The sequence below is a fragment of the Mixophyes fleayi genome, chromosome 4 (assembly GCF_038048845.1).
Source record: "Mixophyes fleayi isolate aMixFle1 chromosome 4, aMixFle1.hap1, whole genome shotgun sequence".
NCBI classification, from domain to species: Eukaryota; Metazoa; Chordata; class Amphibia; order Anura; family Limnodynastidae; genus Mixophyes; species Mixophyes fleayi.
In genome coordinates, this window is record NC_134405.1 from 59637964 (window position 1) to 59782142 (window position 144179).

Sequence of the window (144179 nt, forward strand, 5' to 3'; positions counted from 1 at the left end):
TCTCTCTTCATTATAACTCATCTCCCCTTATACTCTCTCTTCCATATAATCTTTTTCTTAGTCTTGTGTTTCTTTATGATCCATTTCCTCTTATTCTCGCTCTTCATTATAAACCTTTTCCATTCCTTCTCTCCATTCCTTATAAACTTATAATGTATCTCCTTCCTTATAAACTATTTCCTTATTCTCTCCATTTTTGTTGCCCATTCCTTGTAATCAATTTCCATGCATTAACCTTTATTTATTATTAACCTTTATACAGCACTTACATATTACACAGTGCTTTACAGTGAATATTTAGTCATTCACATCGGTCCCTGCTTAGGGGAACTTGCAATCTATATTCTGTTGACATCTTGGTCAAGACCTTCTCTGCGCCATGAATGCTCTGGGCTTCACACCAGTTATTCCCCCTGCTATGCAGAAAAGTGTTCACACACTTGATCTTGTTTTCCCGATTCAGTTAGAAGTCGCTGGACTAACAATAAACCTAGTTACTTGACCAGACCATTACTCCATTTAGATCTTGGTCCTAACCCCTCAAAATAGAACTTTGCCCATGAAGATAACCAAGTATTGTCCAATGAGTGGCATTAATTTCATCTCTCTGATAGCAAATCTGAATCTCTCTGATGTAATTGGTGCTGGTGAGGATCTTCCTGTATGTTACTATAATAGGGATGTGACTGCTGAAATGGATACTATCTCTCCTGTTTGTATATGACTGTATGTTCCACACCACCATGCAGAAGAGAGGTTGAAGGCTTGAAAAGCATTGGCAAAAAACGTGCATGGTAGAGGATAAGCTAAAACTAATCAATCACACCGAAGTATACCAGACCACAATCACCCATAAGAAGTCAGGTTTCTTGTCAAGTGAGATTATGACAGCAATCAACAGGCCAACTCAGCTTCTCCGTAGAGTGGAGAGGCTTTGCAGACCAGCATGTCTGTAGCCTGATGCAACGTATCTAAGTTATGATGCAATAAGTTTGCTGGAATCCCAACAGTGCCTTCAAACGACTGCTAAGGTTCCAGGTTTATAAATGTGGATTATCTGGCCTCTTGGACTAGTCTAACCCCCCTTCTTTGAAGTAGAAGACATTCTTTAAAATTACCCTAATGTTATGTCTCACTACATGTAATCTGTGCCCACCCCCAACAAACGTTCTAATAGGTGTAGTCTAATGTAGTCTTTATAAAGTGCTTCACTTCTACCAAACCTTTGCAGGAGCAGAGTTTTGTTTTGGATTTCTCCACTTGTGCTTTGAAGAAGATTTGTATTGCTTGATTGCACATCACGATTCTACTTTCTCCAATTCTTCATCCTCGACTTCGTCTCCCACTATTTTACCTTCTCCAATCCCTTGGCTTTGGCCTTATCCATATGTTTTTGGAGGAAACCGGAGCACCATGAAGAAAGCCACACAAATACATGGAAGACCGACAAACTCCACAAAAATAGGGCCCTGGATTAAATTCATTTGATGAACCCAGCACTGTGAGGATGCAATGTTCAATCCTCCTCCTTATAATCCATTCTCTTTTAAACTCCCCTCCTTATAATCCATTCTCTCTTAATCTCCCCCTCTTTATAATCCATTCTTTCTTAATCTCCCCCTCTTTATAATCTATTCTCTCTTAATCTTCCCCTGTTTATAATCCATTTTCTCTTGAACTCCCCGTCCTTATAACCCATTTCCTCTAAATCTCCCCCTCCTTATAACCCATTCTCTCTTATTCTCCCCATTTTAATAGTCCATACTCTTTTAATCTCCCCCTCTTTATAATCCATTTCCTCCTAATCCACCCTCTTTATAATCCATTCTCTCTTAATCTCCCCCTCTTTATAATCAATTTATTCTTAATTCCCCCCCCCCTTATTATCCATTTCCTCTTAATCCCCCCGCTTTATAATCCATTTCCTCTTAATCTCCCTCCTGGTTATTATCAGTTTTCTTTTACTCTCCCCCTCTTTATAATCAATGTCCTCTTTGTCTCTTTCTTCTTTTAGCCCAATGTTCTCTCATCCTTATCAATTCCCCCTCATTACCCTTTACCTTGCTCCCTACTTTTCACCTATGCTTTCCTCATTCTGCAGTCATCACCCCGACCGCCTTTTTCTCTTACCCCATTTGAAAGCCCAATCTTCAACACTGTTTTTGTCCCAAAGTGTATGTGAAATACACAATCATAAGGGAAAGCTGCTTCTTTCATGCTGAATTGTATGTTTCTATAGCAGAAGTCACACTAACCCTATTTTGTATTAGGAGACTAATATATAATAATATACCCTTTGCATGGCTTTACCTAGCTTCTATAAATGCATTAATGATTACACCTTGCAAAGATTATTACGCCTTGGAGTGTCATTGGTTTAGTCTCTGTCCTTGTGGCACCTTCCAAAGCCATTTAGCATTACACGTCTCCCAGTAAAACAGCATGGGGGGCATAGCACCTGATAACACTGGGATCTCATGTCATAAGCAAAGCCAATGTTTATTATTGTGGTTCCAAAAATGTAATAATCTTATTTTTGAAGGCACTTTCTATTTAAAACCATAACAATACTCTTCACGATGGATCCTCTTAATAAAACGGGTGTTTATTTTCCACATTCCTAATCACGTAGTTATAACTAATTATCACCAATTTAGATTTGTTTCTACTTATTTACTTCTCAAGCTTTGTTAGCACATCTTGCATGTGCCAATTAACTGGAGTATAAAATCTGGGTATGAATAAAGCAATTTGTAGAGAACACACGGATCATTCAGCGAATTATTCCTGTGATTCTGGCCCTTTAACTACTGGCTTTAGTACTGGAAAATGCTTTCACTTTGGGAATACTACTCCAGGAGTATCAGACGTGCAAGGATTACAAACCTGGTATGTTAGAAATAATTTTACACAAAGGAGATGGCTACATAACACATCGCACAACAAAATGCATCGGTCGTGCTGGATTATTAACTAGTCAAGTATTTCTTAGCTGCTTTCATTTTTGTTTAAATAGATTATTAAATAGGAAAACATATTCTATCAATCAGCCAAGTTAACATAGACTGTATATTAAGAGCTAGATCACACAGGCAATTTCCCTGCACCCGGGGTAAGTTAGGTATTTTTGGACCATTTGGTGAAGGTAGTTTATATGGGCGTTCTTTGACCACTATAAAAACACAAGTGTTTAGAGTTTATGCTGGGTAGAACATGGTTGCAAGATAACAGAATATGCTACATCCATGTTCACTCTCAACTCCTGCGTGTTCTTTCCTCATATGGTTAAACAAACCCTATCTGCAGTGCCATTTACACTGCATTCACCAAGGCACATGGCAAACTTCATGTGTGTGAGACTTTATAGAGGTAACTTATATTAATAATAATGCCATATTGATATACTTTATACAATAGACAATAGAACGATGTCACCCAGTGACCAAAATTAGGAAAAATGTAATAACATTTGAAAAAGATCATCTCGCTGTAATGGGAGAGTCTAGGATTTGTCATAGAATGCTCTACCGCAGGGCAATGTTTTGAGAATTTCCTTAATTATGCACATGTGAATTTAATCTAATTGGCTGGACCAGTAAATATGTCACATGGGTCAGTTATTATCCTGCCTGTCTCATTATACCAGCAATCTTCTCCCACAGGGAAATCCTCCAGTAATGACATGTTTGGGGCATTTAAGGTAAGGGCTGCGAAGACGTGCCCTACAAAATACATATATAAAGGGGGTCATTTACAAACCAGAATTACAATGCAGTGGGTCTACATGTGGCATTGTGATGTCACAAAACCGTATTTGCAGACCGCGTGCCTATTTTTTGTAACAGTACATAGAGTTCCGTGTCAAAATGGATTGCAGCAAATCTTAAGAAGGATGACAGGTGGGCAGGGGCAGGCTGGGCAGGGGGGCAGCGCTCCCTCCCCGGGCCACTCAGTCTTACCGCTATTAGGGCTGGGGGGTAGGCCGGCCGGCCGCCCCCCCGGATGCAATATAGACTCTTTTCACCGGCGGCCGCATCTCATGACACAGGATGCGGCCGTGTCAGCGATCAGGCGGCCCCATCACATGACACGCGAAGCAGCCGCCTGTGCGCCCCACGGGCTGACATCTCCCAGCCTGCGCCTGCAGGTGGGCCAGGATAGCTGGGGGTATTTGTGACGGCTACGTTGGTGTGCTCAACTTTCCATTGTTCTGGGACTTCAAAAAGCGGCAGTTCACAATAAGATATTGTAATTCGGACAATCAAGGGAACCTCACTCAGTGTCCAGATCCACACAGACATTGCACACCTCTGAGCTAAGGAATAAGCGCAATGCTGCGCCAGAACATGGACCAAAGTACGAGTGTAAATGAGCTCCAATTCTAAAATGTATGTTCATTAATATACAAGATCTCCTTACATTCCCAGATACTGTGTAGTGGTATTAGTTTCAGTGGCCTGTCAGGGGGTTAGAACATTGTTTATGCAATGTATATCACACTCATATCTGCAATCATATTATCATTCAGATCCAAAGTGGTTGATAACAGATACAATAGCTTGCAATGACATACATAAAAATGTTACCCCAATCCCCCTATACACATATATACAGTATATAAATGTATCCACTGAATCATAAAATTTAGAAATGCTCGGCTTGGTTTTCTGAAAACCAAGCCCACCCGAACTTAGGAGATCCAAGTAGGCTCGCGAGCCGGCTCGGTACTTTCGAATGTCCTCAAATCTGAACCGAGGCAAAACTACATTGTTGCGTTGTCGAATCTCGCGGGTTTTGAATTCCATAAATACCTCCCTCCCCAGGAACAGGGGTAGCAGTGTTTTTGTCACTCTATATTCTCCAGTGACATTGCTCAGTGCCATTGCGCACACAGAAACAGAGGTAGTAGTGTTCTTGTCACTCTCCATTTTCCAGTGACATTGCTCAGTGCCATTGCTCACACAGAAACAGAGGTAGTAGTGTTCTTGTCACTCTCCATTTTCCAGTGACATTGCTCAGTGCCATTGCTCACACAGAAACAGAGGTAGTAGTGTTCTTGTCACTCTCCAGTCTCCAGTGACATTGCTCAGTGCCATTGCTCATACAGAAACAGGAGGGGGTAGCAGTGTTCTTGTCACTTGGCAAAAATTGACTGGAAATGACTGGAAATTAATGTTATTGAGGTTAATAATAATGTAGGAACAGAAAAGGCCATATTATGTGATTTTAGCAAAGGAAATTTAGGGATTTAAGAAAAAAAATAGGGATCCAAAACAAAACCAAAACAAGCGAGAGCATTTTTGCCAAAACCAAAACACGAAGTTAATAAGGATCTAAAACCAAAACCAAAACAGAGTGAACGTCTCTAATAAAATTAGGCATAATTGTGCATACATACAGTGTGGTACCCAATGCCAAACATCTTAACTCTGCCTTGGAGAGTGTCTTTTACACGTATATCTGTGAACGTGTCCTATATAAAATTGAATCCAGTTATTTTAGGTGTGGGGATCTCTGTAAAATAAGGAGGTTTGTTGTGTAAGTGCCTGTGTTTCAACAGGAACCACATATCCAGCTGGTTATGACATCTGATCTGTGATTGCTAGTAACTTAATCCTAATTCCCATTACAGGTCTGAGATTCAGTTTCTCAGATAAAACAGTGTGGAGGGGGTAATTTCCTTCCACTTCTCCAGAACTGATAGGGACCCATTACATTACAGTTATGATATATAATAAAGACTCTCTTGTGCAAGTCTGGTGCAAAGTAGAACATCACAAGGTTTTCCTTGGTAAAGAGTGCAACATGCTAACAAAATAAATATACACATTATTTGGTTACTGTGCCAAATACAAATCGGGATTCTTTACCCTTTTCATTAATTAGGTTGTTGTATAGTGCTGCAACCATCAGACATGCCTATGTGCACAATTCCATTCGGTTTCTCAGGGAAGTGTGTGGATTTGTGAACCAAGATGGCGGTGGTGGTGGGGATTTGCCCATTTTTTCACTGAAATGGGAAACAAGATCCAAGATGGGTTTATTTAAATGAGATAAAGGGTTGGTGAGGATGGCACACAACCATTCTTTCCCAAAATGTACTCAATTCTCCAGCACCTCAAAGGTCCTGAAGATCTGGCCCTGTCAGTACACCCTTAACGGGATCCATTCTGCCACCCCCAGTTGCACTTCTGAGGGAAAGTGCATTTCCAGGAGTACTTCAACCAATGAAATAATAAGCAATAAAGACACTTCCAATGTCCCTCAATCTCATGATTAAGATTTACAAAAAGCTAACCCAAGCAGTATTTTAGCACAAAAACTGAGATGTTTATGTTTATGTTTATGTCTTAGGTGTGACATTTTTACTGTTTCCTACATGTACATTTTGCAGTGCATCCTCCAAGCTGCAAAACCAAAAGCAGATTTATCTAACAAGCATGATTCCAATGACCATAAAGTGGGGGACACCTTGAAAGCGGTTGTCGGGCCAGTAACGAGTAAAGAACATTGCAGGTCCACAGATTACCCTTAATGTCTCATCATTTTCCCAAATACTATTTTCTTTTTTCCTCCTAAGATAGAGGTAGGTTACCTTCATTTATGCCTTAAATTAATCTTGAGAATTAGGGGTCATTGGAATTGTGTTCATTACACTTTGTGTGTTTGACGTTTTTTATTACGTTGGCCGAAGTGCGCACAGAGATGTGATTTCCCACAGATGTGCAACTGGAAAGTACTAAATTGACCCATTATAAGAATGAGGACAATACGCTAGTTGGAGGTAAGATCAAGTTCTTTCGCTACTGTGTCCTACTACAATGACGGAGAAGGCCACCTAAATGTGCTCTCTCCAGCCCATTATTCAAATAATCTTGTCCCACAAACTGAAGACATATTTTTATAAGTGAATGAAAAAATAGGTGCCAAATCTGTACCAAGTAAATAATAGCACCGATCCACCCAACTCCTACCATTAGATGGTGCACACTCTGCCTCTCCGCAGATGTGGCTATCTTGACCCGTAATCCATGTATTTATTTGAACAAATGGGTGCAGATGCCCAAAAATTAGGCAATAAACATCACAAAACAGCATTTGCTTTGTGTTTTTATAGTTTCATAAATTAGCCTTTTAGATATTTTAAGGATTTATAGTTCCCGGGCAAAGCTCACACACATTACTGATTCTCCCAATCCATTACATAACACAAAGGATCACTTACAATTGTATTCAAGTACTAAGAAGAGATTTCTATGATTTCATACATTACTACAATACAAACCCGAACATTTTTAAATGTCTAACATTATAAATTATGCTAAAAGAAGTTTATAGCATTTTTCTAATACAGGGATGGGGAATAACTCAGAGACCCTCTCATATCTCTTTGGTGTTTCGGCGTGGTATTCCCGAATCGCGGCCCTCGAAAGGGGTGGAGCTTACACCACATTGGTGGAGGCTCCAATATTTATGAGCATATAGCCCATTAATTCACCAAGAACCAGCCTCATGAATATTATTAATAAAGAGCCATTGTGATGTCACTGGTTACTACTGTGCTGTGTTCTCTGCAATATTATTGTACCTGTTATCGTCTCTCTCCACTGTGTGTAGATGACAGATGTTCTTTGATAAGGGTATATATCGTTTATGGGCTGCACCTAAGGTTAATGTTGGGATTAAAGTACTGACTAAGGGATAGGATTAAAACTGAATTAAGTTAGTATAGTTTTTTTTGTAACAGAAATAAATATACTTTGGCATTTTGCATTGATAGAACATATTCTATCAACACAATTGACCAATAAAAGTTTGCCTGGGCAACTGGGTGATACTCAGCTTCCCGGCAGTAGTTGCTGGCAGCGGAGTCTTGCCGCCTCACCAGTTAGTCTGGTTCCTTCTACACATGCGTGGCCTGACTTCAGGCCCGGCGCTCCCATTAGGCAAGGTTAGGCACTTGCCTAGGGCGCCAGGCTCTGGAGGGCGCCTTAGAAATAAAATTACTTTAAAACTGTGCGGCGACCGCTGACCATACCTTCCACGGCCGCCGCACAGCGTTCAGATAAATCCACGGGTAGGGAGGAAGGGGCTATTGATCAACACTGCCGCCTCTCTGCTCCATCTCCCCCCCACCACTCACTGACTGTTGGGCGTGACATCATCACGGCCCGACAGTGTCAGCGAGTGGAGGGGAGGAGACGGAGCAGAGAGGCGGTGGTGTTGAGGCAAGGTAAGGAAAGACAAGGGGAGGAGGGAGGAGGGCGCTGATTTTTAAAGTGTGCCCGTGGGGGGGAGGGGCCGATTTTGACAGTGCGCCTAGGGCACCAAGGACCCTAGCACCGGCCCTGCCTGGCTTGGCCGGATAACATGTGCATGGTGGAACTGGAAGCCCTGACTTCAATTTTAAAAAACAAGGTAAACAATAGACTTAAAAATGAAAAAAAAAGAATTTTAAAATAACAATTGAATTAAAATGTTTTCAAATAATAAAGCATTTTTTTCGGTCTCGCAAAGGCTGCAGATGTCCGTCTTAAAGTCTTAAATAGGCTTCAAGCGTTAGCTGGGAGAAATCCGCCAGTCTCTCAGTGATTAATAGACCCCATTGTTTGAGATAGAGTGAAGGGTATGTGTTTTGATAATAGGCCTTGGGCAAATGCCCCTTCTGCCCAATTACATCTTATGACCAGGTACCAAACTGTTGCAAGTACATCCTTACACCACTAAGGACGGCTGAGTCAGCTCTGGCCCCCAGCCTGAATTTACAACTATGCCTGTTATAGCCCAACACTGAGAGTCAGATGTTTTTACTGTGCTTCTGTTTGTCCTTCATACCTGAGAACCCCCCTCCTGTGTGCGCTGCTGATAGGAGATCCCTGTTATCTCTGGAGCTTCATGTTATCCCAGGATATCTGTCTAGTGTAAGGATGCCAAGGTCCTGAGAATTCATGTCATCACCAATTCTCTTCTGTTTTTCTGAGCTCCTCCAGATAAACAGTAGACCCTTTCTGTGCCGGATACAGAGCAGTACCCCCAACCCTGGTGATGTGTGTCTGTGTGTGTCCAGCGCAGCAGGGGTTAAGATATATGAACAGATTAAGCCAGCCTCCCCATGGGGCTCCTGTAGATGCTTCTAGTGTCTTTCAATTCAACACATCCTGCTTGCTCTCCATGTCATGATAAGATCTCATTTCCCTCAAGTAGCGCTGAGATTTCAAAGTAGAGCGATCACCAGGGCCCGGTCTATAACTCAGACAGAACGCTCAGCGGTGGAAGGTCTGGAGAAAACTTCTAGACGAGTTTCCATCATACAGAAATTCCTGCTAAAGGACTGATGCTAATAAAAATCAAGTGTCTATATAGATGTTTCTATATAGTTGTCTTCCCACTGCTTCGTCTGCTTGCCTGTGTCTTTGAACACGCAGCCATGTGCAATAAGCGCAATCTGAGTTAGAACCCCTGTATTGACTCATTTGACTTTCAGTGGCTTTCATAAAACATCTTGGGCCTGATTCATTAAGGATCTTAACTTAAGAAACTTCTTATTTCAGTCTCCTGGACAAAACTATGTTACAATGCAAGGGGTGCAAATTAGTATTCTGTTTTGCACATAAGTTAAATACTGACTGTTTTTTCATGTAGCACACAAATACTTGATAGCTTATTTGTACACTGAAATTTAAAGTTTATATTTGTGTGCTACATGAAAAAACAGTCAGTATTTAACTTATGTACAAAACAGAATACTAATTTGCACCCCTTGCATGGTAACATGGTTTTGTCCAGGAGACTGAAATAAGAAGTTTCTCAAGTTAAGATCCTTAATGAATCAAGCCCCTTGTGCTGTATTATCCCATAGATTGTAAGCTTGCGAGCAGGGTTCTCTTACCTCTCTGTCTGTATGTATTACCCAGTATTGTTTTATTAATGTTTGTTCCCAATTGTAACGCGCTACGGAATTTTCTGGCGCTATATAAATAAATGATGATGATGATAATGATGTATTAGAAAGTTGCTTCAAGTGTGTCTAATAATATGTCAGGAACCTCTTTGCTGCAGGCAGCTCTTTACTAGCTCACCATGAGCCCAAGTTGGATGCATGTTGGGCGTAATTTACGCTCACAAAAGTCGCCTATAAAAATATCGCGTTTACGCCCACATGCTGTGTTGGAGGTATCTCAAGATGAGTTCAGCTCTGCATCTTCAGCATATACAGCAGATATACGTCAGCCATACATACACCCACATAAATGCATACATCCAGGTCGTAAGCACAAGGAACATTTTTTAACATTTGTTTGGATCGTGAAAAACACATTCGCTATTAAGATGGATATAATACAGCCGATATAATACTCCTTCTTGTATATGAATGAAAATATATTTGAAAAACAATCACAAAATCCTATAGCGTATCAATGAATATAATCTAATACATCAATGAAGAAAGCACAATCAGGCTTCAGAGGTGAATTCGCAATCAGCCAATCCGAAGCCGATACATACATAATAATGCAACCTATCATTTCACATGGAATAATGACATCGCTGAGCATGCAGCCCATTAAATCAGGAAATCAGTTCTCAAAACAGCTGATGAAATAATGCCCAGAGTTCAATGACAATATCCAAGGATGGCAAGATAAAACAAATTATTTCAGCAATAGATCCTTAGCACTACAGCACATAGAAAAAGTTTACGCAAAAAACATAAAATCAAGTTATGTTGCTATCAATGTATACATATTAATACAGCTAGAGACTGGCAGGACATGCTGGACATTGTAGTTCCACCACAGCTGGAGAGCTACAGGTTGCTTAAGCTTTGTCTATTACATATTATCCACTCTGAGATAAAATCAGATTAATGGAAAATTATACTGAAACAATCATTTTCGGACCAATTTGCCGTATATTTTTCGGAGAGATGATCTGTTGAAAACGTATTGCTGTGTACAACCAAGCAGTTCTACATATTATTTATGCCAACTGACCACTGGATTTAAAAGAGCAAAAATGAAACTCCCGCAGTCTAAATGCTACTAATGGGAGTAGCTGAGTGCATCCAATGCATTCCGTGGCTTGACGCATGAAAGCACCTAGTTATACACAGGATATGATTATTTAAGTAGTAGCCAAGAAGTGGAAAAACACATTTGGGGTTGATGTCTGCTTAGTGAAGTGGCACAGAGGTCCTTGGAGGTGGCAGAAACCCAGCATTGCCCTAAATTTTTAATTGCGTGCCCTTTGCACCCCCAGACGCTCCATATATGGGAAAGCGTAGGTGCATATTAACAATGCAATAAAAACATTCAAGCAGACAAATGTGGCGCATGTAATAACAACAAGCCCCTTTATACGGCTGGAAGGAGCCGAATTTCAGCATAAAATGTAAACATTGAAATTAATAAAGGGGATGGTCCTGAAGTGGTAACAGGGTCAACTTTGTAGGAACATTTTTACTGTTTCTATAATGTGCAAAAGACGTGCAGAGGCTGCATAATACAATTGAAATATATTGCACCACTTCATAATAAAATAAAAATTGCCTAATTTGTTCCTTTACTGACTTATTGTAGACTGTGGTTGATATTTCATTTACCGTATATACTCGAGTATAAGTCGACCCGAATATAAGCCGAGGCACCTAATTTTACCACAAAAAACTGGAAAAACTTATTGACTCGAGTATAAGCCTAGGGTGGGAAATGCAGCAGCTACTGGTAAATTTCAAAGTACATGCGACAAAAACAATCACAGTAATAGCAATAATGATAGGCAGATAGAGCAGTATAGTGTCATCAATAGTCATCTATAGTGTCATCTATAGCAGTATAGATCATCAATAGTCTGTATGTAGGCAGACAGTTAGCTGTAATGTCTTAATACACAAAACAGTCTCTGGTGGACGTCAGAAGGAAATATGATTATGGATGCTGCTCTTGTTGTCCTCTGTATGTGTACAGCGATGTTGTGCAATTACCTTGGTATGGTAGTTAATGAGCTTTAACTGCCATAATCGAGAATGCTGCAGCTCCCAGATCTGGTTTCAGTGTCCTTATGCGCACCTTTGTCCTCTGCTGGCGGTGACATGGTGGAGCGTGCGACGGTTAACGCGATGTTTAGGGCAGCTATAGATGTGCTCGGGACCACTGTGTGGCTGCTGTAAATCCCGATCATGTGGTGGTATTCCCCTGTGTAAGCGCTGTGCGCTCCGTGTCTGGCTCTGTTGCCGGATGTCCTGCTGCTGCAACCCGCGCATGCGCGGTAACCGTTGCTGGGAGTCCTGGAGCATCACTCGAGTATAAGCCGAGGGGGTGCTTTTTCAGCACAAAAAATGTGCTGAAAAACTCGGCTTATACTCGAGTATATACGGTATTTTATTTTCAGCAATAATTGTGTAAAACTGCTTAACATTTCTAACATAACACAGAACCTTAATTACTGTATATGTCATTGTATTAAAACCAAGTAGATCTCATATATATATATATATATATATATATATATATCATCTGGTAACTGGACATAACAGTGGCTATTATAAATCGGCACATGCTCTGTCTAGGGCTGTAAACGGGATCTTGAGGTGTGTAATGGTTTCTGATACAGGTGGGATAAGTAAGAACTGATAGTAACACATCTCACTACATAGTAGAGCTCTCCAAGGAGACGTCCCATTTCTTAAAAGTATATGAATGCGATTTAATGGATAGAATTGTCCCGCTGATTTGCACTGGGTCAAAGCCTAAGCTGTGTTATTTCAGCAAGAATATATGGCATTTCCAATCCCTTGATTTACAGGAATCAGGAGCTGTTGTAACGGTGTGTGATTAGGAGACACAATCCTTGCATTTCAGTGCGATCTGACACTTTCCTTAGAGGGATATATAATAGGACATCTAATTTTATTTTATTTTTATTTAATTTTTGTTTAAGAGTTTGTTATTTTTAGCCCACATGTGAGGATGGAATAACTCTGCTCCTTCCTCACACTAGCCATGATTATGGCCTTCATAAGGCCCAGAATGGCAGAGACTACTAAAAGGGAGGTGCAGAATGTTGGCTTGGTCTATGGTACCCTCTACTTATATTGTATATAATCCCTTCACTCCGATGCTTCACTCTCCTCAGTCCTGTCTCTGTGTTGCTGTGTTTAGTGTTCTTATACTTGGGCGTGATAAAGCTGATGTCAAAACTTACAGTTGTTTTCGGAACCCTTACTAAACCCGTCCTTCATAAGTTGTTTTGTGTCAAGTCCTGACCCTAATGACTCAATAATACCTCATGAAGGCTCTTGTCAAACAAATTTCACTCCATCAATTAGATCTTGCAACAGTAGGAACTAAAGTCAGCACAGACCTAACGCTTTTCCAGCAGGAAGTTAATGTTCAATCAGGAGTGATGCCAAAAATCAGAGCTGAGATGGTTGACTGTACAGATCCCCAAGATGAAGTAGGGAGAATATCTTGAGGCCTTCATTAACATGTTTGAGCAAGTGGCTTCAGTCCAGGGCTGACATGAGAGTTCCTGGGCAATCAGCCAAGCACCCTGTTTACTGGGGAAGTACGAGTCTGTAAGCACATTTGTCAAAGATGCTCAGAACTATAAAAAGTCAAAACAACAGTTTTTGCTCTTACAACAACTATGCAATTATGCCAACAAGCTGTAGCCAGATAGTGGCCCTTGAACAGTTTAGTAAAGGACTTTCTCAGTGTCTGATTCAGTGGCTCTGCCTACATCGTGCCTTGACTCTTACTTCTATTGTACATCTGGTCGAGAACTACCTGGCATTGAAAGAAGCAATGTGATGAATCAAGGTGTCTTCTCCAACTCAAAGTAACAGCGTGGAATAGTCATGGTCCCATCAAGAGAAAGATACAGTAGAGAGGGACAACAAAAGAGATCAGTGATCTGTTAATGCAACTCCAGGGTTGTCTGCAAGTACTAAAAGTCATGCTCTCTCCTCTACCTCACCAGACCAAGGAGAGCACCAACGAGAGAGGACTAAGTCCTCAAGGTTGTTCCTAATCACATGGTTCCTGGATTCCAGCCTCATTTTTTCATTAATAGGCTCAGGCGATAAAAACCACCAGCTGTGGAGTTAAGGGATATTCTGAAGCCAGCTGCCCCAGATGGACTATTCCTTTGCCAGGGTCATTATCACTGCCCTATTATACCAGGGCCACCACTGTTATGGGTATTAGTCCTAATTCAGGGGAAAGTAGTAGACAGGGTGTTAGACTCTACTCTGATGAATACTCTGGTTTTGGAGGGTTTACTTCCTCCAAGGAACTGTTCCATAAACATCTCAGCAGTATTGCTGGTATTTATGGAATGCATGGGATTACCTGACAGCCCGAACACCCCTTACTATATAGAGAAAAACCAGGGTGGATGTATGTCCTTTATTGACAGCTTCTTTATTGATAGTCAGAAACTGTCCAGACTCTTTTATCCTGGGAGATGTACACATGGGGGCAATGAAGATCTTGCTCTGCAGGTTACTGTACTCCAAGTGTTAAAGGCCAGGGTCCCTTATGAGACATTCCTCATCTCTGATCAGAAGGAGCCCATGGAAACTTTGGGTGCAGATGTATTGTGATACTTTGGGAAAAATCAAACTGATACAGCGCAATATTGTTACATAGCTAGAGGTCATCGTATTTTAAAGACTCTGCAGCGATAGGCAACCCAATATATTTCAGGGGCTCTATGTGTGGCCCTCCAACCTCCAAAAAGGGCTTCACATTACCATTACTTTCAAAACAAATTTGGCACACCCACACCACTCATCCCAAATCACACCCACATACCCATCTCAGGGGCGCACAGAGGATTTTTTGGGGGGGTTTCCTCCGCCCCGGAAAAAAAAATCCTAGAGACCTAGCGCGCATGCGCGGCAGCTCCGTTTCAGATGCACTGTAGTATACAGCAGCCGCAGCGCTGTTAAAGAAGCGTCCACGGCGGTGCTGTATACAATACAGCACTGCCGCAGACGCTTCTTAGACAGCGCCGCGGCTACATTATACTACAGTGCCGATATGTAGGGCACTTTTTAGCGAAGACCCAGAAACCCCCCCCTGCGTGCGCCACTGCATCTGCTCCAAAATTCCACCACATGCCACTCAGATCTGCCACTTGCTCCAAAATTACCCCATATGGCGTCAAATATCTAATTGTTACACATAGCTCCCATGAGCCCATATGTAGACTCGGGGATCATTGAGGAGTCCATGAGTGAATGGTATAGTTCCATTTTGCTGCCCCAAAGCCAGATGGAAGTACCTGCTGTTCCATGGACTCATGCAAGGAAACATTTGCCACCTACGCTATGTTGCAGGTGGATGAGCTCATCACCTCTGCTCTCTCTGGATCTCACAAGGGGCTATTGGTAGATCAATATGGCCAAAGAGGCAAAGCACAAAACTGCCTTTGCCAATTCCATGGGGCAGATTAAATTGCCCATTGCACATTTTTACTGATATTTTGATAAAAGTAACGCTCATTTTTGCTCACGCTCGACAGAGGTGTGAGCAAAAATGAGTGTTGCTTCTGTAAAAAAAATATCCATGTGAGGTGTCTCGCAGCCATGCCATGAGCACCCCGCGTTGATATTTTAAGAATTGAATCTGCCCCCATGAGTATATTCTACCAAATCATAATGATGCCTTTTGGACTCCATGGTGTACCTGCTTCCTTCCAATGGATCACATACTCATCCCTCCTCAAATTTGTGTGAAGGCATACCTGGATGACATAGTTGAGTTAAGTGTCATTTGGCAAGTATCGCACGCCGGCCCGCGAGCGGGTACCAGCGGTCTTACCCTTCTCCCACAATCTGAGATCTCGGCGGTCCCGGCCGCATTCCTCCGATGGCAGGCACCATCATGCAGTCGGGTCTGTGCATGTGCAGACCCGCTCTTCCTCTTAAAACATCCCACTCGCTCCTCATTGGTCACTACCTGCTGGAGGGGTATTTAAAGCACCTGATTCACCTGTCAGGTTCTTGTGCTCACTTCCTCCAAGCAGTAAGGACCTGTCTCTGTTTGCTCCCTGCTCCTGGTGACGTCCGCAGGCTGTATTGAACTCCCGCTGTTCCAGTGACTCCATTCGCTACCATCCTGAGTTACCATCATAGTGTTCAGCTACTGTTCTGTGTCTCCAGTCCACAGGCTGTATTGAACTCCCACTGTTCCAGTGACTCCATTCGCTACCTTTCTGAGAACCTCCTTTGTGTACAGTTCCTGTCTGTCTCCTGCTCTCCCGAACCGATCTGCCTGGTACCCCCTCAGGGGGCTGCGACCTGCGGGATAGGGGCTGCTAAGACCATACCTCCTTGCGGGGGTTCCTGGTGAACACCACCTACCCGTTAGACTCTGCGCCCTTGGGTGAGTCGTGCAAAATTAGGCATTACAGGCCTTACTTCTATCCTGAAAAAAATGTGTACTGGGGAAACATGAAATCATGTACGTAGAGTACATTGTAGAAAACATCTGTTTCAAACTGTTAATTATTAAAGTCCAGGATTTGAACATGTCCTGGTGCCTTATAATTGGTTTATACCTCGTCTTTCATCCCTTACTGCCTTGCTAAAAGATTTCATAAAAAGTAGGCGTCTAACAACATTCAGTGGACTGTTTTATGAGAAACATGTACTTATCCTTCGATACCCAAATTTCAGCAACCAGTTTGGTCTCCAAATAGATGCTCATGATGTGGGGCTTGGGGCTATCTTCTCTCTGTACTTTGAAGGGGTATATAATCTGATGCTGTATTTTAGCTGAATAATGATTAGTGAGGGCCTTCCCTTACCACCTCAAGGGGATCCTTATTTTGTTGTCACAGATGCAGTGGTTTCATTCCATGAAGACTTGCAATTCAAGCTTAAGGAGGTGGTACCTGGCATTTCGGCCCATGCCTTTTGAGGTTCGTCAGATGCTTCACCTGGTCTGAAACCACCCACTAAGGGAGGTATGTGACAGATTGGAAGTTTGCCATATGTCAGGAAGGGGTTACCGTATATACTCGTGTATAAGCCGACTTTTTTAGCTCATTTTTTATGCTGAAAAAGCCCCCTTGGCTTATACTCGAGTGAGTCCCTGTTCTCCGGTCCCTCGGCTCTTAACTTCCGCAGTGGAACGATGTGCGTTCCACTGACAGGAAGTTCGGCATTTGAAACGCAAACTTGCATTCCACTGCGGAAGTTAAGGGCTGAAGAAAATCCATCCCTCAAAAGCATTAGGTCACCAATTAACCAACCAAGGAAGGTAAATAAGACGTTTTTTTGTTTGTTTTTTTTCCTCTGGCTGTGTACTTTCGTGGACAGTGGGCTGATGTGGGTATTTAATGATTTTTGGTACATTTGGTGCCATTTTGAGAGCCTGAGTTTATTAAAAGAAGCAAGTCATTTTTGGACTGTACTTTCAGGGCATATGTGCTTATCAATACGCACAGTTATGGTACTAGCTGTATATGTATTTATCTAATGCATAGAGGCCACCCCCCAATATTTTTATTTTTGAAATTTACCAGTAGCTGCTGCATTTCCCACCCTAGGCTTATACTCGAGTCAATAAGTTTTCCAAGTTTTTTGTGGTAAAATTAGGTGCCTCGGCTTATATTCGGGTCGGCTTATATCGAGTATATACGGTAATTTCTCCATAAACATGTCATAGCACCACCCCTTTCCTTACATTGGACTGGCGTATGCAGACTAAGAGGAGTGTGATATGTTGGCTTCTTCTCTGCTATCCATAGCCGGATTAAGGGGGGGGCACAGGGCCCCCCTCTCTCCAAGGGCCCCCCGCTGCCGCATGAACTTTCCTGCTGTCAGTTTATAACTTTTTTTTTTTTTTTGCGGTAGCGGCGGCGGCGGCGGGGGGGGGGGGGGGTTTGGGGGTTTTGCGGGCAGGTTCTGGGCTTCTCCTCGTTGGTGGGGGGAGCGGGGTAGCAAAAAAAAAAAAGATTTACTCACCTGATCTCAGCGCCGGCGTCCCTCCTTCCTCTCTGCTCTGTTAATGCTGAATGACAGGCGTGACGTCATCAAGTCACGCCTGTCATTCAGTGAGGAGCAGCGCGGAGAGGAAGCAAGAAGAGAGAAGACAGAAGAGAGGAGAAGAAAAGAAAAGCTAATAGAAAGGTAAGTGAAGAAAGGGAATTAAGCAGAAAGGCACACTATGAGGAAAAAGGAGATGAGAGAGGCACTATGAGGAAAAAGGAGATGAGAGAGGCACTATGAGGAAAAAGGAGATGAGAGAGGCACTATGAGGCAAAAGGAGATGAGAGAGGCACTATGAGGAAAAAGGAGATGAGAGAGGCACTATGAGGAAAAAGGAGATGAGAGAGGCACTATGAGGAAAAAGGAGATGAGAGAGGCACTCGGCGCTGCGGAAACCTTGTGGCGCCTAACAAATAAACGATAATAATAATAATAATATGAGGCAAAAGGAGATGAGAGAGGCACAGTAAGGAATAAGGGGAGAGAGGCACAGTAAGGGCAAAGGGGAGAGAGGCGCAGCAAGGAAAAAGGGGAGAGAGGCGCAGTAAGGAAAAAGGGGAGAGAGACGCAGTAAGGAAAAAGGGGAGAGAGGCGCAGTAAGGAAAAGGGGAGAGAGGCACAGTAAGGAAAAGGGGAGAGAGGCACAGTAAGGAAAAGGGGGAGAGAGGCACAGTAAGGAAAAGGGGGAGAGAGGCACAGTAAGGAAAAGGGGGAGAGAGGCACAGTAAAGCAAAGAGGAGAGAGGCACATTAAGGAAAAGGGGGGAGAGGCACATTAAGGAAAAGGGGGGGGAGGCACAGTAAGGAAAAAGGGGGGGCACAGCATGAGAAAAAAGGGGGGAGAGGCACAGATTGAGGAAAAATGGGGAAACAGGTACAGTATGAGGAAAAAGTGTGGGAGAGAGGCACAGTATATAGAAAAAGGGGGGAGAGAGTCACAATAGTGGGGACTATTAATTTAAGATGGGGTAGTTTGGGGGTGAGTTTGGGGAGAATGAGGTCTCTATTAAATGTGCCTATGAATTATTTAATGGCAGTGACAGGTTCGAGAAATAGGTATATTTCTGAAATGCAAATGCTATTAATTTATTGTTGGGGCTGTTTGTAGGGAGGGAAATAAGTTTATTTATTAAATATGAATACTATTATTTTAATGTTGGGGCTGGAGGAAGGCTTAATTATTAATCATGGGTGGTATTGATTTAACGCCAGGGCTGGCTGTAATTTTCTAAATGTCCCCATTTTTTTCCAAATAGGTCCTCCAACATTCCAGGATCCAGACAAGCCGCAACTAAGGAAACCTGCAGCACAGGTGGTGAAAGTGAGAAGAACAGGTAGGAGAGAGCAGCAGAGTCTGTGAAACGTTGTTATTCTAGTGGGACAATCCTAATTTTTGGTGACCGTTCAATGGTGTACACAACAATGCAGGTCTTTTTGTCTGTAAGAGGGTGCATCAACACATCCATTAGCAATTTTGAATAAATATTGAATAAAATTGTAGTACATTATATATATATATATATATATATATATATATATATATATATATAATTAGTCAAAATTGGCGTTATGTTATCAATGTTTATTTTTTGTGTTAGTTTTAATGTGCGGTATCATTGCTAGTTTTAATGTGCATTATCAACGGAATTTTTAATATGCGGTATCATTGCTAGTTTTATTGTGTGGTGTCAATACCAATTTTAATGTGGTGTTTTGATGATTGTTTAAATGTACAGTATTTTAGTTTGTGGAAACAATGATTTTTCTTATGCAGACAACCTAGGCGAGCCCTCTGGGAGAGCTGTAAGTGTCATACTGTGGGCTGTAGGTGATGTAATGCAGGATGTGTCACTATGCCCTTAATTTTAGATCTTAGGGGCCCCCCTGTCTTAAGTGCCCCGGGCCCCCCAAAGCCTTAATCCAGCTCTGCTGCTATCCATTCCTGTTCCTGTACTGCTATGTTTGGTGTTCCTACACTTAGGTCTAATAAAGCTGCTGTTAACACGTATGTCTGTCTCTGTAGTCCTGACTCAGTCCCCGTCCTTCACAGTTAGGGTGAACATAACTCTTTGAAGGGTCCCCCTGACAGCACAAACTTACTGTTCTCCATGTTAACCATTTGGCTGCAGCTACTTGTTGGTGCATTGCCATCGAACACCAATAAAATGTACTTTGTGCAGTCTATGGAAAACATTTCACCATCCCCTATAAAAAAAAAAGTCATAGCCTCCATTACAGAATAGCAGCAGTGTACAGACAAACGTCATCAGTTGATGCAACAAATTTTATATCTTCATGATTTATTTATTAACACCATACTTGCCAACTCTCCCGGAATGTCCGGGAGACTCCCGCATTTTGCGAGAGTCTCCCGGACTCCCGGGCGAGTGTGGCAATCTCCCGAATTCTGCCCACTTAATTAGGAAGTGCCCCACTTCCTAGTGAAGTGGGCAGAATTAGATCCCAAATGCCGCGATTCCCGGTGAATCATGGCGTTTGGCCCTGCCCCCCACTGTCAAATGACGCTGAGCCAAAATGCCGCGATTTTGGCCGTCCCGTCCCCATCACGCCCCCCTCCACTGGCTGGCTCCCGGAAGGGAGCTGAAGAAAGTGGGCAAGTATGATTAACACCCATATTGCGCCAGCATACCCGGCAATGCTTTGACATGACGCCACTTTAAATGAAAATTTATTTATATGACATATTAAAATATATATTCTGATTATAACAAAGTGCCTGCAGCAGAGCCTATTAAATTCCCAGTACAGGGACATTTGTTTTAAAGGTGAAGCAAATAAAAAATATTATTTGTAAAGGCTGGCACATACCAATACAGAATATCACATGTCAGAACATGTGCAGAGATCCCAGTTTGCAAACATGCTTCGCTGGTAAGAGCCTGTGTTTACTACCATACAATCTGCTCCATGCTGTCTTGGCATCTCTAGCCGTAGAATTCTTCCCTGAAGAGTAAAGGATCTGCAGATGAGCGTTGCTGGAATAAATATGGGTACAGATTAATCCAAGACGTGTTTAAGCAATTCATAGTTTAAACCTACAGCATGCATTCTTTATATGTACATATTTAATGCAGTGTATATTACATACTGTGTCACCCCAAAGCCTTCAGAAAATGCAAGATGGGGCCACTGTTACCAATGGATAAGAGACGAGATAACATGACAATTATCATCAAGAGGATTACATAGTTACCAAAATGTTAAAATAATTTCTAGGGACATTTTGTTGCCGTGTCAGTGTGTCTAACAACACAAGTGTTAACCTGCCAGCATATAATATAGAAATTAGGTCCACGTCCCCAAACCATGACCGTATAGGACACCACAACCATTCTATTTATTTATTATTGTTTATAGCACCATTATATTACCCAGCGGTGTACAGACAATAAGTAGTCATTCACAGTCCCTATACCACTGGAGCTTACAATCTAACTTCCCTACCACACACAACAATTACACTACCAGTACGTTTTTGGACTATGAGAGAAAACTGGAGCACCGTGAGGAAAACCATGTAAACATGGGAAGAACATACAAACTCTACACCCTTCTTTGTATAGATTTATATAAGTGTAAATAGCATGTTATTTACAATGTAGATAGAGAGATAAATCTATAGTGCAAATACGGTAGTATGACCCAGTAGAATGTACCTTTAAAAAATTGTTTGCGGATACGCTGTACCACCTTGTTGAACAGACCCCCCCATAAAAGGAGTCTGTGTGTGGCAGAAATAGGAGGATATTAAATACTTGCTATCTTTGCTAAATGCGTCAGCCTGGCACCACCCCCTGTTGTGATAGGCCGACATTATTAAAGTTTGACAGGGGCGGGGCCTAACTCTGCGATTCGTGTGGCCATGCCAGCATGACAAAGCCTCCTCCTCTGGAGATCATGCTGCCAAAGATGTCAAGTATGACCTTACAATGTGCTATTTAAACCACACCTACTCCAGTTCTTCATTACTTACATAACGTAGAACTCTCACAGAATTCATTGTTCTGTGCCAAGTTACTGTACCAAGGCTGTTTGTACAATATAAAACCCACAACGTGCAGATATGCTGTGTATATATAAAATAATATATTTTATTTACGCACCAATGTAATAACATATATCTGCAATGACCATACTTACCTACTTTCTTCAGCTCCCTTCCGGGAGCCAGCCAGTGGAGGGGGGCGTGAAGGGGCGGGGTGGCCGAAATCGCGTCATTTCGGCCCCGCCCCCTGTGACGTCATGACGCAAATTGCGTCATTTGACAGCGGGGGCGGGGCCAAACGCCGCGATTCACCGGGAATCGCGGCGTTTGGGATCTAATTCTGCCCACTTCACTAGGAAGTGGGGCACTTCCTAGTGAAGTGGGCAGAATTCGGGAGATTGCCACACTCGCCCGGGAGTCCGGGAGACTCTCACAAAATGCGGGAGTCTCCCGGACATTCCGGGAGAGTTGGCAAGTATGGCAATGACATAATATTACACTAAGTACATATAACAGTTCAACATAGATGATACAATATCTGTGTTAGGTGCATTAACTTCCATTACTGGTCTCTTCCTGTGTCTCCCTTAGGACTCCTATCTCCATGTGCATACTGTATGTGTACAATCCCCATGCTGCACAGTACTATCTCAGCATTACAATCTGAGACTCAGTCTGTCAATCACAATCATATCAATCTCAATAGCAGCGTTATTCTAGTATTACAATATAGCGCAGAGTTATAATAATCTAACGCTGCAATATATAACAATCTAGAACAATATAGCTCAGCAATATATAACAAAACAGGAGAGCATTATAACAATGTCCCCAAGGTATCCAGTGTTTTCCATAGATCCAATATCATTAATCCATTATATTCCTCATCTCATTATAATCCTTGTTTCATTATACTTCTTACAATCCATTATAATCCTTCCCATAGAATCATGCCTCCCATAGATTCCTTATTACTGTTCCCCTATTCCCAGTCCCAATATCTAAGTAGGGAAGAAGGGAGAGGGGAAGTGACACAAGGGTCGATGGAGAGACACTTGCTACATTCCATGGGCTATAGTCCGAGAAGGGTGTATGGAATGCTAAGTCTGGGCGTATAAAGCTCATACCTGCCCTCCCAGTGCCCTCTGCAGCCAAGTGTGCACAATGTTGTCTTGTGGATCTCCTGCACATTGTCAGGTGCACTGACTGACCACAGTGTATGGACCGATTGTAGCCATCTTATACAATGCACTGTGCATGGTCTGAGCCAGTGCAAGCGCACAGCATATCATGATGATAGATAGATAGATAGATAGATAGATAGATAGATAGATAGATAGATTAGAGATGCTCAGGCTCGGTTCCTCGAGAAACGAACACACCCGAACATAGGGGATCCGAGTACCGAGCCGAGCCGGCTTTCATGCTTTTTCGGAATCCTAGATGTGGTAAGGACTGCCGTGTGTTTGAGACATTGCTCTGTTGCTTGACTTGAAATTAGTGTTATTGAGGTTAATAATAATGCAGGCTCAAAAAAAGAGCAAAATTAGGTGATTTTAGCATTTTTTCTAAAACAATACAGATCCAAAACCAAAACCAAAACCACTTTACTGGGGTCAGTGAGCATCTCTAAGATAGATAGATAGATAGATAGATAGATATAAGATAGATAGATATGAGATAGATAGATAGATAGATAGATAGATAGATAGAAGATAGATAGATATAAGATAGATAGCAGTGTGAGATAGATAGATAGACAGATATAAGATAGATAGATATGAGATAGATAGATAGATAGATAGATAGATAGATAGATAGATAGATAGATAGATAGATGAGGTAACCCTGCAAACATGGTGAAGGGAAGATGCTAACACAGTGTGTCTTGCTATAAATTAAGCATAAGTGCATTTCAGAGATAATTTGGCTTTAAGCTGTGGAATAGAATGTTGCTGTGTGCTGGGAGACTGGCATAAATCAGCGGTTATTTCATGAGAAGATCTGGAAGACTCTGGGGAAGGATCTCTGTGCTGTACAGTTTACTGCAGCCTCCTGAGAGAAGACTAGAAGATACAAAGAGATGTAACCCTTTATTGCCCCGTGTAGGTGAGGTAGGTTACACTGAGGGCCCTGCCAGCGATGCCGCAAGCTAAATGAGCAGCTCTGTCTTCCTGGATTTCAACTTTCAAATTCTGGATTTGCTGGTTTCAAACTCATGAAAATCCCGGCTCAAAAATACAGAGTCCACAGTACAAATGTAGTTAAAACACTGTGGCGCATACATAAATGTATAAATGTAACATGAAAGCTAATAAGACTAATTTCCATGTGTTATTTTCTTTCTTCTTTCAGTCCATAAGAGCGTAAGAGCTGGAGTGACACAACTGCTGCCTGCGCTGTCTATCATGTTGTTGTGGATCATAAGAACCACAACATGACTTTTGGGGTCCTCCTCTGCTCCGATTGGCCCGAGCCAAATCAGGAGGTCACGATAAAGACATAATCAGGATTAAGTCAAGCTGATGCACCCCCCACCTCCCCGCGCTGTAGAAGCCATGTTTTTTTTTTTTTTAAGTTGCATTGATCAGGGTAAAATTTCACAAAAACAAAAACGGTAAAGTGGACACAAAGTGCTCGGGTCTCTGTCATGTCCAGGTTCATGAGGGGCTGTCCCATACATTGTCCTGCTTAGCATGATAGTGACAGCTGAGTGACAATATACAAAAGTCCATTGAGTTTGTTTGTATACACATCTCATTCATTTTCTGTCTACTAAGAAGCCTCACACATTTTGACATTGTCATCAGGAACAGTCACTCCTGATCAATACAAAATGAAAACCATTAAACAGTGGCTAGTACAATCAGATGACGCAATGCCCTTTCTGGATAATAGAGATGTGTTAAACTGTAAGCTTTATGACCACTTAGCCTAAAGCATGACAGCTTGCCTCATCCAATGCAATTCTATTTGTAATAGAATTAGAATATATATAGCTGCCTATTGCTTGGGTAGTACTGTACTTGCCTTTAAAAGCTGTGTGTATGTAAGACTCAACCCAGACAAAAAGCATAGCAATGATCAAGTTATAAAGCAGAATAAATTAATGGTTATATTTAGTGTAGAACAGGTTAGAAGTGGAAGACTTTGGTGTGAGTTGGTCAGCTTAACATGTATTGCAATAAGTGGAACTAACATTCCCTGCTTGTAATACAGAGTACAGCTTGAAGTAGCTACCATCAATGGTGTGTGCAGGTGAGTGTAGAGCATTAATGGTTTTAATATAGATATATATATATATATATATATATATATATATATATATATATACACATATATATATATTTAAATCACATGTACCACAGTTGCTGTGATTAGAACTACTACATTCAGGGCCTCATTTAGAGTCGGATGCATTTTGCGTCTAAGACGTGTAGCAGTGGGAGTGTGCAGCAGCTTTCCCTTGTACTGAGCCGCAAGCTGTCGCAAGTGTAAATTGCGTCCGAGATGCAGGCAGATAAGGTGCTTGCTGCACATACGTGATAGTGGTTTTGTGGTCGATGCGCCTACAACGGACTTTGCGTCCGACTGTAAATGAGGCCCTCAATGAGGACGGGGTGGAGAGTGGTATTTGTGCAAAATACAGGTAATTTTTGAATGCAATTTAACATATTTAAAATATATATCTTCAGCCTGAAGCTGCAAATTAATATAAATACTACTGCTGTGTGACCGATAATATTCTGATTATTTACAATAGGAAAACTATTATCATATACACTGATCAGCCATAACATTAAAACCACAAGTGAAGTGAATAGCATTGATTATCTAGTTACAATGGCAGCTGCCAATGGGGCGGGATATATTAGGCAGCAAGTGAATAGTCAGTTTTTGAAGTTGATGTGATGGAAGCAGGAAAACTAGGCAAGTGTAAGGATCTGAGCGACTTTGACCAAATTGTGATGGCTAGATGACTGGGTCAGAGCATCTCCAAAACGACAGGTCATGTGGGGTGTTACCGGTATGCAGTGGCCAGTACCTATCGAAAGTGGTCCAAGGAAGGACAACCGGTGAACTGAGGACTGGGTCATGGACGCCCAAGGCTCATTGATGCGCTAAGGGAGCGAATGTTAGCCCATCTGGTCCAATCCCACAGAAGGGCAGCTGTAGCACAAATTGCTGAAAAAGTTAATGCTGGCTATGATAGAACAGTGCCATAATACACAGTGCATCGCAGCTTGCTGTGTATGGGGCTATGTAGGCGTAGACCGGTCAGAGTGTCCATGCTGACTCTTGTCTACCGCCAAAAGTGCCGATAATGGGCATGTGAGTGCCATAACTGGACCATGGAGCAATGGAAGAAGGTGGCCTGGTCTGATGTATTACATTTTCTTTCACATCATGTGGATGGCCAAAAGCGTGTGCGTTGTTTGCCTGGGGAAGAGATGGCACCAGGATACACTATGGGAAGAAGCCGGCGGAGGCAGTGTGATGCTCTTGGCAATGTTCTGCTGGGAAACCTGGCATTCATGTGGATGTTACTTTGACACGTACCACCTACCTAAACATTGCTGCAGCCCTAGTACACCCTTTCTTGGAAACAGTATTCCCTGATGGCTGTGACCTCTTTCAGCAGGATAATGCACCCTGCCACACTGCACTGTTCTAGCATGGTTGGAGGAACATGGTAAAGAGTTGAGGGGTGGACTTGGCCTCCAAATTCCCCAGATCTCAATCACACATCTGTGGGATGTGCTGGAAAAACATGTCCAAGCCATGGAGACCCCACATCACAACTTACACGACTTAATAAATCTGCTGCTAACATCTTGGTGCCAGATACCACAGGACACTTTCATAGGTCTTGTATAGTCCATGCCTTAACGGGTCAGAGCTGTTTTGGCAGCACGATGGGGACCTACACAATATTAGGCAGGTGGTTTTAATGTTGTGGCTTATTGGTGTATATACATACACTCAGTGGCCACTTTATTTGGTACACCTGCTTGTTAATTGAAATAGCTGATCATCCAATTTTGCAGCAGCAACTCAATGCATAAAAGCATGTAGACAAGGCCAAGGGGTTCAATTGTTGTTCAGACCTAATGGAAGAGATGTGATTTGAGTAAATTGACTTTGTAATACTTTTATATATATATATATATATATATTTATTTATATACTCTAATGTATTAATTGACTGGGCCTCTACAATTCTAACAACGGCTGTAGTGACCCCTTTTGTTTTTTTGTGGCATGGCTTGAAGATGACCGCCCAGTAATATAACATGTAATACAGAAAAGTATTTGTCATAATTTATTACATTTCGAAGTCTTTATAGGGAAATATTTAGGATTTGCAACCAGTGGCTCTTCAGGTGCTGTGGTACTACAAGTACCAACACACTCTGTCAACCAGAAGCAGTTCTTTTAATAGGGGCCTGATTCATTAAGGATCTTAACTTGAGAAACTTTTTATTTCAGTCTCCTGGACAAAACCATGTTACAATGCAAGGGGTGCAAAATAGTATTCTGTTTTGCACGTAAGTTAAATACTGACTGTTTTTTCATGTAGCACACAAATATCAACTTTACATTTCAGTGTACAAATAAACTATCAAGTATTTGTGTGTTACATGAAAAAACAGTAAGTATTTAACTTATGTGCAAAACAGAATACTAATTTGCACCCCTTGCATTGTAACATGGTTTTGTCCAGGAGACTGAAATAAGAAGTTTCTCAAGTTAAGATCCTTACTGAATCAGGCCCTAGATGTAGAGTCATAGTTTGCTACATCTGCTTTGTAGTAATAAGCTTATTTCACCGATGATAACTTTGCTTCCCCTGTATAATTGTGTGTGTGAAGCTACAGTTACAGATGCACAGCTTACATAGGTACATTTTATATTTTCTTTTTTCAGTAAATGGCTTAGTAGAGCAGTGAGAAACAACATCCATGGTGGAGAATGCTGACAGATTTGGGATGTGTGGCTGATCACAGATAAAGATGAAACTGCGATTACTGAAAATACTGTTAAAATATAAGAACAAATATGTAGTTTAATTGTATCCCAGTTTTCATTGGAGAGTTCTGGTATTGCTGTTCGTGTTTCTCTGAATTCTTTATGGACCCAGATTAACTGAATGATTTTAAATAGCATACATCGCGACTTTGGTGGGACTGTTCTGTTTCGCAGACCACAAAGGTTTGGGGCTTATAGGGAAGTGGGTGGAGCTTGAACAGAAAGTGGATGTAGTTAACACAGATCAGGGGATGATTTTGGCTGGATAAATTTGGGATGCATGAAATAGGATACTGCACCGTGCTTACTGCATATGAAACCCAAAATCAATGCAATTTGTGGGTTTCGTGGGCTGAAAATACTTTGGTGTCATATGGACATTTTGGTTTTCTGTTCAAAAATTAGAAGTTGAGATGTAAGAAATAATAATAAAAATATTTTCCTCTTTAAGTAAATGCGTTCAGCTGTCTCATCACTGAGTAATGCCTCAGTAATTGCAATGTATGCCTCCAACTTCCCACATAAACTGATAGAACTGTGTCCGGTCTTCACCTATAGGAGCAATGAGCTCACGAGTACTCAGTTGTTCACACACAAGTCGTGTGTGTAATAGTATAAGTTTATATTCAGGGCTGGTGCATACAATCGGAATCGAGACAAAGGAAAATATCAGGGGAATAAACAAAGGAACCAGTAATTTAGATGCCAAGAATAGTCAGAAACAATCCAGCAATCAGGGCAGACAGCTAATAATTATCAGGATCACAAACCAAAGTCAGGGCAGGCGGCAGATACAAAATAGTCGGAAAAATCAGGGTCAAACACGAGCAGACTTCAAACTGATAAAGAGTACTATGCCTAAGTGAGCAAACACTAAACAGGCAGTGAGTTAATGGTGCAGGCAGACTTATAAACCAGCAGAGACCAATCAGCCCTCTCAATGATGATGTAATTCTAAGCACCTGAGAACTATTAAAGTCAGAGGGTTGTCATGACAACCAATATAAACAGTTTAAATAGCCGGAGATGTATTGGAACACCTGAGTCTGCCACTGTTTCTACCCTAGCCTCTGTTTCCAATCCTGACAGTTTGAGCAATTTTATCAGTTCCTAGTCAGTTGAAATGCTGCAGCCCATGAGTATTGGTTCAGTTCGCAAAATGGCCCCTCCAGTGGGCCCTCTTCTGATGTCCCTGATTCCTAGTGAATTAATAGGTTGCATTCTCATGCATATTGGTACGGCTCACAAAATGACTGTCTGTATTGTATGCAGAGGCATTGGCACTATAAGCCTTCTACTAGAACTCCCATGTGAGAACCTGGAGCTTGTTGCAATATGACTTCTGCAGTGATTGTGAGGTCCTCAGCATGCAGTACCTTGTGTCCCTGACATTGGGTAATGTACGCTCTGTCTGGCCAGCTCATGATAATCTGCTTGCCACCTTTGATGGACCGGGCTTCCCATGACTCCAGTGGGGCCTCTACTGCATCTGGTACCCTTGCTGCATTTAAACCCATGTACCACTTGGGTATCGACGCTGTTTGTGCAGCCAAACCATTTGAGCCTCTACATCAACTGGACTATCCAGGCCTTTGCGTCATCTCCATTGCACCATCCAGACACCCTCATTAACTAGGTCACTTTGTCATCTAAGCATCGTCTGAACGTCCTGGTTCAATGCGCCATCTGTATCCCTTTGCCGTCCAGGCTTTGAAAAACTAGGCCTCTGCACCATCTAGGCCTGGCACCATCTAAGCCTCTACTCCGTCTTATATCTCTGCACGTTCTAGGACCCCGCACCATCTATTACCCTGGATATCCAGACAAGGCACCATCCACACCCTGACTATCTAACCCCCATATACTTATGGACCACTACAACGTCTAGGCCTCTACATTAATGGAACTACCTTTATCAGATCTCATCTAATTCTCACTCCCAGTCCTCCAAGATCCTCAGATCCTCATGTGTGAACCCCACCATCCTCTAGATTGTAGTCTTGCAAAATTAGGGCCATCTCTATCCTTTGTCTCATGTCTGTGCGTTGTCTGTAATTAATCCTATGTTCTATATGCATAACTTAAGTGTTCCCAAGCTGACTGGCCACCCCCTAACTAACTTTCTAACAAACAACTTCTGACGCGTTTCGGCTAACTCAGTTAATCTCTTTCAAAGTTGAAACTTTTTCATCTTTGAAAAAGTTTAACTGAGTTAGACGAAACGCGTCAGAGGCTGTTTGTTCCGGGCATGAGAATTTACATCCATACAGATATTGAGCAACTGAAAACAGTGCCTTATGATCCCTATTTCACGGTGGTCACCGTGTTTAATTATAACTTTTAATACTGTTTTATACATCTTCGAAGCTTATAAAACTGTGAGTAGTACTACGTTGGCATCTCATTCAGCTGTTATCGGCCATTGTCAAAAGAGCCAGAGTGAGCTAACATTGGAACCTGCTACAAACACCGTTCCTAAAGGAGATGACACAAAACTCCATTAGATTCATCACAAGAGGAAGAGAATTTTACTTGCCTTGTAAAGGAAAGTTTCCCTTTACAAGGCAGCGCTGCTTTAAATTTAAGCTGCGAAGACGCCATTCTCCCGCGAGTTGAGAAAACCGGGTTATGACACATTTACCCCCTAGAGTCATTGTTAAAAGTAAAGCAAAAAAAGGAGTAAATGTTTTCCGGAACAAACCATGTTACAATGCAAGGGGTGTAAATTAGTTTATTATTTTGCAAATAAGATAAATACTGTCTGTTTTTTCATGTAGCACACAAATACTTGATAGCTTTATTTGTACACTGAAATTTAAAGTTGATCTAGAACATGCCCAATCCCAACTATAAATCTGTCCCCACATTTTAAATTAATCTCCCACTCCAATGCAACCTGGTTTTGCCCAGGTGCAAAGGTACTCCTTTTAAATGCTTTGCTCTCCTTAATGACTCGGGCCCCTAATGTTCATTGTTGGTTTTTATATGCCTAACGCTTCATAGTGTTTTTAGTGATAGATGTTTGATTGTTATCTATTAAATGTATTTATTTTGTTAAACTGTATCATATGAGCATAATGTCATTATTCTGCCATAGTTAAACCTGTAATTTATTTGCTAATTCAATTTATCTTACAACTAGAGGTTTTAGTGCAGTGTACTTCTTTTTTCTTTTTTCTAGTCTTTTAGCGGAATCTAGCAATACCCCTTATTACAGCTGGGAACACTTGTTAATCAATTTATTACATCTCAGCGTTGGACTTTTATTTTAAAAAAATTGCTGCCTACACTAATGCCTCAGTGATGTCAGTGAATCCTAGTGAATTAATAGGTTAGGCTTTCACAAATGTTGGCTGAGCCCTCATGGCTCAAAACGGCTGTCTCTCTATGTAGGTGACAAGTACATTTTAAATATAACATTATATATTTTTTTATCACAACCTTCATTATATTGTGGCTTTATGAGTCATGAAAATCGTATTTTTTAACTTTTTATTTGTTTTTAAACATACAACAATAACAACAATGGAACAGCAATATAATAAACAGAGGAACAATAAGGGAATGAGAGAATGGCACATATCAATATATTAACAAAATGCCTTAAAAATAATACAATAAGAGAATGGTATTCAAACAGAATAATAATAATAATAATAATAATAATAATAATAATAATAAAAATAATAATAAATAATTTCATTTGTAAAACATGTAAATATATTATTTAAATTAATAATAAAGTGGATAGGGAAGGTATGCTGTCTAGAAAAGGTAATTGACGTTAAATCATGAGTCCTAAAGCTAATGAAACTTTGGGGCTTATTTATTAAATGGAAAAAAGCCAGTTTGCGCCGGATTTAGGGTATTTCCCTATTTATTAAATCTCCCAGGGCCGGAGAAGATTATTACCAGATATCACTTCCGAAGCCTATTTGTCATGTACAGCTACAAAAAGAAAGTTGTTTCCATTTTGAAGCAATGATTACTTGCTTAAAGCAAGTTTCAGAATAATTTCCTGTTATACTAGTGATGAGAGTGGGGATACCAGGAAATATCAATAATATCAAACCCCCTCCCATGGAGAACATGCTTGTTGCACTGGATAAATAGTGTAATCCAAGGTGCTTGAGGTTGTTCATCTTTGTAGGCAACAGTACTGACTAGGGACTATGATTCCTGTTGAAATTGTTGGAAGCTGAATAGCAATCAGAGCATCTTGGAACTGTGCATCATCTTTATCTCTATCTCTCTCTCTCTCTTCATCAGGTCTTGTAGCAGTTTGAGCCTGCCCAAAGCAGGGACACACCGAGCTTGACCAATGCCAAAGGAGACTGTCACAATCACAGTAAAAGCATTTCCCAGGGATTTGCTTGATAAGTAGATGATGTATGTGTTATTGTCTTTCCCTTGTTTTATGTAATATTGCATTTGCAGTGTAATCAATCTAATGCATTAATTAAAGTGCTATTGCCATGTGACTGTGATTGTGTACAAACCAAACACTAAGTTATGTTCAATGGTATTTGCATAGGTCATAATCTTTACCCAACTAGCAACAGTAGTGGGTAAGGTAACTATTAAGATAAGCCCAGCAGTGTAGATTTGGTGGTACAATCATGCTCAGGTAAGTCTGACGACATCCGTCAATAAAAATGACCGGTAAAATGGCCACTGGTAACCCCAGTTTTCTGACAGTACTTACTAAGGTTAGGAATTGGTTTGAATTAGAAAACATAACAGAGTTTAAAGGGCCAGTGTGTATGTAGGACCTGGATGAAGATTGTTCAGAATAACATAACAGTCCCAACAACTGTGTTATTCAGCCACACTTCTTCTGACTGAGTGGTGAACAATTTCAATGTATTCTTTGGAGCCTTGGAGGAAGCATTAACCAGTTGCCCTTTCCTAAAAGGTATTTTTGCGTATAGAACTCATGGGTAGATTCATCAAAATGCAAAAAGCCCTTCAGCTAGAGACAATGGGTGTTATTGCTGGCAAAAAGGCTTGATCTCGCTTTTCCCTATCTATTAATGGTGTTACTGCCAGCAACAAGCCCCATTGGGGGAGCTTATTTATCATGCATTTAGGCCGGACGACCTGTTCTGGTAATACTATCCTCAGAACTTTTTTTCAAGTATCGGGGTGATGTCTGTTCTGTTAATACCACTTCAGGAGGACATTATTCCACAGGGAACCACTGAAAAATATAATTATTTATTGGATACATTTTTTCAAACAAATAGGCCTATTGCCCCTCATCCAGAACATAAATGTTTGTGAGTAGTTCTAAAATAAAGGGGTACAACAGAAACAGGTCCTAGAGGAAATGCTTTGGGTCATAATTCCAATCAATAGGACATGGAAACAACTATGTAAATAATAAATATAGAAAACAGAAAAGAACACATTTATCAAAATATAATGGGAATTAAGCAACATTTTTTTAATGTAGAATTGTTTTAAAAAAATTGAAGAAAAAATTGCCACTCAAACTATTGAAGTAATAAAATTTAGTGAAGTGCTAGTAAAATTACCATGTGATAATTATTTTAATTTAAAAAAAAAAGAAAATGTATTAAATGTAGATTTAAAGGTATTTGAGCGACAAAAAAGCATCAGTATGATCAAATGTGATAATATAGCATAGCCATATATTGTAATCAATAGAATTACAGAGGAAAACACATAGATATGTGGATACAGTTCCTCCTGTTAAAGAAGAATGGACATTTCTGTAGAGGTATTTAGGAGCAGGAGATGTTACCAGCAAGGACTTTCTTGTAGATGACAATTGATATATCGCAGGGGTGTAACTGGCATCATGGTGGAACATTCTACGTTGTCAAAGAAGAACTTTTTTTGTCTTGGTTGCCTACAGTAATACATTCCTTTTGAAGCCACCTTGGATCTCCTCAGGGGAACTGGGAAGGTGCTGATGGGTTCTGCTGGAGGACCAAATGTTCATATCCTTAGGATGTCTGAGTTCTGTTCAGATGCCATTTCTGGGAGCGTTGAATGGAAAACTCCATTTGTCCTTGATCTTGTGGAATCTTAAGACGGGAGTGAATGGGTTTAATTCTCTTTGCCTCTGCAGGGTAATACTAGCTAGGTTATTGAATAGCTTGAGTTTCGGGCCCTCAAAGTAGACGGGCAGTTGCTCATGCTGCGAAGATGATTTTTTGTTTGGGTTTAAAGTAAACCGTGACTGAATAGGACATCTCTAGGCCTCTGTAATAACTTGTTTCGGGGCCATAAGTATGATGAGCTCAGGCACGTGGTAGGTAGGTGCCTTCAATGGTTGACTCAGTAATGGGAACAGGCTCCTTAAATGATCTTCTAGTTTATCATGAGTAATATGTTCAGGAATACCTCTGATGTGAATACTATTCCTTCTGCAGCGTCTTTTAATAAAAGTTTTTCTCCTCTCGAAGTTTAGATATATTTAGCTCTGGATAACCTGATCCATTTTGGATTCAAGCTTCTCGCGTACTCAGCTATATATCGGTCTATTCCAGCCTGGAAGTCAGAAATTGTTTTTTAAGCTCATATTTTAGGGAATTCTATATTTCTTGTAAAACATCTCTCAAGTTCCACTTTGCTGACCTGGCCTTCATCTGTGTCTGTGTCCACACTGGAATCCGGGGTGTTCCAGAGGCATAAGGCCTGTGGAGTAGTAACATCTTGCCCAAAGAGTTGGAAGACTGGTTTATTTTTTAAAATCTTTCTGTGGCTCCTTGTTCTGCATTTGTGGAGCTCAGGTGGTATTTTGGGTACTGCACAACATTATGTGAATGCTTTGCTCATTTCCTGTTGCTCTCCCAACATGTTGTCTGCCTCTTAATATGTGTTGGACACAAGGAGCTCCAGAACTAAGGGGCCATTTATCCATGAGATAACACTTGTTTTGCTTTTGTTATATTTCCAGTCATTGTTAAGCTTCTATAGTTAGTTATTGTAACTAATATCAAAAATAATATGTGGATGTAACCACACTATTATGCAATAGTGTTAACAATGTGTGGGGGGGACCTCTTTATCAACTTAATATTAGCTTTGTAGTTATTTTGTATTGCTGTATCATGTGATCTTGCTGTCCTATGCTCATTTACCCAGCTCACAAACAAAGTACTGTAAAGGTGAAATATTTATCCCCTTTTCAAAATCTCTCTGGAGGACAGACAAGTATGGATGTCTGTCATACAGGCTCACAGCTCTCAGTATATCATGTGAAGGCATAGGGGGTAGAAGAAGGGTGAGTATTTTACAGTACACAGACCAGACAGAGTTCAGAGGGGCGTTCTGAAAGACTGTCTGCTGTATATATTATGGATCATGTTATTGTGATTGCCATGGTAGTCATGTGGCACTATCCAGAATTATAAATCATTAATAGCAGCCTAAAGAAACAAACCAAGGACAAAGGCAATTACCAAAAATCTTCTTATTGCCTTCCACAGGGATTTATTTAAAAAAGAAAAACATACCTCATATTTCATGAGATTGCTGCATTAAGGGGAAAAAGTGTGTACAGCCTCATACACACAAATATTCATTTTGAGTGTTTAAAGATGTGAAATGCTCTTTGACTCTGATAGATAAAAATAAGTGAGAAGACATGTACACACAGACTTTGTGATAAGAATTAGCTTTACTTTGCTTTGTTCCGCATCAGTGTGGCTTACAACATTTAGAATTATTTGAGACATATTAATGAACGCTCTCTAGAGGACAAAGTACAGGGTTTTATGGACACGCATAAGCCCTAAACTTTTAGAGAAATCTGAATATCTAAGAAAAATACTTGTGGGGCATTGTCCAGAATTAAAATGTGTGACTAAGTGAAGTAAACCTCCCTATTGGGAGTAATGGTTTCTATTTTGAGCAGATGAAGCACTTTTCCTATAATTTCTTGAAAAATGATTTGTAGAGCTTCGCTTCACTCTAATATTTGTGAGATGATTTGTTTATTCCAGAAATCCTTAAGAATTGTTGAAGGCACTTTAATTAGTACAAGGTTCACATTTTTGAGGCAGGCCCTCTTATGTACATATCAGTATGCTACAACGTATCTATTTTAATTCCACAAACATTCTTTATTATGGGACACATTAAAAAGCGCAACAGCTGGACGGATGGAAACCTCCCTGCAGAACTGTGTTACGTCTGTTCCCTCCTAACACCTAACTGTCCAAAGCTGGTGGGAAATCTGGTCACCTAGAAGTGACATGGAATTGTCAGATTGGTTGACTATAGCTTGCAACATTTATCTTACATTAAGGGGTATATTTACTAAACTGCGGGTTTGAAAAAGTGGAGATGTGGCCTATAGCAACCAATCAGATTCTAGCTGTCATCTTGTATAATGTACTAAATAAATCATAACTAAAATCTGATTGGTTGCTATAGGCAACATCTCTACTTTTTCAAACCCTCACTTTAGTAAATATACCCCTAAAACATACATATATGTTATTATGGATTGGTGTTTTTCTTTTATTAGGTCTATTGTTTTAACTTATTACTGAGATTAATGGTAATGTACAACCCTTTTGAAAGCTAGAGGGCTAATTGCCCATTATTGACCGGTGATGGGCAATTGGTACCCCCATAGCAACAAATTAGCTAACTTGTAAGCTAACTTGTTGCTATGGGTTACAGATTATTTAGATTGTTGCATGTATGTTAATAAATGATTCTGTACAATAGGTGTCTGCAAAAGACCCACTTACTGAACAGAACAACTGATATGATCTGGTAATGGCGCAACTAAAGTCCTACTGGGCCCCAGTGCAAAATCTGAGCTTGAGACCATGAACATTTCCCCACCCCTAATAACACCCACAACGCATCATTGTTGTACCTGGGGGCTTCCAACTTAAAAGTCTCCTGAAACTGCTACACATGGTGGCACTTGTGCTAGTCTAAGGAGAGGGAAGGAACCACGCATCATAGAGGAGCGACAGCGCCCCCCACAGTGCTGCTACCACTATTGCTATTCTCTCATTGACCCCGACCCTTTCACTTGCTTCTTCTGCGTTCCACAAACACTCTCACCACTTCATTCCTGCCCGTCTCTTCACTGCACTCCTTCCACTAATCCTCTCCACATATACACACATACACTATTTCCCCATTGCCTTTGTATTTAGTGCCCTCTACCATTATTGTACTGCATTGCCTTTGCCATTGTGCTGCTCTACTATAACATTGCTGTGACAAAATATTGCCTTGCCATAGTATTGCCTTGTCTTTGAACACTTTGATTCCATTGCCACTGTCATACTTCATTTGTCACCATACGGGCTTCTACGTTACCTAGGTCCTGCGCCATTATGGCCCCATCATCATCATCAGCTAGTTATATAGCGCCACTAATTCAGCAGCGCTGTACAGAGAACTCTCTCACATCAGTCCCTGCCCCATTGGGGCTTACAGTCTAAATTCCTTAACATACACACATACAGACAGAGTAAGACTAAGGGCAATTTAATAGCAGTTAACCTACTAGTATATTTTTGGACTGTGGGAGGAACCTGGAGCACCCGGAGGAAACCCACGCAAACACGGGGAGAACATACAAACTCCACACAGATAAGGTGGTCAGGGTTTAGTCATCTCAGTATCTTGCAGAACTCTGCCCCATAGTGAAACCCCACTATGACTGCATTTGCCTCTTTTGTTTCACATTACCCCCTCCCTTTAGAACGTAAGCTCACACAGGCAGGAGCCTCTACCCTATGTCTCTGTCCTCCTTTTTTGCTGAATTATTATTGTTCTGTTAATTGCATCCATGCATTTATTATTCTGCTTATATGCACCCATTGTTCTTTAATAATAATAGTAATAATAATAATAATAATAATAATAATAATAAAAATATGCTACAGGAAACACTTAATAGTTGTGTAGCAGCAAAAACTATTCTTATAAATGTAAAAAACAAAGATCAATGCCTGAAATAAATATCTTAATTGCACTTATAATAACACATTGCACTTTTAATATACCGGTACTTTTAATAAACTTGCCACATTTACTATAAGGTTATTGACAAATCATATCAAAAAGGTTTTCCAAAAGTAGAAAACTTTTTTTACTCTGGGTCTCAGGCTGAGCAAGTCCAATAGTTTATGATATATGTGCACTTGAATTTTCAATCATAGAATACAGCCGTTGACACTCAATCTGGGGGTGATGCTGAGTTGGGCACATGCCCTTTAGTTTTGTCTAAAATATGCTTTTCTACACAGCACATGCACATGAAAGAAGTTGTGCGCTTAAGTGCGTATGCCGATGTTCTCTCATCTGACACTTACGCCTCTTTGCGGCATATACTTTGCAGAACACTTGCGGCATATTTTAGAATTCATTTTGTGCTACTTTCATGCATACATGAAAAGAAAGATTATATATGTTGTTTTATAGAGAGTTATTATATATATATATATATATATATATATATATATATATATAAATCCGAATAGCGAATGCATTTTTCACTATCAAATGTTAAGAAAGTGTTCTTGTGTTTTGGACCTGGTTGGGTGTAAGTGTACCTGGTACATCTGACTGAACCTGGCACATAAGCTACTGGTGCAGAGCTAGACAAAGGGATTTAGAATCTATAGCTGCTAAAGACGATAAGCATAAAATGTATAGTATAAAACCAATTCACCCTTACAACATGTGCAAGGATGTTAAAGTAAATATACCCCAAAGACTTCAACATTACACTTACCAGAGATCACAAATTGCACATATAATCCCCAGCCAGGTGAAAATATTGTCAGAGTACATATAGTAGCCATAGAGAGACAACCCATAGGAGGAAAACTGTACGAGACTGGACTCAAAAGTGAGGGTCCATATCTTCAAACTTCAGATTATTTAGTAACAGAACAGAAGTGTGATACGCAGGACTTTATAGTGGCCTATTAGAGGACATATGGTCCTGAATACAAACTGTGTGGGACTGTTAAGAGCAAATAAGAGTACCGCAACCCTAATACTGAAGATAGATTTAGGCTGTTAAGACAGTGATTATACAATAATAAAAGTACCTAACATCATAGTTTGAATTGCTGCGCTCATGTAAGAAATCAACATAGTTGTATTGATTGCTGTTAGATTTGTTTATTGGATAATATTGCATATCTTTTTATCATAATTTTAGTTATTAGTGTTCATTACTAAATTGTGTTTAATAGTTGTCAGATCCTATCCCCAAATCCTTCCCCAATAAAAGCCAATCCTGACACGGGAACTTACATTCTCTGGGTCTCTGCCTGGCTGGGGCATTGCCTCTCTCTGGGTCACACTTTCCAGAGACGCTGCAGGCACCCCTTGGTCCAGTGCACCCCCTCGCTTCTCCCTGGACCGTATCACCACACAAGGACTTAGGAAACATATGAAGTGAATAATTTAGAAACAAAATATATGAGGTAGATAGATAGAGACACTATATAGACAAAAGAATTTGGCCACAGCTGTCAATTATTGAATTGAAGTGTTCAATCAGACCCGTTGCCAGAGGTGTATAAAATCAAGCACCTGCCATGCAGTCTCCATTTGCAAATATTTGTGATACAAAATGGGTCGTTCTGAAGAGCTCAGTGACTTCAAGCGTGGTACTGTGATAGGATGCCACCTGTGCAATAAGACGGTTTGTGAAATTTAGTCTCTGCTGAATATTCCACGGTCAACTGTAAGTGATATTATTAGAATGTGTAAGACCACATAAAATCACAGAGCAGGGAAAACGACTGCTAAGGCACATGGGGGTAAATGTATCAAGCTGAGAGTTTTCCAGCGGGTTTGAAAAACCAATCAGATTCTAGTTATCATTTATTTAGTACATTCTACAAAATGATAGCTAGAATCTGATTGGTTGCTATAAGCAACATCTCCACTTTTCAAACCCGCCAGAAAACTATCAGCTTGATACATTTACCCCATGGTGTTTAAAAGTCGCCAATGCTCTGTTGATTCCATAGCTGAAGAGTTCCAAACTTCCACTGGCATTAATGTAAGCACATAAACTGTGCGGCGGGAGCTTAATGGAATGGGTTTCCATGGCCGAGCAGGTGCATACAAGCATCACATCACCAAGACCAATGCCAAGCGTCAGATGGAGTGGTGTAAAGCACACAGACACTGGACTGTGGAGCAATGGAAATGTGTTCTGTGGAGTGACGAATCACGCTTCTCTGTTTGGCAGTCATATGGGCGAGTCTGAGTTTGGTGGATGCCAGGAAAATGTTACCTGCCTGACTGCATTATGCCAACTGTGAAGTTTGGTGCAGGAGGGATAATGGTATGGGGCTGTTTTTCAGTGTTTGGGCTATACTGTCACGCACTGATACTAACTAACATTGGCACAGTCGTGCGAGGAGGCGCAGAATCTAACGCACCCCCGGTGTTCACAAGAGACCTCTGCAAAGGAGTTTGGGCTTCGCTGCAAGGGGGGTGCAGGTCGCGGATCTCCTAGACGGCCACCAGCGTAGGAACAGAGAGTAGCATAGTCGTGGGCAGATTATCGGCGGTCAGCGTAACTGACCGCCGTGCGGAAGAACAGACGTCCCGTACCCTAGGAAAGGGACGCGGCCATGCATGCGAGTGGGACAACCCAGAAGTGGAGAGCAGCGTCCCGTTGCCAGGCAACAGGACGCGAGGACCGGCAGACACAGGCGGCCGCCTCTTGCACATAGAGACAGTGCGGAGGCGGCGCCTGACAGACAGCTAGATATGAGATAGATATACGGTAGATAGATAGATAGATAGATAGATAGATAGTTATGAGATAGATAGATAGATAGATAGATAGATAGATAGATAGATAGATAGATAGATAGACAGACAGACAGATAGATAGATAGATAGATAGATAGATAGATAGATAGATAGATAGATAGATAGACAGATAGATAGATAGATAGATAGACAGATAGATAGATAGATATTATTATTAATTTTTATTTATAGGGCGCCACTAGGTGTCTGTAGCGCCGTAAAGATAGATAGATAGATAGATAGATAGATAGATAGATAGATAGAAATAGATATGAGATAGATAGATAGATAGATAGATAGATAGATAGATAGATAGATAGATAGATAGATAGATAGATAGATAGATAATAGATATGAGTGTGATAGATTTAGATTTGAGATAGATAGATAGATAGATAGATAGATAGATAGATAGATAGATAGATAGATAGATAGATACATAGATAGATATTCACATATTATTTAAACAAATGTAATTGTATTATACACGTAATGCATGTCATTTTGTTTTAGTTTGATATATCTAGGAGGGTGAAATGTTGTACTCATTTGGTACTTGAGTGCGGTTATATTAGTCGGTGCATCCACCAGTGTTTAGACAGTTACAAGAACCATTGCGGTTCTAATACGCACATGTATAACTATTTTTATAGCTATATATTTGTGAGCTAGCTGGGTAGTCTATAGTCTAGTATTCAAGCATCTGAACAAAGAAATGTAGGTAAATCAGCCCAGGTTTCATCTTCAATGTTGTTTGAACACATTCAGTCTCTTACTTGGTGTGCAATACTTTTTTTAAGTATCCAAATAACAAAGCCCAATTACAAAAACAAGCTGAAATATTGAGGCGTAAGAATAACCAGAGGGACCACTCCAATAGTATAATAACTGGATGCTTAATATTAGTCCACTGCAGATATGTCTGTGATAAATGCAGTGTAGTTTTTGTTAGCACAACATTGTGAGCTGTAGACAATGGGGTCTATTTATCAATGTTGTTGGTTGCTAAATGGTCCAAATAACAACATCAGATTTACACAGGATGTTTCAGGAATTAATACATTCAGTTGTATTGTATTTTGTTCTCTTATTTTGCAAATCAGGTAACCTTAATAACCCTTCCTCTTGCCCTCTAAATTTAATATTTGCCCCGTACTGCTTAAGCCCTGAGGCACTGCAGGGTTAGGTTACTGACAGATTAACCCCTTTAAGGGGAGGGGTGATAGGAGGAAAGTCTACTCAAAGCAGGAATCCCAACGTCACAAAGAAAGAGGATGTCACAAGGAGAGAATGGGTTAAGGGGGCCAGCTGATTCCTCTAATGGCAGATGGCGTTTCAGAGCAGATTTACATTAATTGTCTTCAAATCTGCTCTGAGGTTATAGATCTATACAAAGGCCCATGAAAGGGAGAAGGTTACTGAGGAAGTTGGAGAGATAGATAGACTGATAGATAGATAGATAGATAGATAGATAGATAGATAGATAGATAGATAGATAGATATGAGATAGATAGATATGAGATAGATAGATAGATAGATACATAGATAGATAGATATGAGATAGATATGAGATAGATAGATAGATAGATAGATAGATAGATAGATAGATAGATAGATAGATAGATATGAGATAGATAGATATGAGATAGATAGATAGACTGATAGATAGATAGATAGATAGATAGATAGATAGATAGATAGATAGATAGATAGATATGAGATAGATAGATAGATAGATAGATAGATAGATAGATAGATAGATAGATAGATATGAAATAGATAGATAGATAGATATGAAATAGATAGATAGATAGATAGATAGATAGATAGATAGATATGTAATAGATAGATAGATAGATAGATAGATAGATAGATAGATACAGTGACATGCCTATTGTAACTGTTTAAAGGTCTTCAGCGATATCCACGTGTCCCCACTATTGTACTGCGCTTGTGTTTTTGAAGTGTCAAGCAGGGCTCCATTCAAATCAATAAAAATTTGAGTAAGTGTTACAAGACTCTGTAAAGGGGAACATGTGTCATTGGAGGACTTTTTAGGTTCTTTTTAAACAACTTTTTCAATTATGGAATATATATGTGTAACATGGCCCTATATAAAACGAAGTTCATACATTCATCTTGGTCAAACAATGTTGGTGCTTTGGAGAGTAAAGGTTGGGGAAATCTGCTATTCTCTATTCCCCCTGATTACTTTATCTGTATTCTTGGGACATTACATGACTATTAGATGTATGAGTCCTCAGAGGCCGCAGTTTATCATTACTCTGTTTAATCTCTTGGCGTTCACCTGCTGCCACTGTCCTAGAGGTGTGATCACTTCCTTTTACCGTCAGATCAAGTGCTCAAGTCATTCCATACTGGCAATCTGGCTGAACGACATTCATCTGCTGGGGATTTCACTAAACATTTCACTGTGGAGGGACAGAGAGACTTAGCCAGACAGGACCAGTATAAAATGACTGCTGGATGTTACTAAATATTTGGGACCTGACTCATTAAGGAAGGTAAATGGTGACACTTGCACGTGCCCAGAAACGCAAGAACATCCAATTCATCTTCGACCGCAAATGACACTTACTACAGCCTATGATTTCATTGGCAGAATGGGGAGTGAAGGGGCGTACACATGTGGTCAATGTACAGTGAGGGCCGTTCAAGTGTTGGGCATCACTAAGGTGCTTCTCTGTCGTATGACCTGTACCAGCTACAGGTCAGGTATAGGTGCTGATTACTAGTGATGACGGTCACGCAGGCCTGCTACGACATGTGTTTGCAATCAGGAGCAACTGGAAACATGCATTTTATGTACAGCAGGTATTAATAACATCCTAATACATGTATTTCATGGGGGGGTTAAGAAAAAATATTCTTTTTTTTAATACTTTGTCAGTTCTAAATAAATTATTAACACATGACAATAATTGAATACTTTTTTCTTCTGTGCGTTCTGCCAAAGCTTTATATTCCACGTATGTATTGTACATATCCAGCAGTGTGTTGTGACTGTCTCAGTACAGCAAGCTCTGTGTATGCGGAGCGTACCTAGACCGTATTCAACAAGAGACGTTTATTCAGATTTGCTTGTAGTTGAATGATGCTCAAATATCTAAAAAAAAAGGCATAACGTGTTCATTTTGTATGCCTTAATGAGTCGGGCCCTTGGTGTTACCTATAGAGAAGATTTTCATGCAGGATGGGTTCACTACCTCCTTCCCCCTCCCCAAATATAACTGTACTACTATAGTCTTGGACTTGCTCTATGATGTTATTACTGTTTAAATCGGTCATTAATCATAGGTGAGAATATATATTTTTAAAGCATCCTAATCTTATTAAGTGTTCATGGCTCTGAGTCATATGAAGCCAGGGTCTGCGCTGCCAATACAACCTTAACACTTGACCCCATTTCTAAAACCCCTGGAGCCATCACTCGCCAAGCGACATTCTGGCCAGTTAGATGCCAGATATAAGACCTTTGCCACCAATTGTGAAATGAAATATGTATATATATATATATACCATACATAATGAACCTTACATCAACATATGAATAAGGAATGATTAGTGACAACATTACATGTAATGGGATCTGACTGATATAACCTTATCAGCATCGATTAGGACCACTAGTGTATTATGATGAAGAACACGACCCTAACTGGAGATTATGAGGAGGATACAGAGCTTTAATTGGAGCCCCGGTACTTGTATTTAAACTTTATATATGGGACCTGAGCCTTTATATTGACACATAACTGATTGATGACTTGTAATATCTTTATAAGAATCAGGTTCTTTTGGCTCCCCAGCAGCTGTGGAACCACACATCCCAGAATATCCCTAACAGCAAAAGGCTGAGATGCTGGGACATGTAGTTCTACAGTAGCTAATTTAAATTAATAAGGGTTATATGTGGAAAAGGAGCAACATTGATGCTCACTATAAAATGTACTTTAGACCAGTACATTGTAAGAAACAGTCCACTCTCTTACATTGCGCTTTTTGGATTATATTGGTGCAATGTGAATATATTTGTATGGAATAGAACAGCTGTAAAGAGAAATGACTACTTAACACAACAGTATTAATATGCAGTTGTGAGGTGTTAGTGTTTGAGCAAATTAGCACTAGCAGTTGGAACATACACATGGCCCCATACACGTTTATTATAATGTTGGATTGCAGGGGCTGGCTGGCAAATTTTAGCCCTGGGGGGGTCGGCTCAGCAGCCTATGAGCAACATTTTAAAGGAAAAAAATGCAGGTAGCCCAGTGACCCAGCCTGAGGTAGCCCCCTATAAGAGGAGGGGGGGGGAGTGATGATACCCCCTGCCCCCAGCCCTGTCAGCCCCTGTTGTATTTTATATAATCCCCTTTGTGTTTTATTTATTTGATACTTTTCTAATGGCCGTGAAAACATACATATGCTTTGCTGAAGTGATAAAGTAAACACAGCCCCACAGCTCTCTAGCAAAGTGCTCAGCCAGCAATAAGACATGAGAGACACATGAGAATACAAACATTGGAAGAATGTCAACTAGCAATATATAGAGAATGGACTGGTGTCATATAAACTATATACCGTTTGTATATACCACGTGAGAACTATAGATGGGATGACTCGTTTATTCTATAACATGAAATAGTTTAATATATGAACACTTATACTATGATACAGTAATAGTATATATATATTGATGTTTACCAACAGTGTGCCTTGTAAAATGTACTAAACCCATTTGCATGCTGCATTTCATACTTCATCTTGTATACAACAATACATTACACTCCTAACACACATCTTCAGCCCCGGCTGAACTCCGTTTCTGAAAGATGATAGTGATGCTGTGTCAGCGCAGCAAGGGTTAAATGCTCAGGCTCTGGGTAGTGTTTTGTGAAAGCAGCCGTCCAATAAGAAGAGGGATGCAGCACTGGCCCCTCCCCCCCGGGGGACTCATTCATACTCTGGGCTGATGCTGTCTCAGTGCATACAGAGGGTTAGAAGATCCAGGGTCACCCTACTGCTGTGGAGCAGGTGACAGGGGGCAAGAGGCTGTATGTGGAGGACACTGGGACCTCCCCAAAACTTGTGTGCCAGCTCTAAATGTTTGGGGTCCAGGACACTTTAGTAAGAGGAGGACCTGTACTAAGAGACAAAGCCCTAGCAGCTGGGATGGATCCTGTCAGGTCCTGGGTGAGGAATGTTGGAGTTGTGGATTCCAAGGTGGCAGCTCAGAGGTAAGAGAGACAGGGCTGGGACACACAGGAGAGGTGGGGGGCAATCTGCAGGGTACCAGACTTCTGCCAGAACAACTTTCTTATACTCTCCATAATGCAGGTGATCACCCACAGAGTGCATGAGTAGGAACTACAAACCTCAGCAGGGCATGATGGGACTAGTAGTTCAACAACAGAGGGAGAGTTAGGGGGTTGCATAAGTCTACTATATAGAGGCGCAGTGTATCGGTGTGCAGAGAATATACATATCTGTGCAATGCATTTAATTTAACAAGCTCCAATTCAGCGCCAAGTACCCCTCTCCGGCTACATGTACCCGATCCCTGTCTAGTACATCCCTGTGTATAAGGGCTGACCTTGCAGTTATACATACACTAATGTACACCGATTCCCCCCATTTGCAGAGAGTTCTGGAAAAAGCGTATCGCTAAAAACTTTATTTTCCTCCAAATAAATTAGGATTTATAGTAAAGTGAAATGATTCTGCTGCAGGAAATTTCTCATGTTTTAGATGCTTATAAAAATAATATTAATATTGACATGTAAAGAAGTTTCTGATGTGTATACGTAATTTAAGAATCGATTATTTCCGTTTATTGTTTCTTTAAAGTAAAGTTTAACAAACTGCAACATTCTGAATAGAAACTGCTATATACGGCAGACTTATATGTGTGTTAAAAGTGTAATATTGTGTGTCTGATTTAACGTTACACTTTTAAAGTTATGAGGAACAAAGATAGATAGATAGATAGATAGATAGATAGATAGATAGATACCTTTACATCCACACATATATTATTATGTTATATTTGGTACAGTTTGTAAAATAATTGCTGATTGAAATTTATCTTAAACCTGAATATTCGTTAATATTTAGCCAATTCTGTTTTTATCACCCATTAATAACTAATTCAAATCAACATTTTGAGTGTATATTAAATCAAATAGGAATCCCCTCTTATATATTTATAACTTGATCACAGTATTTATATTCCAATGGTAAACCGCTGGGAAAATAATTGGGAAAATTAATTTCCAGGTTTTTCATGAAATCAAAATAATTGAAGTAATAAGAGGCAAGGACTGGAGTTTGTAGTATAATGTATGAATATTGTATATCAATCTGATGGTGTCTAATGATGACATAATTCCAGGTTTTGTTATCAGATGATCTGTAGCGTTTAGCGTGAGATTTATGTCACCTGATAAATTAATTCCAGTCGTCTAAAATATGTCACAATATACCAGACACCCCCCATGTATACATTAATAAAACACGATTCATTACAATGTTCTAAATTCACAAACTAAAACATAATTAAAACACTATAATTCTATTGTCACTTGTATGTGTAATATATTTACAATTTAGCATAAAATATTGACTTTATAAGTATAGTGTAATGCATAAGCATATATGAGTGTATGTATTTAATAATTCTTATATATAATGCTATATATAATGCTAATAGCAGTGTGATAAGATAAGATGAAAAGTTTGCTACAAATCAGTAGCAACAACTTCTACAAAATTAAATCGCATTGGATACTTTGTGGGGGAAATAAAACAGTTACAATCTTCGGGTTATCTGCATAGACATATAACGTATCTATCAGGGCAATGTAATAATAGATTACAGTATGTGACATACAGAAGTACAGTAGGTGACATACAGAAGTACAGTAGGTGATATACAGAAGTACAGTAGGTGACATAAATTGACGTATACAACAGTATAATGTACATCTATGTCAGTGCAGTCATTACAGCAAGTTATACTTTAGTATTCATTGCAGTTTCCGTACTGTAGCGCGTAAATATATTTATGCTCCTTGATCCAATGCAGTACGTTTATCAACGAATATAAATGCAGTGCAGTATAAATACATTAATGCATGTGCCTGGAATTGTACATTATATAGGTGTGCAGTGCTAGGAATGCATAATACATCACAGATAGAGGTATCGCTAGAGCGAGTTATGTACTTAGCATGTACTTTGCAGGTACATAACATATGTCCCTTGTAGCAGGGGGACAATGCATTCTAGAGTCCCTCGCCCTGCCATGTGTGTGTTTATAACATGTTCCTTACAGAGCATATATATATATATATATATATATATATATATATATATATATATATATATATATACACACACTAGATATAGAGTAGCCTGATGTTTAATGCAGTGGGGCACTGATGTAGTTTAAAGATCCTTGTAGTGGTGTAGCTGTGCAAAATGTATATATATATATATATATATATATATATATATATATATATATAATTATTTTTAATAATTTGTATATATATATATATATATATATATATATATATATACATACATACATACATGCATACATACATACATACACGTGCATCATACATGTATATGCTGCCGCGCTATGGATGTAGTCAGTGGCGCCGTGTGCAGTCCATCAGTACATGTATAAGATCAGTACATATATAAGATTATATAGATAGTGCTGCAGTAAATATATATAAGTACATATAAGCAGTGTACGGTGGTCCATGGTAGCAGTAGTAATGTGTATATATATCTGTATAAGATTCTGTGAATGCCATGTGTATTGCTCTGCAGTCCATATACTGTGACGGTCCCTCAGAATGGTGTAGAAGATATAACATAAGACACGTGTCTCTTGCAGTGGGGTGGCAGTAGTAATGTGTGTATATATATATATCTATATATATGAATGCCATGTGTATTGCTCTGCAGTCCATATACTGTGAAGGTCCCTCAGAATAGTGATATAACATAAGACACGTGTCTCTTGCAGTGGGGTGGCAGTATCCCGGGCACACTTTGAGAAGCAGCCACCCTCCAACCTGCGGAAATCCAACTTCTTCCACTTTGTGCTGGCTCTGTATGACCGGCAGGGGCAGCCCGTGGAGATAGAGCGCACCACCTTCGTGGACTTCGTGGAGAATGACAAAGTGAGTGACCTGATCTTACACGGTGTACATTGCCGGGTGTTACTGGCTGATGTATGGAATGTTTACGTCACATCACATATAGTATTATATATTACTTGTACAGTCACAGGGCCACCTCACATTATATTACTGGTAGGGTTCTATGTTATATACAATAAAGACCTAACATTAAATTACATTATATACAGTGCTATATATCTGGTATACAGTGAAGATGTGACTATATATATTACATTATATACAGTGCTATATATCTGGTATACAGTGAAGATATGACTATATATATTACATTATATACAGTGCTATATATGTGGTATATAGTGATGATGTGACTATATATATATTACATCATATACAGTGCTATATATCTGGTATACAGTGAAGATATGACTATATATAATACATTATATACAGTGCTATATATCTGGTATATAGTGATGATGTGACTATATATATTACATTATATACAGTGCTATAGATCTGGTATACAGTGAAGATATGACTATATATATTACATTATATACAGTGCTATATATCTGGTATACAGTGAAGATATGACTATATATATTACATTATATACAGTGCTATATATCTGGTATACAGTGAAGATGTGACTATATATATTACATTTTTTACAGTGCTATATATGTGGTATACAGTGAAGATGTGACTATATATTACACTATTTACAGTGCTATATATCTGGTATACAGTGAAGATGTGACTATATATTACATTATATACAGTGCTATATATGTGGTATACAGTGAAGATGTGACTATATATATATTACATTATATACAGTGCTATATATCTGGCATACAGTGAAGATATGACTAAATATATTACATTATATAAAGTGCTACATGTGGTATACAGTGACGGTCTAACTTTAAATTGCTTTATATATACTGCCTATATGTTAATGAGCATCCGTCTTCACTTTACATTATATGATATTATATTATATACTGTGGTATATGTAGTATACAGTGAAGTTCTGGTGCTAAATAACATATACAGTGATATGTACAGTTGTACAGTAAAGTTCTGTTTTTACATTACAGTATATAGTATATACCGTAATGTAAAAACAGACTATATACTATATACAATGTTATATGTCCTGCACAGTGTACAGAGTACAGTGAAGACCTTACATTAAATTAAATGCAGCGATATATATGTGGTTTACAGTGACTTTAACTTAGGCTATATTATATAAACTTTTACAGCTGGAGGTCACCCTACATTACATACACACTTATAAGTGGTATACACTGTAAGGCTGTCTTTTAAATTATATGCAGTGTTGCATGTGAGAGGCCGAGTTTATCTTACACAACACTATATGTAATGTACAGTGAGAGGGTGATTTCACCCTACACTGTATTATACAGTGTACAGTGACAGGGTAGAGACAGAGAGATCGATACATAGATAGATTGATTTCTCGAGATATATATACATATATATATATATATATATATATATATATATATATATATATATATAGTATACACTGTATATATTGCAATAAGTCAGGGGTACAGAGTACTGAGTATAAAGTTATAATATTGGATATTGCATAGTGATATATTTATTGATATATTACAGAAATGAAGACCATACATGTATAAGACTGAATTGTTTCATTCCTAGTTCAGTAGTGCTCATACCTGATATTAAGGAGCACAAATAGTCCAGGATACAGGGTGAGAGTGGTCTAAACCCTTGTCGCTTAGTGGGACCATGTAGCCGACCTATAAGTCCTCTGTCCTGATCTATGCCGTGTATGGGCACTTTGTCATCTCTGACATGGATGGTAATACTAGGTGACCTATATATCTGTATATCCTGGTTCTTCTATATCGGCTGGTCTAGCTATATATATATATATGTCACTCAGTTACATGTACAGGTTTGTGCTCTGTACCTTATTTTATTATATGCCTGTACATAAGTGGCCTTTGCTATGCAGTATATTGACCCGGTTCTATATCTGTATCTCTTGCTATACAATAAGAAATTTAGGCAACATGCGGCTCTCCAGCTTTGGTGGAACTACATGCCCTCGCTTGCTGGGACTTGTAGTTCCACAACAGCTGGAGAGCCACAGGTTGGATATATTGGGGTCCAGGCTGTGCTTTTTCAAGTTACCTGACAAACCTGTAGTGACTTCGGCTCTCAGCTCATTTATAGTATGCCCCGCATGTCCAGTGTGATATGTGATATATTGTATATTGATCTCGGGTATTCATTACGAAATAATGATTGACTATGAAGCGGTAATTTGGCATGAAATATTGATTATCGAATGCGGAGCCCTATGTGCGGATTAAACATGACTAATATAGAATCTTATTTACAATGAGTACTGAGCACTATTTATTACAAAATAGTGTATATGAAAGTAAGCGTGTGGTAGCGGTATTGTGGTACTGTGCCGAACTATTGGGGAGAACTTTGTTGTCTCTACTACAGAAATATAGAAATACAGAGTGCAAATATATATATATATATATATATATATATATATATATATATATATATATATATATATATGCACACACACACACACATATATATATATATATATATACATATATATATATATATATATATATATATATATATATATATATATATATATATATATATTCTCTTTTAATTTGCATGACAAGACACACGATAATACGGTAAACTCCAAGGATATATTACATAAAGTCAGACTGTAGAAAGCAAATTTAAAACGTAATTGGTTACATACAAATGTATTTGAGTTTAACTTTATTTTCGCGAACGTTATTTAAATCGCAAGTGATAGACTTGTTCTTGTTTCCTGTAGTGATATTGGAGGTATATGATTGATGTTCTATAAGTTACAGTAATAGTGACTGAGATGTGTAGGCTTGATGCATAATCCATACACTGAATGTGGTATTACACGACTTTTACGACTTTTATTTCAAAGGAGCTGAGCACTGAGAAAACCAATAACGGGACCCATTACCGACTACAACTCCTCTACAGCAACGGTGAGTCCCTATATTATATGTATTATATATATATATATATATATATGTGTGTGTGTGTGTGTGTGTATCTGTGTGTGTGTATCCCCTGTATAATGAATGCAGGAATGTATATAACTTATGCACACCAGTCTCCCGGATTGCTCTGATTGGAAGGACTGAAATAATTTACACTATTTAAGCGACTGTTGATGATCTGGCTCCGGAGCTGTCACATAGACCGATTTGTACAGCGACTCTCTCTACTGACAGCAACTACAGCATAGATAAGCTATAATAAGCATGTGGCTCACCAGCTTCCTGGTACCATGGCATGCCCTGCCAATCACATGCTGAGACTTGTAGTTCCACAACTTCTGCAGAGCACCAAGCAGCTTTAGCTAATACAGATCATACATTTTTGTAAAGCTATATAGCACATTTGCTGTACAAATAAGATGTGTGTACCATACAGGCTATGTACAGTATTTATGGCACTGCACTTCTGGTAAGTAGACTGTCAGACATCTATACCACACTTTGGGCTTCATTTAGAGTCGGACGCAATGTGCTATACTTACATGAAAGAGTAGGAGTGGGAGTGTGCAGCATGCAACCCCAGTTGTGTCCCACTGGTAATACCCTACCAAGCTGCAACCAGTTCTCACAGCTAGCTACTGGCGCCACCTAATTCCTACCACACTTTTTCAGTCTTGTTTGCTGCCTGCGTCTTGATCCGACTAGGGCAGTTTTTGCGGGTAGACGCCCATAGTATCTGAATTATTCACGGTCACGACTACATAACTCTGTGTTCCACTCTTTCCCTCGTACTGAGACGCAAGCTGTCGCAGTGTACACTGCGTCTGAACAGCAGACGGAACTGCAGGGAACTGTTGCTTACTGCGCATGTCCCATCAGTGGGAATGTGCAGGATACGCCTGAAATGGACTTTGCGTCTGACTCTAAATGAGGCCCTTTGTATAGAGCTGATATCAGGACCTTGATGTGGATGTATAGGGCCTGACTGAGTTGAACATACGCCTGTTTGCTTAGCGTAAACTGCGTGATTTCACTCTGTGCATGCCACAAATACCCTGTAAATACCCACCCATATGCGGAGTTGCACGCTTCCACACTTGTGTGTTCTTGTGTATGAAGAGGCGTGACGGATGGCAAGGGGCAATGTAACATAAGCCACATACAGTAAGGGTGTCTCTGTGGAACTGCGAGCTGATACAGACCTGAACGCAGACGCAGATACGCATTTTACAGCCGCACTATTTGTTTCAGTCTAGTGGCTGCTGCAAATATATATGCTGATGATAACATCCGCCAGTACTAGATAACCGCTTGGCGGATTGTGGCGTCACCTATAAAGCTGCTTGGTACTTTCTTCATCGATCAGGCGTACAGTAAAGATTTTTATGTATGTATTTAAAGAAAATACACTAAAAATATTTTTAACCTACTTTCATGCATATGTGAGTCGGAAGTCACAAGGTTATATCTGCTGTATTATAGGAAGCCTAATAACAAATGCGTGTTTCACTATGAAAGCAAATGTTTATAACATTCTATTATGCTTACGACCTGGTTCTGTGCATGTGGGTGTACTAACCATGGTACATATGACACATAATATACAGAGCTGGACACATCTTGGGAGGCGACTCTGCATATTTTTCTGTGTGCACATTTTTGGGCAGTGAATTACGCCCTAGATGTATTCAGCTCCACATCAGGCTCACAATGTACAAACACACGCACACATATATGTGTATATCCAATACAGCAGCACAGGAAACAGCTCATAACATCTAGAGGCAATATAAAACAATAAAGTACAGATCATTACTAAACAAATCAGATTCAATAACTGAGTTGTTTTTTTTACTTTATTTTCTCTTGTTAGTAAAGTTACAATTCTAGAATTGCTAATTGGCATATTTACCAATCTACATCTCCAGGATGCAGACATATTTCATTGCATACATTAGCTGAGTTAGTTTAGTGCCCTCAAAGTGTTCTTTTATATTTGGAAACAGGGTCTATACATTTTGATCTTCATTGTAAATCAATAAAACAAGTGTACATTTTTTTTTATTGTAGAGCTTGATTAAGTCCCCTTTGGACCATTAGCAAGGTACTTGTTTGGGCACCCTTACCCCTAATGATTGTCATAGAAATCCACATAAAAATTAGGTTAGAGTCGCCCCTCATAGCCCACTGGGCCCTAGGCAGGTGCCTTGGTTGCATATTGGATGATATGACTCGTTCTTTACTGGTCTAACACTCAAACCTAAAAAGGAAAAGTGAAGGTGTAGCCTGTCGCACCCATTAGGATTCTAGGTATTATTTTCTAAAATATACTAGATAAATGATAGCTAGAATCTGATTGTTTACTTCATGCAACACCTCCACACCTCCTAGAGCCACACTGTAACCCTATTGGATACACACCAAAAAGGTACCACAGTCCTCTATTAAGGGCAGTACGGTGGCTTAGTGGTTAGCACTTCTGCCTCACAACACTGGGGTCATGAGTTCGATTCCAGACCATGGCCTTATCTGTGTGGAGTTTGTATGTTCTCCCCGTGTCTGTGTGGGTTTCCTCTGGGTGCTCCGGTTTCCTCCCACACGCCAAAAACATACTAGTAGGTTAATTGGCTGCTATTAAATTGCCCTTAATCTCTCTTGGTCTGTGTGTGTGTATATGTTAGTGGATTTAGATTGTAAGCTCCAATGGGGCAGGGACTGCTGTGAGTTCTCTGTACAGCGCTGCGGAATTAGTGGCGCTATATAAATAGATGATAATTTAGAACATTTTTGTAAAACTTATACCTCCACTTTTCCTCTTTAGTAAGTATGATGAACTTACCCCTGTGGTGTTTTTCCTGCTGTTCATTGCCCATTTCTCTCTTCAGGTGTCCGGACTGAACAAGATCTATTTGTGAGACTTATTGACTCTGTGACAAAACAGGTACGTTTCTCTGATTACCTATTGTGATCACCCCTCTGCATAGGGATTTGTATAATACCTATGGAACCCAGGTCTCTCAACCATCTGCTCTCTTTTCCTGCAGCCAATAGCATATGAAGGACAGAACAAGAACCCGGAGATGTGCCGAGTTCTTCTCACGCATGAGGTCATGTGCAGGTAACAATGACCCCTCACTTACTACTACTTCTATCTAAATGTAATGACAGGCCGTAAACAAGTAGAGAGATTTGTAAGGTATAATATAATACCTAAACAACACATTACAAACCATTGTAAAGTTATTGTACATTGCATTGTCTGAGCTCCCCGTGTGCAAGGTTCTAAATTGTTCATTTTAATATATTTTATAAATATTATTACTACAATTAAGGTAATTACTACAATCCATTAGTTATCTAAAGGCGGCATATTTCACAGCTGAGTAAGGGCCATAGTTAAGCATAAGCACGGCACAAATATCACTGAGACATGAGGCACGACAGTGCCTCAGTGATGTCACTAGCTCCTAGTGATTTGATTGGCTGCATTCTCATAAATATTGATTCAGCTACAATATGTCTGCCTATAGTGTTTGTGTGTGCTGGTTACACTTTCATAATGTATAGTCACCTGGCGCTACTCATTGCGTCTACTTGGGTGTTACACAGGGCAGGAGAGGCTTCAGCTGGATCCCATTGTTAGATACCGGTACCACCATCCTGAGACACCATTACTTTGCTAGGAAAACCTCTGATTTCTCTCCATATGTTAAATAGTAAAACGCGGTGATAAAGCCACTTACCGGTGTTTTTGCCAGTATCTTTGTCTCTTCACCTCCTGAGAGTATCTGGCGAAGTAACAAAAATAGCTATTATGAACTAGACAAATGACAGGCTGCTTGGGTGCCACAGTTATTTTACTACAACTACCCTGTATTAGCATCTTACAGAGATAGAATCCAGAGATCAGCTCACCAACGCCTTGTAGTGTGAGCCATGGACTATAGACATGTTCATCCGATGTGGCCATAGGCAGTGCGACTGTTCTAAGGATGTTACAAGCATGTTACAGGAAAGGCAATAAATAGACAGCCTTTGTATAAATACAATCATCCTATAGAAATCAGCTCTTTGCTGCAAGGGGATTCCAGTCTAGAGACTGCCCATATCCTATATGTAGTCTCTCCAACACGTAGCATAAAATGAACTATCCCTGCCAGGATCTGCAGTTTGATATATAAGAAATACTCAAAATGTTTCCAATATGATCTTTAATATATTGATTTTGTCATTGCTATGTAAAAGCTCACATTTTGTAATTCAAGACAGCAATCATGTCAGGGTTTAAGCTATGGTTGTTTGCAGCTAGCATTACCTCAGAGTGATTCAATACCAGGATTTTTTTTGAAACCCAAGTTTTGGGATTCTGTATCGTCACTCTACTACTTCTGCCTGGCCTTCTCCCCACCCCAAGGACCACAGTATCACCTCTCCTTCTGATAGTGGGTATCTCTCCTGTTCCCTCTTAGGACTGACAAAGCTAAGCTAATAACATATCTATTTATATATATCTAGCTGCCATTTTGTTCAGTCCTGACTCCTTACTGATTCATCCAAGGAACAAAAGGCTAATTAGTTACTGCACCCAATTAGTGACTTGTGTCTCATCATGGATCAGAGAATTGTCAGTTTTCATCATGAACTCTAAAAATTCAAAAGGTGTACCACAGGTCTGCCACTAGGGACCAGTGGCGAAAAGTGGAGCCATTAACACTTTCTACTCACTAACAACAACGTAGACAGGGAGTGAATTTATTATACAAGGCGGAGGTGCGTCCAAAGCAGGTTGGCTCATTAGTTGTTAGAGCCACAAGTAGATGATAAAAAAATGCAGATGGGAAACATGTGAACATAATAGAGACTTGGGGGTTTATCTACTAAGCTGCGGGTTTGAGAAAGTGGAGGTGTTGCCTATAGCAACCAATCAGATTCTAGCTGTCATTTTGTAGAATGTACTAAATAAATGAGAACTAGAATCTGATTGGTTGCTATAGGCAACATCTCCACTTTTTCAAACCCGCAGTTTAGTAAATATACCCTTTGATCTAAAAGGGAGTATAACCCCCTATGGGCATTCCCTGAATCCTAGATGCTACTATTTTCACTTTTTAATATGTTTTACAACCATATGAGTAGTAAACTATACAGTACATTTTTATAGAACGGTCAGTAAATAAAATGAAGCACATATTTATGACATACACACAGCCCACCCACTGGAAGTTTCTCTGAGCACTCCACAATCAATACAATGTAGGAAGGACAGTGTGAGAATGAGTTACATAAAGATCTTTGTGCTTGTCATGGTACTAGGAACAGTTCAGTGTAACTGTGAGAACTGTCTTTTACTCTAAGTGGAATAGATCTCAGAAAGGCCACCCTAAAGAGATAGTGTGTATATATCAGGGCCATCTTAACAACATTATGGGCCCCTGGGCAAAGCAGTGCACCGGGGCCCCTAGATATAGATATAGATATATAGATGTATACAGATATAGATATATAGAGATAGAGATAGATAGATGTACTTGCTCAGTGACCCTTGTAGGGTTTTTTTTTTGCAGGTTTTTTTCTTTTGCAGGATTATTTATTCTCATTAAGAGCCGTGCCTATGGGGCCCCCTTGCCCGTGGGGCCCCCGGGCAGCTGCCCATCGTGCCCAATGGAAAAGATGGCCCTGGTATATATTATACTTTGTCTATAAAAGATGACTAGTAGCAGGTAGCCGTAGTCTTGGTGGTCCCCGTGGCACATTGGTGTCCCTGTATCTTCTGCTGTACGCTGTCTGTGCTGTAACAATGTATAAAGGACATTGTAATGTGTACCAGACTGATGGGGGCCTTCATCGACCCTACAGCTGCTTAATAAGAGACATTGACAGCCTGCAATCCTCCCAGCTGGTACTAGGCTGAGGCGGCTGCTGGTCACCCTGTCCTGCTCAGACAGATGGTGGGATTTTACACACTTTTGTTATGCAATCAGCAGGAGCAGAATGCAACACAAAGGCTGCCGGCAGTCCGGCCCGAGCACACAGGGTACATGCAGAGCTATGTGTGGGTGCTGAGAACGCTGCATCTGGGCAGATCTATGGGGCCTGACCTGATCTGTGAGCACAGTACACTGCTCAGCACTCATTGATAGGCGGTTAGCACAGGTACATTATGTACATTCAGGGGCTGATGGGAAAGTTTAGTCCAGGGGTGAGACTCGGCTCAGTAGACTATTGGGATCATTTTAAAGGAAAAAATTGCAGGTAGCCCAGTGACCTAGCACTAGTTAGCCAACTATGGAACAGGCTGGGAGGGGTATTAATAGTGATTTATATAGTCATATAGTACAGGAAAGTTCGGTGGAATTTTTATATTCAAAGTTTGCACAAGTTATGCTGAAGGAAGAGGAAGGTGAATCAGTGTATTAATTAAAAAAAACTAAGCACATAATATTATATCAAGTGCAGCTTCTGTGACCAGCACTTGTCCTAGCAGCTGACAATTCTACACTACTCTGCGGGCATTTTCCACAGAAAAATAGACTATACCAGTGTATTAAACCAAAATCAACTGAATAGGTCTAATTATGGGGAACCTTGAAAATGTAAGATGCATAAGAGATGTCTGTTTTGTCTTCCTATAGTAGTGTTTCAGAACATGTTGGCACAATGTAAAAAAGAAGAGGCGTCAAAGTCATATAAATAGCATATGTACATCATCCTCTTATTGTACAGCATTTTACATTGAGGGGATGCCCCAACAGTGCTTTAAAATATTAGGGGGAAAGAAATGATTTTTGTCACGTTCTCACCGTGTATAATAATAGGACCTGCTCAGACTTGTACACGGACAGTTTTATTTGTTCAATCGGAATCGTCTTGATAGCTTTGTTTGACCATCACAGTGCGTGTATGCAATTAACAACCGTAAAACAGATAAAGTCATTAATTCAGATGTACAGTGTTACAGTGATTGCATCTAGGCATGTATGCTTATTGTACGTACTGGAAGAACGGTCGCAACAGCAATTGTTGTGTGTTTGTGAACAAACAAATCTGCCCTTGTATGGCCACCTTGAGTCAGTGACTATCTTATTGTGAGAAAACACTTACCCTGAGCATACACTCAGCCCCTCCGTGATGTTGTATTTTATCCACCCTGCTCATACTGTAAAGCATACTGCGCCTGTTGTTTTTTTTATGATTGTCAACCTTCTATGTTTCCACAGTCGCTGCTGTGAGAAGAAAAGCTGTGGAAATCGGAATGAGACCCCGTCTGACCCCGTCATTATTGACAGGTAGGAAACCTATTTACCTGGTTATCAGTGCTTGCTGTGAGAGAATGCACTGTGCCATAATGCTGGGCTTGTCTATGTATTCTATATAGAGGATGCTGTACGCACTATAGTGATATTGTGGTTGTTGCGTGGTGTATTCTCTAAGTAACAAAGTGTCTCCTCCGCCCTGATAAATATTCTGTGCTTTTCCCTTGTCCTGTGAGACCAGTCCACAGCATGCTGTACATTCCTGGGACCATCTGCTTCTCTCATCTACACAACCCACAGCTTCAGCGGACATACCCACCAGCCTGTCTACACACAATAAATACACCACACACAGGCACTAAACCTACTGCACACACTCTAAGCATATATGTAATACATAGACAACACACACTAAACAGATAAGCAACACACAGACAACACACACTAAACATATAAGTAATACATAGACAACACACTAAGCATATAAGTAATACATAGACATCACACACTAAACATATAAGCAATATATAAACAACACACACTAAACATATAAGCAATACATAGACATCACACTAAACAAATAAGCAATACATAGACAACACACATTAAACAAATAATCAATACATGGACAACACACACTAAACATATAAGTAATACATAGACAACACACACTAAACATATAAGCAATATATAGACACAGCACAAACAGACACTAAGCACAAACTGCATAAACAAGCACAAAACACATACACAGCACACAAAAGATCACATTACACACATAGGTGGACTACATCCCTTAAACTACACTCACTAACATAATTATTATGTACATAATTAAACACAACACAAACAACATTTCTAACACACCGTTCCTTGGCTTGTAAGTATGTGCCTGGGAATCGGATGTGAATTTTGCTGTACTATAGGCTTCCAGTCTCATGCGTGTTATCGCTCAGGGCTATTACTATGTAGACTGAGCTCCCTCCCTCACAGTACACTGGGCCTATAGATTCCCCAGGCGGCTAGTGAATCTGGGCTAGGAAGCTGCCTCGTCTCTGGTAGAGATTTATTCAGTTCTGCCAAGGGCATCCCAGTACGCCTGGTAAGAGATGCCATCATGCCCAGGACTGGGACATTTATCACCTGTCCCCTGTTACACGTGCCTCGGTGTCATCAAGTCCTAAAATAAAAAGAAATAAATGACATACAATACACCTTCCTCCTACACACCGACAAAAAAAGATAAATATAAACATCAAAAATATTCCTATGAAGTGGAATGTGAGAGTGGCTTTCACTTATTATTTTTATTATTATAATTTATAAAAATTCCATTATTTTTATTCTTTATTAATACAGTGTACACTCATTTCACCCAATCTTCTTGCTATTGTTCTATGTTTTAGCCATTGACATTGAACCACTACAAATACAAATTTAATGTCAGTTGTGCTATTACTCTTTATTTAACATGTGTCAGACGATTCCTTTTGATTGTAAGCTCATATGGTCAGGGGACTGTGTTCTTCTTGTGTTGGTGTCTGTTTATTGTGTTTACCACAATACCCCTATACTGAATGCAGATGTGCATTAGGCTATGTTAGTGCTTTACTAATGCTAAGTAACAAAATTAGTAATGAGTTGTGAGGAGTTTGGCTGTGTATATACCAGTGTTTCATCTAACAATTCAGAAGGATGCAGTATTTTTCTGAACAATACACTTGTAGCCTATGGTTATTGCAGATATGTGTAGATTGTTACACTGAGAAATATATAATGATATACTTTAGCCTTAAGGTTCAAAACTTTCCACAAACTCATTCCTGGCAGTGAAGTTAGAGATCGATCCCCAAAATACTTTGTAGTAATTGAGATCGGCTTTGTATATCATATGTTCAGAGTTAGAAATGAGTGGAGGGTACTAGCAGAAACCTTGGATGCTCAGGGAGTGAGACTGAAATGAATCCTATTTGGGCATATATCTGGGTTTTACGTATTTGTTATTAGAGAGAATGCACCTCTGTTTATATGTCAAGGGGTCATTAGACCGGGAGTGTTCTGCACATACTTGGGAAAGTTAGTAAACTTATAATTATATAGTGCTTGTTCCTGTGACTGTGGTTCTTCAGTGTGGTGAATGTGGCCACATGCAGCCACCAGAAGGTTTTGGTTCAGCAAACCAACAGTTTTAGAATCTTTAAATGCAGCCACAACAAAACTTGGCAGTCACACTTAAGAACCACTAGACAGCAACCACTCCGACAGCCAGACGAAGATCACTTAAATCCAGTAAACTCCAACTGGTTTTGGAGGTTAAAGAGGGTCAATCAGCTCTACTAATGACAGAAACAAACCGCTATACATCAATGCACTAGTTGGGTTTGAGGAGCAAATCCTGGCTGGATGAGGGGAAATTAGTAAGGGCTTTGTACTGTATACTGGTCAAATGGGCTATGTATTGTATATTGGTCTAATAGGCTATGTATTGTATGATGGTCAAATGGGCTATGCATTGTATAATGGTCTAATAGGCTATGTATTGTATATTGGTCTAATAGGCTATGTATTGTATGATGGTCAAATGGGCTATGCATTGTATAATGGTCAAGTTGACTGCACATTCTATACTGGTCAAATGTGCCAAGCATTGTATGCTGGTCAGGTAGACTGTGTAATGTATAGTGGTCAAATGTGCTGTGTGATGAGTACTAGTCAGATCAACTGTCATTGTATACTGGTCAGGTGCCCTATACATTAAGGGTGCCCTATACATTAAGTATACTGGTAAAATGGGTTGTGCGTTAAGTATACTGGTCAAAAGGGCTGTATATTACATAAAAAGATGAAGCTCTGATGGGGCTTTTATACTAGTCAAGTGGGATGATAATTTTATACTGGTGACATGAACTGAGTCTTGTTTATCATCAAATAGTCTATGCATTGTATATTGGCTGAAAATTCTAAAATGCCGGGCGTGATAAAGGAGTGTGTGTGTGTGTGTGTGTGGTGTGGTGTGTGTGTGTGTGTGCGCAAGGGGTGGGGTGTGATAAAGGAGTGTGTGTGTGTGTGTGTGTGTGGTGTGGTGTGTGTGTGTGTGTGTGTGTGTGTGTGTGTGTGTTTGGTGTGGTGTGTGTGTGTGTGTGCGTACACAAGGGGTGGGGTGGGTTGCTGCTTTAAATTGCATTACCGCTCAGTTCCATGAACCTTAATTTGTGCCATATATCTGTAAACGTACCAAGTAGCCACCAATGCATTCTGGCTGGAACAGTTTCCCTAAGAACCAATAACTCCTTTCAGTAAAAGTTTGCTCTGTTATTTCTTGGTTCAGACATATATGGGTTTAGACATTTTTAACTGCATCTGCAAACGTTATTACTTTGTTTCAATTGTAAATTAAGTGGGACAATCCTAGAGAACATGTTTGGGAGCTATTCACACCCATCCTGGCACATCTGTAACTTATTTCCGAGGTGAAAGTCTTTAGTGGAAGACAGTAAAATCTCAGAGGGAGACACCAAGAAAGGGGCTATTATGTTTGTTGTCTTAAAAAGGACCGTCCTGATTTACTACCCTTCACTAATGTGGTACACGTGCTAAGCTCCGATATACACACACGTACCCTGAGCACAAAGTGATCCAGTGGGCAGGATGGGCCCAGTGATCTCCTGACGGCATCACACAGCCCTGCTTCTTCCTCTTTGAATATATATGTAGTTTTACATGTATTTATAAATAAAATAACGTGTGTACTTTGTACTGGGCCTGTTTTATCACATCAGCTGTGCAGCAATAACTGGAGATATCAATCACGGCCGCGGTACAGGTACAGCTGTTAATTACCCACTTGAAACATATTGTGCTGTATTAGTAGTTTGAATTATTTCAGTGTTAACCTTTACACGGCCAATAACAAATTAACTGCCATTATCTGTGTTGAAAATAGGTTGTAAATCTCTCCGTCTCCTCTAAGCACTTCCACAGGCAAAGGCGCAGGCGCCGTGATCACAGCTGGAGTTTAGGGAGGAAAAATGAGCCAAGATAGGAAATTAATGTGAATATAAAGTAAAAAAAAACAAAACAAAAAAAATATTGCAGGGAATATATAAATAATATATAAAAAATATATAATACAAGCCAATTATTGCATGACAAATATATTTTCAGTGCCTCATCCTTTGGAGTCAGTCGAAACTTCTCTCTGCCTAAGATAGATCCCCCTGCATGATGCTATAATATCATGGCATGATCCTTCAAATATAAGAGCCAATAGACATTTCATATTGGAGAAATATTGTGTAAGTGCACCTACAGCTTGCACAGTGTGTGGGCAGCCATGTTGTGGGCTATGGGCCTGAGTCATTAAGGCACGTATCATCATCATCATCATCATCATCACCATTTATTTATATAGCGCCACTGATTCTGCAGCGCTGTACAGAGATCTCATTCACATCAGTCCCTGCCCCATTGGAGTTTACAGTCTAAATTCCCTAACATACACACACACACACACACACACACACACACACATACAGAGAGAGAGAGAGAGAGACTAAGGTCAATTTGTTAGCAGCCAATTAACCAGTATGTTTTTTGGAGTGTTGAAGGAAACCGGAGCACCCGGAGGAAACCCACGCAAACACAGGGAGAACATACAAACTCCACACAGATAAGGCCATGGTCGGGAATTGAACTCATGACCCCAGTGCTGTAAGGCAGAAGTGCTAACCACTGAGTCACCGTGCTGCCCACATATCTGCCGATTTTGTGCGTATCATCCGCAAAGTCACTCTGTCCATGTCCAGAAGCGGGAAATACGCAACAGAGTGCAGCAACGTCCAAGTCACCTTCGAGCACAAAAGACACTAGCTACAGCCTACGATTTCAGGGAGGACACTGGGTGGGAAATGGGCGGATGCACGTAGGCAATGTACAGTGAGGGCTTCACGTGTAGCTACGTCCAAGTCAAGCTCGGGTGAACACAGAAGTGTGTTATCTTTCTGCCATATCTCTTACACCAGCTTTGGGGCTAATCTAAGTCCTGAGTGATAGTGCTGTCAGTATTGCATGCATGCTCTAACATGTGTTTGTAATCAGGAGCAAGTGTAAAAATGTCTGTTATGTACAGTAGACATTAAGTACACCCTAATAAATGTTTTTCAAGACAAAACAAAAATTCCATGTATAATCATAAATTACTATAATATTGATATATATAATATTAATTGAATATATATATTTCTTTCTATGCATTCTTTTGAGATTTTAAATTCCACAGAGACGTTGTACGTATCCTGCGGTGTCTGGTCTAGTAGTGCAGAGTAACCCTAGGCCCGTAGTCATCACCACATGTATCTTGAGATCCGCACCTTGTTGACTTCGGGAGTATGCAGATCCAATTTACGTGCGGATTAAAACAAACGCACAATGTGCTCAGTAGGCTTGCCTTAATGAGTCAGGGCCAATAAGTATAAATTAGTCACTTGGAGATTTAACCAGTGCATTACATTGGCCCGTTGAAGACAGGAATTACTATCCAACCTCCTTGAGGGTTTTCACCAGAATGAAGTGTTGTAAAGCGCTACGAAATTTGCTGGCGCTATATAAATAAATGTTGATGATGATAATGATGAGTAAAGAGGCAGTTTTGTCCAGGCTACAAAATGATTGTGTCAGATGTGTGTAAGGTGTAAGTGCTCTATAGATTGTTGGGGAATTTGGGGATAATGATTATAAGACCAACTCTTCTTGTTGAATAATGCTAAGTTCATTGTTGAAAAATATTTTTTTTTAAAGGATGTAATCCTTGGTAAAATGAAACAAGCCCATTTTTTTGAGTCTATGGGCTCAACCACAAGAGCAGTATACATGTGTTATGTTCAGCGTGGAAGGAGCATATTGCTGGGTGAAATCCGCCAACAAAGTATTTATTGATCCCTATGCCAACATTTTTTGCTGCAATTATTAGCTGTACACTCAGAACTGATGAGCGTACACACTGTATTGAGAATGTTATACCACTCATGACACACCACAGGAAGATAAACACATGGAAGATACAGTCATTTTGCTTAACCACTATGGGCCTGATGCAGAGATGAACACAAGTCCAACTGATCAGCGCAAAAAGCACTTTTGGCCAAGGATTTGCATTCGGACTGAGCCGGATCTCCCCCTTGCACCTCTCTGCGCACTTGACATGCTCTGCTGAGTTGAAAGCAGCCGCGGATAGGTCTCTAGGAGACGTATCTTTTGTGGGTGCTTTCTCCTGGTGCAATAGATCTTGCTGTATTAAACAAAAAAAGAAGTAAAAAAATGATTACATTGAAAAAAAACCTTCTGCTGTTTGTGGGGGGAGCACAATTTTTTTTTTACATCAATTTAATTCATTTATTTGCTTTGCAAAGGCCACTGTGACTCATACATTTAAGTGTATCGTGTGTTTGTGCAACTTGGAATCCTGTGTAAATTACGAGATGCAATTTACGCTTACAATTGCAGTACCAATTGCATCCAACTCTACCTCAGGCCCTAAGAGGCTAGTTTACAGAAAGAGTGGTACAACGGTACCAAAGCTCTTGCATAAGGTATAATAATTAAAGGAAGCAGGCATTTCATGGACAGTGGTAAGAAAAAAAATTCCAAAGAACGTGACTGCCAGGGTTTGTCTGTGCTTCTTTTAATACCTCTGTTTGTTGATGAAGCTTCAGCATATGTGAGAAGCCAGAGGAGACGGGGTGCAGATGACTTGGGAATAATTGTGAGCCGTGCCGAGCGAGCGAGCCTGTGACTATTGGAAAGGCAGGAGATTGTAGCGCGTAGGTTCTCAGGGAAAGCAACAGCGTAATGATAGATCAGCTTCGCATTCGATGAGAGTGCTGTGCTATTCCCTTTACTAATGAGACACAGAGGATCTGAAGTATTACACGCTGCAGTACAGGAAGAAGCGGCACAGACTCTGGTACAGTGCTGAGTATTGTAATAAAACAGCGGTGTGTGCGGAGAGAACAGCTCATTACACAGACCAGTAAGCTGAGAGTCATCCTATTAAGCAATAAGGGATACCCAGGGACCCCAGCACTTTAATACTGTGAATTTGATACCTTGAGTTTGGCTTGGGATTCAATGTGAACATTTTGTACTGACATTCTGCATTCTGGACTGATACTTGTAAATATAGATTACTTATCATACCTTCCCCCAAGTCACGTCCACTTAAGTTATTGCCGACAATATTGGTGGGATATTCTCTTCAATAAGAAACATTTCAAACTAATGCTATTTTATAACTATTGTTTCCTGGATTTAAATAGTGTTTTATGGTCGTACTATATTCATAGCTTAGTAAATTATTGTAATATTTATTTTTATAAGGGTCAAACATAAAAAATACTTTAAACATATAGTTTACTGCATTTTTTTTACTGTTGTGTTTTTAATTCTTTTATATTATGTTTTAGAACATCAAATTATTTTTTCCTTTATAATCACAAAGGAGTTAATTTGGTGCACAGACATACTTAAACTATTAGTAGAAGATATATGATATCTTATCATTTACATAAATTATTTACAGCATTTGTCTTTAAAAATACTTTTAGACTATACTTGTGTATACATGTGAATGTTTCTTATTTACTGTTTATCTAGTTACCTTTTCTTGGGTTTCGTATTGATATAATACAAACTAAGATTATTTCCTATTAGCTAAATAATCTTTTTGCTTAATTGAAGTCTTGCTCTGGGTCACAGTTTCTTGCAGAGAATTGCATGCTCCTGTACGATGGACATTAGGAAAATCTTGAGCTTGTCCCAAGGGAGGGACCTCTAAGACCTTGGTATATTTCTGTTTGGGGAGGCGGGAGGGGTAGAGGTGCCATCTAACTATGGAGAAGGTGTTGGAGGTCGATGGAGGGGTTTGGAAGTATGAAGAATCTAAGTGTGGTGGTCTTGAAGCTGACCCCGTTGACCTGGTTCTTTGTTTGCTAGTCCCAGGGGCGGTCAGAGTGGAGGTTCGGAGAGGTGTTTAATTTGATGTTTATGGTTTGCGTTTCTAAGACTGTGAAAATCCATGGGAGTAGGTCACTAAATGGAAATAAATAAAATACCTGGAATAATGTGCAAGTTGGACCTTTGCTGGTGACTTTTTGATGTTGAGAAATCAATTAGTGAGAATAGAAAATTAAATCCCGCACTATATTTGGGATTTTATTTATAGTTCTCAAAGACCCTGACCAGAGAAATGCAGGAACTAACTTATTCCCAGAGTTGCATTTAAAAATGGAATTCACTGGAAGAATCCAACTATCTTTGATTGAAATCAATTCTGTAAGTCCACAAATGTGACATATCTCTCACCAAACCGGCAAATGTTTCTGTTGTGACGTGGGGTTACTTGCGTTTACTTCTTGATTGTTGTTTGCCAGAATATGCAAGTGAACAGAAAATCATGTTTTAAATAGGGATAATTTCAAGATCCTGCCTGTCAGCATCTCCAAGGACATTGTGTATTTTTCTAGTCAACGTTTTACAAGTTTTTCCCCGCCCCCCCCCCTCCCCTTAGCCCCCATGACCAACATGTAGTCAGTGTAATAGAACATTCAAACAGCCAATCAGAATGCTAATATGCTCACAGGGCTAGACCAACCTGTATGCGGTCAGTGCATTAGAACGTTCACAGAGTTTGCGGACCAACTCAAAAGGTAATGGTCCAACCTAAAACAATAAAACGTTACAAAAAAATTAATAATACAGAAAAATAGTACAGAAAAATAGTAAATGTTTGAATTTGGTTATTTTCTCTCCTTACATATGGGAAAAAATATGACAGATTAAGATATAAACTATTATTCTCACACACCTTTCTGACATCTGAGTCTGGCAAATTAGGCAACAAACCCACTGGTGTCAAATTTATGCATTGTACTCGCAATTTTAATGCTAGTACATGTAAATTGGGTCTTAAAACGGAAACCATTGTTTCCAATGAACCCTGCGTTATTACTCACTTTCGGTAATGCTGCATTTCTCCGAATGCTGTTTGCACCATTCAGTTGCATTTACAGCTAAGTAAATGAACTGGAGAGGCCTAAGTGACTTCTTATGACCTCGTGAGCGCAAGATAAAACACTACTAACAACTGCTGGTCAAACGCGTTAAACATTAGACTTCCCTGCCGTTTGTTCTTATTTTTCTAACGCAAAACAAACTCCATTGGGTAGGAGGCTTTAAAGTATCAGTTATAAATCTGGCAGCAATTATATGAACTAACATCAGCAACAACCTCTTCAGAATTATAAGTAGATAGGTACGATCTGTATGCTGAGTAGATGAGCACTTTATTGGTGCTCAAATGATTATTATTTTCTTGTAAGAAACGTCAATTTTAAAATTGATGACAGCTTTCCTTTAAAAGCTAAAACTATGCCTGAATCTCACCTCAGTTTCAAACAGTTCATACTTACAACATTTTCTATTATAACTCGGTCACCGGGACAGTGATTATTACAAACGAATGGAATATATAGCAATTTTCCTCAACAGTGTGACCAATGTGGCAGAATCCACAACAACTATTAACAGAAGCAAACCTATATAAAGTTATTTATGCAGACATACCTATGCCTATATATTTTCCTGAATATTGATAGATAATAACATAAGCTCTATTTATAACTTCAATATATATTCCATTTATTTTTATTTTTAGGTCAACCATGTTGATCTTTACAAATGGGATATTCACATTTACCCATGTTGAATGTCCTTTCATTTGTGTGCTGGGCTGCTTGCGTAAATTACATTGTACATTACAGACAAAATTGACAGAGCCCCCATTCATGAGGAAGCGGATCCACCCAAACAGTTTGGACCCAATACAGGTGTATTTCCTATATCCTCATTATAATTTGCTTGTAAGTGTGTATGTGAACATATAGCAGTTTTTTTCCTGTTTTTGCATAATACCTGCTTCTTATTATTTGGTGTTATTTCTCTGCAGAACAGCTAATGCATGAGGAGAGGATGCCCTGTGTGTAATATAGAGTGTGGGCTTAGAGATAGGAGTGTATTAGAGTTGTATGTGGGGCGATAAGTGCAGGGGGGGAGTGTTGTTAGCTGTGGAAAGTAGTCTCCGCGTGTCCTACGGGGATCGCTCCGCTTTGACCTGCTGACCTCAGCTCTGCTGAGTGTGGTAAATGGGGAATCCCTGTGGACCTCAAAATAAGCAAAGAACTTCCCAGAAAGCTCTGCGGGGTAACCCTTTAACTCCTGGCCTGATGCTTGTGTTTATGTGTCTGTGTGGAAAGGAGAGGCCATGCAAGTCTGCAGCAGCAGAAATCGTACGGATCAGGGGGACTGTAGCGCAAGTCCTGTATAATTTACTGCACATTATATAACTGCTGCAAGATGAACAAATACATCACCAGTAATTATAATTTAATGCACATCAATTATACATATCAAATAATTATTTATTTGCCTGTCTGTGAGGGTGACATAGCTGCATGCTGTGTATAGATTCAATACTATATATGCAATAAGATCTGACTGCAGCATATATTATAGATAGGATATATTATAGATAGGGACCAGGGGTCTGATTCATTAAAGGTCTTAAATGAAGAGGTATCTTATTTCAGTCTCCTGGACAAAACCATGTTACAATGCAAGGGGTGCAAACTAGTTTTCTGTTTTGCACATAAGTTAAATACTGTCTGTTTTTTCATGTAGCACACAAATACTTGATAGCTTATTTATACACTGAAATTTAAAGTTGATATTTGTGTGCTACATGAAAAAACAGTCAGTATTTAACTTATGTGCAAAACAGAAAACTAGTTTGCACTCCTTGCATTGTAACATGGTTTTGTCCAGGAGACTGAAATAAGATACCTCTTCATTTAAGATCCTTAATGAATCAGGCCCCAGGTCTATAAAAAGTTGTATGTACTGTATGTTACGATATCATAAGGCATTAACAGGTATATAGGTCTGTACATTAAAAATAAATCTTACTATATGTATGCATGAGTGTATGGCCTACTTGCACAGATGTGGATTGTGTATGTGACCAAATTGCAGTGATCTGGTTGATCAAGCTCCACTCTGGAGAACTGGACCTCCGTGATACCGATCACATCTGCTCCTGCACAGGACCAATAAAGATCCCACACAGGTAGTGATTGTCACTGCGCGGTCCGGTTACCACCATACTTGAGTAAATCTGTCGAATCAGATCAGATTTTAATGGGTATGCCCACAAACAGTACAATAAGTGGTCAATTTAGTTAAATTGACCAGATTGAAGGACCAAAATTGCACTGTGTGTGGGCACCTTTGGACCAATGAAATATCATTGGTTGCCATGGGTTACAGCATATTGCGCTACAAAAACATGGATATTCTGACAGGAATTTTTGTCTGTTGCGCTATACAGTCTCCAGATATCATTTTTCATTATAAAATAATGCTGGAGAATTATCTCTGTAGCGTTTATAAATGACGACCACCTCGTTTAGGTAAAATATCCGTTTCTCCTTGCCATTCTCTTTCTCAATAACTCTCCCCCCTTCCATTCTACTCCATTTGCTCCCCCCCTCCTCTCCTGTACCGGCCCCCCACTAATTATTACAGTGGGAACTGCAGTTAATGGCTGCTATCACTCCAGAGGTTTGGCCAGCCGCCTCAGATAGGACGCTAGAAGTAAACATTATTAATTACAAACAATTGCCTAAATTAGAATTTTCTGTGCACCTGCTTCTTTCTTAATTAGCCGAGGGCTCAATGGAGTCTGTGAAAAGTCTTCCTTAAACACTCAGGAGCTGTGATAACATTTATGCTTCACAATTAGAAACAGCAAATAAGATCTTTGGCTCCTTTTATATCCAGCGTAGCCCTGTTTGTATCAATGTGTATTTAAATTTCCCTCATGTAGTCGGTCGCTAGTTGCTGCTAATTAGGGGAAGCCTGTCTATTGATCTGCCACTCCTTACGTCAAAGAGTCCTTCAAACATTTCCCTTTGAATGAAACCCATGCCAGACACTAACACAAAACATGCTTATGAGGGACTTTTATGTTGTGCCCTCATCACCAACACCCAAGAACCATTTTGTGGGGTGAACCAATGACCGTGAAAATGTAGGTAATCAATTCACTAGTAATTTGTAACAAATCCGGATCATCCATTAGGCATCTTAGGCTCCCACCTAGGGCCTTATGTGCTCTGAGGGACTATGTTTTAAAATTTTTGTTGACAATTTGAGGTGGGAATGGGGGTATGTTGCTTTGCTCACTATGAGGTCTTAATCCGACTCTGATTGGTGACATTACTGAGCAAACATATCATGTGAAGGCATCCTATCAATTCACTTGAAACTGATGACATCACTGAGGCAATATCTGCCCCGAGGTGATATATACCGCCTCTCTGAAAATGCTACCCAAGGCACTGTCTCCTGCCTCTGGGATAACAGCTCATGACTCTCTAAAGATGATGCCTGAGGTGTTGACATCTATTTGAAAATGATGCCTTGGGTACCCTCAGACACAGTACTACGCGCATCAGTAAGTAAAAATGTGTAGAGGTACAGAACAATACATTGCACCTGAGTAGGTGCAATCTTTTAAACACAATTTTGTGTACTTTTTACTCTTTACCACACTTGTACAAATGACTAACCTTTTTTCATTGGCATGTGAGTTAGACGGTCTTGGTTGGCAGCAACCAAGACCGTCCTATTTGTAATGTACTGCATAGAACAGCCTATGCTTATGCATTATTGATCATTGATAACTCTCCCTAACTTACAGGGACCAGGGAATGTCCCTATTTTACAGAATTCACTAACTGCACAAATAAAGTTCCTATTTTTCTGCATGTCAAATTTCACCATTCATTCTCATTCTCTATGAGTAGGAATTTAACATGAATTGAAAAAGAGTAGATAAAATCATCACATTCTGTAAAACTGACAACAGGGGGATTGTAGTGCTCCAAAGTTGCTGAGACAGTATTGTGTATTACCTGCATGGGCTCAGCAGCGAAATGTTCCTGAAAATATTCTAAAATGATGGCAACTACGACTTATATATTTTACTCAACATATATATAGAAAAATAACATAGAACTGAATTTTATGTATAAACAGGGTTTATTTTCCATGTACAGTACAAAGACAAGGCAGTAATTTGAGTGTAAGAGGATAGCAACCACCTGTAGATCCCTCACGCCTCTTCCCAAGTGGGAAAGAAAATTGCCTCCCGATCTGTCACTTGTTATTTTAAATTGCCAAAGTTCTCTTCGATATATCTGTGCACAAACCTTTCCGTAAATATTTGAGACCACAGTAAAAGGTACATTTGTCTATTATCTATAGTGTTCAAGCTGTAGGACCGTTCTGCCTTGGAACCACACTTCCTCTTTCACACAATCTCAGCCCTTTTGGCCTCATTTTGCAGTAAAGAATTGTAGTTTTCCAGCAATCGGGGCTGGGAGAACATCTGGTTTGTGACACACTGCCTGTGACATTCGGATGTAAGATCATCGCTTAGCAAAGTCTTGAGAACAGCTTGGAAAGACTTCAGTTTTCAAATCCTTCACCCCACATGTGCCGGCTGCGGGAGAACGCCTCTGACCTTCCGCTTCTCCAAAACCAGTTTCATTTCATTTCACTTTCACTGCCAAACATTTGGGGGGAGAAACACATTTCATGGCAAGCCTTTGTGAGAGTAACTTTCTCATGGAACATGCCGTTACTGCTCAGTAAACATAAGAATATTCCCACTACTTCTGTCCACAGACATGCAGACATCTACTGCACAGTCCATGGAAAGCACAGATTCCTTCCAATGCTACATTAACCTATCAAAATAGACATTGAAGCCGCTGGTATATATATTTCCTTATTCTTCTGTAACTGGACGGAAGGCTTAGACAGTATGGGGCTGAGGCACAGTGGGACACGAGCCATTTGCGTGAATTCACTTTGCGCATGCACAGAAAGTCGGAGCACTCGTATGCGCCTATGCAGACTTGCGCGATTGTGGCCTTTAGGCCTGGAGAGGCAGGACGGGGAGGGAGGGGCTTTCTTATGTAGGGCGAGTACAGTAAAGGCGTGTGTGCGCAAATAGGCTCATGCAGGCCTGCGGAAACACGCATATATGCCTGTTAGCATGTGAATCTTTTGCACCTGCTACAGGGCAGGTGCAATTACATGCTGATGATGATGACTGGTGGTAAACTAGGCACATATGCAGCTGATGCAGAGACGGATTTTTATGTGCTTCCTTTTTTTTAGAGTAATTAAAGCCATTTTGCCAATAACTCTGCTCTGCATCAGTCCTCATATGTCCACCCAGCTGTAGTGGAACTACAATTCCCAGAATGCTCTGCCAGTCTCTAGATCAGAGGTATCATCATCATCACCATTTATTTATATAGCGCCACTGATTCCGCAGCACCGTACAGAGAACTCATTCACATCAGTCCCTGCCCCATTGGAGCTTACAGTCTAAATTGCCAAACATACTGACAGAGAGAGAGGGAGACTAGGGTCAATTTTGATAGCAGCCAATTAATCTACTAAAATGTTTTTGGAGTGTGGGAGGAAACCAGAGCACCCAGAGGAAACCCACGCAAACACAAGGAAAACATATAAACTCCACACAGATAAGGCCATGGTCAGGAATTGAACTCATGACCCCAGTGTTGTGAGGCAGAAGTGCTAACCAGGTATGTAAGCTCTCCTCTATATCAAAGATGGTGACTGCTAACTCTGCAGCTGAATTGGAACTATAAGTTCTAGCATCCCCTGGCAGTAGAGCATGCTGGGACCTTTAGTTTCACAATGTCTGGAGAGCCAAAGGCTGCCTATCTTTGTGAAAGGGCATTGGGGAGCTCTGTTTAAGTGGCCTTGGGAAGCACAGAGGACAGTATGCTGGGACCTGTAGTTCTAGAATAGCTGGAGACCAACATTTTGCCTATTTAAGTGGCAATGGAGAGCACGGATTAGAAAGCATTAGTGTGCCGGGAAAAAAGACGTGCAGAGTGCAGGATATTGGTTGCTGGTTGAGGGACAACAGCAGTGAATGTTTGTGGTATTAGGTCCAGCAGGAAGTAGATGCTGATCACTAGCTTAGCATTTAAGCAGACTAGTGCATACTTGCCAACTCTCCCGGAATGTCCGGGAGACTCCCGCATTTTGCGAGAGTCTCCCGGACTCCCGGGCGAGTGTGGCAATCTCCCGAATTCTGCCCACTTCACTAGGAAGTGCCCACTTCCTAGTGAAGTGGGCAGAATTAGATCCCAAACGCCGCGATTCCCGATGAATCGCGGCGTTTAGCCCCGCCCCCCGCTGTCAAATGACGCAATTTGCGTCATGACGTCACAGGGGGCGGGTCCGAAATGACGCGATTTTGGCCGCCCCGCCCCCTCACGCCCCCCTCCACTGGCTGGCTCCCGGAAGAGAGCTGAAGAAAGTAGGTAAGTATGGACTAGTGTTAGTGATAAGAATAGATCATATTACTCTGCAGCCAAACAGAGGAATCCAGATGCTTAATTCAAAAGTGATGGGGGTTACATACTGACATACTGCAAGAGTCAAAGAAGGCAAAGTTTTCTAACTGTTAAATAGCTACAGATAACAGTCATAAACTCTGAGATTAAAACCAATGAGTAAAACTGCACTCTGATGAGTGACACTGCTGGCAATAGTCTGAGTTCTTCACTAGTATTATAACCTCACAATGGATTTTAAAACTGTATGTTTCATATCTGTCCAGTATATCTATACGGGACACTAAAAATTAGCATTTCATACACTTTGCTTGTATACTGTGCTTGGGAACTGGTGGTATAAGTCAATACAGTCCTTAAGCACGTCTCTCCTGCTAACTTAAAGAGCAAGTGAATCTTGTATTTTATATTAACATGTATGAAAGGCTGTATATTATTAAGCAAAATAATATACATTAAATAACTTGAGTGTTTATACTTTAATAAATATGTCCATTGCTTCACTGCAGTAAGTTGCCATATAAGGAAGAAGTTCTTGTCTAACATGCAAGGCAGAGAGTGACTGACAGCTTGGCAGTCTTGATTTGCAAAATGCACTGGGTGGATTGGTTGAATCACACATGATTACATTCCTAAGTTTTGACCTCTTATTAGATCACATCAGGACATTATCTTAAATATGTGGGAGGGGCTTCAGCTGTCTATAAAGGAGTGGAAATGCAGTACTTTACTTTTTAATAGAACTGCAGCGTACAGCCAGAATAACTATGAACAATGTATTTTACCTTCATGGTTCAAAATATAGATTTTTGGGGTTAGCTGTTCTTTGGCAGGGAGGGTTATTTATTTAACGGATTGCCACATAAAACATGCTAGGACTAAATCCCTAACATTGGCTTTACGTCAGAAATTGTACTAAAACAATCACTTGCTTTCATTGTCTAACTTGCAATGGACAGATAACTGCTAATTGCTGTTTAGCTGCTGTGGTTCAACGCAAATTTTGCACCTAGAAGTGATGCCATTAAATGAACCTTTGTGACCTTAATCTGTTTGGTACAATTTAGCTATGGTTTAATGCACATTTCAAAAATATTAGTAAAAAATAACCCTCTGGGAAATGGGAGAATCTGTGCACGAACAAGTTAGAGCTTGTTTATTAAGTCTGACGCCACTGATCGAGTCTGACGCCGCTGAGTGAGACTATCATCTAGAGCCAGACTACAACCCCATAAGGACTGAGGCAGTATACTGGGTTGGGCCCTATTCTGTTTTGTACTTGTCAATCAAACAAAACATAAAAATGGGTTAGGGTTATATGAGCCCCTTAAGGTCCACTGGGCCCTAGGCTGAAGCCGAGGTTGCTTAATTGATGATTCGGCTACGCTGTCATCCAGTGAGAAACTATGATTCATCCAGTGAGTGAAACTATCATCCAGTGAGATTATATAACTGATCCACTGAGTGAGACTTTCATCCAATGAGAGCATATGACTCATCCAGTAAGTGATCCTGACTCACCCAGTTAGTGAGACTATCTTCCACTGAGTGATTCTTACTCATCCATTTAGTGAGACTATGATCTAGTGAGAGCATATGACTGATCCACTGAGTGAGACCTTCATTCAGTGAGAGAATATGACTCATCCAGTGAGTGAGACTATCTTCTACTGAGCGATTCCTACTCATCCATTGAGTGAGACTATGATCTAGTGAGAGCATATGACTGATCCACTGAGTGAGACCTTCATTCAGTGAGAGAATATGACTCATCCAGTGAGTGAGACTATTATTCAGTGAGAGTATGACTCATCCAGTGAGAGGTTCTAACTCCTCCAGTCAGCGATTATGAGTCATCCAGTGAGTGAGACTATTATCCATTGAATGAGACTATCATTCAGTGAAAGATTCTGACTCATCCAGTGAGTGAGACAATCATCCAGTGAGACATTATGAGTCATCCAGTGAGACATTATGAGTCATCCAGTGAGTGAGACTATGATCCAGTGAGAGAATATGACTCACCCAATGAGTGAGACTATCTTCCACTGAGCGATGCTTACTCATCCAGTGAGGGTGGGACTATGATCCAGTGAGCCATTCTTACTGCATGTAGCTATCCTGCAGTATGAGCTCAGATATATGCCAGGGAAGGATTCTGTTTCCTGCTGCGTATGAGGTCATCTTCCAGTAAGATGATCAGAACCCTCATCCAATGACACTATTTTTCTCGCACGCAGTGAGTATGATCCAGTGATCCATTCTGACTTATTCTGTGAGCGAGACTATCTTCCGGCAACTCATTGTGACTCATCCAGTATGTTACACTCTCTTCCAATACCTTACACCATGGCTGACATTACCTGTCACTCAGTGAGTGAGACTAAGGATTATTTTGAGGGAGGGTTTGATGTAGAGTTGATAACTGGGCATCAATTTACAAAAAGGACCAAGGTTTTAAAGAAAATGATTTCATTGCATGATAGGGCATCGTTCTTATCAGCAATTTACTCTAGATTGAGACTATCTTGCAGTGAGTGAGCCCACTTCCCGATGGGAATACCTTTTTATGAGAGAGAATACTCTGCCAGAATTTACCCAGCACACACTACTAGCTAAGAATGCATTTTAGTGCTCCCAAAGGGCCAAGTCTATGACACTTTAGATCGGACATGAGTATGCCTGCCAAACAAATGGTGTTCTCATTTAGAGGTCCAGCTCTCCGCTCACATACAGAACTGTTTTTTAAGAAACGAACAGGTTAATAGTAAGTAACAATACAAAATGTGTCAGAAAGCACACGATTTCTACATCTCGCATTTTATCCTCGCCAAAGGAAAAGAAAAATCCACAGGAAAAAAAAATTGCATTTTGTTTTTAATGATTCCTGGTGCAATCCATTATTTAAAGCCCCCCTGTGCATTCTGGTATCAGAAACACACTTTGGTGAGGCATTGTGGGTAATTTCTAAACGAGTCTCTGCTGGATTGGTCTGTAGCTGGCTGCCTCTCACATGGGACGTTTGGGGCCTGCTCCCCCCTCCCTCCCTACAGCCTGCACATTAATATATTAATTGGCATGTTTTACACTATTTTATTTAATGAGGTGCGCTGGTGTGTTGGAAAGCTCAGTGCTGATGACTGTACAGTGTAAATGAAACAAAATATCGGCCTGCAGAGAGGAAGTGCAGGAGGGAGAGTTATATGGGATTGTGTGTGGGTTTCTCTCCGCACAGACGTCTCTTTGCCCTTACACTCTCGGTTTATGCATTGAGACCACCGAATGATGAACGGTACAGCCTTGGCTGCCTGGTACAGGATTCTGGGTGATTGCCATGCTACCACTTCCAAATAAGTAGTGATTAATTGTATAATCTGCAGCATATTACGGGATAATTCTGATGATGTTACCCGTTCTAGGAGCTTTGTCATTGTGCATTCATTTCGGGAGTTGCATTTAGACTTGATGCATTTTAATAAAATAAAGATTTCCCCTGAAAAAAAACAAACCTGGCACAGTCCTGGTTAACAGGGCGCTCTATGTAACGTATGACTGTGAAGACGAGCACACCTAGATAAGAGAGTCTCCTCGTAGAGGCAATTTGTTCTATATAGCGCCAATAGTGTACATGTCCACAGCTCATTACAAGGGATAGACAAGGGAATACGTGCAGATTACAAGGGTAAAAGTGCACCAGGAACAACAAACAGAAGCAAAGTTACCTGCAGGAAAGCGCTAAGTGGTGGAATTAGGAGACGCACAGAACCACTGAGGGACATTTATGAAAGTGTCTCTAGGGCAGGAACTAGAAAACTATTTAAGTTGAATGGAGTTGATCTAAAATGTGACTAATTAATAGAACAGCACCGTCTAGTATATTGGAGGGACAGCCATGCCCTAATCCTTCTGCCGCAGTATCCACAGATATATGCCGGACATGAAGTATGACTTATACACATAGGACCTCATTTAGAGTCGGACGCAAAGTCCGTTTTAGGCGCATCTAACCAAAAAACACTACCACGCATGTGCAGAAAGCACCAAATCCGCCTGCATCTTGGACGCAATTAACACTTGCGACAGCTAGCGACTCACTACGAGAGAATGGGCGTAACGCGGAATTGTGAAGGCGTGACCATGTAAATACATCCTAGTCGCAGTGAGGCGCAGACGCAACACACGTCAAAACAGGGCTAAAGCTGTGCGTCAGGAATTAGGTGGCGCAAGCGGTTAGCTAGCTGCAGGAACTGCTCGCAGCCGGATAGTGTATTACGAGTGGGACGCAACTGGGGTTGCTTGCCACTCGTAATACCCTACCAAGCTGCGGCACACTCCCACTCCTACACTTCTTACACAGACTTTGCGTCCGACTCTAAATGAGGTCCATAGTCTCACGCAGGGAAATCCATAAATTATGACCTCTTGGTAGTGCTTAAGGGGTTAAGGAATGACTGATATTGACTGATTATAATATGGGGCACCCTTTCATTCAAGTCTCCCCCTTTTCCAATTCTCTCCTCACTTTTGCAGTATATTGTATTGATATAGTGATGCAGACCTTTGATGCGCAAAATGTACACAACAGGCAGTGGATTTTTTTTTGGTTCGTTCTTTATTGCATCTATTAAACCGATAAAATTGAACACAGAAAATGAAAGAAGTGGATGAAGTTTCTTTCAGGAAGGCGAGCATTCATCTGGGTGAGCAGAGCTTGCGGGATGCACCTTCTATCGTAGGGTGCTCTCTGATGAGAAGGTATAGTGTATCTCAGGTCTGGCCTCTATCTCCTGCAGTCCTCATATCACGTATCTGTGATCAGTAGGAGTGATAATCTATCTGTCCTTCTATCTATGTCACTCTTCTACCACTTACGACACGTATGATTGTCCAGTCAGCACGAATGCCCAATGCTTCCTGACCAGAAGTATCTATGGATGTAAGCACATAGTTTGATGGTGTTTCATGGATCCTGAATGTGAAAGAAATGAGCTAGTTCTGTGTAACATGTAATGTTCTGCCATCTCACACCCCATCTATGACTTCTCAATGTGTAATTATGCGTTCTCCCCACCGAACATCCCTTGCATTGCGGAGAAGCAGTTTGTGGAACTGGGGAATTCTGTAGCTGAAGCGCAGGGAGAGAAAGAAATGAATATTTAAGAGAAGCTGTGTGTTTCCATCTGCCTGCGCCCATCCAGAGGAAGCTTTATCTGTCCATCACCTGTCAGAAATCTCCATGTGATGTCCCAAGTGACGCAGAGAGACCCTTACTCATGAAGGGGGGGGCGGTGTAGGCTACAGTCTAAAGGGACTCTTTTCCCTCTGCTGCAACCATACATAGTGTGATAGAGAGGTTGTGCTTTAAGCTAGTGGTGGATACAGGGAGTGACCTCCCAGTGAAAATGGACAAGAACACAGGGATGAACTGTATAAATACAGCGACTGTGGTTCCTGAATTTAAAACATTTGGAAAACTAGGTGATTCTTCCGTCAAGACATCATAGTGCTCTGATGCATCAACAGTCCTGCGATTGTTCAATGATCAAGACGAGACCTAGAGGTATACTCAGTCTGTACAACCCCACAGCTGATCTCCTACATGTCCTGCAGGTGGTAGGACCAATAGAGAGAACAGGTCACACAGTGACATTACCAGTGACTGTTTTACCCTGGAACAGTCCCTGTCCCGTATACAAAACTGGTGACACCCGTCATCCCGCCTTCTGACAGGGGGACAAAGAGCAGGACAAAGGGTATGACAGCCCCACGCGCAGATCTATGTTCATCCTTATTGTTGCAACTCTTCCAAACCTCAGCTCCTCTCCCTCCCCCCACAACCATCAGTGGCATCTTCTCCTCCCAAGACATCTGCTCAGCTTGTTCCTTTGGGTCCTGGGGGATGCCTATGTAAACAGGGGGGGTCTCCCGGGAGGTGCAGGAGGAGGCTGGAGTGACCTCCCCTCCCCTGCAGGATGTTTACATTAGGTGACTACAGAAAATATTTCTCCTTCTATTATCACACTAGGTATGCCTGACATTTTATATCACTAATAAAGGACGTGTACCATCGCACCCCTTCTTAGTACTCTTACCACTATATGTGTGTGTAAAGTTGTACGCCTGTCTGTGTGGGGTAATATATATAATGGGCAATACATTCTTAAATTTAAATCTCAGTTTGAGCACTATGTGCATTTTGTATTCAACGAAACTATAACTGAACGCTTTTCACTGTACAAATAGGAGTTTAGAACAGATATAAGCCACGGATTCCACAGACAGACTTCTCTGCACCTCTATCAAGTTTGATAAAAAATATTTGTCCTGTTTGCTACTATGAATCCAAACAGTAGAGGCCTAGTTCTAGGTATATTATGAATTCAGCCATTGGCATCCATGTTAAATTAGTTCAATAACAGATCGTACCTTCATCTCTCATATCACCTTCATCCAGAAGCAAAGAAAAAACGGAATTAAAAATCAGATCATTGATTTTTGGAACTGCAAATGTGTGTCTGTAAATTGATGGGAAGTTGTATGTTTGTGTTGCCCAGAGGGGGGGGGGGTGCGCTATGAATTAAAGATGGCAGCCACCCCCTGAGACACGCCTGTCAGTAAGGGAGGCATTAAGTGAGATTCCCTCTGGCTGCTGAGCGTGGATGGTAACACGAGCGGGGAGAACACATTTCGTTTCACCATCCATCACTGCTTATTAAGTGCTACTCGCTGGCGTCAGACTCTATTGAGCTTCTTTAAATTGGAAGCAACGACTTTTCGCAGTTAGGCCGCAGACAAATTTGATTTGTTTTTTCCCTTGTTCATAAAGCGACGAGCAAGTGATTTATTCCTCACCATCACCAGTGTTCTGGCTTTACTGAAGTTGGGTGGGAGAATCGATATTTCATGGAAATATGACCCGCGTGCTTCCAATTACCTCCCTAAAATCATACACTTACCCTGGGAATATTGAGATTTAAACAGATAAACAGATACATTTGTTTAATTGCATTATTTTCTCACGCTGGGGCATTTGAAGTTTAGCTAACATAGGAAACCAATGTAAACCTAATAAGAACAGCAATAGCCAATTAGCAACATCTTTCAACATCATTTTTACACTTTTCTATCCAAGATCTCTTATCTTTCCAGGAGCTGAGCAGGCTGTTTATGCTCCAATGTTGTTACAATTTTTAACACGTTTGGCAATAACATTTCAGCAAAGCATTTCTTACACGCGGGAATAGACTTGTTTCATTCAGGAAGATGAGTTCTATATATTGTGTTTATAATAAGTAATATTTACAGCAATTTCCTCTTTTAAAGTAAACCATTTGCATAGCAAAGTCACCGCCATTTGGGTAGATTTGAAGGCAGAAGAGGGAGAACACTGATTAAATTATAAAGAATTACCTGGAACAAATTCAGAGGAGAGAGAATAAGCATTTCTGGAATACATTTAAAGCAAGATATATAGATAGATTTTCTTTACAGCTGAATCAGAAGATCTTACTTTATTATGTTAGCGGCACCATTGCTAAGCTTTAAATACAACATTTTGCTATTGAACAGGTTCATGTACCTGTCTTGCAGGATACACACATCTTCTAAGTGTGTCTCCTTTGGACCTAAATTCCCTTGTCGCTCTTTACTTGCAAAGTAACTCTCCTCTGTGTCTGCTGTATGTATAGACTGAAGTGTATTAATCTACTAACTATCCTACTCCTGCTAACTTTGGCGAACTGAAATGTTGGTGTGGGGGGTACAGGTTCTGATGATTGGAATCCAGGAAAAAAAAACATGTAATTTGTTTTTGGGGACTAAAGCTTCTTGGATGAATCCTGGATACATTGGTCTGTCCTGGAAAGTAGGGACAGCAGCCAATTAACAACAGGTATGTCATTTATTATCCACTTGGGATCTTCTGATATGGGGCATTTTTCTACTTCAGAGCACCTGACCTGACTCTAATGAAACACATTTAAAATTATCCAATAATTTTCTATAGTGCGACTGAAATCCCCATCTTCATTAAATTGTTTAGCAGAGCTCCTCATAGTAACGTCAGGAAGAAATAGTTGATTATTATGTCCGGGTGCATGTGAGAAAATCATCGGACAGCAGGAATAATTTTCTCTTGTAATGAAAGTTGGCAGATATGTTTCAACCTGAGGTTATAGAGCCTGTCTCTTATATTCAGTAATATTCTCTTGAGAATGAACAGAAGGCACCTTGATGTGTGCTGGGCAGATCATCCAAACCCGCTGGTGCAGACCTAATATGTCAGCTGTGTCAAGTTCTGTGCAGATGTGGGAACCTCTACACATATATTTGCAGATACTAGTAAACAAACTTGCCTACTTTTATTTTTTTAACTATGGGAGATTCCGAAGGGGCCGTGGCTGGAGGGTGGAAAGGGGCGGGTAACGAATAATTGTGGCACTTTGGCCACGCCCCTGCAACAAAAATCATTGTTTTGATGTGGGGCGGTGGGGCAAAATGACACGATTCCCCGCAATTCGTATCATTGAGGCTCACAGCCTGCCCACTTCACTAGGAAGTGGACAGAAGATGGGAGAATGGCCTGCTCTCCCGGGAATCCGGGAGACCTGCCCGGTATTTGGGAGTCTCCAAGGCATTCCGGGAGAGTTGGCAAGTATGCTAGCAAATCATACTTGCTTTCTCTCCCTGAAATTCAGGAGTCTCCGATCTGCCAGAAGGACATGCCTCTCTCCTGAACCCCACCCACTTCACTATTGAAGTGGGTGAAGGCAGCGCTTGATGACGGGAATAGTAGATCAGATGTGTGATGCTGCAAATGGTGGCGCTGCGCAGCAGGGGGCGGGGCCACGGTGACCCAATCACCAGGAGGGGAGGTTGTTGGCATGTGTATGGTAAATATTAATTTATTTTGTCATTGAAGTCTAGTGGTTCTTTCACGGAATATTTCTATAGTTTTAAATAATTGCTCTTGAAAAACAACTCTCCTATACTTTGTTACAGCTTGTGCTGAAATGTGGTTTTATTTTTATGATTCTTATTAAATGTCCATTTATACACACACACTTATTCTGTGATACAAAGATATGGATACAGCTGTGTACACATTCGACCAGTTAATCAAAAAGCTATATGATACTTAAACATATAGTACAGCTGTAGAGAGATGATATCATCCTTTAAATTGAGCCCTGTAAGAGGGAAGTGTGTGGGAACGGAGGGTGGATTAGTACAGTGACTATTTCACCGCACCTTCCCATTATGTAATAAGTGTGGCCCTTTCCATAGAAAGATGGTGAACGTTATACACTTTGTCAGATGCCCAATCCTGGTGTAGGTGTATATACCTGCTGGCGCTTGTGTTTAAAAGAACTCAACAACTATTTTTTTTTTTAAAAAAAAGTGTGTTTTGTGTAGCTTATTTTGCAGAATAAAATACTACTACATGTGTTTTGTAAGTTTCATGTTGCTGTGGGTATTTTCAAGCACGCATCCTACCAGTCATTATGGTAATTTGACCACTGGGTGGCACTGTTCTGTGGTTATTTATTTTTACATTCGAACACAAAACCATTAATGCCAACATACACACTGAAACAGGTAATGTTACTAAGAACACTATAATGAGTAAACTACATATAAGAGGCATCTGTTCATGTCTTTAGTTAAAAACTGGTAACATCTGTTAATGTACATTAATCCTATATAGTGGGAGTGGACATGATTACCAAGAAGAAATGCAATTCTACGATAATGGTAAGCTAGGCTCTGTTTATTTACACAGGGTGATCCCACTGCTTGTCTCCCACTGGCCGACGGCCAGACGTCTGTCACATCGTCATACACACTAACCTAAAATATTTCTCCATTCACCACTCAAGCTGATTGGCTGGATTATGAGGGCACAGCGCGGTCCGATGATGACTGAATTTACTAACTGTCCTGGTAGACAACTGCCATCTGTGTTGGGTTCATACACAGTGAAATTTGTTTAGGTAAAAAAATACTTAAATGACTGGCATACTGACAGGCTGTATGGGCAGCTGTAATGTAAACTCTTTGCTAACATAGCAGTTTGTTTTGTTGCCCATGTCAATGACTTGATAATAAAGACTTTTACCGAAATATGGCAATGTAAATTAAGCAACTTATAAATACAATTAGAGAATAAAGAGAGATGACATAGTCAACAATGTGCACTTGTCTGCCTCTAGGGCTCATTTACTACATTTTCACTGAACCATAGCACCCAATCAAGATACAGGGTTCACTGTGTGTGCGCTAGGCTGATAAAAGCGAATAGCTGATTGGTCACTGTTGTTTAGAGCAAATTTTGCACCACAATGAAATGTCAGTATTTGAACCCCAATCACGTACAATTATGGGCAGAACATATATGGTAACTATGAACAGCAATGTGCCCTAAACATCCCACTGGCTGCTGAGAAACCTTACTTGTGGGCACAGTGCACGCTGCCGTGAGCCAGCCATCAGGATAGAACAGGGGCATTTGCAATGAGAAAAACCTGACGTATAGGCGTAAGTCATTTGATGGGCGAGTATGGTTTAACCACAAAGGATTTGTGGGTACACAATCATTTATCTTTAGTATGTCAATCGTAAGCCAAAAGCCCTTTACATCTGCAGCTTTTGGTTCCCCAAAAAGTCTCTCTGGTTTATTTGTTCACAGTTGGCGCTCTTAACCATTGAGCAAACCCATTCTCCCACGCCTCTAATACTACCTATATATTAATGTTTCAGTGTGTATGTATGAATTCATGACAGCCCGGCAACCCTCCATGTGTGTACACGCTGTAGCCCTGCCAGCAGCATCCCCGCAGTGTGCCTTGGCTCTAAGCACCGGCTATTTGGAATGCCCCTTTTCTCCATCACTGAGCGGATTCAGCGCTAATGGAGCTTAATCGTTTCGCTGGATCACTCAGCTGCCACTGGCACCTGGGACGAAAATGATTCCAGTCAGTATCAACGGAGCTTGCAAGCTCCAGGCTCGCGCTCCAGGCTTTGATATACCCTCTTACTTTAATAGAATTACACATACTAATGCAACATACGGCTCACTAATCCTTTCCATCCACTTCCTACGAGCCCTGTACTACATGCCGCATTATAGCCTTCTGTGCTCCGTGCTCTATGTCTTCTGTACATTCACACCCAGATGCACCTACCAGACACACAAAGTGCTTTCCTTGCCAGGGACCCCCCAGTACCAGCGTGCCCACCCCTCCTCGTCCTGTTTATTTACTGCTCCTTGCAATACTTATTTAGCAGTTTATAGAAAGCCGCGCCGAGTCTTACACAGCCTCAAATACATTAAAAAAGAAGTCTGTGCTTATTAATTATGCAGGATTAGTCTAATTATAATTCAGCAAATTAATTAGCGACAGAAGGTGTTCTGAAACATTGGAGTACATTTGCATGTTAAATGGAGAGGGTATGCTGTAATATATGTAAATATATGCATGGTTTCATAGTTTAATTTAAAAATTTGCAGCTGCATATGGTATGGGAGCAGGTGAAAAGTCAGTTTTAGTTTAATGATCCTAACAAACATTGGATGGTTATGAAAAAAAAAAAAAAAGGGTTTGGGTATTCCAGTCTGATTTATAGGAAAATATGGGATTATACGGGTGGGTGGGGGTGGAGAGTTCAGCCCACCCCGGTTTCTGCTTCATGACCTGTTTTAAAGAACCGCACCCGTTTTGTTTCACACCTGTCTTTAATGTTCAAGACCAATTTGTCCTAATCGTTTATATAAATTCCTTTACTGGTTTTCCCTTTAACTACTCTGCTGGGAAGTCAGTCAAGGAACCCAGTACTAATTTGATGCCCTTGAAAGGAAAACATATCCAAAATTGAAAGCAGGGTTTATTTTCACTTTACTTTTCTTATTGTTCTGAAAAACACATGATCATAAATTATTACTCTGGAAGAACCTAATTTCTCTTCATATTTACATTTATTGGAGTGGAAGCAGCCATGTTAAGTGGTCAGCTGACATAGAACGGAATACAGCTCATAAACTCCAACAGGACAGCTCCACCCAGTGGCCAAATGTTTAGCAATTCATGCAATATATTTGCAAATCAGTTGTTTGGACTAATTGCAGAATAACTGGCTTTTAAAGAGCCCCTGTACGTTCTACATCCTGGTTGGGCAAGTACTCCACATACAGGCAGCTAGAGATCTGGGGTATATTTACTAAACTTTGAAAAAGTGGAAATGCTGCCTATAGCAGCCAATCAGATTCTAGCTTTCATTTTGTAGAATGTATTAAATAAATGACAGCTAGAATCTGATTGGTTGCTATAGACAATGGCAACATCTCCACTTTTTCAAACCCGCAGTTTAGTAAATATACCCCCAGCTGTCTATAAATCTGTTCTAATTTTGATATGTAAAAAAAGGGTTATTTGGGGGAAACACATGTTGCACATGTTTAAAATGACCACATTACAGGTGTGATCTAAGTGTAGCAAAGTGTGGCTAATTCTCACCAGAAATGATTCAGAAATCTATTTATACATTAGTGTGTTGCAGGATGTGGTGTGTTGAATAAATCAATTATTAATTCGATTTTTTTAAATTTTACAGTTATCTACTTTCCTAGCCTTTAGTTCTATAATGATAATGTACAATGTTTAAAAGAAAATGCATTATTAATTCACATGAATGTGTCTGTCACCAATTTGCAGTTACTGTTTAGTCTAACTCAGGCGTGTCAAGCTACAAATGATATTATAGGCCGAAATTAGTGACTAAAACCCAGTAGAGGTCAGTTACAAAAACTGCAGGCCCACAGCATGGATGTACCTGTTTATATGGACGAACACGTGAATCTGCAGGCCAAGATGGCTGCCTCTGTCATGCTGCAGATGTGTTCTCTTCTGATGGGACACACTGGATTCAGTTGCCGGTGCTCCATGTTCACAAAGCATTGAAAAAACTGGATGAGTGACATTATGTGGGGTGTCCACATATCATTGATTTTTGACACCAGTGGATAAGGGGCCTTAGAAGAACCTGAGGTAATTAAAAAAAAAAAAGTGCTCATTTCAAAATGGTGTTCTGTACAGCTACAATTAATTTATACCAAGCCTAGATAATCAGTGCGAAAGCAGTTATGCAACTCAATATGCGCTAGTGTTCAGAATTCCAAGGGGTCGGTGTTTACAGAGCAAGATGGCCGCCTTTGCAGAGGGGTGAAGCTGGGGGGAGACATTCCTAGCAAATTACAGAGTACACGCACTGGTGCACCTCATTTTGTGCAGCAATTCAGAAATAAGATTTCTTTTTGTAGAGCCAGATTACTGAAATGTGATAGGTGTGAAGAGGGCACAATCTTAAGAACCATTTCCACTCCATAATGGGACTTAAAGTTTGAACTAGCTCAGAGCTGGCGGACTTTGGCTCTCATACTATACTTTTAATGGGAAACATTTTGGACCTCCATTTTGTACTGCGGTGGAGATGCTCTTTTTACCGGCGCACTGTGACCAATGTAAGGGAAAGTTTCTAAAAAAAGGAAAAGCGGAGGTGTTTCCCACAGCATCCAATCAGATTCTAGCTATCCGTTATCTAGTACACTCTAGAAAAATATCGCTAGAATCTGATTGGTTGCTATGGGAAATACCTCCGCTCTTCCGTTTTAGAGAGTTGGATACATCTACCCCTCAATGAGGTTCAAACGAGCAGCATTTTAGGTGAAAAACAGACGTTTATTCTATTGAAAGGGGAGGTTTTAAAGTGACAGAAGTTCGGACTTTGATGTGATGTTTGTACTTTTGCGTGTGCAACGGCTGCGCTACCTAAATGAGCATTGTGGGAAAATACAGTAGTTAACCCAACAGAATTGTACAATGAATACATTACATATTGTTCTTCCATCTATTCATTCTGTTATGTATTAGGGATAGAAAACTGTTATTACTCATCCTTTGTAAGGAATTTATATAACTCATATATTATAAAGAGTGTACATCATTTCATGTAATTCCATGTCCATGATTAGGCACGGCCAAATGTAAGCATTCTGTGTAAGGTTTCCTGTGTTGTGTACATATCTTTTCTGTATTTTTGTCATTGTGTTTCATTGTGTGTGTTTTAGAATTGTAATTTTTTTAAAATTTTTAAATTTTTCATCTTCTAAACTAATAAAAAATGTTTTCAAGTATACTGTATATCAATATGTTTTGTGTGTTTTATATCAAGATATGTGTGTACGTCTACAAATACATCTGTAGTGGGTAGTAATACAGAAAAGTAATGTATGGGTCTTATATAGATTTAGGTTCTATGTTATAACATAGTAACTGAACATTTGCTGATGCTATAGGCAAATCTGCAAAAATACTCATGTGTTCTGATTTGTTTGTTTGCTGTGTGTGTGATGTAAAGAATAGACTACTGAGAAACAACACGAGATATATGCTTGTGTGCTATGTACAGTGTATGTTTTTGTGTATCGGTTTATGATAATTATTTCAAGTGTCTATTTGTTATCCAATAACAGATATTCTTTTGTGTAGAGGTGTATTTTTTTATTTCAGCAGTGTGCATTTGTACGATGTAGCAGTGTGTATATGCATGTTTGTTTGTGTTGCGTAGGAGTGTTTCTTTGCCTTTAATTCTGGCCTGTACGTGTGCGCTGTGCTGGGATTTTGGGACTGCAGTAAATGTGGTTGTCATAGTAACAAGAGGAACCGATCGACTCACCTGGGACCCAAACTTACTGCGGGAACATACAGCTATGACCCAAACAGACTCCCGCGCAGCCCCCCCTCCATCTTCCACCTCTCACATACACAACATATGTCTGTGTGTGTGTGTGTGTGTGTGTGTGTGTGTGTGTATATACTGTAGATATAAACATACATATAATATATAAATATTGTAAATGTAATTATATATATATATACACACACACACACACACACACATACCTACATACTTATAAATATATATATATATATATATATATATATATATATATATATATATATATATACTTTGTTAATACATTTAATTTATATACACAATGTCATGTTATGTGGTGTCTGCATTATAATCCATCATGATAGATCAGAGGCTGAATAATAGAACAAAGCAATCAGAACAACAGTAAGCATATGTACTGTAGGGTGACATCACACACCATATATTATGACGTAACCGCATACAATGTCCTCACTACCCAACAGATGTTTATTAGGGAAAGATGTTAGATGGTTGAGAGGGTCACTCCAAGGTGGGTTTTTTTTGTTTGTTTTTTAAATGAAAGCTTAAAGCAAACCATTGAAAAATAAATACTTTAGCTGGGGCAAGTTTTGGATAAGCAATTACCTAGATTAAACATGGAGAAAGCTCTGATTGTGTATGCAGTGACTAGGCTGGTAATAGTCTATTTCTGGACTCCAATGGTGTCGCTAGAGGTCCCTTGGCCTTCTACCTACCCACACACCTCCTAATACCCACCAGTATTTTACACACCCTCAATGACTACTAACATATATATCAGCCACCATTATACAGTTCATATAGTCTAAATAGAAATTATGCCCTCTTCATGTTCCCACATGCTTTAATAAGATAATCAATTGAGCTGTAGAGAGTGATTTAGTCGCCTGTACCCATTGTGGCCACCGCTTGACGCACTCTCTGGGCGCTGTTCTACATGCAAACTGCGCACCCATCGGCTGCTTTTGTGAATAGATCTGTGATCTCCATCTGGTCACTAGAGCAGCCTTGAACCCGCATGAGTACTATCGCTGAGAGCAGGGGGAGTAGCAGGGCGGATGGAGAGCAATTAAAGGGAGAAATGTTTTCAGGTTGGTCATTTAGGGCCAGGCAGACGCAGGTGACTGTGACTGGTGTCCCCACGCCTCTGCTGGACAAGTTTTGAAGCGATGCTAAGGACAGGCCTTATAAAAGGGGATTATCATCCCCAGGACTTGAGTGCTCACTCCAGGGTTTGCCAGACAGAAACTGAACATTAAGATTAAGGGGCATATTTAACAAGCACTGTCTATCAAACACAATCATTTTCATTCCTTATCACAATAATAAGGATTGTGAATATTTATTAAAAATCTTCTTCTTATGGAACGTCATTCACGAAAAACTGCTGTTTCTTCCTAGACCTATCTGCTATGTCCTTTATGTCCTTTATCGCAAAGTGGCCACCTTTGCGATAGTAGCCGAAGGGGAGAGAAGGGAAGAAGTGATGAGGGATCCGAAGATCTTCAGATGGCGTTAGACCATCAGTCAATCAAACTCATTTCCAGAACCTGTTAAATCACGAAAAATACCAGTCCCCATAGAAACTTATGGGAACTGCGATTCGTATGATAACAGTGAGACTGCAACTGGTATCTGCTACGATCCCCTAACTATAAATAAATGGGATACTTAATATTGCGGTGGTTCCTGGAGATTAGGAGCTTGTTAAAAAGGTCCCTTAGATTTAAATGTGTGGGTTTCAAGGGCAGAAATTTGTCCAAGACATCCCTGTGGTAGTCTCTTGTGAATCGCGAAAATATCTGGATTTTTAGTGGTCTAACTATTATTATTATTATTATTATTATTAGTAATAAAAAAAATGATATAGCGCCTACATATTACACAGCGCTGTATAGAGAATATTTAATCCCAACAATCCAAAACAGTCATAGATAGGAGAAACATTTTTAATTTCAAAATTACACTTCAATCTTCTAAATCCCATTTCAATCCTGACGATTCAGTTTCAATTCTGAAAATTCCATTTTCATCTTAAAAGTTCAGCTTCATTTCTGAAACTTTAAATTTTAGTCCTCAAAATTCCGTTACAAGTCTCAACATTCTATTTAAGGCCTCGAAGTTGCATTTCACATTCCATAAACATGTACTTTGCAGAGAGCTAGAGAACAAAGTTTCAAACGGCTGCTAAAATTATGGGGATAAAACCTTCATCACTCGTCAAAAATCATTAGCGAATATTAGATCACAGTTATTGTCATGTCTTGCCTTATATTTATCCAGTTAACTGGCATTGTAGATTAATATACAAGAGAGTGAAAGTGGAATATTCAGTAATGTCAGCTGCCATTTAAGCATATGATGCAACTTTACTGATAGAAATGTAAGAGTGTCATCCTAAACATGGATACTTATTGCTGCGTAGAGTAATTGCTAAACGTTGTAAGCCATTAATTGGTTATGGGGTGTTTAGCTGACAGCAGGTTTATATAACATATATGGAACATTTTTTCTCTATTACATTATGCTGATGTGCAATCTTGTGTCTACATAGAACTGGAATACATTATGTAACCAGAAGCATCTTCTAAACAGTGTCTTTGTCAGCCCGAAGCAGGTGATAAAAAGGAGAGATAATTACAACTATTATTTGCATTATTTTACACATTGTCCTTATGAAGAGGCCATCATCAGACAGCAAATGTCTCCCAAAGAAACAACGTGTTATGTTTAGGCTTTAATGTGTTTGTAACTCAAAAAGTTTTTTAAAAGATATATACATTTTTTTTAGACATCAGGGATTTGTAATCCATTATTACTTACTGATCACTTTAATTCACTATAATGATATAAATATTCTTTACTTTCAGAAAAGCCTAATATTTTTAACTTTCACGTTGTCTATTTTTGTACTTATGAAGAGTGTCTAAATAGTGATGCCACTGCCTATATAATATTTATCATTTTGATGTTTCAGAGTCGCACCGATAAAGTTAACATAAAATGTTTAGGATACAAGTGACAAAATTTTAAATACAGCTGCTGGAGTGTACTTGTAATATATTTTCTAAGGACATGGTTCCTGGATTACAATAAGCCGACTGTATAAAAAAAGATTTAAATGTTATAGAGGCTGCCCCTCATCAGCACATGTTTGGAAAACATCTCCTGCACAAATTCCCTATATATATATATATGTATAAATATGTTGTATCAATAGAACAATGAACATTGTTCTACATACTATGTGCATATATCAATATATATATATCAATATATATATATATATATATATATATATATATATATATATATATATATATATATCTATACTGTAAGTCCATACAATAGACAGAACGGGGAAGACAATAGTGCCAATGTACCTACTTTTAACATTTTATTCTTTAAGATTGTGCACTGTTCTAAACCTTGTACTTGTTGTAACTCCCTGAATGTACTGCTTTAGGAATCCTTAATAACAGCAATGGTTATACTATATTTCAAGCTAATACAAATCATCAATGAGGAGTTCAGCCAAGACAGCGTGAGAAGAGCGGCTTGTATTTTCTACCTATAAATCTCACTTTATGTGATGTCAGACTACACTATTTACTTTATAGGGAGATATGACGTTATTACGTCACGTGATGATGTCACCGTCTAGGAATAATTATGAGGAATTTATGCTGCGTACATCAACCAAACCAAACTGACTTGGGCTATATTTACTAAACTGCGGGTTTGAAAAAGTGGAGATATTGCCTATAGCAACCAATCAGATTCTAGCTGTCATTTTATAGAATGTACTAAACCGTCTAGGAGTAACACAGTGGATTTATCTTTCAGGTTCTTCCTCAAATTCTTTTTGAAATGTAACCAGAACTGTCTGAAGACGGCAGGCAACCCGCGAGACATGAGGCGGTTCCAGGTGTGTATCTACATATACGGTGTTTGCCCGTGTATGAATGTGTGCTTATATACCCTATATATCCCGGTATATTTCCCCTACACTTATATAACTACTCTGTATAACACTGTCATCCTTCAGATGACCGCTTCTGTATACAAGGTCTAGGTAACATGTGACCCTCTATTTGTCTGCCCCAAAGATACGTCTCCAACCTAACTTACACCAACTTTCCTATTCTGTAGTAATCATCTCTATATTAGCATATTCTCCCATTGTATAACTGTTCTGTATTCCTACATCCCGCCCTACATATCATTTCTCCTATATTTGTTATCTATCACTCTAAACTTCCTCACATACAGTATATGATCCGTATAACGCTGGCTTTCATGTAAGCTCTCCCCATTACCCCCCTCCCCATATTACACCGCTCCCTGTGAATTATAGCCTCTCTGCTGGCAGTTTTGCTTTCAGCCCAGGTTCCTGTCACATCTCAGGGACACGCTGACACCTCCAGCACATTGAAACATGGAAACAGTTAAGGTGGCGGAGAGACCCAATGACCTTGATCTGTTTAGATAAGATGTAAAGATTTCCCAAGGTCAGTGGGTCTCTTGTGTAGTGTTTCTGAGCTTGGCTGTGTCTGACCCTTGGGCCCTAGAGGCTCCGTACCCGAGCCAGAGTCTACACAGTAAGGAAACTGGAGAGGAGGAGAATATTACCGGGATATATAATATTTAATATCTACTTTCAAAGTTTTAAATATTTACTTGCTTGGTTGATTAATAATGTGTGCAGACTATTGCATCGTCATTAGGTAATATAACTTTTTTTTTAAGACAACATATTACCTGAACATTAATAGCTTTGCAGCTCCCTTTTCAGCACTCTTTGGGAGCATTAGTGTTTAATCTTTATTATGCTGTTTGTTTTTATTGTTAGGAATTTTTATCGCTACTAGAATCCAAGGGTTTATGAACAGGGTGATATTCTGTAGATTGCTAAAAAGGTTATTGTAGAAAAAAAAAAAAGTCAGAAAGTTATTATCAAAAAAAAAAAAAAAGGTTGGTTTTGGGCCGCCCCAAGTTTAGCAGTTGATCGTACACAATTTCCATGAAAAAAAACAAAAAACAAAAAGTAGATCTGTTTGGACCGGTGAGCATACCTTATGTAATATACGTGGCTGCCAATGACTATAAATTGTATAACTACGAAAAACTTTTTGAAATTTTTGCTTGTAATTAAAAAATATAGATCAATCATTTTAGAATTACAGTACACCAATTATTTGTCAGTAAATAAATGGTTGCTGTCAGTAAATGTTTATGAAATTGTCATAAAAAATATTTTCAAGGGCTGGTAATAGAAATAAATTGTCTTTAAAGTCTGTTTTTATTTTTATCTAGCACAAGCATTTTATAGTGTTTTGTGGGCTAGGCAAATAGTGCCTCATGCCTCCGTGAGGTCATGCCTCATGCCTCAGTGATGTCACAACTTCCTAGTTAATTGATAGGCTGCATTCTCATGAATATTCGTGCAGCCCAGTAAATGGCTGCCCTCACTATGACTATGCAATGGGCACACTCAGATTGCATCATGCCTGGTGTATCTGACCTGTTTCTTCCCACAGGTTGTCCTCTCCACCACGGTGAATGTAGATGGACATGTCCTTGCCGTGTCAGATAACATGTTTGTTCACAACAATTCAAAGCATGGGAGGCGGGCAAAGCGGCTGGACCCTATGGAAGGTACGGACGCTTATCTGGAGTACGGTATGAACTTCTCGTTCTTTAACTATCTTTATCCAGAGACAACTTTGCAACTTACGAAACCTAGATCGAGTGTAGACTATAAACAGTCTTTATAGTTAGTTATACCTTTATAAAATAATGTATTTCTGAGTAGTGATCAATTACATACTACTTCCTCTTTAGATGCACCTAAAGAATAATCATATTCAAAGCTAAAAACTTAGGTGGGATATGTTAATTAATAAAATGTCCCCTGCTTTAACCTGATCCTCCAAACCAGAAGGTTCTGTGATACCGCTAATGGTCCAGGTAGGCTTTTGATTTAAACTGCTAAAGGCGTTCCCCTTGGGCGTTCAATTCCATGAGGAATTTATGCTGCGTACATCAACCAAACCAAACTGACCTGGGGGGAAATGTATTAAGCTTTAGGTTCTTCAACACCCGCAAGTTCGGCGTCTTCGGCGTTTAAATTTAAAGCGGCGCTGCATTGTAAAGGGAAGTTTTCCTTTACAAGGCAGCGTCGCTTTAAATTTAAACGCCGAAGACGCCGAACTCGCGGGTGTTGAAGAACCCGGAGCTTAATACATTTACCCCCTGGTCTTCATATATTTAGTAATATCTCCTGGCAAAGTTTAGAAGTTGGTGAAAAGCTGTCCAGTGCAATGAGGTTTCGGGTCTGCGATCCAGCACTCAACACATAGGCCCCGAGTCATTAAGGGACGTATCTCTGTTTTTTGTGCGTATCGTACGCAGTTTTCTTCTGCGCATGCCCAGAACGAGGACACTCGGCCGTCAACGAAAGCAAGTCCGCTGTGTATGCCAACGCAAATGACAGTTACGGCGGTCTACGATTTCGGGGAGTGAACGGGGCTGGGAATGGACGTGTGCTTGTACTCGATGCACAATGTGGGCGTGGCCAAAGTGAATTGAATGCAGCCCCGTCTGAATGAAGCTCTGTGTGTGTGAAAGTTTCTTGTTTTTCTGACGTATCTCTTGCACCGGCTAGGGGTCTAGTCTAAGTCCTGGGTCAGTATCGTATGCAGCTATAACGTGTGTCTGGAATCAGGAGCAACTGTAAAAATGTATTTTATGTACAGTAGACATTAAGGACAGCCTAATAAATGTTTTTTAACATAAAAAAAGTTTTTACATTTTTTTTACAGTTTTCATTTTTAATCATAAATGACTATATTATTGACAGGTAACATTAATTGATTAATATTTTTTTTTTCTGTGCGTTCTTTTGAGATTTCATATTCCACATACGTATTGTCCGCATCCTGCAATGTCTGGTCTAGTACAGCAGAGTGAACCTACACCCATAGTCATCACCACATGTATCTTGAGATCCGCTCCTTGTTGACTCCAGGAGTATGCAGAGCTGATTTACGAGCCTTTGCGAACAACTGCGCGATGCGCTCAGTATACGCGTCTTAATGACTCAGGCCCATAACCTCAACACACTCAATACATAATTCTGCTGCTGTATGTTCCTTGTATTTTCACAGCCTCTCAGATTAATTTCTGACTAGTGTATAACACAGTGATAAAATAGTGAGCACGCATCATATCAGTGTAGGCGAACAGATTGGTATATCTACTTTGGATGGCAAAACACCTGATCCCATGACAACTCTTACCAGGGGGCTTACCATATGTCCTACGTCAACAGCAACTTTTATACAAACATAAGGACCACGGGCCTGATTCATTAAGGATCTTAACTTGAGAAACTTCTTATTTCAGTCTCCTGGACTAAACTATGTTACAATGCAAGGGGTGCAAATTAGTATTCTGTTTTGCACATAAGTTAAATACTGGCTGTTTTTTCATGTAGCACACAAATATCAACTTTAAATTTCAGTGTACAAATAAGCTATCAAGTATTTGTGTGCTACATGAAAAAACAGTCAGAATTTAACTTATGTGCAAAACAAAATACTAATTTGCACCCCTTGCATTGTAACATGGTTTTGTCCAGGAGACTGAAATAAGAAGTTTCTCAAATTAAGATCCTTAATGAATCAGGCCCCACAAACCTAAGTAATGTATAAATATCAACAGGGCTTTCCCACTGAATTTGGGGCCACCCTAGGCATTGTGAGCCAATGCACCCTAAATTAGTGATCAGACACCCCTCTGTGTCATGTCCCACTAACCATTGGCTCTTGAAAATGAAAGGTTGGTGAAGGCCAAAATGTAAAAGACAATATAAAAAAAGAAATAAAATGAACATAAAACAGTTCTATGCTGATACACTGTCTAAGCCGAATACATGTCTGAATATCTGAGAAAACACAACAAGCAACACAGCCATTACAGCAAAATTAGGACCTCCAGCTATGTTCTCCATGTCAAACAGACAGAACCGCGCAACTATGTTCTAGTCTTCTCCCCAGACAGTCAGAAGGCTTATTATCACTATCGAGATACTACTCTTATTATTATTTATATACATTACTCTGGTTGCTATTTCTCAGCACATCCTGTATTAACCACGTGAGGAATTAATGAACTGGAAGAGAATGATTGAATCAGTAAGGAATTTAGTGTGGTGTTAATTTCCCCCCGGCGGGCGGTCAAACGGTGGAAATAAATCCCAGGGTGCAGGGCTAGACTGGAGTCCAGCTTTGGTTAAACTGATTGGATTTGATTGACTGGCTGCTCATTTTTTGGAACCTCGCCAGAGATCTGAGGCACCTTTAACCTTGTCAGTGGTGGAAACCGAGTGATAGATTGAGGCTGGTTATGGCTCCTGATGGAAGATGGAGTTGTGAGGCCTACCCAGATGGAAGGGGAAGAAGCCATAAAAACACAAAAAATAAAGAGGGGCAGTTGAAACCTGCCGGACCTGGGCTCTCTCATTACTGGCGTGAAGTACACTGTTAAATCTAGGGTATTGCTGTTATATTAAAGGCTTCACTGAAATGTTTAATGCAAAACTTGTGAACAACGGACAGCTGAGCACGTTGAGAGTTATTTACTAATACTGCACAAAAGTACAAATCTGCACTAAAAACACAGCAACCAATCGGAGCTCCCCTGTCAGCTGTCTGGTGCAACAAAGACAACAAAAAGGACATTTCTGAATATTTATGATTTCAGTGTAAATTTGCACCCTGAGCAATATTAGCAAACAATACAAATCATCATTATTATTAACATTGTTTTTTTTATAATGAATGAGAGTTTTTTTTAATTAGGAATTTCACTTTGCTCACTTTATTTATTAAGCTGCAATTCTAGTTTAGCCCCAGATTTGCATCCGTGCCTCTATATATTTAAGCATAATATAACATATTTGTAAGCAGGCTTTATTTCGCTTTATTCTCCTGTAAATGCTCAGTATCACATATGTTCATTAAGTAATTTGCATTTGCACTATGTTAACCTAACTTCTCGACATACCTGCAATAGCAAACTGCCACGATACTTCCTGGGATTAAATAACAACAATATCATCAATAAACTGCATTGGGTCACTGCGCCCATGGCCAGTATATCATACATCACAATACTACTAACCTGCAACTTTTTAACAAATCACCACCCCGTCATTTTATTACCCCTGTTTAATTTAGCAGATAGTTGCATAACCCACAGATATGTATGTAAATAGATGTTTCACCAGCACAAACTGTCCTTTTAAATAACCCTGGATCTTCCTATTGTTAGCATTCGCATTATGTTTTATTATGTTTTATTTATATAGCGCTTTACAATCACAGAATGACTTTATTTGCTACGTCCTGTGCTGGTATATCAGTACATTATTACAATTAATGGGGATCTGTGCAGATTGAGCAGGATTTTCTTTTCCCGTGCAGTCTCGTGCAATAAGGAGAATAACATATATTATGGTTACAGTTCATATCAGATCCCATCATTAAAGCACATGAGGTGTCTACTCTGCCCCTCTATGCACCAAGACATGACAAAGTTACCACCACTTACCCAGTCTCTTCTGCGGCTACATTAATAAGATTCTTTTTCGGTGAATTTCTCACTGCTTTTTTTTTTTTTTTTTTTTGCACTATTTAGAGTAATTTTTGGCTTTTTACAAGATGAGTGTTTCCATTATTTGACAGGCTGTACAGTATTTTTTAAGTCTGGTTGTAATCCACAACTATGTAATGAAATAAAATTTTAGTTAGAGCACACCCTTAAAAAGAATGTGGAAAGGAAATTTAGAAGTAACTTGTGAAATATGAGGTTGCAATTCCCAGGAATGAACTTAGAAAAGGCCCCACTGCAGGTGTGAGTTTTCCCAATAACTGACGGCTCGTCTTGGGGGGGGGGGGGGGGGGGGGGGGAAACACTTTTTTGGGTTGCTGACTAAGCTGCCTCAGCAGGTTTACGCAGAGGGGACACATCTCACCCTGTGCAAATGTCGCATAGTTGTAGAACTTATCAATCTCTGGCCAAGGGAGGGTTCCAAAGTACTTGTGCAAAGATCTCTCAATAGATAAATAAACAGTAGTTCTAAATAGGCTTTCTACGTATCCCCACAATAGCAGCTCACTTAGAATTAGTGGCAGCAGCTTATCCGGTGTATTTGTACCAAGAACTGCTTGTTGGGCATTGTGGTCCATAATTGTGTTCAGCCAGTGAACCATAAAGCTAATCATCGTTATTTGTCAGACATGTATTGTGATATCAATGTAATGCTCTTACTACTACAATACTGACGTATGATGGAGGAAGGTGACTGGTGGGACAAGATGACCAGGAGGCAGAACATTGAGTGACGTGTCATATCTTTGTATGTCTACAGCTACACCATGCATCAAAGCCATCAGTCCCAGCGAGGGGTGGACTACGGGCGGTGCTATGGTTATCGTCATTGGGGACAATTTCTTTGACGGACTTCAAGTGGTGTTTGGGACCATGCTGGTTTGGAGTGAGGTAAGTCACTTAGGATGTGTGTTCATCAGTGCTGATGGTATGTAGAACATAAGGAACTTGTATTGGATAAATTCATAGCATGGTATTTATTTAAATTACTAAACAATGCACTAATTCTAACAAGTAGATTGCCTGAAGTTCCCCCTATATTTTTCGGAGTGTCATGTCTCCATACACAATCCTTAGCAGGCAATTCGCCGTGAAGTACCGCCAGACATGCCCACATTGCTGGCCAATAGGGAACACAAATCTCCACTCATTGTCTCTCACATTTTTGTGGGACGCGAGCGAAAATGAGCGGAGATTTTAGTACACACTCCGGCACGATATATCTCCACAGACTGTTCGTCAATTGACTTCCCTCCTTAGAGAAGTAAGGGGAAGATGGGCCACTGCACTTTATATGAGATGCAGTTTGCCACCACTCTCCATATGCCGCCACAGGCAAGGTACTTTACAATTTGCGCCTCATACTTCTGTGATGTTACTGGATTGTAGTAAACGGAGAGACACCCACAAAATGGCTGCCTCCACTGTGTGTAGACAATGGTACGCTTTATTATGCGTTTGTAGGTTAATGAACATTTCTGCTTTCATAACATCAGGGTTTCAGGGCTTACTTCATTAGTTTTCTCCATTTCTTCCTTCAGCTCATCACTCCGCATGCTATCCGGGTGCAGACACCGCCCCGGCACATACCAGGCGTGGTAGAGGTGACCCTGTCATACAAATCCAAACAGTTCTGCAAAGGAGCCCCCGGAAGGTTTATTTACACAGGTAAATACAGAGATAAAATATCTTTAAAATTTTTAATGATCACTATTCAGTATGGTTGTCAGAGAGGAGTCATATGACTGCTCACGTATGATACCGTATGCCTTAGGGGTTATAATGACTGATACACTAGGGGCTAGATTTACTAAGCTGCGGGTTTGAAAAAGTGGGGATGTTGCCTATAGCAACCAATCAGATTCTAGCTTTCATTTATTTAGTACCTTCTAAAAAATGACAACTAGAATCTGATTGGTTGCTATAGGCAACATCCCCACTTTCTCAAACCCGCAGCTTAGTAAATCTAGCCCTAGGAGTCATAGCAAGAAGTCCTATTTAATGAATTGATTATCATTTGCAAAGTTGTTTTTTAAAAAATGTCCATAGAAACGCGTACATTTAGTGTGTAAACATACATCTCATGTTGGCAAAGGAGTTCCTGTTCTGAAGAGCTTGCAGTCTAACTAGACAAAGCGATGAGCACTTTGCTGATGGAAGAGGAAATGTTGTATAAGTATATAAAAAATAAACCCCAAGTTACCGACTTCACATGGTGATGTAGATATTTCCCACTATAGTTTAGTGACAAATTATCACCATTGTCGCTCATTGCCAGTGAGAATATTGGTATCTCAGAGGATCTGTTATGTTCTATAAAGAAAACATTTATCATAAAAACACCTATTTTACATCAATTTGCAGCATTTAATGTGTGTCAGTAAGCAGAGCGAGACACAGCCAGGACATGATGTGCTATAGAACCATTTACATATTCCCTCATTCCCAGGACATATACCAAATCTCATCCAGCTTAATTCAATTGGGGTTTGCAATTCAGTGACAGATGAAATGTGTATTATTAAACTGCTTAAACATACCCAATGGGATAGGAGAAATTCTAAGTTTAGCCAATGTTACTTTTTTTTCTCCAAGTCTGAGATTTTCTATTAAATTCCCTCTTGTCTGGCTCCTGTTATATTAAAATTCATGTTCCCTTTAATTACTTAATAAAAAGTAAATACAAATGCTGTTTCTGTGGGGATGTGACCTTCTCTGTTCATTTAATTTGAGGCTGTTTCTCTTAGATAAACAAGGAAAGGAGGTTACAGTATGTTCAGATACTGAGGAAATTAATACCTGCAGAGGTTAAAGTGCCTCTGCTCTAAAACAGTCCATAGGGTTAATAACTGTTCTGCTGAGCTTACAATCTAATGACTAGTGCCAGGCAGAGCAAGATCAAGGATTGATTTCAGGAATATATAATATTTGAAGTATCTTTAATATTTGTTCCCTTTCTCTTACTTGCAGAATGGTTGAGGTCCTGAGACACTCACAAGGATTGACAATTAGAACCTCACTTTTCTAACTCCTCTGGGCTGCCTAGAAAATTGTTGATTGTGAGAAAACCAAACCACGGGGTATATGTACTAAACTGCGGGTATGAAAAAGTGGAGCTGTTGCCTATAGCAACCAATCAGATTCTAGTTATTTATTTAGAACATTCTACAAAATGACAGTTAGAATCTGATTGGTTGCTATAGGCAACATCTCCACTTTTTCAAACCCGCAGTTTAGTAAATATACCACCACGTCTGCTAAATTTCGCTCAGTATCATAAGTGACTGTTGGTTACCAACTTATTGAGTGAAGACATCTCATTAATGGCTTAGACTAAGTTAGGTTGCCTAGATAATTTATAAGCTGGAAAACACATTCTAAGGACAGTGGTGACACAGTGAGCTAGACCCAGTAATTTATTTGTCAGTTAGATATTGGCTTTTTTTTGTATCTATTGATGTCGTTTAAACTTTCAGGAGTTTATCACAACTAATGATAAATGTTTGGCGATGAGTTTGGTCTTATGAGCCTTTCAGAGCCTAAAATGGCTGACATCAGGCAACAGTTATTGTATGTTCATCTATATGACAATAGTTGAGTCTGTCAGAGTATGGGAACTTGTATACCAACATTTTTCAATGCTAAAAGATACATTTACATAATAAATACCATTAGGGTTTAGTTGTCCTTTAAATGCTTTTAATAAAATATTCCTAATAATGTATCATGCTTTCTGTGGGGTTATTTGTCCCTTACTGAACACCACTAATCAGATTTTCTCTCCATCAGCATTAAATGAGCCTACAATCGACTATGGCTTTCAAAGGTTACAGAAAGTGATCCCAAGACATCCTGGTGACCCTGAGAGGTTGGCGAAGGTAAGACCAGCAAATGTGTGCCAGCGGAGTTCTATATTCACAATAGGTGTTTCCATGTGACATGTAGTCAAATACGTACTAGAGAAATAAATACGCAAAAACAGCCATCAAAAATATCTTTATCGTGCAGGAAAGTTCTAAGTTGTGTAATAAAAAATGTGAGTATGAAACGTTATTAATCTAAAGCAGAAATGTAAATGTTTAATGCAGCCCATTCATCTGGGAAACACATAGAGTATAGGCAGGACCAGGGACAGCTCCCCACAGGTCCCTGCTGTACAGTCACATGGTCCAGGGAATTCCTGCAGCATAAGGGTGGTGAGCACTGCTGCTAAGACTCTGCTGGAGTTAAACCATTCTTTGTTCTTTCCTAAGGAAATGTTGCTGAAAAGAGCGGCAGACCTGGTGGAAGCATTGTATGGAACCCCCCATAATAACCAGGTAATACGTCAGCCCCAGGGTTCAGAGAGATGAGAGGTTTCACAGAGAAATACAATGGCCATGTTGTATATATTTTGCAAATCTGTGCTTCAATCTAACACCGCTTTCTTTCCTCTGCTATATAGGACATCATTCTGAAGAGGGCGGCAGACATTGCTGAGGCTCTGTACAGCGTCCCACGCAACCACAACCAGATCCCTACACTCTCCAGCTCCCCTGCACATGGTGGCATGATGGGAATTAACTCCTATGGGGGGCAGCTTGGAGTCACAATTTCAGAATCACAGGTCAATAACCAGGGTGAGTAATGGGATGCACATTGTGTGTGTTGGGTTGTAAGGATTATGCTACAGGCGGTCATTCTGTCACTCTAACATTACATCACTGTGTTCCTGACACACCTCCTTCTTTACTGTGTCACACATATTACTATCTTCCTTTATGCTCCTATGCCCATCATTTTGTCTACATCTATGTTATCTCTGTTTTTGTCATCTGTCTTTCACTGTGACTGACATTTCTTTAAAGAAACCTGTTCATCAGGAATTGAGACTGTTTCTGTTTTTGATGCTCTTTATCTTCTGTTCTACCCCTGTCTGTCTCTGCTGCTCTCTATCCTCTGTTCTACCCGTCTGACTCTGCTGCTATCTATCCTCTGTTCTACCCCTGTCTGTCTCTGCTGCTATCTATCCTTTGTTCTACCCCTGTCTGTCTCTGCTGCTATCTATCCTGTTCTACCCCTGTCTGTCTCTGCTGCTCTCTATCCTCTGTTCTACCCCTGTCTGTATCTGCTGCTCTCTATCCTCTGTTCTACCCCTGTCTGTCTCTGCTGCTCTCTATTCTCTGTTCTACCCCTGTCTGTCTCTGCTTCTCTCTATCCTCTGTTCTACCCCTGTCTGTCTCTGCTTCTCTCTATCCTCTGTTCTACCTGTCTGTCTCTGCTGCTCTCTATCCTCTGTTCTACCCGTCTGTCTCTGCTGCTCTCTATCCTTTGTTCTACCCGTCTGTCTCTGCTTCTCTCTATCCTCTGTTCTACCCCTGTCTGTCTCTGCTTCTCTCTATCCTCTGTTCTACCCCTGTCTGTCTCTGCTGCTCTCTATCCTCTGTTCTACCCGTCTGTCTCTGCTGCTCTCTATCCTCTGTTCTACCCGTCTGTATCTGCTGCTCTCTATCCTCTGTTCTACCCGTCTGTCTCTGCTGCTATCTATCCTCTGTTCTACCCCGGTCTGTATCTGCTGCTCTCTATCCTCTGTTCTACTCCTGTCTGTATCTGCTGCTCTCTATCCTCTGTTCTACCCCTGTCTGTATCTGCTGCTCTCTATCCTCTGTTCTACCCGTCTGTCTCTGCTTCTCTCTATCCTCTGTTCTACCCCTGTCTGTCTCTGCTTCTCTCTATCCTCTGTTCTACCCCTGTCTGTATCTGCTGCTATCTATCCTCTGTTCTACCCGTCTGTCTCTGCTGCTCTCTATCCTCTGTTCTACCCATCTGTCTCTGCTGCTATCTATCCTCTGTTCTACCCATCTGTCTCTGCTGCTATCTATCCTCTGTTCTACCCCTGTCTGTCTCTGCTGCTCTCTATCCTCTGTTCTACCCGTCTGTCTCTGCTGCTATCTATCCTCTATTCTACCCCTGTCTGTCTCTGCTGCTCTCTATCCTCTGTTCTACACCTGTCTGTATCTGCTGCTATCTATCCTCTGTTCTACCCCTGTCTGTCTCTGCTGCTCTCTATCCTGTTCTACCCCTGTCTGTCTCTGCTTCTCTCTATCCTCTGTTCTACCCCTGTCTGTCTCTGCTTCTCTCTATCCTCTGTTCTACCCCTGTCTGTCTCTGCTGCTCTCTATACTCTGTTCTACCCCTGTCTGTCTCTGCTGCTCTCTATACTCTGTTCTACCCGTCTGTCGCTGCTGCTTTCTCCTTGTTTGTCTCCCCTGTTATATCTCTGCCTGTTTCTCACATTCTACTTCCCTGTCTATTTCTCATGCATTAGCCCCTGCATGTCTCTTATGCTCTTTCTACTTATTTCCCCTGTTCTTCTCCTACCTTCCTTTGTACTACCTGTCTCTTTTGCTCTCTCCCTGTCTATTTCCTTTGAACATCCCCCTACCTGTCACTTGTGCTCTCACTCTCTATTTCTTCTGCTTCCACCTGCCTATCTCTGTTTATCTCCCTTATTCTTCTCCTAACTGTCACTCCAACGCTCTCTCCGTCTTATCTCTCCTGTATTGCCCCCTGCTTGCCGCTGCTGCACTCTATCCCTCACTATTTCCTCTATACATCCCCATACCAGTGTCTTGTGCACGCTCTATCTGACTTCTGTTGTGACTCCTTTCCTCTTTCTCCCTGTCTGTCTATCCTGCTCTGTCTATCTATCCTCTGCTTACTTTCCCTGACCTTCTCCCTTTCATCCAGTGCCTCCGCATCCTGCTCTATCTGTCCGCCCTTCTCACCTGTTCTTCTATTCTGCTGTCTCCCTCTGCCTTCTGCTGATCTCTTGTATTCTCGTATTCCTCAGGTTACATCCGGAATACAAGCAGTATCTCCCCACGTGGCTATTCCACAAGTTCCACCCCCCAGCAGTCTAATTACAGCACCCCCAATAACAGCATGAATGGCTACAGCAATGTCCCCATGTCCAACCTGGGAGTCCCTGGGTCTCCTGGATTCATCAATGGCTCGCCCACTACGTCACCCTATGGCAGTGAGTATCCAACAATTTCCCCATTCTCTGCTACATAACCATGTTGTACATTTGTATACCCAAATCTCCATTTATATTAGAGCCACAATTGACATATTTCTAGAGTATATTAAGATAAACAAGCAATAATAAACAAAGTAAGTGTTCTACTATAGTACATAGTAATGATATGTAGAATATAGCCCAAGAACACTCCAGCTTCCAGCGTTGATTTGCCCCTAAACTGACTGTGCCCATTCTTTTATTGTAGTCATGTCCTCCAGCCCACCGTTGGGATCTTCTGGAAGTTCATCCATCCTGCCTTTCTCCTCCTCCGTCTTCCCCTCCATGAAACAGAAGAGTGCCTTCGCCCCAGTTATCCGACCGCAGGGTTCCCCATCTCCAGCCTGCCCTAGTGGAAATGGTAATGGTTTCCGAGGTGAGGACACACTGTGAATCAAACATTTTAAAACCAAAATTTGTTACAGCGTATTAGGTATATTTTTAAACGGACTGACAGCATTTCAGTGAAGCCAGGACATGACCCTCCTTTGTTTTATTCAGTCACTGTTGATTTTTGGATCTACTCTGAGGGATAATTAAAAATATTCTGCATTTGGGGGTAGACTGGCAGACTAGGAGGTAAAAGCTGAGGGCTGTCATCTTTTCTTCCTCATATATAGACATCTCGCTGATAAGATGGCTGTAATCACATGGTTCTGAATAGACTCCGCCCCCCATGTATGCCGGCCACAGGAGAACCTCAGACAAAGCTTTATCAAATTTTAATAAATAAGTTATATATATATATATATATATATATATATATATATATATACATATATACAGATATATATGTATTCTGTTTGTTGATCACATGTCCATGTAGTGGAGCTACTCTTTCGCTGTTAAATCCGTCTTTCTGGGACTCCCTCATGAGTGATTTGCAATCCCCCACTAGTTATATCTGAGCTCCATTGTCCCTCTGCCGTAGGGACTCACAGGCCTGTCAGTAGGCTGAGCAGAGAGGCTGCTGGGAAATCTCTGCAGGAATCACAGCATGAAGCTGCTGCGTTCTGCTTGACTGGAGGGGAGAAAGTGACAGGGCCACTCATAACATTTCATATATACTTACACTCGGCAGCACTCTCCTATGTAGGCACAAGGAGCTACCATTTATGTATACCATACCCTTCTCTAATTTCTGTGGAATGTAATAGACTCGGAGAATTGTAAACATGCAGTGCATTATTATGTGTTCTGAGTCAAGGGAGTTTACCAGTGTAGCAGACTTTGGGCTAGATTTACTAAACTGCTGGTTTGAAAAAGTGGATATGTTGCCTATAGCAACCAATCAGATTCTAGCTGTCATTTTGTAGAATGTACTAAATAAATGATAGCTAGAATCTGATTGGTTGCTATAGGCAACATCTCCACTTTTTCAAACCCGCAGTTTAGTAAATATAGCCCTTTGTGTAACATTTCTCCTGTTCATAAGTGTACTGCGTAATGTATTGTTTTTGATTTGATAGTGCCAGTTATAATATAGGGTTTTCACAAAGCATTTATACAAAAATATTAGCAAGCGAGAGAGGCTTTTAAAGGATAATTCCACTTTTTAATTGCGGATTGTGAAAACTAACGCCCTCCTCCATGCTTTTGGGATCTATCATTATTTTGGGCCACTACAGTGGAGGGGTTGATTTGTGCGTAACCTGAAAACCGATCCCTACTCCAGCCGTTCCTCCCGCTCTTATCATTGATCAGCTTCAGGCCGCCGATCGCGTTGTTTCAGCCCCTGGCGCGGGGACCTGAAACGTCACAGGGCTGAAGTGGGATGAGAGCAGGAGGTAGGGCCCACATAGGGCTCAGCCTAATTACCCATGGGCCCTACCAGTACAGGGGTTCAGAGGGAAGGAACCCCATAATACTTATAAAAGGGGACAGGAAGGTTAAATGGTAAAACATATATAATTATATAGAATAATTCAACAAATTTAAATATTTTTATAACAGTATCTTGTCTGTTACGCCTCAAATCCCTCACACTTCTACAATTCAGACCTGACTGACTCAATCGCGTATGTATAGATGCAGGGCACCATGTGTTCTGGCAGTGAAGTGGTTATATGTTGTGATGGTAACCTGAGCAGTAGAGGGGTTGGGGAATATCCCTGGATCTTGTTTCACTCTCAGGCCCGGTCTTTCAGCACTGGGCTCAGAAAGGTCTCCCTCACACCCAAGGGAGCTACCCTCATCCCTTCACTGCCAGCAAAACTCTGCAGGGCAGAGGGAAGATGAGGAGCCAGGCAGGAAACCAGCCTGTGCTATACATCAGATATAGTGCAGGCTGTGTGTACATGTGTGATTCATACGGCTTGCCGAGGACAATGAGACTCACTCTAAGCAACATTATATAACACAGGCGCATGTACAAAGTGTCTCACACATACCGCCCGCTTCATATCTCTCCAATCAGGCTGTGCCACAGTAGGTTTCCTAAACTGAACGGATTGTTTGTATTCCTTTCTGCACATTTGGATGCTTATAATACTGTCTTTGTAGCAATTAGTTGTAAAATAATCTTTGCCGTAGACGAGAGGAGAGCTGCTGTTTGATAACAACGCTGAGCTCAGACTTCTGTTTTTTTCAAAGTCACTTGATACATGTTGGCTGAAATCACACACGTAATTAGGGTAGAAAATTTTGAAATATATGCTTAGTTTTTTCAACACAGGACATTAGAAATATGAAAATTAATTTATATTTATTTATTTTTAGCAATTGGGGATATGTTTTTGTATTTTTTATTTTGTGTGGATTTCCGTTTTAATATACCATAATTTTAAGTAATATGAAAAGCGACTTTCTTCCCTGGTTTGATACCTGACTATTTCTCATTCATTTTGCTTTTAGCTATGACTGGGTTGGTTGTCCCTCCTATGTGAGACAGAATTGGACTGTTTGTATATTTAATAGAAGTGGAAGAAACGCGTCAGGAGGACATTGCGTGTCGTGGTGAGGTCCACGTCTGAGGTTGGATCTACACAGCGAAGAGGCTTCTTGGTCCTCTTCTACGGAGACCCACCACCCTCCATAACAAGTTGCCTGTGAGGAAATACGCATCTTAAGCCTAAATGGTGGAAAACGAACTCAAATGAATCCTGTACAGAGCTGAGAATTCGTCAGACAACTACATGGAATATTTTGGATACTCTTTCTTTTTTTTTTCTTCTTTGTAGGAAAAAAAAAACTATTTCTATTTTCAACCAACTTTTTCTGATACCAAGTTTATGTTTGCGCCTCGAGAAGAAAAAAACAAAAAAAAAAACATTTTACAAAAGGAACTGAACAGGGTATTGGCAGGGAGGACTGTGCAGTCTTATCTTCAAGGATAGCCTGCTTCCTATGCTACACGTGTCTGCTTAAACGCTTACATTTTTTTATTTTGAATATGTTTTACATTATTTAATTGAATAAACTTGTAACTTATTGTATTTAGAGGTAGGAAAAAAAATCGACATAATAATAAATAATGAGATGGGTGACGGGAGACATAGTCTCACAGATAATACACATTTGAGGGTGTTGTATAGGGTTGCATGCACCTAAACCCTGGTTCCTGTTGGTCTCACCTACCCATATATTGCTCCCTATTCACAGGTTGCTATCTATAAGCTCTCTTTCCTAGAACCTATATTAATAATAATGTTATCTGACCTAGACTTCCGGTAGTGGTCACATGGTGCCATAAAGCAGAACCAATGTGCTGAAAATAGGCTGTACATGGAGATGGTTCATTTTAACCTTCTATGAGCACTGTGCCAATTAGCGTCATGGTTTGCAGAGAACTTAGAAAGCAAGTTAATTCATTATTACATTTAGATTGCATAAAATTGGAAGTCAAACAGTAGCTCTGACTGTTAAGGTTAATAAGCAAAGTAACGATGCAGTCACTTTATATTTAAATGGTCTTGGTTTGCAGCCATTTTCCCTCTATGTTTAAATTCTCCCAGATGTCCATTAATTATATTGCACCCTGCCTGTCTAGCAGCATCCCCTACTGTTCTCTCAGCGCTGCAGGTACAGTACACCTATTTTCGTTGCAAGGGTCACAGTACAACCCACAGGGATCATTCCTGATTTCCAAGGAGATTTTCTGCAAAATATATTAATACATACCTTACGTGAAGTAGATTCAAGCAGGACAGTATTCCTAAGAGAGGAAAGAAGACTCAAAACATGTAAATTGTTGGCACAAACCTTAAAGGGATATATATACAAGAGCGTGATCAGGTCCATAACATCAGCACCTAAACAACAAAAATCTGCTTGCACACAAAAGATTAAAAATGAGCACTTTGCAATACAAGTCCACAAAGCAATACATATTTGGTCCAATGTTATCTAATATTGTGTTACTTCATCAAAACAGAAACAATGATTGTATACATATTTTTGTTTTTCTCGCTAATTTTCTTTACTTGATTTATGTTTTTGTGTACCAGTGAATGTATTACTTTTTGGACTTCAGACTTCATCAAAGCTAGATTAGACCTACTATAACTGTTGGGCACTGATAGCTATTTATCTTAACGTGTAGTCAGGAGGAGGGGGCAGATGGTAGAACATGAAACATTCCGTAACAGTTCTTATTTCTCTAGGATTTTAAAGTGCTGCTTTCATGATATCGGCTTTGTTAGGAAAAAAGACAAATAATAATACTGTTGTTTTTTTGTTTTATCTCGAGATGTCCATTGAGATTAAATCTCATGTTATGGGATTTTGTATAAATACAGTTTCTGCTTGGTTTGTTATTATGTACAAGTATGTGCTACACTTATAGACACTCGGAAATCAAGACTGATAATCTGTACTGAGATCACTGGACATTATATATAAACCCAGCACTATATAATTTTGTCCTGATAATCTGCAGTCAGATCATTGGACATTATATATAATCCCAGCACTGTGTGATCCTGTCCTGATAATCTGCAGTCAGATCACTGGACATTATATATAATCCCAGCACTGTGTGATCCTGTCCTGATAATCTGCAGTCAGGAGATCACTGGACATTATATATAATCCCAGCACTGTGGGATCCTGTCCTGATAATCTGCAGTCAGATCACTGGACATTATATATAATCCCAGCACTGTGTGATCCTGTCCTGATAATCTGCAGTCAGGAGATCACTGGACATTATATATAATCCCAGCACTGTGTGATCCTGTCCTGATAATCTGCAGTCAGATCACTGGACATTATATATAATCCCAGCACTGTGTGATCCTGTCCTGATAATCTGCAGTCAAGAGATCACTGGACATTATATATAATCCCAGCACTGTGTGATCCTGTCCTGATAATCTGCAACAACTTCACTTGAAATTAATCTGTTAAATTAAAAAAAGCTGTACTCAAACTTTATTATACAGCAATTTTCTATATTTTACAGACAAATTGGGCAGCAATTTTCTATATTTTAAAGACAAATTGGGCTTCATAAATAAAATGGTGTTAAACTGTAACCAATACCAGCCAATCAGATCACATCTGTCATTTCTCTAGTGTACTTTTGAAAATGAAAGTAAGTTTCTGATTGGTTGCTATGGACAGGATTTTATGAAGTGAAAACTGAGTTCCTATGTTAGAGAGGATTTGCTGTATCTTAAAAATCCACTTAATGATTTATATCAGTTCTACATCCATTAAATCTATTGCATACTTGCCAACCTTTTAACATTGAATTCCAGGAGATCCCAGGCAAAGGGCATGGTTGGAGGGTGGGAGGGGGCGGCGCGGTCAATCGCATCATTTTGGCCCCACCCTGGCGACAATAACGTTATTTTGTCGCGGGGGCGGGTCCAAAATGACGCAATTCCCCACAAATTGCATCATTTTGGCCATCAAATAGCAGTATGTGGGATACTTTCGGGAGTCTCCTGGACATTCCGGGAGAGTTGGCAAGTATGATCTATTGCAGAAGTCTATTCGTGCTTACACTGATAATGTGAATCTACTGAGAGATTTCCGTTGGTTCATGCCAAGATTGGCAAGGAAAACCTGAAGGTGCAGAGAATTACAATACACAAAATTGGTAACCAATTAGATTATTGCATTTATTATAAGTGATCTGATTGGATGCTACATCAGTTCACATCATTTGAACTATTTGTTTCCATGTTATTCCAAACCTCTGAAAAGTCTGTAACATCTATGTAACTCTTATTGTGAAGTGAAATAACCCTAAAGTCATATTACTTCATAGTGTAAACATGACATCAGGCTACATAAGAAGCCCATCATATTACACCCAATTAAAAAACAAACAAATCCCCCCAGGATTCCATATAATTTCCATTGTGGTATAGATTTCAGTCTATATACATTTTCCACAGAGAAGAAACCGTTTTTTCCATTGTAGAAACTTTATTATCCGGAGTGTTTGGCTATTTCCATAGGTTGCAGCACCATGCCTTAAGTATACTGAAATAAATGTATAGATGACTTTGTCTTTCCCTTCATGTCCTGATGCTCCCCTTTACTTTAAATTCTTTATCAGTGCTCCTCGCTTCTCGGCCTTTTGGCTAAGACCAAGTGCAGTTGTGGCAGAGCTGTACTTGGTCCTCTGGCCAGAGGGCCGGAAGGCCACGTGGAAAGCCTGGGACTAATGTACCCCTGGAGTGGTGACCCGGTGGTGCCATAAATCACTGGTTCATCCTTAAAGCATGTGATTTTGTTGGCACCTAGCACATCAGACCACTTCATCTTAAGCACTCGCCTTCCTTTTTGCCCCGGCTTTATGGTTGGGCAGGATTTTTTTTTATAGTAGCCCAGCCATGAGGATGGGGCCGTAATCACTCTGACTTATTTAGTTTACTATTTATTACACCTTTTTGTTTGTCACTTTCACTTTAGTGTTCTTAGCTTCACGGATTTCAGGGGTGCAGGTAGGCCCTTATGGGCTCTGTCTGCATCCCCAAAGATCTAGGGGGGCTGTGTGGCCCTTAGGTTCCAGCCCCCCTGAACCCATCGATACCCTCCCTTCCAGGGTATGGGCAAGTTTGTCGTGCCGGCGGATCCCAATGGCAAAAGGGGCCCCCTAGCCTTGCAGTGAAGTGGGTCTGGAGACCCTTGTCCCCTAAGGAACCTTTTGATTAGGGCCTTTCTTCTTTAGAGGAAGGCCAGTTCTGCACCCTTTGTGCACGTTATTGGTTTTTCACCTTTTTTCGTCACTTAGGACACACAAGCACTGTTACCGGGCTTTCTATTAAAAAAAAAATCAGTGCTCCATGTAATAGTGGTCATTTATGAATAAATCCGATGCCAAGCAAAGCACCTTGGTTGCACTTGGATGGCCCTTCAAGCGCCCTGTAAAGTGCAAGACGTCCGACTGCCTAAAATAGCAGAGAGGCAGAAAATTCTGAAACCACGTACTATGCAAATGTATAAACATCACATTAATGTTCAGCCTCCAACCATATCAATATGACTCCATTCAATAAAGTATTATTTTTGCCAGTTTTCCCCTAAATTGGAGTGCAGTTTAGCCTCATTTATGGCTCAATTTAATCATGAGAGTGAGCAGATGTTAAACTTGTTTAGCAGTGCTCCTCTCAGTGTATTGTAGGAGGAGTCACTTGGTGATCATGTCTGTGTGTAGAACTTTATCACCAAGCAACAACAATTATTTACATCTTTATCTGCATTTTCTGAAGGTTCTGGTTAACCGATTTGCAGATAAAAGTTCCTGTATAGTATATGCAAATTATGTAGTTTTCTTTGATTCTGGGATATTAATTTTTCTCCCTGAAATTGTTATTTTGCTCCAAACCATATGCAAAAAAGTATATATACTTTTTTAAAGTGACATTTTATTGGGTTGTTAGTGGCCTCTAAAAGCAATAAAGATTATTAGATAATTATTAGATAATCTGCATACATGTTTAGTAGACTGCTAGGAGATGTCATATCCTAATTATTTTCTACCTGAAAGCCCCTGTCGCCACAACAACTAGAGTAATGGGGGGTTTTCATGTCAAAGAATTTCTTTCTGTGAAAGTCCAAATTAGTATTTTATACCTGGTTTTTAGGTCTACCAATGACTAAAAAGTTTGCCTTTTACAGTGGACCCTACTGTAATACAGATGTTCTGGTGTGCATGTGATAGGAATGAACAGGCAGAATAATGCTTTGGTCAACCACTGGGTAGAAATGCTTAGAGGCTTCGCCCTGCACGTAACAAACAACCCTTCTTGTCTTTTACCCATGATACATTACATCATCTGAGTATTATCATTTTATTACAATCAAACTAAAACTAAACTAAATTTTACAATGGACAATTTCAAAGTTTATCCGTAAGATACACAGGAAAATACACAGAAAAAAAAGTTAGTATTTAATTTTCTATGTGGCTTAGGTGAGCTAAATATGTCACATTTTCCACGTTTTCTAACAGGAATTAATATGAATGGGAAGACATGTAGGTGGGAACATATGTTATTTAATAAACATATAAATATAATTTATCTGTCTTTACTAAACCCATTACCCACACCTTGGAGATTAACCCTGCAACTACCTGAGAAGCCCAGACAGCAATTTACATGTTTATGCAAATTAGAGAGTATTAATATGCAGGCAATGCAAATTCACATGTAGAGAGAGCACAATCTCTGCAGAGCAATATATACTCATTTGCATATATCTGCATTACCGCAAACACCTATATTTATAGACATGCATAGCTATACTTAGTGCAATGTATGTTTATGTATGCAGAGTCTTCCATAGCTTCATTTCACCAAGGAGATAATAAGGTCACCCGCTGATTCTAGCACAAACCCAAGTCACCAATATACTGGTGGCTGCTTTGTATCTAGAGGCTTTTGTCCTTGATTATATTCTGCTGTTTGAGTTGTTTTACAATCCCGGCCAGAAGTCAAGCCACTTTGGGCATAGTTAGTAGTACTAACATGTACTTCCGTGTGATATGTTGTAGAACAGGCCTGTCCAACCTGCGGCCCTCCAGATGTTGTGAAACTACAAGTACCAGCATGCCCTTCCAGCTATCAACAGGTTGTCTACTGGCAAAGCATGCTGGGGCTTGTAGTTTCACAACACCTGGAGGGCCGCAGGTTGGACAGGCCTGTTGTAGAAGATATATGTGTATCCGTAATCTACATCCTAGATTCTCAACCTGTCATACATGCAGCCTAAGGGTAATTCAGTCTGATGAACATAGCTCAAAATAACATTACATTTATTAGCAAAACTATACAAAACTAAAGAGATGGGCGGGGAATTCTTAAAACATTTAAATGTATGAGGAGGACCATGATGTAAATTAACCCAGATTGAGGGGGACTTTGAACAATGTTTATACATATCAAGGGGCACTTACATCTCTGACCTTGTCTCGAGGTACATACCTACCCAGCCACTCTGCTCAGCCTGTGACCTCTCATCACCTCCTCCCATGCTGATCTCTAAGACTTCTGCCGTGCTGCCCTAGTCTTTGCAACTCCCTACCCTGTCTCACTTGACTCTCCCCCAACCTTCAGTCCTTCAAACTCACTCAAAACTCACCTTTCCAAGCTCGCCTATCCTACCACCTCCTAACAATTCTATCCATCACCTCCTCTTCCTCGCCTGCCATCTCAATTTGCTCCCAGTTGGTCCTTCTGTCTCTCACTACCCCTCCCTTTAGAATGTAAGCCCCCACGGGCATGGTCCTCTTTACCTATTGTCCCACGTTTGCCTACTGTCCCTCAAACATCCTGTTACATCTTTTGCTGCACTCTGTGTGAGTCCCCATAGCATTACAAACACTGTGCTACTTATATGTATTACCTCAGTTATTTATTACTTGCTTCTGTATCCGGCACTACGGAATCTGTGGCGCCTTATAAGCAAATAAATAATAATATTGAAGATACCCTAGCGGTACTTAGAAAACATTAACATTGCATTGTAAAAACTAAGATTGAGGAACTAAGATCTACACACAGTGGAGGCATTCATTCAGGAAAATGCAATCTATCAATTTGCTAAGAGTTGTGATGTCGCTGAGGCATGAGCCACTTGCGATGAATTGAAATCACATAAAATCACAGATGCCGTGGTGCTAGAGCTGTGTGTAACCTTCATAGAGGTTGAAGTGCACCCATCACCTATGCACAATGGAGGTAGTCTTTATTGGGTAATATGAAAAGGCACGTCAATGAGGCGCGAGGCATGTGCTCCTTCACACACCAACATGGCCAGCATGCCATACAAAATGTACACAACAATATCTTAGCTGCTTTCAAAAATGTGTTATTCTCTCTGAATTGTGGACCTGTTTAGAGACTAGGGGTGTGCACTTGCCACTTTTAGTGTTTTGGGTTCTGATTAGCTTGAGGTTTTGGGTTCTGATTTGTTTTGCCAAAACACCTGACGAAAGGTTTTGGTTCTGATTTAGGGTTTTGGGTTCTGATTTATTTTTAGAAAAGAATAAAAAGTGCTAAAATCCATTTTTTTTTGTTTCTTTTCACTCCTACGCTATTATTAACCTCAATAACATTCAATAACAATCATTTCCACTAATTTCCAGTCTATTCTGAACACCTCACACCTCACAATATTGTTTTTAGTCCAAAACGTTGCACCGAGGTAGCTTTCTGGACTGCGTAGTGGAGTGGGCCCGGTACCCAATTTGGTACCGGGGCCACAATACCTCCCTCAACTGTTCTAAATTCCACTGCACATATGGCTGCTCCTACATCCTCTGCAGCATATACAGGGTGTAGTTCGAGCGCGTCACTACCTCTTGTTTTCTATTATGACAGGGCATTTTACTTTTGTTTTAATTTGGCAGCAACATTGAACGTAGTTTAATATGTAATACGCATCTATCTGGACTGCGTAGTGGAGTGGCCCCAGTACCCAATTTGGTACCGGGGCCACAATACCTCCGCCTTCAAATGGTCTGAATTCCACTGCACAGATGGCGGACACCGGATGCACGTCTAACACCAACATAGCTGTTAAGGCCGCAGTTATCCGCTTTGCCATACGATGACTACTGTCGTACTTTGTGCTCAATGCAAACGACTGTTGAACGGTCACATAATGCCAAAAAAAGAGTTGCAAGATGGAATTGTCCTTGGGCCCTCCCACCCACCCTGATGTTGTTGAAATAGGACATGCGCACTTTAACAAACCAATCATTTCAGCGAAAGGGCCTACCAAACTGTGGCTGAAATGATTGGTTTGTTTGGGCCCCCACACCAAAAAAGCTATTCATCTCTCCCTGTACAAACTAAACAGGCTCTACTGAGGCAAGATGTCGTCCTCATCCTCATCCTCTGATTCCTCTCCCCCTTCAGTGTGTACTTCCTCATCCTCACACATTATCAATTCGTCCCCGCTGGACTCCACAACCACAGGTCCCACTGTACTATCTGGAGGGCAGTCTGTACTTGATTGAGGAATTGATAATTCATTTTTATGAACATCATTTTTTCAACGTTCTGAGGAATCAACCTCCTTCGCCGCTCACTGACCAGGTTCCCCGCTGCACTAAAAACTCTTTTGGAGTACACACTGGAGGGGGGACAACTCAGGTAAAATAGAGCCAGTTTGTACAGGGGCTTCCAAACTGCCTTTTTTTCCTGCCAGTAACAATATGGACTGTCTGACATGTCTACTTGGATGGTGTCAGCAAAATAATCCTCCACCATTTTTTCAATTGTGACAGCATCCAATGCAGCGACAGTAGACATGTCTGCAATGGTTGGAAGGTCCTTCAGTCCGGACCAGTCGTTCTCAGCATCCCCACCAGCGGGTCTTTTAGGAAAACTGAGCTTTTTCCTCGCAGCCAAAGGTGTGGAAGAAAATGAAGGTGGAGCTGTTGGTATGTCACGGTCCTCTTCAGAGGACAATCTCCTGACCAGCAGGTCTTTGGACCGCTGTAGACTTGTGTCCGCCGGAAACAGAGACACAACATACGCTTTAAACCGAGGATCGAGCACGGTGGCCAGAATGTATTCCTCTGACTTTAAAAGAGTGACCACCCTCGGATCCCGGCAAAGCGTACGAAGGGCTTCATCTACAAGAGCTACATGCTTTTTGGATCGCAATGCTTTAACAGCTCCTCCCTCACTTTCTCCAGCTGCTTCTGCAACAGCCTGATCAGGGGAATCACCTGACTCAAGCTGGCAGTGTCGGAACTGACTTCTCGTGTGGCAAGTTCAAACTGCTGGAGAACCTTGCACAACACGGAAATCAGTCTCCACTGCGCTTGACTCAGGCGCATCCCCACTCCTTTAACTATGTTGTAGGTGGCTGTGTAGGCTTGAATGGCCTTTTGCTGCTCCTCCATCCTCTGCAGCATATAGAGGGTGGAGTTCCAGCGCGTCACAACCTCTTGTTTGAGGTGATGGCAGGGCAGGTTCAGGCTTTTCTGATGTTGCTCGAGTCTGCGGTAGGCACTGGCAGAATGCCGAAAGTGTCCAGCAATTTTGCGGGCCACCGCAAGCATCTCCTGCACACCCCTGTCACTCTTGAGGTAATGCTGCACCACCAAATTAACGGTGTGGGCAAAACATGGGACGTGCTGGAAATTGCCCATATGTAATGCCTGCACAATGTTAATGGCGTTGTCTGACACCACAAATCCCCAGGAGAGTCTAAGTGGGGTAAGCCACTGGGAGATAATTTCCCTCACTTTCTCTAAGACGTTGTCAGCGTTGTGCCTCTTATTAAAACCTGTGATACATAACGTTGCCTGCCTTGCCATGAGCAGCCGTTGTGGAGATGCTGCTACTGATGCGGCTGCTGCTGTTGCTGCGGAAGGCGATGCATCTACCCAGTGGGCTGTCACAGTCATATAGTCCTTCGTTTGCCCTGAACCACTTGTCCACATGTCCGTGGTTAAGTGTACAGTGGGTACAACCGCATTTTTCAGAGCACTGAGGACACTTGTTCGTACTTCTCTGTACATCTTTGGTATCGCCTGCCTAGTGAAGTCGAATCTCGACAGGATTTGGTACCGGGGACACAATACCTCCATCAACCCTCTAAATCCCACTCCACTGATGGCGGACACCGGACGCACGTCTAACACCAACATAGCTGTTACAGCCGCAGTTATACGCTTTGCTATAGGGTGACTACTGTCGTACTTTGTGCTCAGGGCAAACGACTGTTGGACGGTCAACTGATTGGTGAAAGACGTAGCGGTCTTACGACTTCCCCTCTGGGAAGATGACCGACTACCAGCAGCAACAGCAGCAGTGGCAGTAGTAGGCGTACCGCTGCAGGATTCCTCGGATGAATCCCGTATTGAAGAGGACTCAGTCTGGCTGGTGACATGGCCTGCAGGACTAAATCTGATGGAGATCGTGGAGGAAGTTGACGAGGAGGGTGTTGGTGGTGTGTATCCAACAGGACCAAGGGATTTAGGTGTCCCTGGACTGATGACGGTTCTAGCCCCAGTTCCTGAACTAACCACTGAACTTTGAAGGTTATTCAGGTGACGTATAAGGGAGGATATCCCTAAGTGGCCAAGATCCTTACCCCTGCTTATTTGAGCTTTACATAAGGTACATATGGCCATACATTTGTTGTCCGGATTGTGATAAAAATAACTCCAGACCGAAGAGGTGCATTTTTTGGTCTTCTGACCAGGCATGACGATGGGCTTTTTCATCCCATGGACAACAACTGTTTCCGCCCTTGGTGCCTCATTTAAAATAACCACATCAGCATCCTCATCATCAAGTTCCTCCACAGTGCCAGCTACATCAATAGCCTCCTCCCGGTGTACAACATTGACACCTTGATTATCGAAATCTGGATCTACACTGTGGGTGATCCTTCCAGCATATGCAGAGGGTGTGCTGCAAATAGTGGAAGGAGCCACCTCTTTCCGTACAGTGATGGGAAGGTCAGGCTTCGCAACCACCAACACCCTTGGACTCGCCTTGGGGATTTGTGATGTCATCTGTTTAGAAAGCAGAGTTGTTTGCTGTTTTGTTGTTGTTGCTGACAGCATAGCTCTCTTAAATATTTTGGAGATAGGGGGAGGAGGAGGGCTTAGATCCTTGGGTGAAGCTGAACCACTAGTCCTGAACACGGGCCAGGGCCTAAGCCGTTCCTTGCCACTCCGTGTCGTAAATGGCATATTGACAAGTTTTCGTTTCTCCTCAGATGTTTTTAATTTTCTTTTTTTGGTAATTTTAGTCAACTTTGTTTTTTTTTATTTTACATGCCCTCTACTAGGAGATTGGGCATCGGCCTTGGCAGATGACGTTGATGGTATTTCATCATCTATGTCATGACTAGTGGCAGCAGCTTCAGCATTAGGAGGAAGTGGTTCTTGATCTTTCCCTACTTTATCCTCCAAATTTTGGTACTCCATTATATGCAGCACAAGAAAGCGGACCCCTAAACCACACACACTCGGCAAAGCCTTTACAAATTATCTGCGGCACAGGAGAGTACCACTGGACTGGAGTTATATAGCAGTACCTATTATTTTTTGGTACAGCATCAACAGTGAACGTAGTTTGACTTTTAAATAGCAGCACCTATTATTTTTGGGTACAGCAGCAACAGAGAACGTAGTTTGAGTTTTAAATAGCAGTACCTATTATTTTTGGGTACAGCAGCAACAGAGAACGTAATTTGACTTTTAAATAGCAGTACCTATTATTTTTGGGTACAGCAGCAACAGAGAACGTAATTTGACTTTTAAATAGCAGTACCTATTATTTTTTGGTACAGCAGCAACAGTGAACGTAGTTTGACTTTGAAATATCAGTACCTAGTATTTTTAAACTAATTTTTTTAATTTTTTTTATATTTTTTGTAAAAAAAAATTGTATAAGTTTTTCATAATTATTTTTTTAATTTTTTATAACTTTTGAATAAATTTGAAATAACTATGCCCTTAGCAGAACAGAGCACAGGACACAGGCAGCACCACTAGACTCAGCAGGACAGAGCACTGGACAAAGCACCACTTGACTCAGCAGGACAGAGCACTGGACAAAGCACAAAGAACAACTAAACTGATCAGGAGCTCCGTAACTACAACCTCCCTCACGAGTGATCACAGCCAGAATGAAGATGGCGCCCGCAAGGTGAGTATTTATGACATCCGAGTCTTGCGAGATCCGGCGCGAGACTTGGATGTCATAGCCTCGGTTTGGCTCTGTTTGCCGCCCGGAAGTTCCCGAACAGTGCTCGGATCGGCCTCGGATCCGCACTGTTTGGGTGGGCTCGGATTGCGAGAATCCGAGTCCGCTCATCCCTATTAGAGACGAGATTTATATTAATTACCATAGCCCAATAGTATAATTTTAGGCATATTTACTAATAAAATGCAAATCTGCAGCACCCTATAGCAACCAATCAGACATTTCCTTTTCATGTCTAAGGTACGCTAGAGCAATCAAAGCTAATTGTTACAGATTACTGCACATTTGCACTTTGTTAATAAATGACACTCAGCCAGCTTTTGTATAAATCAGAAAGCACGGGACTAATATGTCAACCCAGGGTAAAAAAACAAATTAAACCCTAATCAATGTGGATGTTCAGACCTAAAACAGAGGTCTCATTAAAAACGAGAAACCAACAACACCACTGATTTGTGGGGAAAGTCACTAACATGACCATGGGTTATAATTGATTTCTGCAGGATCTCTATATATAATTAAAACCTCTTGTGGAAGACCTCAAGGACAACCTGCTAAATACTCTCAAAACAGAAACTTTCCCAAAGAGTTGAGGTTTCCGTGCAGCTAGTGGAACACACACATTGTCCATAGCAACCAATCAGATTATCTTACTTTTCTATGACAGGATACAAAATGAAAGCAAACATCTGATTGGTCTCTTTACATTTCCACTTGTTGACCAACATTACCTGCTGCTGTTGCTGCAGGACAGATCCTTAGGGCTGGTGTTTAATTTCATGGGGCCCATGGTGAAAATGAAGCCTGGAACCCACCAAGTGTGAAAGCAATGCATCCAAGAAAGTGATTGTTGAGAGGGAAAACCATAGAATAAAAGTCTTTTGGAATTCCTGCAATATCATCAGGGCTGGAAATAACACTAGGCAAACTTAGGCGGTTCCCTAGGGCGCCAGGGTGTAAAGTGCACCTTAAAGATTGAATGAGGGACATAATGTCACTCATGCAGTGTCTTGATTGTCACCGCAACACCCCAGCTTGCCTGTGAAGCTGCTCCGCCATGTTTGTAATGGGCTGGGGATATGGTGATTGGTTATGAAGTCACAACCCAGCGCCACATTCCCAAGAAGAGAAAATGCTCTCCCACCCCACTCCAAGCAGGGGCCGGTGCCGAAGGTGGGGAGCTCCAGCCCTGGACATCAGCGGTCATAAATAACTTAATACAAACAAATACATATTGTGGTGTCAGAGACCCACAGAGAGGCCTCTATAATTACTGCTCATTTTCATCCCTAGCAATAAGTTTCTTTGTGTATCTGCACCATGTAAAAATGATATCCATTCCTTCTGACCATTGTAAAACATGCTATTTTGGGCAGTTGGTGTCAAAAGAGGCTGCGGTTGTTGTAATACACACACACATACTGTGTTTGCAGACATATCATATTACCACTGACAGGGCATCAATTAACACCCAATCTCACACAGCTAACACAGAAACGAGCTCCCCTCACATCACACAGATAGGGAGTCCGGGGTGGAATACAGACGACACTTTGCAGTTGAATGTTGGTTTTAGTAATGCCCCTTGATGCATACAATATGGAACATTTCTATGCATGACACATGATGTTTGTTATTTTGGGTAGATGTAATATGTGGCTCGTTGGAGAGACAGAAATGTAATTCCACATAAAAGTGTACTCTTATAATAGCATAGTGTGCATATAATAATCACACTCAGTTTGCACAGTCTCCTTAAAGACGGTTACCTACTAGCAGTAAAAAGCATGCTCTCACTATTGTTCATAACACCAGCAAAAACATACAAACGGGTATGGGAGTGGAAGCTACAAGTTCCAATCATCATCATCATCAACACTTATTTATATAATGGCAGGAAATTCCGTAGCGCTTTACAATTGCACAGTAATAAAACAATACTGGGTAATATATACAGACAGAGAGGTAAGAGGGCACATAGACCACATATCCCATCGCATGTGCCTGCGGTTGGGAGCGTCTGTGGCGCGGGAGCCACTTTTAAGACACTATGTGTTCTATTTACTTCAGTTCACTGAAATAGACATATAAGGATTAATGAAATTACTTCCACTGACACCCTCCCCCAACTGTAGGTACAAGCGCTGATTATGTACTGCCAGGCTAGCAACCAGCCTCATGGTATTGCCATTTGACTTTCTAATACCCCTTTCAGACGTATAATGCAGACATACATACAGAATGTCACACATTAGGGTATATTTACTAAACTGCAGGTTTGGAAAAGTGGAGATGTTGCCTATAGCATCCAATCAGATTCTAGCTGTCATTTTGTAGAATGTACTAAATAAATGATAAATAGATTCTGATTGGTTGCTATAGGCAACATCTCCACTTTTTCAAACCCACAGTTTAGTAAATCTAGCCCATTGCCTTTAGGCATGTAAAGACATTTGCTCCCACACTTACAGATCAGCTCAAAATGCACCAACAAACCAAGATCCTACAATCATATGTAAGAAACACTAGGTGCAAACCTAGGGGACGGGTATTCTGCCTGCTTCTCAACCGCCAGGTGCAACCTATCCATCAATCAGAGTGAAGGAGTGGGCAGGGCTCTGCTACATTCCGCCGCTAAAGAAAATCTAGATCCGCCCCTTGCAATTCGTGCCCTTGGAAAGGACTGGAGCTAACACAGAATAAACGTGGTTGACCTGAAAGTGGGCGTGGGTAGCTGGGCGGGATTTGTGTTAGTTGGGGGTGTGGTTTATGCAGATCAGGGTGTAGCTTAATTTGCCCTGATTTTGTGTGGGTAAAAGTTGGGAGGTTTGCATGACAAAAGCACATTAACTACAGAGAAATATAAAGAGATCTGAATATAAAGGATCACAGTCATAAATGTAGTAGAAGTAAGATTTTTCTTTAGAGAGCTAAAATCCCTGCCAAATTCAAGATCTTCTCATCTTACATGAATTGGCTGTTTATATTCATCCCATTTTACCACAAATATAAACATTATTTTGTTAACACAGCTAGCAGTCTATATGAAGGATAACAATGGTACCTTCAGAGAGTTTTATACAATTCAACCCATATCCCTTTGTAGGCCCCAATACATAGGGAAGTTCTGCTTACTCCTTGAGTAACACATTTGGTAATTCTCAGTTGGTGGTTACCTCAGATGGTCTTTGCGGTACACACAGTTGTATGGTTACAGATGGCTGGGTGGGAGAACCAGGTCTTCCTAGCAGCAGGAAAACCCAGTAGGACTCACTTTTCCCTTCAGAGGATACCCTGAAATAAAGCCAAATGAGCAAATTTCTTAACATTGCTCAAATTACTTTACTCATCTGACCCCAATGACAGTTCTTTATAATTAAATGAAATAGGTCAAGTGGCTATTAGCTAGGCCAAGGCACAATCACCTTACAAAAAGAAAAGGCACAGGTGTGCTTGACATTGGTCAAGTATATAGACCAGAAACTTAGACTTGAACTGCATGGGCCTGAGTCATTAAGTAAAGTAAAGCAAACAAAATGAGTAACTTTGGACCTTGGCAAAACCATGTTGCATTAGAGGGCGAGGTAAATTTAAAATGTGGGGACAGATTTATAGTTATGATAGGACATGTCCTAGATCAATTTTAAATTTCAGTGTAAACATAAAGCTATCAAGTATTTGTGCTACATGAAAAAACAGCCAGTACTTAGCTTATGTACAAAATAATAAACTAATATGCACCCCTTGCATTGTAACATGGTTTTGTCCAGGAGAGAAATTACTATTTTTTTTGCCTTACTTTCATTAATCAATCAGGCCCCATATGTACAAGTATAACAAACGATTACTCAGAGTTTAGGAGGGTGCTGCCTAGTGGGAGTTAATTAGTGGAGCTATCCAGTGGAATACCCCATGGTATTCTGGGTATGGAATGGAGTAAGAAGATTAGCCAGACGTCATTCCATGTGCATAAAGAGATTATTAAGCATGTATCATGCACCAAAAAAAAAAAAAAAGTCACTTCCAATCGTAGGATTCTGCGGTAGACATTATAATAATGATCCCCAGGTCCCATTCCAATGCCTCTAATTATACATTGCGAAAATGTAGTTTTATAAAAAAAAAAAGCATATACAGAAGACTGCAGATGAGGTTTAAGAGTTCCACAGACGACTACTTTCCCATTCAGTTGTTACGAGAGTAGAATTAGAAACTTGTTAGATAGAAGTCACCAGATACACAGGGACACACAAATCACAGTTTAACAGTAAATATCCTTAGCCTGCAAAATAGTAGAACATATTATTTCACATTGGGATCCATGAAGAGAAATCACTTTTGCAAGTCTGCTTATTAAATGTTGTGCCAACAAATGGCAACTGATTAATTAGCGACTGGATGGTGCAAAATTCCTCACACTAAAAAGACTAGCACTGCTCACATGTGTCTTTGCCAAGCAGCAGAAACAAGCTTTGGGTGTGAACTCTGATGAGTTTTATGCAAGAACAGTTAATGACTTCTGGGGCCACAAGAGATTCATTTTCAAGAACTATAAATTGCAAGGCACCATGGTATATACATTTTCATACAGAGAGTAAAACCTGATTCCTACCGTATTATGAGTAACAGGAGTCACCCTGCAAGTGTTAATGTCGCTATGCAAATGCTCGGGGCTTTAAAGCTAGTGTTTGTCTGACCCACACGCAGTTCTGGCACATATAACATATGTTGGCATGCAGACTTATAATAATACCAGTGGATTAAACCGCCCTCTCCAGGTGGTCTCTGACACTTTTATAAGTTGTTCTAAAGATCAGCAGGAATGACCACAATGCAGAACTCAGTCACAAAACTGAGCTTTGTTATATGAGGTCTGGCTGCAGGACAAGCCTAAAGGTCCATTCATAGGTTGCACAGTACATCTCATTAGGTTGTGCACCCAGGGAAACCGAGCGAGGGATAGTCTGCGCTGCAGCTTACTCCTGGAGGGGCATGTGTAGCACTAGAAGTGCCCCCAGTTCATATTATGTCACACAGTGGTGCCCTCACTTTCTATTATGGCAAATAGAAGTGCCCCCAGATCATATTATGCCAAGCAGAAGTGCCCCCATTTCATAGCTTCTGCTCTACTGCTCTATATTTTCTAACTACTGTCTGTACGAAATGGGTAGAGGGTGAAGCTTGACCTTGCTACCTCCAGGGGGTATATTTACTAAACTGCGGGTTTGAAAAAGTGGAGATGTTGCCTATAGCAACCAATCAGATTCTAGCTTTCATTTATTTAGTGCATTCTACATAATGACAGCTAGAATCTGATTGGTTGCTATAGGCAACATCTCCTCTCTTTCAAACCCGCAGTTTAGTAAATATACCTCCAGGTCTCAAGGAATCTGGGGATTGGGGGAAACATTTAGGATCGGGAGAATGGCAGGAGACTTGACAGGTCTGCACCTACACATTACTGAACCAATGTCAGTCAGACATGCTAAGTGCCTCACGCCTCAGTTATGTCACTGGTTTCTGTTAAACGGATAGGTTGCTTTCTAATGATTATCAGCTAATGGCTGCCTCCACTGTGTGCAGGCGATAGGCAGACTTCAACACTGTGTCCACATTATTTTCATTATTTTAGAAGGCCGGAATCTTGAACCCTTTAGAAGACTGGTTTAGAATACCTTCCAAAGACGCTTTCCTCAGCAAGCAGGTGCACCTAAGCACATCTCACCTAACACTGACTGGATGGTTCAGAAAAGAAATAAAAATAAAATTAATAATAAACAAGTAAATAAAATCAGTATAAAAGTATTTCTGTGCAGTCCCCTTAACTATGCTGTCCTCCGCATGCGCCCAGTTCACCTATATAATAAACAAAGGCTTGGTGGCCTTACACCACTGGCTCCCACTTAAAAAAAGAGGAATGGGAGAGAGATGTCAACAAGAAGACAAAGAGACGGCTCTCAGTATAAGCAGTAGCGCTAAATAGAGTGAGATGGAAATAGTGACAGAGAGAAGGTGAACATACAGTATGTGGTAATGTCATCTGGGAATATCGCAGCCGCTATGCAGTAAATACAATCATTACAATAGGGACATCTCCAGTCTAATCATACCAGCTTTTTCCTTAAACCTCTGGGAGAAAGTCTTCTCACACCTCTCAGCAGCTAGCAGGAATAAACGGGTCTAGATTGCAAGCTCTCACTGACGTCCCTGTATGTTGTATGTGAGGTTGTTCCACATAGCAGCTCTGTGTAACATGTTGGGACTTTGTATTTGTATTATGATGCTAATGAATATGATGGACACGCCTGAGCAGCTGTAAGCCTGTGGGGGTGATACCACGGCCCGCTTGGTGTCCAGCTTCTCCTTAATATGCTCGGGAAAAGGGATCATATAGAGGACCCAGGAGAAGCTCTGTATTAAATCACCTGAATGAGGACCGGCCAGACGGATCAATATAGTGTGAGAGGCTACATCGATCGCATACTTTTAGCTGAAATATTCATGGAGAGGGTGTGTGTGTATGTGTGTATATGTGTGTCTGTGTGTGTATGTATCTGTGTGTGTCTGTGTGTCTCTGTGTGTGTGTGTGTGTGTGTGTGTGTGTGTGTGTGTGTCTGTGTGTGTTCACCGCATATGAATACAATTGACAAGAGCACTTTGGAAGGGGCATCATCATCATAATTTATTTATATAGTGCCAACATATTCCGTAGCGCTTTACAATTGGGGACAAACACAGTAAACTAATAAACACACTGGGTAAAACAGACAGAGAGGTGAGAAGGCCCTGTTTGCAAGCTTACAATCTATGGGACAATCGGAGTTTGATACATGAGGTTAAGTCTACATTTTGCATTTCGGCCCAGCCAAACTGCAAAGGTAAAAGTGACTCATAAGCTAAATGATCCCGTCACACAACAATGTTGGTCAGGGTTTAGTTGTCTTGTGTGAAATTGTTTAACAGGTGGTAATAGGGTAATGTAGTGAGGTTAAGAGGGTGGTTGAGGAATATTATAAGCTTGTCTGAAGAGGTGGGTTTTCAGAGAACGCTTGAAAGTTTGTAGACCAGAGGAGAGTCTTATTGTGCAAGGGAGAGAATTCCATAGAGTGTGAGTGCAGCCCAAAAAAAAGTCCTGTAACCCGGGAATAGGAGGATGTAATGAGGGTGGATGCATTATGGCAGAGATAGAAAATCAGTATAGTATAGCTTACCTATAATTGTCAATAACTTTATAATACTTAAATTATGATTTTAATATATTCATCTCATAATATTTACATTAGGAAACAAAAATAAATAGGGAATAAAAAGATGTTAGGATACCTTTAAGATATTTTAACTTTCCTATCAAAAGATTAACTTAGCTATACCAGTATAATTTCAAATAAGACTTTATTAAGCAATATGCTGTGTTATTAACATTCCAGGTAATCTGCAGCAGAGTCAAGTCCTCGTGGATTCAGCTTGGTGTAAAATATCAACAAGTTATGTTCTCACTGGTGTCTCCAAGAGGCTGGAAGCACCTACTGCACTCTGATCCATCCATCAGTTTGTACAGGTCCCAGCTAAGATGTCATATTATAGTCAATTATAGGTTTGATTTATATGGGTAAAAAAAATTAATTATCCTTGGCCTATTATTCTATTTCTTCACGTCCCTAAGTATCCAGTATAAATAAGTATTAACAAGTATTAATGATAGAGTGCAGGAACACTATTCAAGTAGGTTGGACATGTGGCAAAGAATCAGCTTTCCCTGGGCCATATAAGTAACATTTAGAGACATTTAGAGAAGTGATCCATCCAAAGTTGAAACACTTTTGGTTTCTTAAATTTGGGTACACAGAACAAGGACAAAACAACGCTGGAGATCCGTCTTGTTCACTTAAGTAGTAGTTGTGGTTCATATTAATGTAACATATCTTGTTTTAATAAGCCCAGATAAACTCTCTGTTTTATTAACACTTAGGGCTAGATTTACTAAGCTGCGGGTTTGAAAAAGTGGGGATGTTGCCTATAGCAACCAATCAGATTCTAGCTGCCATTTTGTAGAAGGTACTAAATAAATGAAAGCTAGAATCTGATTGGTTGCTATAGGCAACATCCCCACTTTTTCAAACTCGCAGCTTAGTAAATCTAGCCCTTAGGCTGGATACACGCTACAGGAAAATTCTAACAATGGAAAATTTGTAGCAATTTTACCAACGACTAAAAGAAAACAAAGTTCTGATCAGCATGCCGATTCCTGTGTACACACTACTGAAGTGTTACACAATTTACTTTCAGATCTGTGCTCTTCATTTGTCATAACCATCGGGCGAAAAGATCCTGACTCCATAGAGATCTATGGACACTGCCGGTCATGGGTGCGTACACACTGCAGGATTGGAACGACATCTTTCCACCGTTGAACAAGATTTTTAGTTCAGTTTAAAAATCTTGTTCAACGATACGATGGGCTTTGGAACGATAATTGTTCAATTGTTGCAGGGTACACACTAATTTTGGGCCAACCAGTCGTTTATCATCTGATTGGCTTGATAATCGGCTGAGAACACTGTAGTGTGTATCCAGCCTTATTTTCCACTCAAACAACACAATAGGTATGATTCAAATTATTTGAATATGCTTTATTCTTATTGAGACTCAAATGTATTTTGCATGTGCCTCTATTTCTTTCAAATAAATATTGCAGTAAGTGTGGTTAAATTTGTAAGTAAGTCTGACTTATTAACTGGGTATCTAACAATTAAATAATATCTGAAAAGTAAAAACAAAATAACAGAAAATAAAGAACAAAGTAAAAACAAAAACAAAAGACGTGTAGCAGAATCTGAAAAAGCAATGCTGACATATACGCTCCCGTACCCAATACACATTAGTCACATCATCAAGAGACAGTCCTGGTAGTAGACAACCTAGCTGGAGAGGACTTCTTGTAGTAAATGCTGTTTAGACTAGTGGATCGACAAACGGATTTGCAGGTTTTCGATATTCCGTATAATCCGCAAAATAGGTCACAAATCAAATTTTGAAAGACTCACTCAACTCTTCGAATCAGCTTCCTCTTCCCCTCATCGGAACTTTATCCTACTACCCAAAGAGGTATGGTTGTCTTCTCCTCATAGCAAAAAATAAATATTTACCCCAAATGATCTGCAATCATTGAAAACCCATTCTCATCGTTACAGCAGTAATAACGAGTCTGTTTATCATTCTGAGCAGTGGTCGAAGTGGAAATTTAAAAGTTGCGGTATTGAAAATGTGAATGAATGGAATATGATAGTTTTACAATGAAGGCAGAAGGAGAAGTGGCGGTATGGCGTACCACCGTACACCAGCCCGCTTTGACCACTGATTATGCTGATTATGCAGCGACAGAAAATCAATTATTGCCACAATTTATTCATAAAATAAAACCAGGCAGGTGAGCCATACTCAGCTTTACAAACTCGCTTGATACATGTTGCTGGAGATCTCCTGCTCAAAAGTAGATAGGCTAGAAACTACATTCATTTATGTTTATGGTTCCACTAGTCAGTAGCAGTAAAACAAAACATTGCAAATCATCTTATTGTAGTGTAGATTGGGGGACACAAATAAAAGAAAAGTCTGCCCTTTTAAAGCTAGTCAAGTTGCAGTTGTATTTGATACTGTCGAGCAGACAGAACTGGAGACACCCTACTCTTTGTAAAATGAACATGACCTGGAGTTTGAAAACCAGTACACTAAATTATACAGCACATCTTTGTACAGATGGACCAGTATGCAGCATGTGACAGCCTGCGCCAGTACTAAATTGGTTAATGGAGTACCCTAATACAAGAGAAGTTACAGGAATAATGCAGCTTCAGGGGACAGTCAAACAGGGCCCCCGGGAAGCACTTTACCTCCGCTGATTAGTTTTCAGCAAACTGTTTTGAAAGGCACTGGAGATGTGATACAATTAGAGGAGGCTCCTCTGGGAAGCCGCTAGTTCACAAACATACCAGATTCTCACACAAGAAGCTTTGATGTCCCACTGAGTGTTTGTCACTTAGGAGTCACATTTCCAAAACTCCGAGCCAACAGCGCACTTAGAGTGGAGAGATGGGGGAGCAATGTGATTGCCGTTTTTGGAAACGGGAAAGATTTAGATGAGATTTCTGTTGGGCATTGCTGGTTTTATTATGAATAATTAGTAGGGTAACATATAGTTGCCAACTGTCCCTAATATCCAGAGACAGACCCTGGAAATGTCCCAATTTTTTTTATTATTGATCAACGGCACAAAGCAATTTCTACTTTTCGAATTTTTAACGTCTGTTTCTATTTCCTGAGCTACAATAGTAGTTATTGCCGAAGAGCATTTAAAAGGCAAATAGTTATGTTCTAATCAAATTCAGTAAACACAACATGATTGGGAGAGTAGTGCTCCAGGCTCGTCGTAACTAAGTTGTGTTTACTTAAATGCACTAGGGCAGCAGTAGATTACCGGTAACCCTGTAAATGATTATTAAATGATGATTACTATGGGTAACGTGAATGGGATATAAATTGTACTACTACTATGGCGACTTTTTGTGCTTCCTGAACTTTATAATACTCTGAGCCCTTGCATCCCCATGTCCTATCACATCTGCTAGTTCCTAATGAATCCATTCACAGGGCTGGGTTTTATTTCTTAACCCCAAGTATGCTTTACTGACCCCCTCCTCCCTCGTTAGTGGCCCTGGTCAATCAGATCCTGTTGAGCTGACGAGTGAAAGGACGGGTGGTACCAGGGGAGTCTGTGCTCTCAGACCAGGAAGTGTGACTGATTCAGATCAAACAGCATGTGTATGGAGCCTATAAACAAGGGCACTGGGTGACAGCTTCTCTCACCACCTCCCTTTGAAGTCCCACACTTTGGGGTTCCAACTTAACCCTAAATACCCTTCGCAGACACCACACTTTGATTGGGACCTGACTGGTGGCTACAGAGCTCAGACAGAAGCCATGAGAAGTGACAACATACAAACTGTGTGCTAAATAAAATGGGTATTATTCTTAAAAAAAAGTACAGATTTTAAAATCAATATAGAAATTTGAAATATTGAGCGGAGTGAGGACCCTTCGAACACCGAGTAGTTGGAGAACAGAGCAGCCACGCTGGTAGTACCTAGCTAAAATGGGCATATTGCTTTAAAAAGAAAACCAATTATGTGTATTAAGATTAAACTTGTAATTAGTGGACAAAGTGCAATCTTATCTTGAATTTTTTGCAATTGAGCATTTGATTTCTGATTCCCCATCTCAAGAAAAAATGATACAAAACTTAGGGGAAGTGAATATATTTATGAACTTAAGCAGCTAGCACAATTCAGCAACAACACATTTTGGAGCTACACGAGTTTGCTTAATATCGTCAGCAAAGATGAAGATAACATATCCTGTTTTGCAAATAAAGCCCACATCAACCTGACATTTTCATTATAAGGTTTTCAGTTGTTATATTTGAATTGCCCACAATGTTAATCAAAACACTACTTGCAACTATTTTGTGACTATTTAAAATTGGCAATCATAATATACGTCTATTCAGTACAGTGATGGGCAACAGGCGCCCTGTGGCCAACTGGGGGCCGCTGAGCCCCAGTCTTTAAGTTGTCGTTTGGCAGGTGGGTCATAAAGCAGAGAAAAGACTGAACCTGAGCAGAGTCTTCCACATCTAGTGGCCTCCCTCCACCACACAGTGATCAGATGAAGAGGAGGGAGTGCAGTCTGCACCATGTGGTCTCTGTGGGGTTGTGATATGAGTGTGTTTCCTGATCGTATAAGGATTTTTTATGCAGGGTGGTATTAGTGATTAACTAATCATTAGTAGTGAGTGATAACTGGTACTCCCAGTAAGAGGTGATTGGTGCATTTCTAGGGTCTGAGTCACATGTGGAGAAGTCTGAATGGAGTTTTGAAGTACACCTGGGATCTGGGACATTATTATTATTACCATTTATTTATATAGCGCTGTACAGAGAACTCACTCACATCAGTCCCTGCCCCATTGGAGCTTACAGTCTAAATTCCCTAACATACACACAGAGACACACACAGACAGACTAGGGTCAATTTGTTAGCAGCCAATTAACCTACCAGTATGTTTTTAGAGTGTGGGAGGAAACCGGAGCACCCGGAGGAAACCCACGCAAACACGGGGAAAACATACAAGCTCCACACATATAAGGCCATGGTCAGGAATTGAACTCATGACTCCAGTGCTGTAAGGCAGAAGTGCTAACCACTTAGCCACCGTGTCTGACATTTTGGGGTTAGTGGAGAACTGAGTGGCACATGGGGATAAGAGGGGCATGTGGGGGGATTATCGGACAAGTGGGGGGGTCTGAGTGGTATGTGAAAGGTCTGAGGACTATGTGGAGTCAATTTGGCATTTTTGGGGTTAGGCTAATGTGCAGAGGAGTAAAAAGAAAAGAGCAGAGTAAGAGGCAGGAAGCGTTGATGTGTGGTGTCGTTATAACTTATTACTAAAATTAAGAATAATGTGCGGCCCTTTTGAAGATCCAAAGGGCCGCATTGAAAGTGTAATTGGAAGTGTATCAGGTTTCCCATCACCTTAAGACATTATAACGTATTCACAAATAAGCAACACAGCATTATTACATTTCCCTAAAAGTATCATAATTGTACAACCTGTAAAACTGAATGCAGAAGTGTGAGAAAAAATGAAAAGTCCTCATTAAAATTGTGGCGGGGTCCTTTGTTCTGTTAACATCATACCTCTGTACTCATTGTCATTACAGGTCATTGGCAAGTCCAGAAAGGGGTTAAATAGATAGTGAGTGGAAGGTTAGGAACTATCGATCTGTGCTCTGGCTGAGGTTCAGCTTATTGCATTGGTGCCTAGCCGCAGATCCTTCATTCTGTGTGCTCGTCTCCAAGGAGAGCTCTCTGCTTATTGTGCTTCCCACACACCGGCCAGAGGATCCTCCAGCGCTCAGGCCTAATTATCCGAGCAGTGTGTGTGTAATTACACAGCCGCTCGCAGGGCCTCCAGGCTACAATCCTTTAAATGATACAATAATGTGAAAGGGTCTTGTTATTGCCCCGTACACATTGGCACGCATTGCATGTTATGTAGAGGGCACTGTCTCTCTTTTGTGACCTTTTGAAATCTGAAGCTTGTACATTTTTTCCATCTATCAGCCCATGATCACTGCACAGCTAATAAGAACCGAACATCTCCCAAAAATGCCTGTTTGGTTAATAAGTGTAATACAGTATTCAGTGGACTACATTGCATTGCAGGCGCATTGCAAAACATCTTGGCTGTGCTCCAGCTTGTTTAGCTGGTCTGCCCTGTACACATCCGACCTACACTCTGCTCTTGGGAGATGCCTATGAGGAAAAGAAGGGCTCCCTAAGAGGCAGAAGCACCTGAGGATCACTTCACTGTTCATTATATACAACGTTCTGTTTTTCTTCTAAAATACTGCACCGTTTAGCTCCACTTATGGTTTCAATTAATTCTGACAGTGAGTGGACATCAGGACGGTCTTCATTAAATGTGGCACTTTGTGTTTTTGAAACTTTGTTTTGCATTAGGCAAAGAAAGTAGAGAGGTGATTCTCCACAGAGGTGCAACCGAAAGAGGAGACCGCCCTGCGCCAGGTCAGAGCTGGCGCAACACTCAAGAAAATGGTGTGTGCCCCTGCACATAGCAAGGAATGCTCCCAAAAAATGTGCTCTCTCCATCCCTCTATCTTACAGGTATTTCCATCTGAAAAATGAAATATGGTTCTTGTACTAGCCTGCTAAACTAGATGCACCGGTCCCCTCCAGGCCCTCATTAGTTCTTCTCAGTGCAAACCCCTCCTGGATTCGTAAACCAATGCACTTTGGGGGAAATGTAGGTGTACAGCATCTACACAGAAGACTTTGTGCTACACTTTGGTTGCTTTGCGCTTTGTACATGAGACTCAGCGCATGTTTTAGCCCTTTTTGGTGCATTGCCAGCTGTATATTATAATTCTATAATTTCTATCGAAAAGTCTGCCAAGGTAAAAGCTTTCTTGTATACATGCTTCTCTTTCTTATAGGAAAGCTTTACATGTGGGAGGTGAGTGTGCAAATAGAAAGAGACAGGTGGGAACATCTAGATATAGTTTGCAGACAAGGGGAGAGAAATGGACCACCCTTCTCCCTCACCTATAGTTTTAGGGATGCCAACCACATGGTTCCAAAAAAAAGGAATACAGTTGTAAAAGTTTAATTTAACCTTTGTGTATGTGTATATATATATATATATATATATATATATATATATATATATATATATACATACACACACACACACACACATAGTATACAGAATAAAATGAGGCAGTATTAGATATTTTAGCCAAAACCTGAAAGTCAATCCCAGGGGGTATATTTACTAAACTGCAGGTTTGAGAAAGTGGAGGTGTTGCCTATAGCAACCAATCAGATTCAAGCTGTCATTTTGTAGAGTGTACTAAATTAATGAAAACTAGAATCTGATTGATCGCTATAGGTAACATCTCCACTTACACTTTTCAATCAGTCACATACAGTAAAACGTAAAGGCCTTTAGCATACCTCATTTTGTCATGCAACTTCCAAAAGTACCCATTTCAGCAGCACTCATCATCATCATCATCATCATCATCATTTATTTATATAGCGCCAACATATTCCGTAGCGCTTTACAATTGGGGACAAACGTAATAAACTAATAAACAAACTGGGTAAAACAGACAAAGAGGTGAGAAGGCCCTGCTCGCAAGCTTACAATCTATGGGACAATGGGAGATTGACACATGAGGTTAAGTATACATTTTGCATCTTGGCCCAGCCAGACTGCAAAGGTAGGGTGACTCATAAGCTAAATGATCCTGTCACACAATAATGTTGGTCCGGGGGTAATTGTCTTGTGTGAAATTGTGTAACAGGCTAAAGGTAGTGAGGTTAAGATGGTGGTTGAGGAATATTATACGCTTGTCTGAATAGGTAGGTTTTCAGAGAACGCTTGAAAGTTTGTAGAACAGAGGAGAGTCTTATTGTGCGAGGGAGAGAGTTCCATAGAGTGGGTGCAGCCCGAAAAAAGTCCTGTAACCGGGAATGGGAGGATGTAATGAGGGTGGATGAGAGACGCAGATCTTTTGCAGAACGGAGTTGCCGAGTTGGGAGATATTTTGAGACAAGAGAGGAGATGTATGTTGGTGCAGCTTTGTTGATGGCCTTGTAGGTTAGTAAAAGTATTTTATATTGGATTCGGTAGAAGACAGGCAGCCAGTGTAGAGACATACAGAGTGATTCAACAGAGGAATAGCTATTTGCAAGGAAAATCAGTCTTGCCGAAGCATGCAAAATAGATTTTAGGGGTTTGAGTCTGTTTTTGGGAAGACCAGTAAGGAGGGAATTGCAATAGTCAATGCGGGAGATGATTAGTGCATGAATTAAGGTTTTAGCAGTGTCTTGTGTGAGATATGTGCGGATTCTGGAAATGTTCTTTAGATGTATGTAACATGATTTAGATATAGAGTCAATGTGGGGAACAAAGGATAGGCGTGAATCAAGGATTACACCTAGGCAGCGAGCTTGTGGGGTGGGATTTATGGTCATGTTATCAACAGAGATCAACACTCAATATTCTGCTTCTGTTTTTCCCCAACCATTTTTTACTTTTCATTTATTTCATTCCGCTCCCAAAATGTCTGTATGGTTAGGTTACTGCAAATAGAAAAGAAGTCAGACAAAGTGGGATCAGGCCATTTTGTGCCAGGTGAAATGGGAGTTTGGAAAAAAAAAGGTCCTTTCTATCCCAAATATCTTACTAAAGATTTAATTGCCTTCTACAGGATACTTTCCTAGCTTGATGCTAATGCTTTCTACCCTCCACTGCTTCATATGTACCATCGGACTATTTCTCCAGACTGATTTTAGATTTGGAACCTCTTTTAGAGCTTGACGAAAGTCCAGCTAAAGGGTTGTTGACGTCAGATAATTGGATATAGTCATTTCAATTAATGTCTAACAACTAGTAAAATCATTTTATGATACAAGGATTGCAAATGCTAGTTTTTCTTTGCATGCAAAACTCTAACTTTAAATCTGCCAGTGCACTTTAAATCCCCCCCCCCACACACTTTTTCTGAAGAGCAATGTGGTTTTGCCAAAATGCAATATTAGCTGGAGTTATTTCAAACTTTTGGAGTAAAGTGAGGCCCTTTGAGTATGCTGCAAATCCATATCTGATCCATCTATCTTGGGGCTGATTTGGATGCATATGTGCTCACGATGTACATAGAGAAAAACGCACGTACAAAATACACATATTTACATGCATATATTGAGCCAAAAGCTCAATATATTTTGAGATGGGGCCAGCTCAAACACATGTATACTTACACCCAGGGGCGGGCTGGGCCGGGGGCAGGGGGTCATCGCCCCCCCGGGCCGCTCAGAATCACGGCTGTTAGTGCCGCCCGCCCCCCGGAAGTAATATAAATGTGATGTGGCCGCGTCATTGATGACGCGGCCGCATCAAGTGTCATGTGATGCGGCCGCCTGTGCGGCGTGTGCCCCCCGGGCTGACATCCGTCAGCCCGCGCCTGCTTACACCCCAAGATAGCATGGAGATGGTGTAGAGAAAGAACAGAGATAACATAGACATGAGGCTTGACAGTTTTAGCAGTAAATGCTAAAGTCATATTATCCTATTTGTACACAATATAATATATTTCATTAATATAATAATCATAATATATTGATATAATCAAGTGTCATGTACACAAGAGAGAATATTGTCTTGACAGTGATTTTAATAAATATGACAGCCACAACACTAATGATTTAAGTACTATCCAAATCATACTTGAAATGGGTTCATACAGCGACTTTCCATTTTTCCTCCTATTCTACAGATTTGATATAAGTGGTTTTAAATCTCAAACGGATAGATAGATACTAACCTGTCTCAAAGAATTCAATAGATGCTGGCCTCTCTGTATCTGATTCCAACAATTCTCCCACCCACATTAAATATACTGTCATAAAACCAATTCTTAAGCTGCCATCAACATGATCCACCATAGATAAGTCTCTTGATCCACATTTACCTCCAAACTGCTTGAAAAGTCTGCACGCTCCTGGACAGTGTTCTTTAAATCTAGTAGTCTCTTCAGTCCGTTACAGTCCAGCTTTCAGACTGCACATTTGTCTGTCAGGTCTGGTGGATAAAAACTTCAGATAATTATAAAATTCTGACCACACTAATGAGCTAAGGTGTGCCTAAATTTTACATAGATCAGACTGGATCTGTTCATATATGAGCACATTAAGGGGTATATTTACTAAACTGCGGGTTTGAAAAAGTGGAGATGTTGCCTATAGCAACCAATCAGATTCTAGCTGTCATTTATTTAGTACATTCTATAAAATGACAGCTAGAATTTTGCTTGGTTGCTATAGGCAACACCTCCACTTTTTCAAACCTGCAGTTTAGTAACTATACTCATAAATCTTCTTCCACTTAAACCACTTTCTTCAAATCCCCTGTTGCCGAACTCAAGACAGTGAATAAGTAGGGATGTGCACCGGCGACTTTTGAGGTCTCGTGTTTTGTGTTTTGGATCCGGATTTTCATTATTTTTGGGGTTCGGATTTGTCTCGCAAAACACTTGACGAAAGGTCTCGGTTCGGATTTAAGGTTTTGGATTCGGATTTTTTTTAGGAAAAAACATAAAAAGTTTAAAAATCAAGTTTTTGGGCTTATTTTCACTTCTATTCTATTAGTAACCTCAATAACATTCAATAACAAGCATTTCCACTAATTTACAGTGTATTCTGAACACCTCACAATATAGTTATTAGTCCAAAACGTTGCAACGAGGTATCTTTCTGGACTGCGTAGAGGAGTGGGTCACCACAATATATATAATAAGAAAACCATCAACTTGTATGATAAGCACCAATAAATGTACCTGGACTGCGTAGAGGAGTGGGTCACCACAATATATATTAAAAACCCTGAACTTGTATGATTCGCACCAATAAATGTACCTGGACTGCGTAGAGGAGTGGGTCACCACAATATATATTAAAAACCCTGAACTTGTATGATTCGCACCAATAAATGTACCTGGACTGCGTAGAGGAGTGGGTCACCACAATATATATTAAAAACCCTGAACTTTTATGATTCGCACCAATAAATGTATCTGGACTGCGTAGAGGAGTGGGTCACCACAATATATATAATAAGAAAACCATCAACTTGTATGATTCGCACCAATAAATGTACCTGGACTGCGTAGAGGAGTGGGTCACCACAATATATATTAAAAACCCTGAACTTTTATGATTCGCACCAATAAATGTATCTGGACTGCGTAGAGGAGTGGGTCACCACAATATATATAATAAGAAAACCATCAACTTGTATGATTCGCACCAATAAATGTACCTGGACTGCGTAGAGGAGTGGGTCACCACAATATATATTAAAAACCCTGAACTTTTATGATTCGCACCAATAAATGTACCTGGACTGCGTAGAGGAGTGGGTCACCACAATATATATAATAAGAAAACCATCAACTTGTATGATTCGCACCAATAAATGTACCTGGACTGCGTAGAGGAGTGGGTCACCACAATATATATTAAAAACCCTGAACTTTTATGATTCGCACCAATAAATGTACCTGGACTGCGTAGAGGAGTGGGTTACCACAATATATATTAAAAACCCTGAACTTGTATGATTCGCACCAATAAATGTACCTGGACTGCGTAGAGGAGTGGGTCACCACAATATATATTAAAAACCCTGAACTTTTATGATTCGCACCAATAAATGTATCTGGACTACGTAGAGGAGTGGGTCACCACAATATATATAATAAGAAAACCATCAACTTGTATGATTCGCACCAATAAATGTACCTGGACTGCGTAGAGCAGTGGGTCACCACAACATATATTAAAAACCCTGAACTTTTATGATTCGCACCAATAAATGTATCTGGACTGCGTAGAGGAGTGGGCACTGGGCACCACAATAAAATATATAAAAAACCTTCAACAGGTCTGCATTACACTGCACATACGGCTGCTCCTCCATCCTCTCCATCATATACATGTTGGAGTTTTAGCGTGTGACAACCTCTTGTTTTTGATAATGTCAGTGCATTTTGAATATTTTTCAATTTGCCCCACACCACTGAATGTACTTTATCTATGATACGCATCTATCTATCTTGACTGCGTAGTGTGGTGGCCCCGGTACACAATTTGGTACCGAGGCCACAATATAATTAAAAAACCCTCCACGGGTCAGAATTCCACCAAAAAAGGGTATGGACTGCGTAGTGTGGTGGCCCCGGTACACAATTTGGTACCGAGGCCACAATATAATTAAAAAATTGGGCATCAACTGTCACCGTTGTTTAATATCTGATACACCTAAATATGGACTGCACAGTGGAGTGGCCCCGGTAGTAAATTTGGTGCCGGGGCCACAATACCTCCTCCAACTTCCAAGTGTAGTGTTTATAAAGACAGACAGCGTCGAAGTGTTATTAGTTGACTTTCTTAACCCTAAAATTGTCCCTGTTGCAAATATTCGTGCAATGGACAGTTACTTTTTTATTGAAAGACTCAAGCTTTCAAGTGTAGTGTTTATAAAATATAAACAACAATACAGTAGTTTTAGAGCACGTCAATACCTCTTGTTTTAAATTATGACAGGGCATTTTACTTTTGGTTTAATTTCTTGAATTTGTTTAAATTTGGTTTTACTTTTTGAACATGGCAAACGACTGTTGATTGGTCATATAATGCAAAAAAAAAAGTTCCAAGATGGAATTGTCCTTGGGCCCTCACACCCACCCTTATGTTGTTGAAATAGGACATGCACACTTTAACAAACCAATCATTTCAGCGACAGGGCCTACCAAACAACTTTGGCTGAAATGATTGGTTTGTTTGGGCCCCCACACCAAAAAAGCTATTCATCTCTCCCTGTACAGACTAAACAGGCTCTACTGAGGCAAGATGTCGTCCTCATTGTCAACCTCTGATTCCTCTCCCCCTACAGTGTGTACTTCCTCCTCATCACACATTATCAATTCGTCCCCGCTGGACTCCACAACCACAGGTCCCTCTGTAGTATCTGGAGGGCAGTGCTGTACTTCATTGAGGAATTGATTATTCATTTTTATAAACATAATTTTTTCAACGTTATGAGGAAGCAACCTCCTTCGCCGCTCACTGACCAGGTTCCCCGCTGCACTAAAAACTCTTTCCGAGTACACACTGGAGGGGGGACAACTCAGGTAAAATAGAGCCAGTTTGTACAGGGGCTTCCAAACTGCCTTTTTTTCCTGCCAGTAACAATATGGACTGTCTGACATGTCTACTTGGATGGTGTCAGCAAAGTAATCATCCACAATTTTTTCTATTGTGACAGCATCCAATGCAGCGAGAGTAGACATGTCTGCAATGGTTGGCAGGTCCTTCAGTCCGGACCAGATGTTATCAGCATCCCCGCCAGTGCCTCTTTTGGGAAAACTGAGCTTTTTCCTCGCAGCCATAGATGTGGAAGAAAATGAGGGTGGAGCTGTTGGCATGTCACGGTCCTCTTCAGAGGACAATCTCCTGACCAGCAGGTCTTTGCACCGCTGTAGACTTGTGTCCGCCGGAAACAGAGACACAACATACGCTTTAAACCGAGGATCGAGCACGGTGGCCAGAATGTATTCCTCTGACTTTAAAAGAGTGACCACCCTCGGATCCTGGCAAAGCGTACGAAGGGCTACATCCACAAGAGCTACATGCTTGGTGTAATCGCAATGGCTTACCAGCTCCTCCCTCACTTTCTCCAGCTGCTTCTGCAACAGCCTGATCAGGGGAATGACCTGACTCAAGCTGGCAGTGTCGGAACTGACTTCTCGTGTGGCAAGTTCAAATGGCTGCAGAACCTTGCACAACACGGATATCAGTCTCCACTGCGCTTGACTGAGGCGCATCCCCACTCCTTTGCCTATGTCGTAGGTGGCTGTGTAGGCCTGAATGGCCTTTTGCTGCTCTTCCATCCTCTGCAGCATATAGAGGGTGGAGTTCCAGCGCGTCACAACCTCTTGTTTGAGGTGATGGCAGGGCAGGTTCATGCTTTTTTGATGTGCCTCTAGTCTGCGGTAGGCACTGGCTGAATGCCGAAAGTGTCCAGCAATTTTGCGCGCCATCGCAAGCATCTCCTGCACACACCTGTCACTCTTGAGGTAATGCTGCACCACCAAATTAATGGTGTGGGCAAAACATGGGACGTGCTGGAAATTGCCCATATTTAATGCCCGCACAATGTTACTGGCATTGTCTGACACCACAAATCCCCATGAGAGTCTAAGTGGGGTAAGCCACTGGGAGATAATTTCCCTCATTTTCTCTAATATGTTGTCAGCGTTGTGCCTCTTATTAAAGCCTGTAATACACAATGTTGCCTGCCTTTGCACGATCAGCCATTTTGTAGTTGCTGCTACTGATGCAGCTGTTGCTGTTGCTGCGGAAGGGGATGCATCTACCCAGTGGGCTGTCACAGTCATATAGTCCTTCGTTTGCCCAGAACCACTTGTCCACATGTCCGTGGTTAAGTGGACAGTGGGTACAACCGCATTTTTTAGTGCACTGAGGACACTTGATCGTACTTCTCTGTACATTTTTGGTATCGCCTGCCTAGTGAAGTGGAATCTCGACGGGATTTGGTACCGGGGACACAATACCTCCATCAACCCTCTAAATCCCACTCCACTGATGGCGGACACCGGGCGCACGTCTAACACCAACATTGCAGTTACAGCCGCAGTTATACGATTTGCAATAGGGTGACTACTATCGTATTTTGTGGTCATGGCAAACGACTGTTGGACGGTCAATTGTTTTGTGAAAGACTTAGCGGTCTTACGACTTCCCCTCTGGGAAGATGACCGACTAACAGCAGCAACAGCAGCAGTGGCAGTAGTAGGCGTACCGCTGCAGGATTCCTCGGATGAATCCCGTATTGAGGAGGACTCAGTCTGGCTGCTGACTTGGGCTGCAGGACTGAATCTGATGGAGATTGTGGAGGAAGTTGACGAGGAGGGTGTTGCTGGTGTGTATCCAACTGGACCACGGGATTTAGGTGTCCCTGTACCGATGAGGGTCCTAGCCCCAGTTCCTGAACTAACCACTGAACTATGAAGGTTATTCAGGTGACGTATAAGGGAGGATGTTCCTAGGTGGGCAAGATCCTTACCCCTGCTTATTTGAGCTTTACATAAGCTACATATGGCCATACATTGGTTGTCTGGATTTGGATAAAAATAACTCCAGACCGAAGAGGTGCATTTTTTGGTCTTCTGACCAGGCATGACGATGGGCTTTTTCATCCCATGGACATCAGCTGTTTCCCCCCCTGGTGCCTCATTTACAATAACCACATCACCATCCTCATCATCAAGTTCCTCCACAGCGCCAGCTACATCATCAATAGCCTCCTCCCGAGCCACCTCTTCCCGTACAGTGATGGGAAGGTCAGGCTTGACAACCACCAACATCCTTGGACTCGCCTTGTGGATTTGTGATAATTTCTCTTTAGAAGGCAGAGTTGTTTGCTGTTTTGTTGCTGACAGCATAACTCTCTTCAATTTTTTGTAGGG

At 40.6% G+C, this 144179-nt stretch overlaps 1 protein-coding gene across 1 annotated transcript; it reads left to right on the forward strand.

Annotated features, from left to right (window-relative positions):
* Window positions 1-45847: 45847 nt before the first annotated feature.
* EBF2 (EBF transcription factor 2) lies at window positions 45848-111085 on the forward strand. The gene is made up of 16 exons (XM_075207187.1): window positions 45848-46086; window positions 48891-49047; window positions 52022-52085; window positions 54986-55041; window positions 55145-55218; window positions 59318-59386; window positions 93466-93547; window positions 95160-95277; window positions 100055-100185; window positions 100836-100962; window positions 103084-103172; window positions 103548-103613; window positions 103739-103913; window positions 106127-106312; window positions 106563-106730; window positions 109208-111085. Exons 1-16 carry the CDS (start codon window positions 45953-45955, stop codon window positions 109237-109239), a joined length of 1728 nt encoding a protein of 575 aa, XP_075063288.1. The 5' UTR covers window positions 45848-45952; the 3' UTR covers window positions 109240-111085.
* The last annotated feature ends 33094 nt before the right edge of the window (window positions 111086-144179 follow it).

Coding starts and splice junctions, on each gene's coding strand:
- EBF2 (XM_075207187.1), top strand. CDS start 45,953: ATGTTTGGGGTCCAGGACACTTTAGTAAGAGGAGGACCTGTACTAAGA. Junction 55,219..59,317: donor ACGCATGAGGTCATGTGCAG/GTAACAATGACC, acceptor ATGTTTCCACAG/TCGCTGCTGTGAGAAGAAAA. Junction 95,278..100,054: donor GCGGCTGGACCCTATGGAAG/GTACGGACGCTT, acceptor GTATGTCTACAG/CTACACCATGCATCAAAGCC.